This window comes from Meles meles, chromosome 11 (genome assembly GCF_922984935.1).
Source record: "Meles meles chromosome 11, mMelMel3.1 paternal haplotype, whole genome shotgun sequence".
Lineage (NCBI taxonomy): Eukaryota > Metazoa > Chordata > Mammalia > Carnivora > Mustelidae > Meles > Meles meles.
Genome location: NC_060076.1, coordinates 32,440,158 through 32,575,395, shown reverse-complemented (window position 1 = coordinate 32,575,395; position 135,238 = coordinate 32,440,158). Strand labels below are relative to the sequence as shown.

At 42.2% G+C, this 135,238-nt stretch overlaps 3 protein-coding genes and 1 pseudogene across 5 annotated transcripts; 2 read left to right on the top strand and 2 right to left on the bottom strand.

Moving 5' to 3' along the window:
* Positions 1-4,045: 4,045 nt before the first annotated feature.
* On the bottom strand, positions 4,046-4,156 carry LOC123953717 (annotated as a pseudogene).
* Positions 4,157-14,407: 10,251 nt separating this feature from the next.
* On the top strand, positions 14,408-70,636 carry TGFBR1 (transforming growth factor beta receptor 1). Of its 3 annotated transcripts, XM_046023222.1 has the most exons (10): positions 14,455-14,567; positions 25,564-25,586; positions 43,720-43,965; positions 46,273-46,503; positions 51,466-51,696; positions 56,027-56,194; positions 57,890-58,046; positions 60,087-60,211; positions 61,231-61,361; positions 66,487-70,636. In XM_046023222.1, exons 3-10 carry the CDS (start codon positions 43,830-43,832, stop codon positions 66,610-66,612), a joined length of 1,305 nt encoding a protein of 434 aa, XP_045879178.1. In that variant the 5' UTR covers positions 14,455-14,567; positions 25,564-25,586; positions 43,720-43,829; the 3' UTR covers positions 66,613-70,636. The 3 variants fall into 3 exon arrangements, with proteins under 3 accessions (XP_045879177.1, XP_045879176.1, XP_045879178.1); XM_046023221.1 differs by lacking the exon at positions 25,564-25,586 and having other exon boundaries at positions 14,408-14,567; XM_046023220.1 differs by lacking the exon at positions 25,564-25,586 and having other exon boundaries at positions 14,408-14,567; positions 46,261-46,503.
* A 46,038-nt stretch (positions 70,637-116,674) lies between these two features.
* ALG2 (ALG2 alpha-1,3/1,6-mannosyltransferase) lies at positions 116,675-121,895 on the bottom strand. Its single transcript, XM_046023796.1, has 2 exons — positions 121,494-121,895; positions 116,675-119,184 (listed from the first exon to the last, which is right to left on the bottom strand). Exons 1-2 carry the CDS (start codon positions 121,839-121,841, stop codon positions 118,282-118,284), a joined length of 1,251 nt encoding a protein of 416 aa, XP_045879752.1. The 5' UTR covers positions 121,842-121,895; the 3' UTR covers positions 116,675-118,281.
* A 257-nt stretch (positions 121,896-122,152) lies between these two features.
* Positions 122,153-128,905, top strand: SEC61B (SEC61 translocon subunit beta). The gene is made up of 4 exons (XM_046023913.1): positions 122,153-122,312; positions 122,489-122,586; positions 125,414-125,515; positions 128,620-128,905. Exons 1-4 carry the CDS (start codon positions 122,310-122,312, stop codon positions 128,705-128,707), a joined length of 291 nt encoding a protein of 96 aa, XP_045879869.1. The 5' UTR covers positions 122,153-122,309; the 3' UTR covers positions 128,708-128,905.
* The last annotated feature ends 6,333 nt before the right edge of the window (positions 128,906-135,238 follow it).

Here is a 135,238-nt window from a genome sequence, read left to right as displayed (position 1 = left end):
TAGAGATCTGGGTAGTGGAAGAAGTGGAGGGAGAAGGCTAACTGGGTAGATGTCAGCATGGGCAGAGGGCCTGTCCGGAGGGAGGAAGAGGATGGGGTGGCATCGGCCACATTTGGTCGCTTAACTGTAATCTTTCTGGCACCGTGACAAATTTCATTTTCAATAAAAATGTAAATGACTTTTTGTGTGTGTGCTTTGGAAAGTCAGACTGTTGTTTCTTCGCTCAAACCCAATGCAGGATCTGGGAGGTGGTCTGGAGATACTGAAGTTAGTTAATTGTATTCAGTTAATTAATATAATTAACAATAAGTTAATTGTATGCAGCCATCTCCCTCACTTAATTGTGAGCTTCTAGAAGGAAAACAAGGGCTGAGCTGGAAGGAGGTGACCTATCTGTGTTTGAGAGAGGAAAGAGGGCCCCCTGCCCTTCCCCACACAACCCGGCTCCTGAGGGCTGGGAGACAGAAAGCAGTGCATCCAAGAAGCCTGACCCTTTTCCCCTCACAATGGCTTTTTGTTGGGATTGGGAGGAAGGAGCCCATCTCAAATAACATGAAGTCATCTGTAAATGGAACTCTCGAGTAGGGTGAGGAGCAGAACCTTCCAGAAACTGAAACATAGAGATTCTATAAGCTTGGTGGTGTACAGCGTTTTCTTCTTTCATTTCCTTAAGCCTCATGGTCGAATTCTTTGGAAAGTACCTATTGTCTCCACTGTCTTACCAGAAATGAGGAAAGAGTTTGAGTTACCTTCTGGGGCCTGAAGGAGTCAAGACCTGTACCCTGGGGGCCAGAGTTGGTGATGCTGGCATGGTCTGGGCTTACCTGAGTGGAGCTCATCCAACGCTCAGGCTCTTTGAAGTCTCTCCTAAAGATGTGTCCTGCCCATTGCTCTTGACTCAGGGGAGATGATTCTCAGAGCCTGGCTCCCACACCTGGATGCTGGGTCTGCCCGGCTCAGCCTAGCCATGGGAACGAGGCAGAAGCCTAGGTGTCTTCCCAGTGGAGGCCGGGTCCCGGAGAGGGAGGCTGGGACTGCTTACCATCCAGGCGTCTGAGCACAAGACTGGTACAGAGCCATGGTGTGCGGCCTTGGGACTGCTTCCCGGGGTCAGAGAGAAGATGGCTCACGCCTGCTAGCCCTCAGCCCGAAATCACAAGGGCCAGGAAGCTGGCATTACTTTACAGTTTTATGACAAGGTAAGGAGGGCGGTAAAGGCCAGAGAATGTGTCTCTGGGGAGACAGGGAAAGCAGTGGGGAGAGCTTAATGCACGGCTGTATCTTTGCAGATCAAGCAGTCAAAATTAAGCAAAGATTAACTACCAGGATTAAACCTACACACACAAGAATTCACATATGCCCAAGAGTCTGCTTCTGTTTTCCAGTATCCATGGGGGCGTTTATAAAATTAATCAAAAATTAACAAATAAATAAAGTCCCCACAGTGGAGAAAGTATCCAGAGGACAAATTCTTTCTCCATAGTGTGTTTAAAAGGAGACATCCACAACAAAAGTCTAAATGAAAACAAAACAATACAAAACACAAAACAAAACATTTTCTTAAAGCAACCCAAGCATTTGGGGAGACCAGCTTGACAGAGGCGAGTGGGATAGACAGCCTGTGAGCATATTTTTAATGTTTGAAAAGCAGCAGAGACAATGGCAGAAGCTGAATCTCTTTTGCACTATATTGCCAACATAGCTTTTGTTTGAATCCCCTCTGAGACCCTACAACCTTGTTACGCTGCAGCAGAAAATTCGATGGTGATTTATTTTTTTTTAAGATTTTATTTATTTATTTGACAGACAGAGATGACAAGTAGGCAGAAAGAGAGCAGGAAGCAGGCTCCCTGCCGAGAAGAGAGCCCAATGCGGGGCTCGATCCCAAGATCCTGGGATCATGACCTGAGTCGAAGGCAGAAGCTTTAACCCACTGAGCCACCCAGGCACCCCTCGATGGTGATTTTTAAGATGTCTGCGTAAGAGGTTAGGCAGTAGGCGTCACATTCCTGACAATTGGTGGACTGACCCTCCCATGGGATAAACCTAAAAATGTGGGAAATATAGCTTCCTAAATGCATTTATCAGCTGGCAGGAAAGTAAGAAGATTCTTGGGACAAAATACCAAGAGAAAGAAGGGACTCACATCATGGTAACAGGAACACTGTAGCCGGCTGATGCTCTGAGGGCACTTACTGAACCGGATGAACTTGACTCTCTGATGTCTGGTCTCACCGCGTACAGGGAATCACAGAGCACAAAGATCAGGGGCCATTCAAGGACTCCGGACACCTCCTCCATAAACATGAGACCCCAAAGGTCTATAATCCCAGTGAAAAGGTGAACCAGAAATAGCTATTAACCACCAGCGAGTTGCAGGAACATGGGTGCTGAGCAAAAAAAAAAAAGAAAAGAAAAGGAAAGGAAAATAATGTCATCACTGAGAATCTGGAAGCATAGCTGTCCCTCATGCAGGCTCATGTCCCTCATGAAGCCCCACTTCATATTCCTTGTGAGTTCTAAACAATAAACACATTAAGCGCCCCCAAATTCAAGCCAATAATTTCTTAGAGTAAACTGAGACTGCTAGCAGTACAGGTTGCAAGAACAAATGTAAATATTCCTCAGAGGACCCGACCTTTACCTCAGACCTTAAAGAATTTCTGCAACTAAAATCCCAAAGAAGATGCACCGCTTTCAATAAAAAGGAACAGTAAGAATACAGACACACTGTAAATGAGAAACAACGACACAGAAATAGACCCACAAGAGTTCAAATGCTGGAATTATCTATACAAATACAAATATGAAATAACTATGATTGCAATTTTTTTAACATGCCAATGCTTTAAATGCTTAAAAAAAAACACAACCAAACTGAAAAACACACATTGGAAACAAGGAACAATAAAGGAAGACCAAACAGATTTGGAAAAGTTCCAAATACAACTTCTACAAATGAAAAAAAAATTAAAATGAAAACGTAATGAAAACAAATACATGGAGGTTAACTGGCATGCTATATTGAACAGTGAGAGGATCAACCAAGAAGTTGAAGAAGAAATTAAAAAAAAAATACATGGAGACAGATGAAAACAAAAAACAATGGTCCAAAATCTTTGGGGTGCAGCAAAAGCTATTTTAAGAAGGAAGTTTATAGCAATCCAGGCCTACCTCAAGAAGCAAAAAAAAAATCTCAAATAAAAACCTAACCTTCACCTAAAGGATCTAGAAAAAGCAGAACAAACAAAACTCAAAACCAGTAAAAGGAAGGAATTAATAAAGATTAGAACAGAAATAAATGAAATAGAAGTTTAAAAAAACAATAAAACAGATCAATGAAATCAGGAGCTGGCCCTTTGAAAAGATCAACAAAGTTGGTCAACCTTTAATCAGCTTCACTGAGAGAGAGACAGAGAGAGAGAGGACTCAAATAAACAAAATCAAAAATGAAAGAGAAAAAATAATACAGTATACAATTGTATAATCAATTATAAAATGCAATTATAAGAGAATATTAGGAAAAATTATATACCAAAAAATTAGACAACCTGGAAAAAATGAATAAATTCCTAGAAACATATAACCTTCCAAAACTCAGGAATCAGGAATAAATAGAACATTTGAACAGACCAACTGTTAGCAATGAAATTTATCAGTAAGCAAAAAACTCCCAATAAACAGAAGCCCAGGACTAGAGAGTTTCACAAGTGAATTCTACCAAACATTTAAAGAAAAGCTAATTCCTATTCTTCTCAAACTATTCCAAAAAATAGAAGAAGAAAGAAAGCTTCGAAATTCATTCTATGAGATAAGCATTGCCCTGATACAAAAGCCAGAGAAAGACACACACACATACAAAATTACTGCAGGCCAATATCTCTGATGAACATAGATACAAAAATCATGAATAAAATATTAGCAGACTAAATCCAGCGACATATTAAAAAACAATTCACCACAATTAAGTGGAATCTATTTCTAGCATGCAAAGGTGGTTCAATATGCACAAATCAATCAACGTGATACACCACATTAAAAAGAGAAAGGATAAAAATCAAATGATTGTTTAATAGATGCATAAAAAGGACTTGACAAAGTACAACATCCATTCATGATATTACACTTGATCTTAGCCAAAAGGCCAAGAAGTGATGACATCCATTCATGATAAAACCCCTCGGCAAAGTAGATTTAGAGGAAACATACTTCAACATAATAAAGGCCATATATGAAGAACATACAGTAACATAATCCTCAGTGGTGAAAAATTGAGAGATTTTCCCTTAAGATCAGGAACAGGACAAGATGTCTACTCTCATCACTTTTATTCAACATAGTATTGGAAATCCTAGTCACAGCAATCAGACAAGAAAAATAAATAAAAGTTTTTCAATTTGGCAAGGAAGAAGTAAAATTTTGCTACTGCACGTGACATGATATTATACATAGAAAACCCTAAAGGCTCCACCAAAAAAAAGGTATCAGAACTGATAAATAAATTCAGTGAGGTGGTAGGATACAAAATCAACATACAGAAATCTATTGCATTTCTATACACTAATAATGAAGTAGCAAAAAGAGAAATTAAGAAAATAATCCCATTTATAATTGCACCAAAAATAATAAGATACCCAGGAATAAACTTAACTAAGGAGGTGAAATACCTATACTCTGAAAACTATAAAACATCAGTGAAAGAGACTGAAGACAACACAAATAAATGGAAAGACATTCCATGCTCATGGACTGGGAACAAATACTGTTAAAATGTCCACACTATCCATAGCAACCTACACATTTAATGCACTCCCTATCAAAATACCTATAGCATTTTACACAGAACTAGAACAAATAATTCCAAATTTTGTTTGGAACTACAAAAGACCCTGAATAGCCAAAGCAATCTTTAAAAAAAATAAAACTGTTTCAAAAATAAAATAATAAAAAGAGCAAAACTGGAGGTATCATAATCCCAAGTATCAAAATATACTACAAAGCTATAATAATCAAAATAGTATGGTACTGGAGCAGAAAGAGACACATAGATAAACAGAACAGAATAGAGAGCTTAGAAATAAACCCATGATTATATGGACAATTAATCTTCCACAAAGAAGTCAAGAATATCCAATGGGGAAAAGACAGTCTGTTCATCAAATGTGTTGGGAAAACTGGACAGCCGCATGCAAAAGAATGAAACTGGACCACTTTCTCACATCATATACAAAAATAAACTCAAAATGTATGAAGGACCTAACCTGAAACCACAAAAATCCAGAGGAGAGCACAGGCAGTAATTTCTCTAATATCGGCTGTAGCAACACTTTTCCAGATATATCTCCTGAGATAGGAGAAACAAAAGCAAAAATAAACTACTGAGACTACATCAAAATAAAGAGCTTCTGCACAGCAAAGGAAACAATCAACTAAACTGGAAAACAACTTACAGAACAGGAGAAGATATTTGCAAATCACATATCGGATAAAGGGTTAGTATCCAAAATATTTGAGAACATATACAACTCAACACCCCAATAAATAATCCAACTAAAAATGGGCAGATGACATGAACAGACATTTCTCCAAACAAAACAACCAGATGGCCAACAGACATGTGAGAAAATGCTCAACATCACTCATCATCAGGGAAGTGCAAATCAAAACCATAATGAGATATCACCTCACACCTGTCAGAATGGCTAAAAGCAACAATACAAGAAAACAACAGGTGTTGTCGAGGATGTGGAGAAAAGGGAACCCTCATGCACTGTTGGTGGGAATGCAAATTGGTGCAGTCACTATGAAAAATAGTATAGAGGTTCCTCAAAAATCTAAAAATACAACTCCCCTTTGATCTAGTAACTGTACACCTGAGTATTTAGCCCTGAAATATAAAAACCCTACTTCAAGAGATACATGTGCCCCATATTAATTGCAGCATTATTTACAATAGTCAAATTATGCAAGCAGCCCAAATGTCCATTTATAAATGAATGGATAAAGAAGACGTGAAAGTGTGTGTGTGTGTATAATGGACTATTACTCAGTCATAAAAAAGAATGAAATCTTGCCATTTGTAACAACATGGATGGAGCTTAAAGTGTATAATGCTGGGGCGCCTGGGTGGCTCAGTGGGTTAAGGCCTCTGCCTTTGGCTCAGGTCATGATCTCAGGGTTCTGGGATAGAGCCCCACATCAGGCTCTCTGCTCAGTGGGGATCCTGCTTCCCCCTCTCTCTCTCTCTGCCTGCCTCTCTGCCTACTTGTGATCTCTGTCTGTCAAATAAAAATAAAATCTTTTAAAAAAATAAATAAAGACTATAATGCTAAGTGAAATAAGTCAGTCAGAGAAAGACAAGTACCATATGGTTTTACTCCCATGTGGAATTTAATAAACAAAACAAATGAGCAAAGAAAAAAGAGAGAGAGAGAAACAAACCAAGAAACGGGCTCTTAACCATAGAGAACAAACTAGTCGCTAGAGGGGGGGGAGTGGGGGGATGGGTGAAATAAGTGAAGGGAGATTAAGAGGACACTTATCATGATGAACACTGAGTAATGTAGAGAATTGTTGCATCACTGTGTTGCACAACTGAAACTAATATAACACTGTATATTAACTACACTAGAATTAAAATTAAAAAATTTTAGGAAACTTAATGGAAACAATAATTAGAAAATGAAATTTAAAATGAATTTTATCTACTGTAACATAAAAATTCAGCTAGAAATAAATTTAATAAATGTTATGACCTCTACCAATAAAAACTATAAAACATTATTGAGAGAAATTAAAGATCTGAATAGATGGAGAAAGATGCTATGCATTTAGATCGGAATAATCAATATCATAAAGATATCAGTTCTCCCCAAATTGATTTATAGATTCAAGGCAATTCCCAATAAAAATTCTAGCAGGCTTTTTTTGGGAGGGGTAGATATTGATAAACTATCATTATAATTTACTTATTAAAATAGGCAAAACAATGTTGAAGAAGAACAAAATTGGGAGGCAAACTCTACATGATCTTAAAAGTTACCATAATGTACCGTAATCAAGACAGTGATACTGGCATTAAGATGAACAATGAGACCAAGGTAAAAGAAAAGAGAGTCCAGAAATAAGCCTGCAAACATGCCCTCAAATAATTTTTGGAAAGGTATCAACGTAGTTTCAAAGCGAAAGAAAAGTTTTTTCAGCAAATCATAGTGGAGCAACTCAATGTCAGTACAGAAAAAATTAAGCCTTGACTCCAAGAGTTAATTCACGGTGGCTTAAAGATTTAAATGTAAAAGCTAAAACTTTAAGGCAACTGGAAGAACACATAGAGGACTATCTCTGGGGTTGAGAGTAAGCAATTTTTTCAAGACAAAACACAGCAAGAACTAATTGTAAAGAAAAACAATTAAAACCTCTACTCTTTAAAAAATAACATTAATAAAATAACAGAACCAAAACGTTCGCCATACACACATTTGGCAACGGACTCATATCCAGATAATATAGATAACTCCTATAAATCATTAATATGAGACAGGAGCAAAAGGCACGTCCCAGAAGATGATATGCAAATAAATATCAAACACAGGTGTTCAGCTCTTCCTCTGATTTGAGGAGATCGAGACTGGTGCTTGGGGAGCCTGCAGCTGCTAGAAAATGCCAGGCAGAGTTCTGGAGAGGAAGGAGTTCTCCAGAGAGCTTGAGAAATCCACATCGGGGTCCTCTGGACTCTTTGGCTGAATACTAATCTATGCATGCAGAGAGTGAACCCCCACAAGGCTGGCAAGAACAACTTTGGAGACAAGAAAAACTACCCAGAAGCTATAAAACAGATTCTCAGAGTTCAGACCAGCTCAGGAATCATTTGCATCCTCTCCAGCCAGAGTAGAGATCTTGTGGACCATACAGAGTATTTAACAGAGATCCCAGAAAGAACATATCTTATAAGTGATGCAGAATTAGTCTTAGAATAATGGTTATTTTGGACGTGTCCCAAAGGAGTTTTAAAGTAAGCCTCAAAAGGGGGCACCTGGGTGGCTCAGTGGGTTAAAGCCTCTGCCTTCAGCTCGGGTCATGATTCCAGGGTCCTGGGATTGAGCCCCATATCGGGCTCTCTGCTCAGCAGGGAGCCTGCTTCCTCCTATCTCTCTCTCTCTGCCTGCCTCTCTGCCTACTTATGATCTCTATCTGTCAAATAAATAAATAAAATCTTTAAAAAAAAAAATAAGCCTCAAAAGGGTGAAACTAATCTTCAGGTAACTTCACTCACTGTCAGAAAAAGTTCAAGACTCTTCAGGAAAATAAAGCATTCCATACCCGAAAATTTACAAAGTCTGGCATCCAATAAAAAGTCACTAGACATAAGAGGCAGCAGGAAAATGTAAGCCTAAAATATCAGTAAACAGAAACAGACCCAGAAATGACAGAGTAGATGGAATTATCCCATGAGTACATTAAAACAGCTATTATAAATATGCTTCATATGTTTAGGGATATAAAGAAAAATGTAGACATAACGAGAGGAGGAATGAAGATTTTTAAAAGAACCAAATGAAACTTCCAGAGATGAAAAATTCAATAAAATAAAAGCAGCCAGATAGGGAGCAACAGGACTCTCTTTCGCTGCTAGTAGGAATGCAAAATGGTACAACCGCTTTGGAAGCTAGTTTGGCAGTTTCCTACAAAGCTAAACATACTCTTATCATATGATCCAGCAATCATGCTCCTTGGTATTTACCCAAATGAGTTGAAAACTTATGTCCACATGAAAACCTGCACAAGGATGTTTATAGCATTTCATCCATAATTGCCCAAACTTGGAAGCAACCAAGATATCCTTCAGGGGGTGAATGGATAAAGAAACTTTAGCAAATCTATATAACGGAATATTATTCAGCGCTAAAAAGAAATGAACCATCAAGCCATGGAAAGATAGGGAGGAAACTTAAATGCATATTACTAAGTGAAAGAAGCCAATCTTAAAAGGCTACAGTATGATTTTGACTATGTGACATTCTGGAAAAGGCAAAATCATGGTGACAGCAAAAAAAATCAGTGGGTGCCTAGGGTTGGGGGAAGGAGGGGGAGGAGGCTGGGCACAGAGGATTTTTAGGGCAGTGAAACTACTGTGTGATACTGGAGTGGTGGATACACATCATCAAACATTTGTTAAAACCCACAGAATATATAACACAAAGAGTGAGGTCTAAAGTAAGTTATGGATTTTGGGTAATAATGTGTCAGTGCAGGATTCATTGATTATAATAAATGGACCACGCTAGTGGGGGATATTTACAGTGGGGCAGGCTGTGCCTGCGTGGAGACAGGGAGTATATGGGAACTCTATGTAATTTGTGCTCAATTTTGCTGTGAAACTAAAAAATAAATATTTTATTTGTTATTTGTAACATTTATAAACATTTTTATTTATAAAAAATAGTGAGGGCACGTGTTGCATGGAGCACTGGGTGTGGTGCAAAAACAATGAACATTGTTATGCTGAAAAGAAATAAAAAAAATAAAGTCTATTAAAAAAAAGTAGACAGAAAAGACCAATTACCTACAAAGAAGAAATGGAGTGATGCTTGATTTCACATGAACTACAATGGAAGCCAGAGACAGTGAAATGATCGCTTCAGTTGTTGAGAAAAAACAATTGCCAATCTATAATTCTGTAGGCAGTGGAAAAAAACCACACTGTCCAAAAATAAGGGCTAAATGTAGTCATCTCTATCAAACAAAAACTAAAATTGTTTGCTACCAGTTAGCTTTCGCTAAGGGGAATTTGAAAGGATATACTTCAGGCGGAATTAAAGTGATTTGAGATGGAAAGTCTAGGGATAAAAAAAAAATGAAGATCAGAAAAAGTGGTAAAAAGTGTTCGCACAAAAGGGCCACACTGCATCTCTCTTGATATCTACACCCCTTTGCAATGTGATTTTGCAGTTCCTTTTATCAAGAGGTGGAATCTATTTCTTTTGAATTTGGGTTTGGCCTAATTCATTCCCAAAGCAATGGGAGGTGGCAGAAATGATGTGCCCATTGTAAACTGCCTTTCATTATCTTGGATCCCCATGTTAACAAACCCAGGCTAGCCTGTTAGAGAGTGAAAAACCACATAAAAGAGCTGAGCTAGACCATTATAGATCTGTTTGGTTCCCAGATGACCTGCCACCTGATGCAGACTCATATGTGAGCTCAGCTGAGATCAATTTAAATTGGTCTAGACCAAGAAAAACAGCCCAGCCTACCCACAGTCTCATGAGAAATAATATATGGTTATTATTCTAGGCCACTAAGTTTTGAGGTGATTTGTTATTTAGTTAGGAGCCTAGGGGTTAGCAATAGATAATAATGGTATAAATCAATAATAGCTTGTAGGCTAAAAAATAAGACAGAAATAAAAATATATAATAGATAGCATTGACCAGAAGTAAAGTGTTTTAAAGTTAAAAAAGGAGACGTTTATTTTTCTCATATAATATGAACATCAGTGGTAAGCATTTAGAGCTGGTATGGTTGCTCAAGGAATTTATCAAGGACCCAGACTCTCTCCACTCCTAGTTATCTACTCTATTCATTCCTAGTTTCTCTCTACTATTCCTAGTTATGGACACCATCCTTATACTCACAAAATGGCTGCTGTACTTCCAGGTGTTGCAGCTTTGTTCCAGATGGAAAGAAGGTGAGAATGTGATGAATCTTTATAAGGAAAACAGTATGTTCCAGACAAGCTCTTCCTGTATTTCACTGGCTAGAACTCTGTTGCATGGTCATATCTACGTGCAGATGCCTGGGAAATTAAGATTTTTAGCTAGGTGAACGGCTTTCCCAAAGGAAACGAGGATTCTGTTCATAAAGTGAATGAATGTAGGAATGAATATAGTTTGGGCAACTAACCATCTCTGCTCTCCATTTAGGAGAAAACATTTTACCTGAGGGAATAATCCAAAAGGAAAAGCAAACAATGTGCTTGGCATAAGGACTGAGAGGTAGCATTGTGCGGAGGACAAGGCACTGGAGGGAGAGTCTCTTAGTCCTGGCTCTGAAGTTGACTTGCTGGGGGCTGGTCCTCAGTTTCTTCCCCATCAAATCAAGACACAGTAAACAAGCCTTTTCCAGAGCCATAGAGACTGTGAAGGGAATTCATATTAATGATAGATTTTCATGTGCATAGCTCATTTAGACCTTACAACAAATATATGAGTCAGTGTCGTTATCCCATTTCACACTGGGGGATGTGAAATCTCAGAGAAATCAAGTGGCATGCACAGATCCTACATCTAGTAAATGGTAGAGCCGGAATTCATCTAGGGCTCCAAAGTCAGAGGCTTCCTTCCACTGCCCTCCCTTTCTCAAAAGGTAAAATAAGTACATGCATTTTTATTTACTGAATTTTAAGATAACACTTTCTAAACCAGTGTCTTTCTAAGTGTGACCCGGTGACACCTGCCTCAGAATTGCCCAGGGCCTCTGTTCCATATGCAAAGTCCTGGACCTCCTTCAGATGAACTGATGCAGACTCTCTAAGGCTCACACCTGGGAATCTGCATTTTTAAAAAAGTTTTCCAGTTAATTTGGAGACGTTTTAAAGTTTGAGAACTATGATTTTAAACTTATAATTTATTGTTCCATTCCAATGTAGTTTATTTGTGGATCCATGGCTCATGGAAATTTCTTCCTAATATCAGGAAAATAAAATTTAAAAATAGTCTGTTTCTCCTTCCTGTTCTTCAGTGTTCTAATGAAGACACTCAATTCCATGGAAAATGTTAAGGAACTGGAAGTGTGTCATAGAAGATAACCCAACACTGATTAACTGAGGCTCTATAAGGCAAAGGCACAGGTTAACCGAACGTGAATGCTGATTAGAATCAAACAGAGCCTGAAGGGGCTGGGCAAAGGAAATGGCATTAACTAAATATTTACTATGTTCTTTTAAAAAAATGTATTTACTATGTTCTAGACGCTGTTCCAGACACATTACGTCATCTAAGGAGCCCAAGACATGTGATTCAATCCCTTTTATTTATAAATGGGGTAAGTACAATATTTCATTTTATTTTTTAATTTTTAAAAAAAATATTTATTTATTTGACACAGAGAGAGTGAGCACGTGCACTAGCAGGGGGAGCAGCAGAGGGAGAGAGAAGCAGGCTTCCCGCTGAGTAGGGAGCCCAATGTGGGGCTCGATCTTGGGACCCTGGGATCATGACCCGAGCCAAAGGCAGAGGCCCAACTGACTGAGCCACCCAGGGGCCCCTACAATATTTCATTTTAGAGATGAAGAATCTAATAAGAGAATCTGATGAGAGGACACCTCACTTGTCTGAGGAGACTCATTCATTCATTCATTCATACAATAAATATCTCCTGAGCTCTCATAGAAGACACTGAAAATACAGCAGTGGAAAAACAGTCTACAGACCTCAGGTATCCTAAGACCAGGACTTAACCCTCCACATCTCCTCTGAAAAAACTGGGATTGAGAGCACAGATTGGGACTGGAACCAACCAGAAGCAATCTTTGTCTGCTTGGTCAGCCCATGGCAGGGAGCAGTCCGAGAGCTTGCTGCTGATGGCCTCCAGCAACCAAGAGAGCAGGCTCTGCCATGTTTTTGTTAGTAACTGCATCCCTAGGTAGGCAGTTCCATGTACAACCACCCCTCCTTACTCGTCCAGGGAAGAGGTTGAAGTGTCTGGAGGAAGGGCCTATAAGAAGAACTTGAAAGAGGGGGAGAAGAAGCCCCGAATCTTTTATCTTCTCACTGACCTGTTAGGTCAGGTAGGTATTATTTCCATTTTACAGATGAGGACATGGAGACTCAGAAAGGTTAACGGACTTGTTCAAATAAGGGTCCTAGCCAGGAGGGGAATAGGGCAGGTCTCAGATTCCAGCTCCCACACCCCCGCCCTGCCATCTTACAGCTCTGGACAGAAGTCTTTGCAGGCAGGTCAAGTGCTCGCGGAGGAGCAGCGCTAAAGTGATTTGCAAATCGATCCTAGAGGGTGATTCTGATTCCGGCTACCAAGGTTTATTTAATTCCAAGCTCAAATCACACAGAAAATAAAATTTTCTCCTTAAAAGGTTCTGTGGAAAAATGTTCTCTGTTCTATGTAACAGCCTCCTCGGCTGTGTTTGTGTCTGAAAAGAGGACTAGTCTGACAGGAAGAATTACAAATCTGGAGCTCATTTTGGTGTCCCAGAGGGAAGGTGGGTGGAGCGTCTCACAATAAATTAGGAATTCAGAATGAAAACGTAGCCGAGTTTATTTGGGTTTCTAGTGACACCTCAGAATTATTGTGCAGGCGTGTCAGAGGCAAGTCAAAGTATTGACTGCTCCCCCCTCTGCCAAAGGAGGAGTGCTGCGAGCTAAGAAGAGGAGTCCTAGTCCTTTGGGGGTGAGGATGGGGTCCTTCCCTTTCCCACCTGTATTTATTTATTTGACAGATCACAAGTAGGCAGAGAGAGAGAGGAGGAAGCAGGCTCCCTGCGGACCAGAGAGCCCGATGTGGGGCTCCATCCCAGGACACTGGGATCATGACCTGAGCGGAAGGCAGAGGCTTTAACCCACTGAGCCACCCAGGCGCCTCTCCCACCTGGATTAGGAAGAGGTCAGAAGGACGGAGTGTCATTTGGAACCCCGTTCTGGGTCTGCTCTTTGTTCAGGAAGGAGAGAGGCTATTTGGGGGGCGTGTCGGAGCTCAGGATCTGAATGAAGTCTGAAGCCAGGATTTCAGGACTTTCAGGGCCTGGAATTCGGTTGGGGTTAGACACTAACAGCGGGAGGAAACAGAAGACTGAGTCGTATAGGGAAGGCACTGAGGAAAGATTTTGAGGGGATGTTTAAAGTTGAGGCGTGGATCTGAGAAGTGGAAGTTGAAGGCTCCGTGACGATGCCTCGGATCTGAGTGAACGTGTTGGGGATTGGTGGTGCCGGGCTGTGAATGGGGTTCGGTTGGGATTGGGTCAGTACTAGATCTTACGATCTTGGAGAAGGCTACAAGAAAAGAACCTAGAAGGGCCACAGCCTTTTTCCGAAAGCGACTCACACCCAGACACACCCCTCGCATAACCCTAAACCTCCGGGGCCGGACCCTAGGCCAGGCCAGGGCTCGCTACACCGTGCCTCTAACCGGCCTCCTCCTAGCGGGGAAGGGCTCTGGCTGGGGCAGGGATCTGGCAGCACTGCCCTCGGGGGAGTCTGGAGGCGTGACCAGAGGCCGGCGCCCGCGGCTGCGGATTGGCTGTCCAGTGGGCCTGTAGGCGGGGCTCCGGGCTGGGTCCCGCTCGGCCGCTCGCAGACGGCCGGGAGGCGGGGCCGGCGGGAGCCCGGCAGCCAATGGACGCTCAGCCCCCGAGCAGTTACAAAGGGCCGGAGCGAGGCCGCCGCGGCGGCGGGAGGTGGGGCGAGGCAAGGCTTGTTAAGGCGAGGCGGCGGCCGGGCCGGACCGGGCCACAGGCGGTGGTGGCGGGACCATGGAGGCGGCGGCCGCTGCTCCGCGTCCCCGGCTGCTCCTCCTCGTGCTGGCGGCGGCGGCGACGCTGGTCCCGGGGACGACGGGTGAGCGGCAACGCGACGGGGCTGGCGGGCGGCTGCGGGGCGCGCGGGCCGGGCCCGGCCTCTGGCTCGCTCCCTCTCTTTCTCAAACATGGCGCGGGGCAGGGGGCGCAGGTGGCGGCGCCGGCCCGGGGCGGGACTGGCCTGGCCTGGCGGCCGCCACGCAAACCGCTGGCAGGGAGCGCGGGCGGGGCGGGGCGGGGGCGTGTGTCTGAGCGCGGGTGGATGTGCCCGGCAGCCGGTGGCGGCCCCTGCTCCCGGCTCCTCTGGGGGAGGTGGCGTCGGGTAGAGCGGTCCGAGGACTGGGCTGCCTTCTGGGGAAAGAGGGGGCGCGGACCGAGGACCAGAGGGTGTGCGGCTGGCCGGGCCTGGCGGAGCCGGGGCGCTGTGTGGCGTTGTCTGGGCACCCCCCACCCCCGAGCGGGAGGGTGCCCGGGGCTCTTGGGGCCCGGGGCGGGGTTGGGTCGACCGAGGCTTCCCGGGCGGGGTAGGAACTCTGAGACTGCCGGACGGTGGGAGGGGGCGATGTGTGATGGAGACCCCCGGGTCACAGGGCCGCCCTGGCTGTGGTCGCCGGCCCGACCCGCTGAGAGGGGCTGCTTCTCCAGCCAGGGGTGGCTTTGGAAGGGGAGTCGCGAAGCTTTGTGTGAGGAGGAGGAGGCACGAAGATGTGGGGAATGTTTCTTCTTTCGTGCGTCTGGGAAGTGTTGAAGTGAATCCAGTAACCAGAAGGCTACAGATTGTTTTCGTAGTAGAAACTTGAACGTTTGCTCACTCTGCGGGGTTTGGAATGTTTGAATGGGGATGACTCTGTGAATTGATCAAATGCTTTTATTTCCTCGAAGGAATATCGCTAGTGTTCCTTTTCTTGAGTGACAGTGGTTTGAATCAGTAGTCTCAGTGTAGTGGGCTTTCAAGGGAGAATGTTTGCTCCGTTTTCCAAAATACTAAATCAGGGTGGGGTACGTGGTCATAACCAATCTCCCTGGAAAGAACAGTGAAAAACTTTGTTAGCATCCAGACTAAAATACTAGAAACTGAAATATAGATCCTTAATGTTAGAAACTAAATTACAGTGAAAGCACATTTCTGTCTCTAAAATGAATACCAGATGTTTTAAAAAAACAAAAGCTCAAGAATGAGAGTGCCAGTAGCTGTCTGTTAAGAGTTTACTGTGATGAGATGCGTAAAGTACACCAGAGTACATTATCTAACGCTTATGATAAAACCCTCAGGGTTAGTGGCATTTGGCCCATTTATAGATGAGAAAACTGAATTTGGAACAGGTTAAATACTCAATTGCTAGGGACTGGAGTTAGGATTTGCACCCAGAGTTCAGTGTTTCCAAAACCTGCGTGCTTTATTTTTTTTTTTATTTATTTTTATTTTTATTTTTTTTTATTTGACAGAGAGAGATCACAAGTAGATAGAGAGGCAGGCAGAGAGAGAGAGAGGGAAGCAGGCTCCCTGCTGAGCAGAGAGCCCGATGCGGGACTCGATCTCAGGACCCTGAGATCATGACCTGAGCCGAAGGCAGCGGCTTAACCCACTGAGCCACCCAGGCGCCCCTATTATTCAATTTTTAGTTTTACCCTTACAATATGAAAATCAGGTTGGCTTCCTTCTGACTCCTAGCACATTCCTGGAGTCTCTTCATATTGGGCCTATGTTAGAGGAAACTGGATATTTGACACTGGTCTAAGGACTGGGGGCAAGGTAAATATGTGGACAGGTGGGAGAATCAATAGTTACCTATTGGCATTAAGTTCACTGTTTTCCACTTAGCCTGGCACACTAAGCGTTCATGTATTCAAGTAACAGTTTTAGACTTAATTGATATAAGGAACATTGCTCAGTCCATGTTTGGGAGAAGCTTAGGACTACACTGGCATGTATATGATACAAAGCTGGTCCAGGTGAGTAATAATTCTTAAGTCTAGACTACCTCAGCTGGTCTGCCCATGCTTGTTGGTTATGTTGATGTTGATCTTTCATACATTCTGAAGAAGCTCAAATGCACTTTTAAATTTATAATTTGGCTTCCTTTTTAAGACCTTGCAGTTGTTCCTTATTGTCTGGCTATCAGTTTTGTGTTTCTCTGCCTAGCTTCTCCTCTTTCTAACATTGATTTCTCCAGGGAAATTGGTTCCCTGTCCCGAGTACACAGATGAATACTGTACTAGTATGTCTACATATATATTCCTTGTGAGATATATATGTATATATATATACACATCTATATCCCTTGTGAGAATCTGATTTCCTTCCTGCCATCATGTGAGTTTTTTCTTTGAAAAACATACCTAGAACCCAACTCTTCTTTTTATCAGTGCCTCTTGAATGTCTCTTCCTTTCTTTGTATGCAGCCATCAGTTTAGTCCTGCCTGTTACTCTTAAATATAGTTGTTTTCCAGTTTCTCTCATGTAGGCTTTTCTATAGGCTATTGCCAAGCTAATCTTCCTCAGGCATCCTCACAAAGGGTTTACAAGATTTTCCATTTGTATTCACACTTAGAGAAGCACTTGTGGTTTATGATTAGAGCCATCTCTGAGTATTCAACCAAAGATCTCACTTCTTGCTACTACTCTAAGCCCTCAATTCCAACAATTTCTGTTTTTCCCCTGACTCCTGATTTTTTTTCCCCCCTTTTAACCACATACTTAATTTTGTCCCCTTTGGAAGTATGAGGAGAGAAGTTCTCAGTTCTGGCTTCATGTACTGGTTTAGTTCCTGAATTCTTTATTTCCCCGAACTATAGAGCACTTAGGGTTACAGTTTGATTGTTTCTTTCTACCATCTTTTGCTGTTATGTATCTATACTTGTGAATGTGTTATAGGTCTCCAGAGGGCAAAGGTATGTCTTTTCTTTCCTTTATGTTCTCAGAACATATTCTGTTCCATTTATATGCTTGTTGATTAGATGAGTTTCATTTGACTGAACATTCTTTGGTATTTATACTGTTTTATATGAGTACAGTTTATGCAATATTAATTGACCATTCTGTGTATATAATAATAGGAAAATTGTGTAATGTGACAAAAGAGCTGTTGGTTATTAGATTTGATTATTAGTCCCAACTTCAGCTCCAGTTATGCAGAAAATCTAAATGGTACCCACATTTCCTAATTCATGAGATCTTGAAGACCAAATGAGAGTTGTTTTGGAGTTTGAGATTGCTATTTTGTATTGACAGTAATAGGTAGGACTGATGTTCAAGCAGCAGTTGCCACTGGGTCACATGTGTTTTGATTGATCAGACATCCTTTCTGGTTGGTTGGTACCATTTTGGAACCAGTTGTTAAATATTTTTAATATCACCCCTACAGAAAGGCATCAGCAGTCAAAGAGAGAAATGATTAATGTAGGCTGATGTGATTGGGGGAGGCTTTCTGGACACTTCAGGACTTAAACTGACTTTGAAGGGTAGCTAGAATTCAAGTGGGCAGAGAGGGAGATTTGATGAATGGTAAGCTGTCGTGAGGCCTACTCCAGGGCAGAACCAAAAGTTTTATTGACTGGCTGGCAAGTTCCTCTTTAGAGTTGAGTTCCTTATTCTATACTGTGGGCTTTGGATGTATTAACCACTATTTCTTTCCCCCGGTTCTGAAAACTCTGTAATCTGTGACTGGAAACAAAATAAAAAGGCAATCTAAGTGGGATGAATAAGGGAAAAATAATACTATGGGCCGCCCACCAGGGGTAGGCATTCGATTGGTGAAAATTCTAAGTCACTTCAGTTTACAAGGGAAGAAAATAACATCAGAGGTTAGGTGAATTTCTCAGGGTCAGGCAGAACTAAGACAAGAATTTAGATTATCTCATTCCAAATCTGTGCTCTTTAAGGTATGAAGGACTTGGAGGGGGGAGGGCAGGGTTAATGGAGTGACTTACCTAAGTGAAGTTATCTTGAATTTCACAGAACTTATGAAAAGTGACTTCTGATGGACTGTGGGCGGATAGGGGTGGTGGTGGTGGTGGTGGTGGTTTAAAAATCCTCAAGAGAAGGTCAGTATCTTTTTTATATTGATGATAAAAAGACCTGGTGTAGAGCTTATTGACTGAGAAGAGTAGGCTTTAGTAGTTTAAAAGATGGTGAAACTGGGGTTTAATTAAAATGGATGTAATTGAAAGGCCTTGCAGTTACATGGTCTAGGTTTAGAATTTTAGATGATCTCCTCTGTTGTTGAAATTAAATAAGAACCTGATATGAACAAAGTAATGGGGAGGGAGATAAATCTGTTCCTCTGGGAAGGGCTGCTTATGTGTAGGCCTTTGCTGAAAGGTTCTTTTTAGGCCTGTTGAAACAGTTTATCTGAACTCCGCACCATTCAGGTAGTATCTTTGTAGTGTATCAGATATGTTCATTTCTAATGACGGGGGTTTTGAAAATGCCATTATTTTATGGATGGCCCTTTTGATGTGAGAACATGTTTCTTCAAACCACAGAGCCCTCTGCACATGTCAACAAACTGCCTGCTTCTTGCTGTTCTTTCTTGGTTGGGGCTTACATAATCCAAGTTCTCTGAACAGATGGACTGTGGTTTAATACCATGTGATTGGGTCACATCTTTGCTTCCTGCTTGTGGAATTGAGGGCAGATGCTTGCATGTTTCTCAGTGATTTTCATGCTTTGTCCCATAGAACTGGCTTGAGAAAACTTTCGCAATTTTCTTAAAAATTATGGTTTATCTTGACCGAGCTTAAGCCCAATACTTAGCATAATTAATGCCTTTCTTTACTGAGTTTTCTCAATATCAAATCCAAACATTATTCACAAACATTAAGTTTGTTGCTACTTTGAAATAGATCCATTTTTAGCTGTACAGTTTTGGCCCAGGTAATGCAGATAGGTTTCTTATGGTTCCCTTTTTTGATTTGGACTTATGATTGGTTGATTTGTACGGCTTTTGCTTTAAGACAAACACTTTCTCAAACATTATGAAGAGTAAGAATAGAGTAAGTCTGGATTCAATGGGTCCAATTTTATAGATCAGATCTGGCCTTTTATAAAACTGCTCTCAAAAAAAAAAAAAAAAAAAAAAAAAAAAAAAAAAAAAACTGCTCTCTTGTTTTGGCATTCCAAGAGAATACACATTATAAAGAATGATTCCTAACTTAAAAAAATATATATATATGACTTGCAGGGGGATACAGGTTGCTTTGACATTTCTTGAAGATTCAGTGGTCCATGTACCATTTTATCAGTCTGGAAAGAACATATAAGAATGTGCCAGGGGAGCTTGGGTGTCTCAGTGGGTTAAACCTCGACTCTTGGTTTGGGCTCACTCAGATCATGATGTCCTGGTTGTGAGATGGAGCAGGAGCACCATGTAGGGCTCCATGCTCAGTGCAGAGTCTGCTTGGGATTTTCTCTCCCTCCCCCTCTGCACTCACCCTGCTTCATGCTCTCTCTTCCTCTCAAATAAATAAATAAAATCTTAAAAAAAAAAATGTGGCAGGATTCTGTCTGCCTGTGTCATTTAATTCTCATAACCAACCTTGGGTGATAAGTGTATAATAGCACAATATCTTCTTACTTATGTACCAGGTAATTTCCAAAAGAATTTTTATTTTTCATTTCATTCTTTATTTTGGTTTTGTTTATTTATTTGACAGAGAGAGAGATCACAAGAAGGCAGAGAAGCAGGCAGAGGGGGAGGGGGAAGCAGGCGCCCTGCCAAGCAGAGAGCCCGACGTGGGGCTCGATCCCAGGACCCTGAGACCATGACCTGAGCCGAAGGCAGAGGCTTAACCCACTGAGCCACCCAGGCACCCCTTCCAAAAGGATTTTTAAAAGATGTATTTATTTTAGAGAGAGAGAAAGAGAGAGAGAGCATGTGAGAGAGCACAAGCAGGAGGGGGAGAGAGAGAGAATCCTAAGCAGACTCCTCACTAAGTGTGGAGCCCATCGTGGGGCTCCATCTCATGACCTGGGTGGAGATCACAACCTGAACCAAATCCCAGGGTCAGTTCTCAGCTGACTGCATCACCCAGGTGCCCCATTCCAAAAGATTTTTTTAACTTACGTTTGTTACTAAGTCCAGGTGATCAGTGCTCAAGAGGTAACTGTAGGTTTGATGACATTGGTTCCAACCAAAGATTCTTTTCAGCTCTCTTAGATGTTATCCAAAGATATTAATATTCTTTCTTCTTTTAATCATAAATATATATATTTTTAAAAAGACACTGCTTCAGATAGAGTAGAGGTCTGTAGACTAACAATAGTCTGCAGGTTCAGATGATTGTGCATGACCATTAACTCCATCTGCTTGGGTAGGTAGAATGAACAGGATTTTTGCTCAGATTGGAACTTAGTTTATATCTATGAAAGTTTGTCAAAATAAGAGCTTCTGTGTTTCCATTTTGCAGACCAGGAAACTGAGGTCATGATGTTAATAAATGGTGGAACTTGCGCTTGAGCATTTCGGACGGTGTACTCTTTCCTGTATATCGTGTTGCTTCCATAGACAGTAAAGTCTTTGTTTTGGCACTTCATCAGGAAGGTGTCCTCTTTTTTTTTTTAACCATGAGCCTTTGCTTCAGCTTGTCTTGACTATAGTTTGCCTCTCCACAACTCCAGGTTACTCAGAGGCTTGCAGTCTTTGAATTATAGTTTTAGGTAACTTGAATCTCTCTGATGAGTCTAATGATAGTTGATCACTCATTAGTTGTATTGATTTATATATTTTCATAGCAAACTCTTTGCTTTTCAGAGTAACATGAGCACAGACTTGAAAGTATCTGAAAATCTGAATTGAGAGAAGAAAGCTGTCACCGTCCACCATGAACATTTTGGCTTTTTCTACCCCCCATGCTTTTTTTTAATATGATAAAACCATTTTTTAATCATTCTGTCTTTTTCAGTAGTTTATCAAAGCTAATAAAAGTTTTTTTCTTTTTTTAAAGCAGATTTTATTTATTTACTTGAGAGAGAGCAAGCGAGAGAGAGCGCACAAGTGGCAGGGACAGGCAGAGGGAGAGGAAGAGGGAGAGGGAGAGAGACAAGCAGACTCCCCACTGAGCAGGGAGCCCCATGCTGGATCTCCATCCCAGGACCTCAGGATCATGACCAGAGCTGAGGGCAGGTACTAAACTGACTGAACCACCCAGGCGCACCCTGCTAATAAAAGTGTTTTTAAGGGGCGTCTGGGTGGCTCAGTTGATTAAGCATCTGCCTTCAGCTCAGGTTATGACCCTGGAGTCCCAGATAGAGCCTGATATCGGATTCCCTGCTTGGTGGAGAACCTGCTTCTCGTGGCACATGCTCTCTCTCTCCCTATTTCTTTCTCGAATAAGTAAATAAATAAAATCTTTGAAAAAACGTGTTTTTAAGTTGGCAAAGAGCTTCAGCTTTGTAGAAGAAATAGCTCATTCAATCTTAACGAATATTTAGTAGAGGCCAACATAATGGGAAATAGAAGAAAGAGGCTAACTTGCTTTCAAGAAATAAGATGGTTGGGAAATATGATAATTACAGATTCAATAATAGCAACCACAGGCACTGCTTTATAGAAATGGTAGGAATTGATCTCCTGCCTTGTGGGATGGGTAGAGTTTAGAGTGGATGAGGCATTGGGAATGGAGTAGAAGGGTGGTTCTATGACATTTCAAAGAAATCATAGGAGCTGGTAGTGGGGCCTTTGTTTGCATGGCTGTCACTTTGCCTCCATGCTCTTCCCTATGTACCTGCACCGCCTCCTCCCTCACCTCTTGCACATCTTTGCTCAAATGTTAATCTTTTTCTCAATGGGGCTTACCCTGACCACCCTTTAAAAAATTGCTATTATCCGGGGCGCCTGAGTGGCTCAGTGGGTTAAGCCTCTGCCTTCAGCTCAGGTCAATATCTCAGAATCCTGGGATCGAGCCCCACATCGGACTCTCTGCTTAGCGGGGAGCCTGCTTCTCCCTCTCTCTGCCTGCTTCTCTGCCTACTTGTTAACTCTCTCTCTGTCAAATAAATAAATAAAATGTTTTAAAAAATTGCTATTATCCTATTCTGCCCCCCCCCCCTTTTTTGGTAACATTTACTACCTCCTGAAATCCTTTATTTACTTACCCATATTTACTTATTTACTATGTCTGTGATTCCCTTCTTCCTACTAGAATATAAGCTCTGTGATAATGGATATTTTTGTCTTGTTCACCAGTGTAAAGGACACAGACAGTATGTAGTGTGTTGTAGGCTCTCCGTAGGTATTTGTTAAATGGCAGTAGATCTTAGTTGTAGAAAGCTGAAGTACGAAAATTAAGGACTACGTGAAATCAAAAAAGAATGACCAGGATTTTTACACCCGCATAATGCCTAACTATGCCTAGTAATGCCTAGTAATGAAATAGCTGAAAGAAAGATTGAGGGGAAATGAAATCTGATTTGAACATGTTGAGTTTGAGGTAAAGGTGGCATCGCCAAGTGGAGTAGGCAGCAAGATGTGAGACTAGAACGTGGCTGGTAATGGGAGGGAATCGTAGGCAAAGAAGCAATTACCAACACTTGCCTTCCACCTCATTCTCTCTCTCGCTCTCTTTTAATTCTGGTGCCCTAAAAAGCCACCTTAAATGAAGTATTTATTTTGACCCTGAACTCCTAGCTTAGATCTGGAGCCTTGCTCTGTTCACTGAGATACTCTTCTCTCCTGGATTGCAGATCTGTGCTTTGTTCCCTTTACCCCCTCCAATGCCAAAGAAGTATGTGCTCAGAATTATTTGTGATCTTTTCATTGTACTGACATTAGCCTTCATGCTCTCTTTGACTTCTTGGGAATCTGCTCTGGTTCCTGGATGAGGTAGAAAAGAAGCCAACATACAGGCTCTCAACCTCCCTAGCATTCATAGCTTTGAGATGAGTGCTATTTTTTAACTTTCTTATATGGGAAAAATTTATTCACTGATCAGCTTATGTACTCTGGCTGTTTTCCAGAAAAGGATTTAGGAAACTTGAAATAAAAACATATGCAGTAAGACCAGAACTAATGATCAGAAAGATAAGAGCCAATAAATAAAAGGGGAAAAGAAAGAACAATTATCCATAACTTTTAGCTGAGGAAAGCTTTTGTAGTTGAACACAATAGTTAGCTCTGAGTTTTCTAGCAGTGAGAGCACTAAGGGAACCTGATAATTTGCATTTTGTTGCCTGTTATTGAGCATTTATGGGAGGCTGCCACTTTCCTTAATAATGAGGAACCCCAGACAAAAAGATGCAGTGCAGGGAGAATCTCTAAGTGGTAAGGGGTTGCTGGACTTCAGCCCTGATTCTCTTTCTCAGAGAATCTCTTCAACATGTATTGAGGAGCATGCTACCATTTTTCTTCTTCATACTAAGTCTGTGATCCAAGTATGGACACACTAGTCTTACCCTAATGCCAGTGGAACAGCTGAGGTAAGGCTGCAGCGTTTAAATCAAGCTTTGCTAAAAGCTGGAGGTTAATGAATAGAGAAAGCAACATGAAACTGCTCAGGCTGGCTTACAAAAACATTTTCCTCATGTCCTTATCTTTTGGCCTGTCTCCATTTGGCAGACATCATCTGAGTGCGGCCACCAGAAGTGAATAGAGCCAGGCATTTATCTTTCTTTAAACAGGGCCAAAACAGCAAGGTCCAGAGAGTGTCTCTGCTTGGGTTTCCTTTTTGAAGAGCTGCCTCCTTTCTGGGTGATGGATGTTGGGAACAATGACTTCCTTTTGGAGAGACCACACTTACTCAGAGAGTGTGGCCCTACACATGTAGGTTGCATAGTAACCCCAATATCCATGTCAAAGATACCCACGTATGTTACCATGAAGGATATTCTTTGATTGGAGACATGCCGAGTTCAATGGGAAAAATAAGTTTCTTCCTATTCTTGAATATCATCTATTATAGAAGTCTTTGTATAGGGGCATGGGAAATTAAGTGAAAAGTTTGGGTTTATCACTCTCCATGACTTGAGTAGATTCAGTTTCCTTTCTTATCCTGCAGTTCCAGGGTTTCGTTGTTCTCATCAACAGGGCTGAGCCTCCTTATTTTTGTTCATTTGCTTTAGGATAACCATTCCATCCAGATTTCCTAGGTGTGAACCTCACTGATTACATAATAGTGCATATTTATAGTTCTAGGACACCTTGTGCGGGCATCCTGTTACATTTCTACAATATAAGATCTTTAAATATGCATCGAAATACAAATAGCTCTCATGGAAAAAAGCAAAAAGCAAATGGCTTTTTCTTTTAGAAGTGAGAACTGATAAATATATTTGACAGTAATGAACATGGAGATAGTTAAGCCTGAAGAGGAATGTAGAGATAGTCACTAACTATGGCTTTTCGTTTGTACAAACAGGACAATATATGTATGGTCTTTGTTGGTTTTTTTTCCTTGATGTATTCATTCCCAAATCAAACCATAATGTGCTCTAATTGAGTCTCTTTGTTTAGCACATGGCTGTTGATTTGAGTACTTTCTCCAATTGAAAAACTGACATTTTAATTTTGTTATTCAGTGTGCAACAGATTTAAATAAAAACACCAAGATTGTGTATTGTAGATTTTCTTCAACAATAATTATATGTAATTATTTTACCAAAATAAACAAGTTAAAGTAGTTTTAGCTGTTTTATCTCATTTCACATTTGGAAAAAAATTACAAACCAGGGACTAGAGGTTGCTTGTTTTTCTCAGTGAGCATAGATAATTTCTGTTTGCTGGTTCCAACTAGTTCACCAAAGCAGTACAAAACTGATGCTAGTAAAAAGTACTGAAAATGTGAAGGGGAAGTACAACTGGAAATAGGTCAGACTGGCTACGTGCTACTAAAAACAGTTGGTAGTTTTCATGTGGTATCTCAAAAATTTTAAAGGACCTGTGAAGAGTAAATGAAATTATAGCATACTTCCTGCTACATAGAAAACAAAGTAAATGGCAGTTATTAAGGAAACTATTTTTCATAGAAACAGAATTTTTAGGCTAGAAAGGATCATAACCAAGGGGATCATGATTATCATTTTGTCTCACTTTATTTTACAGATGAGGAAACTGCAGCTCAGAAGGTATGTGGTATTTCAGGATAATCAGGGTAATTTCGGGATAATAATTAAGCTAATGACTGAACAGGAATCCGGCATCTTCCTCACTTAGAACCTCACTTAGCATCCCTTTGCATCATGACCCAAGTCTCCATTAGAGAGAATGATTTTTTTAATTACCTAAATTTGTGGAAGATCTTTTTAAATGCTATCAAATCAGACCCTCAACAGATGGATACATAGATGTATAAATAATGATGAAATCAATATAACAAGATAGTAACGACTACAGAATTTAGGTTGTGAGTATATAGGTGTTTGCAGTTGTCAGTTTTTCTGAGTATTTGAAAACCTTCATAATAAAAAGTTGCTGGAGCATAATTTAAATAAATCTGTAATATCTCCTCCTCATCCCAGATGTGTTTCTGTAATTGATCTTTCTAAATATAGACAAACCAGCAGTACTTGCTTTAGCCAAAGGAAATAAAACAATCAGGATCCAGTGCCTCTGGGATACACATTCTAGGCCCTTTCTTTGACATTCTTCAAGGACTGATTAAGAACCACAGATCTGTCATGACGTTTTCCTTTTCTTTCTTTTCTCTCTCCTGTTTTTTTTTTTTTTTAATTACAAAGGGTAATTGTGCATTGCAAATTTGAAATTCCCTAATCACCAACAAACAAGCCAATTAACACAGTCATCACTATAGATCACTTTCCTATGAACAAATGCTCTAAATTTTTTTCTATTGTTTTGCTTTCACCATTCCCATGATAAATTTTAACTTTTGTTCTCTTCCTTATTTATAATGCATTTATAAGCTTGGGTCTCTCTCCCTTCATGTAGTCTTTTATCCAGGATCACAGTCGTTTCTTCCACTTTATTCTTTAAAAGCCAAAAAATAAAAAAACATGGCCACGTATTCTTTTAGCTAGGGACTTTCCACCATTTCTCATCCTTTAAGTTTTGTTAGATCTAGCCTTCCCTTGCCTTATGATGGGAAAAGGAGAAGGAGGGAGGAGTTTCAATAAATACTAATTTAGGAGTCAGGCAGAAACTGTGGGGGATGGTCTTCAGGGAGCAACAGACTCAGAATTAGCTGGGCATTGCAAACAGATGGTATATCCTAAGGAAATAGCTGTTCTAAGCAATTGGGTGCTTGCATCTAATTTAGCTTAGAGATCCTGGAACTGGAGAAAAAATCTCATGGAGCAAATGGGTACCTGTGAAACATTCTAAACCATAGCTAGGGCCTTGTAATTACTGACTTCTGTATAGATGTCGTCAATTCTATACATAGGCTACATAATTCTGTACAGCATAATTCGATGTTGTTATCTTCAGTTCTCCAAAGGCTAATAACATCAAGCCCTGGCAGACCCTTATCTTTTAATAACCAACCCCCTACTAGAGGTCTTCTTCGGTAACCAAAATGGTAGGTAGCATCAATGCTAACAGTAATTTGAAACCTATATTCACAGTGCTAAGCCCCTGGATGTTTGTTTCGTGTTATCTGAAAACTTTCCTTGGTTGGTTCTTCTGAAAGGCGCTCAGACAGCACTAGATGCTCACATCTTCATGCCCCCAAAGAGGACATGGATTTAATGGTGAGAAATATTATAAAAGACTATAGAAATATGAGTACTGTAAAAGTATAAAGGTCCCACCATTTTAGCTGGCCTTTTTGTCCTTGCTTGGTTTAATTTAGCCATATTCTTCTAGGAGACTGCAACCAGAATTGAACAGCTTGCTTTGATATTTTGTTTGACAAGGAAGATGAAAATTTCAGACTAGGGAAGTCAAGAAATTAAAACTTGAGTAACTGTATGTGTGGTTCATCAAGTTCCTGAAATTCCCAGCAGTGTCTCTACCATCCCTCTTTTAGCTAAATTCAGTAAGTTTTTGTACTGAAATGTATGGGAATGACATAAAGCTAAATACTAAGAGACTCAAGTATAGAAAGTGTGATTGCTTCTGTGGAGCAGGAAATAGGAAGGGCTGGGTGTTGGAGGGCTGCAGTCTTCTTTTGTTGTGTGGGTAACAGTCTTGTAGAACTATTTGATGCCTTAAACCCTATACATATATAACTTTAACAAAAATAAAACCCAAGTTAAAAAAAAATAAGTGGTAAATGTGTGGCAGTTATAAGTCTATGAATGCTTAATAAAAATGAAGAGTTGAATTTCCCTGTTGAAAAGTCAGATTCTCAGGTTGGATTAATATGTACACAGACGGCTTCAAATTTAGCTATTTTTTTTTTTTTCAAAAGACACCTAAAATGACTTGAAAATAGTAGAATAGAAAAAAGCAAATCTGACCCCAAAAGATTAAATACAGTAGGATTAATACAGGAGAAAATTCAAGCAATAAAAGCATTAAAGGGAAGAAAGAGGTGTATTTTATATTGATGAAGTACTGTCTCTCAAGACATGTCATGAATCTTTATGCAACTAATAATGTCAAAATATATAAGGCCAGAACTGTTAAAAATACAATAAGAAATTGATAAATTCACTATAGATGAAGAAAAGAATATTTGAATAACAATAGTAAAGATATAATACATTCCAGTTTTTTGATCATGAACAGTATTCTTTTAAAATACTTCTTGAGTTTTTCAGGAAATTGATGATATGAAGATCTACAAAGAATACCCAAAGTAGGGGTGCCTGGGTGGCTCAGTGGGTTAAGCCGCTGCCTTCGGCTCAGGTCATGATTTCAGAGTCCTGGGATCGAGTCCTGCATCGGGCTCTCTGCTCAGTGGGGAGCCTGCTTCCCTTCCTCTCTCTCTCTGCCTGCCTCTCTGCCTACTTGTGATCTCTCTCTGTCAAATAAATAAATAAAATCTTAAAAAAAAAAAAAGAATACCCAAAGTAGAAATTCATAACAACTAAAAGAAAAAGTTAAGATAAATAATACATTCACTTTTTAAAATTTACAGATCATTTTTGCAGAATATTGATATCTTACAGTATTGAATCTTCCAGTGAGGAGACTGGCATGTTCCTCCATTTACAAATAAATAAATTTTATTTTATATCTTTCATAATTTATGTCAAATAAGTAATGCTTTGAAGCATTCCCTTTAGAGGTCAGGTCTTATGTATTGTTAGATTTATTCCTAGATATTTGATTTTGGATGCTTTTGTTAAATGATATATTTTTGAGTTTTTGTTTTCTTTTTTTTCTAAGATTTTTGTTTGTTGTCAGAGAGAGAGAGCAAGCACAAGCAGGGGGTAGTGGCGGGCAGAGGGAGGAGCAGGCTCCCTGCTTCTCATGTGGAGCCCCATGTGGGATTTGATCCCAGGACCCTGGGGTCACAGCCTGAGCCAAAGGCAGGTGCTTAACTGATTGAGCCACTGAGGCATCCCAAATTTTTGTTTTCTATTTATTGCTTGTTTAAGAAAAACACTTCGTTTAAGAAATTGGCTTTCTTTATATAGTGACTTTTGTGTTTTATCATGAATAGGTGCTGAATTTTGTTAATTTTTTTGTTGTATTTTTTTTTAGTTTTGTGTATGTCATGATTATATGATCCATTTACATTTTTCTAAACTACTTAAGTCTCTTATTCCTGAATCTGTATACAAATTTTTGTATAGCACGTTCCTGGGAACACTTTTTCTTTTCTTCTTTAGCCTTCTGTAAGGCTCAGGGGAGGCACCATCTTTGAGACAAGTCTCCCTTCTCTTTGCTCTCTCAGCCCCTTGTGTGCACTACCCTCCATCTGTAGCATGTCAGCTCTCCTTCCCCTTACATTGTGAGCTCCTTGAGAGCAGGAATCTCATGCTAGGTATCTCTCTCCTCCTGAAGGTCTTTGCTTTGTTCCTCTACAGGTTGCATACACTGTTCTTTCCTGGTAAAAGATGTTTAGGCCTTACTCTGTGCTTCTAAAATAGTGAACTGTGTGTGCCACCAGCTCTTTTCTTCAGCTGTGGCTCTAGTAGGCCTTTTGCTGTTTGCAGGCCCAGGTGTGACTCTTGACTCTCCTCTTCCTTTAATTCAAAGGCAGCTGGTGGGTGGTTACCACTTCCTTCTCTTACCACAGTTCTGTTTCAACTTCATTTTAGCCCAGAATGATTTGCCACTTTGATTTAGGTTCATCATTGTACCTCAGTACCTATGCAACCAACTTACATCACCTATAGCCACTCTTGCTCTCCAGAGGAAGGTTGAGTCCTTCATCTTGTCCTACTTGGGGGAAATCACCATAGATTTTTCTAATCCTTTTTTTCCTGTGCCTTTAGAATATATCTAGATTATGTTGATGTAACTATTTGGGCACTTCTGTTTCCTCATCTGTAAAACACGAGGTTAAGATCAGGTAATTATCAGGTTCCTATTAACGTGAACATTTTATGAGGTTTTTTTTCCCCCCAAAGTGAGCTCCACCCCCACGATGGAGCCCAACAGGGAGCTTGAACTCACCACCCGAAGATCAAGACCTGGGCTGAGATCAAGAGTCAGACACTTAACCGACTTAACCACCCAGGTGCCCCTAGTTATGATGATTAGTTAGGGATATGTGCACACTGGCTGTGTTCCAACACTTGTTAGTTCCGGTTGAACTGAAAATAAACTTTCTTGTAGGTACATCTCATGCTACTACAGTGAAGTTCTTGGACCTAACCCCGTTCAAACAATCGTATTGCTGGAAAAACTCTGTGGGTATCTGTGAGTGCAGAGATACAGAGATAGCTGCCGGGACTGTTGACTGCTTTATGTGCACACTGTTTCCATTAGATATTGTGTGTCAGTGTTGTCTTCTACAGTTGTGTAAAGGTTTTCTCTGATTTTCTGTCCAGCATATATAACAGGAACTGGCACGTGGTAGGTGCTATTAAATGCCTGTTGGATGAGTGCATAAATGAATTGTCGAGCATTTTATCTGCCTGGTACTATACTAAATATTCTTATATCTGTATATATTATCTCAGTCCTCATCTTCTGAAATTGCTGTTGTTATAAATTTAGAAAACAGGCTTACGAAAGTTAAGCAGTTTCCCCAAGATTACTTAGAGGCTGTCTGGCAGAAATAAGATTTGAACTGAAGTCTTTTTGTTCTGAATTCCATTATATTAACTACCATACTTTTGTAATACCCACTAGTCAACATAAAATATAATGAGAAACTATAAAAGTGTGTTTAGATTGGGAAAAATAAGATACTCAATTATTGTTTTAGCACTAACCATCAGAAATAAAAGTTTCTCCATTTCGTTTTAGGAGCTAGGGTAGAGCACAGTGCATACATCTGTTACATATACTGACATACCTCCCCAACTCGTTGACGTGGGAAAAAAAAGATGACAACAGTGATGAAATTGTAATCCCATTATATATAGTTTTAGTAGGATGACCATTTTTCTGTCCTTAGAAATGCTTCTAAAATATCAGCTTTAATGTCTATATAGTATCCCATTTATGATTGTATCATAATTTATTTTGTCACTGCCATATTGTCATTCATATAGGTTGTTTTCAATCATAAAATACTGTAACAAACATCTGTGTGCTTATGTCTTTGCTCTTATCTCCTGTTACTCCTTTAGACTAAATTCTAAGAAATAGAATTCCTGGATTAAAAAGAACTAGGCTTTACAGTCTCTTACTTGGCAAATTGCTTTCCAGAAAGAACTTTAAAGTTTTGAAATCAGCATGAAGTATCTATGCTCCATAGAGTAAATATCCTGAGTTGTAAGTATAGAGGAAAGGGATGGAAGCGTGGAAAGGCATTTTTAATTTTTTTGTAACTGAATAGATCTAATACACTCACATTTTTTCTAAATTCAAAAGGTACAAATGAGTGTGTAGTGAAAAGTCTCCTCCCACCCTATCTTCTGGGTATCCAGTTCTCTTCCTTGGAAGCCAGTGTTTTTCTTTTTTTTCAGAGAAATACTTCGTAATATCTGTGTGTGTGCATTTTCCCTCTGTCCTTTGCTTTTTAGCACAGATGTTACTGTATCAAATACACAGTTCTGCACTATGCAGATTTTTACTTAATACATCTTAGGGGTCAGTCTACATTAATACATTATTACATATGTAATACATATATACATATATACCACATACATAATACATTAATACACAGAAAACTTTTTTTGATATTACAGTCTTCCATTTTATTGGTACCATTATGTTATTTTACCGGTTCTATTGATACGTGCATAGGCAAGATTAGAAACAATCTAGTATAAACTCTTAGGAAATTAATAACCATGTATGTAAGGCATATTAACACATGTAAAGTATATCTATAAGCCACATTCCTTCTGGATCACGGGTTATGTTCATTTGTCATTTTGAAAGTGTCAGGTTGCCTTCCATTTATATGGAGGAATAGGTTATTCTGGATAATGGGATATTTTATATCACATGGGCACAAGGGAGGTACCTAAGTGGGAGTTTCAGATAGTTGAAAGAGCATTGAGAGATGGGAAAAGGACTTCAAAAATGAAGGTAGTAAAGGATAAAAGAAAATTTGCTTGCCATTTTATTGAGGACCTTGGTGGTAGCGACCAACCACATACTAAAGAGACACTCCTGGAATGTTTATTCAAGAAACATACTGGATCCCTTCCTGTGTGCCAGGGTCTGGTAATGCAGAGATGCATAAAGTACTCATAAAATACTAACCCAGGCCCTGACCCAGAGAAGTTCACAGTTTAATGACGAGATGAACAAACAATATAAAATGAGATGTGCTGCCATAATCGCTGTACCTTGAAGATGTGAACTTAAGTTCAGTTGGTCAAAAAATGAAAACATGAATGTTTAATATTTGATATAACTTGTAAAATAATAGAATCTTACTTTTAAAGAAATGTAGAGGTGACTTTGGGTGGCTCAGTCAGTTAAGTGTTGGACTTTTGATCTCAGTTCAGGTGTTGATGCAGGGTCCTGAGTTCAAGCCCCACATTGGACTCCATGCTGGGCCTCACACTGGACCTGGAGTCTACTTTAAAAAAAAAAAAAAAAAAAAGAATTGTAGCGTTTTAGATTAACCTTTTACTTAGTGCAGGACATCCCTACTTCACAAATTCTGACTACTGGTTATTAAGCCTCTGCTTAAGTATCTCTAATGACAGAGAAGTCATCATCGTCTGTGAGGCAGTCAGTTCATTATAGGGAGGAGCTGTAGTTAGGAAATGATTTTTATGAAACAAAATTTACCACATCCTGACCTCATGATTTGATTTTTTTTTGGACTAAGTGCTCGCTTCGGCAGCACATATACTAAAAAAATATTATTGGACTAAGGTAAATTGACACTACATCTATAAAATGAGGTGGTTGTCACCACAGATCCAAAGTTTCAGATAGAATTTTGTTGAATTCATTCTTTGATTTTCTGACTCATATTTACATGGCAGATTGATGTTCAAGTAACACTTACTGATTACTTATTATTTGGACATTTGTGGAATTTTGTGCCCAATTCTCCCTCTGTCTCCCCCATCACCATGGCTACAGTTAATAGTAAATGCTGTTGACTCTTTGCAAATCTGTTGTTAAACAGATTCCCCAAATCTGCTAAGCAAATCTTTATTCTGTACTTGTGCAGTTTATTTTATTTTGAGACTAAATGAAAGCCTTTGTATTAATTGCCCCTATTAAATCTCATCTTGCCATTTAGGCAGCCTGTTCTTAGTGTGCTTAGAAGTGCTGTTTCTCTGATATCAGTTAACATAATATCAACTAATTCCATGGAGCTCAGGAGATTAGCAAATGGAGGTATTGTGGAGAAGCTAGTGATTGAGAATTTAAGTGGGTCCCTAGTCTTGCAAGTTGGAGTTGTATGTGAATCAAAAATGATGTTTCTTAAGTGCTTGGACGTTCTGGAAAAATGTCTGGATAAATCATATTTTTGTTTTGAAGCCCTAAATTTGAGAGTGCAGTGTTATCTGAACTAGATTAGAGAATTCACTTTCCTATTGTATGGTACTTGATATTTTGACAAGCTGACTTTGACATTACTGCTGCCAGGTAATCTAAAGGGGTGGAGTTGAGAAGAACCACCGAGTGCTTTGAAGACCAAAACTCAGTTGGTGGTCAGGGTTTCAGCCTTGTTCACAGAGATTTGCAGCATATTTAAAAGAGGAAGAGAGCATATATATGCTTTCCCCATAGCTGGAACAGGGAGAGGAAGAGGACGAATCCCTCAAGAGAGGGCATGGCTTTGGGAGTAGTGGGGAGGGGAAGGCAGAAGAACTGGAGTAGCAACATAGACTAGCCTGTAAAGGGGTAGCCATTAGTACCTGAAAGGATTTGTTACAACTTCTAACTTTGCTTTTGCTTTCATCTTTGCCAGCAGTGGTGTGAGCTTCTGTGTTTCTTTTTTTTCTCAGTGTTCCAAGATTCATTTTTTAATGTACCACATCCAGTGCTCCATGCAATAAGTGCCCTCCTTAATACCACCACCAGGTTCACCCATCCTCCCATGCCCTCCCGTCCAAAACCCTGTTTGTTTCTCACAGTCCACAGTCTCTCATGCTTCATCTCCCCCACCGATTTATTGCACTTCACTTTTACTTTCCTTCTCCTGATGTCCTCCATGTTATTCCTTATGCTCCACAAGTAAATGAAATTGACTTTCTCTGTTTGACTTATTTCATTCAGCATAATCTCCTCCAGTCCTGTCTATGTTGATACAAAAGTTGGGTATTCATCCTTTCTGACGGTTGTGTAATATTCCATGGTATATCGGACCATATCTTCTTTATCCACTTGTCTGTTGAAGGGCATCTTGGCTCTTTCCACAGTTTGGTAATTGTGGCCATTGCTGCTATGAACATTGGGGTACAGATGGCCCTTCTTTTCACTGCATCTGTATCTTTGGGGTAAATACCCAGTAGTGTAATTGCAAGGTCAAAGGGTATCTCTATTTTTAATTTTTTTTTTTTAAGATTTTTTATTTATTTATTTGACAGACAGAGATCACAAGTAGGCAGAGAGGCAGGCAGAGAGAGAGGAGGAAGCAGGCTGCCCGCTGAGCAGGGAGCCCGATGCGGGGCTCGATCCCAGGACCCTGGGATCATGACCTATCCGAAGGCAGAGGCTTAAACCACTGAGCCACCCAGGCGCCCCTCTATTTTTAATTTTTTGAGGAATCTCCACACTGTTTTCCAGAGTGGCTGCACCAACTTGCGTTCCTACCAGCAGTGTAAGAGGGTTCCCCTTTCTCCACATCCTCTCCAACTCTTGTTGTTTACTGTCCTGTTAATTTTGGCCATTCTAACTAGTGTAAGGTGGTATCTCGATGTGGTTTTGATTTGGATTTCCCTGATGGCTAATGATGATGAACAGTTTTTCGTGTGTCTGACCAGATGGGATTTATCCCTGGGATGCAAGGGTGGTTCAGCATTCACAAATCAATCAATGCGATAGAACAGATCAATAAGAGAAGAGAGAAGAAACACATGGTCCTCTTAATTGATGCAGAAAAAGCATTTGACAAAATACAGCATCCATTCCTGATTAAAACTCTTCAAAGTATCAGGATAGAGGGAACATTCCTCAACTTCGTAAAGTCTATCTATGAAAAACCCGCAGCGAATATCATTCTCAGTGGGGAAAAGCTGACAGCCTTCCCATTGAGATCAGGAACATGACGAGGATGCCCACTCTCACCACTGTTGTTCAACATAGTACTAGAAGTCCTAGCAACAGCAATCAGACAACAAAAAGAAATAAAAGGTATTCAGATTGGCAAAGAAGAAGTCAAACTGTCTTTCTTTGCAGATGACATGATACTTTATGTGGAAAACCCAAAAGACTCCACCCCCAAACTACTAGAACTCATACAGCAATTCAGTAATGTGGCAGGATACAAAATCTCACAGAAATCAGTTGCTTTCTTATACACTAACAATGAAAATATAGAATGGGAAATTAGAGAATTGATTCCATTTACTATAGCACCATGAGCCATAATATACCTTGGAATAAACCTAACCAAAGAGGTAAAGGATCTGTACTTGAGGAACTACAGAACACTCATGAAAGAAATTGAAGAAGACACAAAAAGATGGAAAAGCATTCCATGCTCATGGATCAGAAGACTAAACATTGGGGACACCTGGGTGACTCAGTGATTAAGTGGCTGCGTTCAGCTCAGGTCATGATCCCAGGGTCCTGGGATCAAGTCCCGCATGGGCTCTCCTTGCTCAGCAGGGAGCCTGCTTCTCTCTCTGCCTCTGCCTGCCTCTCTGCCTGCTTGTGTGCTCTCGCTCTCTCTCCTTCTCTCTGACAAATAAATAAATAAAATATTTAAAAAAAAAAAGACTAAACATTGTAAAAATGTCTATACTGCCCAGAGCAATCTATACCTTCAGTGCCATCCCAATCAAAATTCCACCAGCATTTTTCAAAGTGCTGGAACAAACAGTCCTAAAATTTGTATGGAACCAGAAAAGACCCTGAATTGCCAAGGAAATGCTGAAAAAGAAAAAGCTGGGGGCATGACGTTTTCTGATTTCAAGCTATATTACAGAGCTGTAATCACTAAGACAGCATGGTACTGGCCCAAAAACAGCACATAGATTAATGGAACAGAATAGAGAACCAGCTGTGGATCCTCAACTCTATGGTCAACTAATCTTTGATAAAGCAGGAAGAAATACCAGTGGAAGAAAGACAATCTCTTCAATAAATGGGAAAACTGGACAGCTATGTATAGAAGAAAGAAAATTGAGCATTCGAATATGGTGGGTACACCATACACAAAGATAAATTCGAAATGGATGAAAGACCTCAATGTGAGGCAGGAATCTAGAAAAATCCTAGAGGAGAGCATAGGCAATAACTTCTTCAACATTGGCCACAGCAACTTCTTTCAAGACATGTCTCCAAAGGGAAAGGAAACAAAAGCAAAAATGAACTTTTGGGACTTCATCAAGATAAAAAGCTTCTGCACAGCAAAGGAAACAGTCAACAAAACAAAGAGGGAACCCACAGAATGGAAGAAGATATTCGCAAATGACACCACAGACAAAGGGCTGATATCCAAGATCTATAAAGAATTCCTTGAACTCAACACCCAAAAAACAGATAATTATGTCAAAAAATGAGCTTGTTTTTTGACAGTAGCTAAGTAGACTGAATAAAAGGCATTGTGGATGTCCTTCACCTGCCTGTTGGTGCACATTTGTAATATTTGGAAATACTCTCACTATATAGTAAAGTATAATTGTGCTGTAATGCGAAAGGAAAGGAAAAGCAGGGTCATGACCAGCAAAATCAGAATTCAGTCTCTGGTGAGAGAAATCTTCATCCCTCTGTACCTTTTTAACTGCTGAGCTGTCTCAGCAAGAAAGGGGTCTTTTTATCACATATACCACTGTTAGAGGAATAATGTTGTATTTGGTTTTAAATGTTTTGATTTTGCATTAAAAAGCAAGCCAAGCAGAGCATTTCTTGAAAGTTATATTATGAGTCTGGAGCACAAGTATAAGGTCAAGAAGTATAGAGATGTAGATCTGCGATATCCCAAAGGACTATCGACTAAGTTAGGGAAGTGTGATGTTATGTAAACTAATAAAGGGGTGTCAGTGTGTCTCATATCCTAAAGAATTTTAGAAAAGAACATTGTGAATTCATGAGTGAATGTCTCCAGGTGTTTTGGTCAAGTTCTTGACAGAGGGAAAGAAGGATTGAAAAAAGGAAAGAGTATTGAAGTATATACATCAAAAGGGGGATAAGCTTTATAGACACTATCATTCTTGGCCTGGAAGACTGGGTTTCTGATACTAGTTTTTATTTGATCAGTGAAGGTCATAGATACCTGTTCTGTATACTCTTCACAGGCTGTCTACTTTCCCATTTGTCTAGCCAGATACATAAGCTTGTGAATCAACCCTTGGTGGCCCTAGCATTTGGTAGAAGTATAGTGTTTTGATGTGTGACCTCCAGACACTGAAATGAGGCAATGATGGAAATTGCCTTTATAGTTGGGATGAAGAGCCAGAATCTCAACTTGAGATTTATCACTATCACTGAAGATGATAACCTCAAGGATTCTGCCATCTCTCGTTACTTTTTCCACTTCCTTTGATGACATCTAGATGTTCAGATTCTGACAGTCTTTCACATCACAACAACATCTTCAAATTTTGAAAATTCTTTGATTTATTCTGCAATCTTTGGAAATTTCTATTGCTAGTAATTTTATTTCCTGGCACAGGATTGACAATTTTCTGTGAATACAGCAGCTATGTGCTGAGCCGTAATGAAATCTTTATGAAGACTTTAATGGGGATTAAGGTTAGGTTAAGTTTTAGTTTCAGGAGAGCTACCAATGCAGATGAGTAAGATAGTGATTAAATGAATAATCCCTTCCATACATGGCCAAGTTTGCACATGAGAAATCGCAACAACTGTAATCATGTCTTAACTTTCTGTCTAGAAACTGGAGTTTTCTTTTTACCTTAATTGTAGTGCAGATGCAAATTTCAGAAGTTTAAGTGTGGGCAAATGTGCATTTTAGAATGGAGGAAGCATTGGCCGCTGGTAGATATTAGGGCACAGAAGCAAAAGGTGACCAAGGTAGGAGAAATGTCCTCAACAGGGAATTTCATTCTTATCTTTGCTGTTGGGCAGAAGAGTCAAACTAGAGGTCCAAACAGGAAGCTGTACCGCTGAACCACAGGGGAGTCTTAAAGTTTTGAGTTATTTAACATAAGGATACCAACACAGAAACATGCAGATACCAACACCATCACATTTGTGATGTGATGTAGTGGGAATTTACATTGACCTCTAATATGGATGGAGTATTGTTATAAATTATTTTGATATTCTTAAGGTTTGTTTTTTCATTGATAAAATGATAGAACTGAATTAAAATGAGATGATCTTCGAGGTTTCCTAGGGTCCTGTTTGTCTAGATCGTAGAGTGGAATTTTACACATTACTTTGGGGAAGATGTGTTTTTCTAGTGGCCTACAAATAAATTGTGTTTGGAACAATGCCATTTATTATATTTGATAATTCTATATGGCCACATGTGATTTATATTAATAGTTTCAAAATGTGCTAATGTATATTATCTCATTTGATGATTTCATTGAGATGATGAAATTGGTCAGGAACGTATTATGTTCATTTTGTTGATAAAATGAAACCATTATGGTTAGTATCTTGAATAGTTATTTAAATTTGATAGTCTCATTAACACATTATAGCTCCAAGGATGAAATCCTACCACTGAGAAAAGAAAACCCTGTCAGGACTGCTTTCTCACCTTCAACTATTGATCAGTTTTACATATTCTCCAAGTTCTGATTTGGATGTCCTGTGCAGCTTTTCTTGCCTTCCCTTCTACATTGGCAGAGTTAAAGCACTTTGATCATTCTCTTCCAGCATCTGGATTTTAATGATCTGTTTAATGCCTTACTCTTCCACCCTGGTGAACTCCTTCAGTCCAGCTTGTCTTATTTATCCCTCCACCCCACAGCCTGCTCAGCATCTTGCATATGGGTATGCTCAATGAAAAATGGCAGAATTAAATGAAAGTCAAGTTGACGAGGCTGATGTTAAGGGATAAGGTGGCATGGGGCGTGAAATTATGGGCTGTGGAGCAGGAAGAAGACATCGTTGTATACCTTTGTTAGGCAGAAATTTTGCCCTGTACATGCATTTGAAAATCAACAAAACAACAACCTAATTAAGAAAGGGAATAACTAGGGATCAGATCTATCTATTAATAAAATAAATTTGAATTTTAAAAAAATGGGAATTAAAGTTCATGAGTTCGTGGGAATTTTTAAATTATCTTATTTTTTTCCTAAACTGTATTACTGCATCTCATACATTTAACAGCAGTCTTGTATTCAGTCTCAACTCTGATTTAAAGTGGTAAAATAGAAGTTTGAAATTCCCTCAAGAGGTAAACTCTTACCTGGTTAAGCTTTATGTTAAGTAATGTTTCTGTTTGTCCAGTGACCTGTTCTTACTGAAAGACTCTTGTTAAGAGAAGCCCTTTAGCACCAACTTTCTCAAACTTGCCAAAAGTAATGACCTCTTTAAAAGAAAACATACGGAATGTATTTGTCATGTTACTTAAATTATATAGCTATGAAACTAGATATAAAATTTTTATTTTTGGCTCATTTACAACTATAAACCAAGCCTGCAAATTAAATACAAAGACAACTACACAACTAACATATTTCAAGTTAATATTGTTATTCAGTGTGACAGGTGATGTTTAGGTTTCACAGTAGAAAAAAAAAAAGAGCCTTAGGTCTCATTCCATTTTAAATCTGTTTCTGTATTTTAACTTCAGTGATACTAAAAGCTGCAAGTACCCATTCTAAGTAATGTTGTGCAAGGTGCTATTAATGACTTCAAGCTTTGTTTGTAAGTTCAGGATTGTCAGACCTCATATCTAACCAAAACACTTGCCAGCAAGCATTCCTCAAATACCAGTTTTAATGAGATGTCAGCTGTGATGTTCATTTGAAGATGAGGTTAATGTTATGTCATTACTGAAATCTTTATTAAATGGTTCTCTGCACTAGCTCGTGCTTTAAGTGGGAATGGAAAAATGTCACCGGATACTTCCAACTGCATTTACTTCTAATCAACTTTTGCAGTTGTACTACAAAGATAGGATCCATGTAATTATGGTAGCATATATATGGTATTAGCTTTGAATATACCATGCCTGTCTTATCATATGCTGTGATGATTCTAGATTCTTTTATATTTCACTGTTGGTTACAGTTACTGTGAAAGCTTTGCTTATACAGAGTGCCATTAGGACATTTGGCCTAAAGGAGATGTTAACAGAACTGAAGAAGCATCAGTGAAAGCCTTCTGACAGTACTTGTTTAGATTGTGGTTACTTTAGCATTTTTATCATTCATTTTAGATTATCTTATTTATTTAGATTATCTTTTAAATGAAAACATTAGCAAAATTTTGTACACAATTCTTAGACTCCCCTTCTCCCAACATACTTGTGACCTCCTGTTTGGGAAACACTGTTTTAGCATACATTTTTGTGATCATCAAGTTCAGGATTCAGTGGTGGGAAAATAAATTTTAAAAAACTTGGCCCTTCTTAGTGAAATGAGAGGCACTTCAACAGCAAACTATAAATAGATTGATTTGTTCTATCTGAAAGATATACAAAGAGGACTATGGGAACATATTGTAAGGACCTGCCACTTACCTTAAGAGTAGGGGAGAGTTTAGACCTATCATAAAAAAGATCTTGTTTGAACTAGGCATAGAGATAGTATGTGTAAAGACCATGGCCATGAAAGACATGATTGTTATAATGGCAAGAAGCATGAGGCCCTAGATTGCATTTGTAATGTGAGTTGTAAGTTGGACCCCACAAGTAAAAGTCTTTAATTGTTAGACCAGGTGTTTAGGTCTCATTTCATATATGCTAAGGGAGAAGATGAAGATCTTACAACTGAGAGGATATTCATGACAGTATTTATGTATATATAGCAATTACCACATTGTATTGTGTATTATTAATCACTTATATATTGATAATTAATATATTATAATACTATTAATTATGTATTAATTAAGTAATGTATCGATTAACAAGACCTCCTTCTGTAGGCCTTGGAGCTCTTCAAGGGCTGTGACCATGAATTATACCAATCTTTGTACACTAAACTTTTGGCACAGTGACTGATAAGACTAATGATTAGAAAATATTGGTTGACTAACCACAAGTAAAGGGGATTCAGTAGAGAATGATGATAATCTCCTATGGTGGTGGTTTTAATCTTTTGTGGGTGATAGACCCCTTTGTGATTCTCTTGAAAGCTACGAACCCCCAAAATGCAAATACATATAACATTTGACAGTTTCATGGCATTCATGTAGCCCTGAAACCAGTCCATGGGTTTCTTATTCAGAATTCTTCTTTAGGGAATTGAACCTATAATAATCACCCCTAAACCTCACCATGAATAACCACCATCTCTTTTAATAATCTTTATATGTTAATATGATTTCACTTGTGGAATTTAAGAAACAAAACAGATGAACATAGGGGAAGGGAAGGAAAAATAAAATAAGATGAAAACAGAAGGAGGCAAACCATAAGAGACTCTTAACTCTAGGAAAAAAACTGAGGGTTGCTGGAGGGGAGGTGGGTGGGGGGGCTGGGGTAATTGAGTGATTGGCCTGAAGGTGAAAGTGATGTAATGAGCACTGGGTGTTATATGCAACTGATGAATCACTAAATAACCTCTGAAGCTACCAATATACTGTATGTTAACTAAATAGAATTTAAATAACAAAATTGAAAAAAATTAAATAATTTGTAAATGTTGAACTATGATTGTGTCTTTTTAAATACTCAATTTGAGTTCTTACTGTGTTTGGGAGGAGTTAATTCAAACAGTTGAAGGTCTAAGAAGAAAGAACAAATTTTTTTTTTATAATGATTAAGGTAAAACTTTGCTAGTCTGTAAAGGTAATAAACAAGTAATTAATTAATCCAGCAACCAAGAATCACTTGCTCAAGGGATCCTGACATTCCTGAATTTGGGTTTAGCAAGTGAGGTAAGGTCCCCAAGACCACCCTCAGGCTGAGTGATTTGCCAGGACTCATGGGACTCAGAAAAGCTGTACTCCTGGTTATGGTTTATTACAGTGGGAAAGATACATATTAAATTATCAAAAGGAAAAGGCACATCCCAGGAGAAACCAGATGCCGGCTTCCAAGTGTCCTCAGCCTGTGCAGTAGCACAGGTGCGTGCCATAGCTCAGCAAGGGTGTAATCGCACGTGCACAGTGTTGCCAGCCTGGGAAGCTCAGCAGAGCCTTTGTGCCCAGCCATTTTATTGGAGCTCATCACACAGGCTTGTAGCATTCTTATCATGGAGAGTATTTCAAGGGCTCAGAGCTCATTTCCTAGGGACTGGCCAAGGGCCAGGCCTGAAAACAGGTCTTTCTTGGGAATGTGCAGAATTTGAGCAACTCAACCCTGCTGAGTTAACCCTTCCTACACAGCAAGTTAGCTATGCAGAGAGTTAGCTTTCTTCTGGCCTGCCTGCTGAGCTGTTCTTTTTCTAAATACACAGTCTTGGTGGACCTCCTTGGTCTCATCATAAGTAGCCATTCTGTATACTACATTACCTGAACTGTAACTTTTTCCTCTCCAAAAAGTAATTGGCAAGTTTCTTTGGACTTAAGGACATACCTGTGTTTTGCAGTTTCATGAGGTTGTAAGTACCCATTCTATCATTGATTTAACAAAAAAATTTTTTTTGAATGCTGGTTTTTACCAGGCCTCATGTTAAATATCGATTTACAGAAATGATTACTATGGATCTTGCAGTTTCATAGTGGAGAGAAAAAACTAGCAATTCTGGTAAGCAGTGTGTGCTTTGGGCAGCATTTTACCTCATTGGAGAACATGGTGGAGAGGGTGTCCGTGTGTCTGTGTATATTGGAAGGTGTTGGTAATTAGGGGAAGACTTCCCGAAAGGAGTCACCTCTTGAGCCACGAAGATCAAAAGATACAAGTGGTCATGGAGCATTGTGTTTCTCCAGTGTATGGTTGGGTTTGTGATTGGAGCATTTATGTATTACTGGTGCAGTCTTCTTGGCTTACTGAGCAAGTACACTAATCCTAGCTAGAAGATGTATGTGCTTCTTAGCGTTTGCACAAGAGGAAAGAGTGTCTGGCTTAGTACAAATCTATTTCCATTTTACTCCATTGCCATAAATCCACCCAAATGACATTTCTAACCTACTGTGAGTAGGTAGAAGTACTTTAACACATTGCTTCCCAGTGGGGGGAGTATGTGAATACATAGCTTTCAACTGAGAAGAGTAAGTATGACCGTTAAAAATTTAAATGTACTGTGTTTCAAATAGGAGGGCAAATGCTTGCCTTAACTTAATGAAATTACTTGTAAGAATTTGTACTTGGAAGCAAAAAGGTTTTAGAAAAAAACCTGAGTCCAGATTTTACCATATTTGGCTCATACGTATGTGTGGTTCTCACAGCATTTGGAACTTCTGAGAGTAATAAGAGTTTTGTTTTTTGAACAGTGCAAAGAAATTGTATGATTATAATAGGATCAGGAATGTATTATTTTAGGGAATATTGGATAATTTCAAATTGTTAACCTGGAGAATTTTTTCTAAGAGAATCTTATTCTCTTTTTCCAGCATTACAGTGTTTCTGCCACCTTTGTACAAAAGACAATTTTACTTGTGTGACAGACGGGCTCTGCTTTGTCTCTGTCACAGAGACCACCGACAAAGTTATACACAATAGCATGTGTATAGCTGAAACTGACCTAATTCCTCGAGACAGACCATTCGTATGTGCACCGTCTTCAAAAACTGGGTCTGTTACTACAACCTATTGCTGCAACCAGGACCATTGCAATAAAATAGAACTCCCAACTGTTGGTAAGTTGTTGTATAAGATTTTTTTTTCTTAACACTACACAAAAAGCTGATTCCGACTATGGTTTTAGAACTGGAAGGGATCTTAGAATCCAGTTCAGAGGCAAGAAGGAACTTGTCCGTGGTTGTAGAGTTACAGGAGTAGCCAAGATCCCGACTTCTGGGTGTTGTGTTGTTTGACAATGTGGTTCTAGTAATAGACTTTCTCTGAGGTCACTTAGGCCTGAAAGGCTAGCCTCTTAAAGGCAAATTCTGACAAAGCTGCCATAGCAGTATGTCCTCAGGCAGTCCCTACTTTATCCTTAGAGTGGGTTTCTTTTCCTTGTATAATCCTCCAGCCTTTTAAAGTAATTGATAATGGGCAGCACTAAACAGCCCAGATGCCTTCATTTTGTAATTTAACCTTGCTTTATGATCTTTGTGTATAAATCGTGTGATTTCTAAGTTTTTTGTCCTTCACTGTTGTTTACATTTTACAGTGTCCAAGCAGAGCCAGGAATTTGAAGGTTTTATACACTCTTAGGATTAGTTTAATTTTCAGGTTCTGGTTTAAGATCTTAGTCTGAGCCTGTGTATTTAACTCCTCCATCACCTTCCTCAAATCCCAAATTTCTATTGTCATAATCAAAGGAATATAAAAATGCAGGAAACTTGTATTCATGCTAGCCAAATTGATGGAAGAATACCACCCTCATTCCTGTGCTTGTGAGAAACTTCTATAATTTATACTGCAGATAACTTCAGACTAGTGAAGATTGACTCCCCATATGAAAAGAAGTAAGTGAAAGTACCTCTTACAAATCCCACCAAACCTTAAACTCTGAGGGGTTTGAGGTGAGGAGGTTACAGGAGCAAAGGCTCCGTTCTCCTTTAGGAAGAATTACCTGGTTTCATTGCTCTGGGAGGCAGACCACAGTGCTCACTCTCCACTCAGCTGGTCCAGGCATCATGCTAACTGAAGTAGGAAGCAGTGCTGTGGCCCAGCAGAAAAGGGCCAGTCCCACAGGTTACAGGGGGAGGCAATCCTGCACTTCATTCGAGTGCTAACAGCAGAGTAAAACCAGATATTCAACATTATAGGGAAGCTTCCCCATGGCAAGTTTCCATCGGACTATAATTTTTCTGACTTCTGTTCAGGGTATCTGCAATTCTAATATGAAAAAGAAAATTATAATTCCAGAATTTCCCATTTCCATTGTTTGGGCTCGAAATATCTAAATGAGGGCTCATAAGGCCTGTGAAGAACTTACTTCATTTCTAATGCTAAACGTACATAAATCCCTCATTCCCAGGTCTCTGTTAAGCAAACAGCAAAAAAATTACCAAATAAAAAGATTTAGTGGTTCAAAAGAAGTGAACTGAACTGGGTAGATGCCATGATAAGGAAGAACTTTCAAATAGTCCAAAGTTCGTTTTCAGTTAAAGATCACTTTTTTAGATGAAAAACTGAATTGATTATTTTTAAAAATGTAATATTAAAAGTGAGTAGCAGACTGGAGACTAATATTTTATAGCCTAGTGTGAGAAAAGCTTAAGGCAAGACAAGCTTGAGAAATTGTGTTACAATTCAGGGAGAAAAGATAGTGAACAAATTAAGATAGAGGATAAATATAGGTGACCCAATATACTTACTGCAAAAATTTCAGAAAATGACATAGAAGCAGACAGAAAAGAATGTGCTAGCAAAATTAAAGAAATTAATGAAAAAAATACTTAACCAAATACATATAATTAAAAAAATGTCAATTTTAAGAACAAAGAAAAATTTTGTTTATTCATTCAGCATAAGGTAACACTGCTTATCTCTTCGAGACAGAAAAAGTTCAGATTTTCTTCTTTTTTTAAATACCAAAAGGCAGTAAAACATCATATATTAATTGTTAACCAGAATTCTTTAGATCAGCCAAGATTTTCCATATATAAAAGCAATAGCCATCTTTAGATAATTAAGTATTCAGTGTATAAGGACCCTTCTTCTTAAAAGTAGTTACTAGAATTAGGATTGGATCATAAGAAATCAAATAAATATCCCAGGAATGGGAAAGTTACTTCTTTAGTTGAAGGCTGAAGAGCAGAGGAAGAATAAGTGGTTGTTGACTGAGCTGGTGATCATGAAAGGAGGGGGCCAATGGGTGATGACTGGGTGATTCACTTATTCTGGATCTGAGCCCTGTGAGCTTCTGGAATGGATCTCTGACTAATGGGAGTAGTGGCCAAGTATAGGAAATATGGAGGATTAAGAAATTGCGGTTGCCACTTTCAGTGTTTTTGCTATTGTTGATGTTTATTTCATTTGAGGCCCTTTTTCAGGAAAGCCATCATCTGGCCTTGGTCCCGTTGAACTGGCAGCTGTCATTGCTGGACCAGTCTGCTTCGTCTGCATCTCACTCATGTTGATGGTTTATATCTGCCATAACCGTACTGTGATTCACCATCGAGTGCCAAATGAAGAGGATCCTTCCTTAGATCGCCCTTTTATTTCGGAGGGCACTACATTAAAAGATTTAATTTATGATATGACGACATCAGGTTCTGGATCAGGTAAGTGAATTATTTTTCCTTTTTCCTAAGGAATCTTCTAAAAGTTAGCTGTATTCTTTATTTTATTAATTGGTTAAGCCAATTTGACTTAGTGTGTTTAAAACTTAGTGTGAATACTAAGTTCAACCTTAAGCCCAATAGAAGTCTGACTATGATTAGTTTAGCATAGAAAATTAGAATGTACTTTTACTGTTGAAATAAGTAAGTCAGCTTCCTGTTTGTATAAACTGCAAAGCTTTCTCACCTTATGACTCCATGAGATAGAAAGAAAAAGGGTAATTATTTTCTTATGGATGAGGCTGAAGTTGACAGATACTCAAATGATCTGCGGCTACCTATTCTATTCAGGATTGTTTAGCAACTTTATTTTTATACTTGAAAGCAAGCATGACAGAAAATGTGTTTGGAATTGTGAAGGTTATTTGCTTTTTTAACATATGAAATTGCTGTCTTTAGCTCAGACCTAATTTTTTATTAAACTAATGATTTTCTCACTTTAAAAAATGTCTAACCACCTTGTTGTCTCATATAGTTTTATGGATCCATGGCCTCTGTGATGTTTGCTTTTCTCAGTTCCATTTGCTGATTCTTGTGGTTTCAGAAATAGATTGGCTAATTGCCAGAATCATCCCTTGAAGTACAGCGATACTTCATGTTTAAACTGAAAGGGATTTATTTTTTCACTTGCATGCTTTGAAAGGATGCTAAGAGAGGCAGACCCCTGTCCTCCACAATATTGTAATTTGACACTGGGCTAGGAATCAAGAGATCTAGATTCCAGTGCAAGTTTGTCTTTGGTTGGCTCTGACCTTGGTTAAACTGGGTTTCTTCTTTTGGACTTCTGTTACCTCATCACAAATATGGAACAGATACTGAGATATACTGTCTTTTGAAAAATATAAATCAACTTCAAAGAAAGCTCTGGTTCATGGATAAAATGAAGATTTGAAAATATACATAATGAAAATCTCATTAGGGGCGCCTGAGTGGCTCAGTGGGTTGGGCCTCTGCCTTCGGCTCAGGTCATGATGCCAAGGGTCCTGGGATCGAGCCCCGCATCGGGCTCTCTGCTCAACGGGGGGAGCCTGCTTCGCCCCTCTCTCTCTGCCTTCCTCTCTGCCTTCTTGTGATCTCTGACTGTCAAATAAATAAATAAAATTTTAAAAAAATCTCATTAATTTTATAATTAAGTGACTAAACGAACATTAAAGCAGAAGTTGTGACTGGAGGAAGAATATGAGTGAAGCATGAAATCACATCAGTACTACAAAAGTTCATGCAATGACAAATGTCTCTTTATTTTAAGGAAATGAATATATATTGATTTATATGCATATCTGTTGAGTCATAAAAGTATGAAGAAACTGACTTCTTGGCCTGAAGTCATCTGTTGACTTTGGCCATGTATATTCAGTAAGTGACTTCTGTCCATGACACTGGACACACACAGGCTTGCCGCTGGAACCCAGGTCCCTCAAGACAGCCTTTAAGGATCCCTGAGACCATAGTGAGCAGGGAGGCAGCAAGAACTTGTATTGAGATGGAACAGCCTTGGCACTGAAGATGTGGCAGTCGTTTGGCCAGAGTGGTAGAGGAGAGGAGAGAGCTTGTTTTAGGGCTTCCCTGGGTTTCAGTTGATTCTGAGTTAATCCAAAGCATTCCCAAAGGAGATCTGGCTCATTCTAGAAGTCATCCTAGATCAAAAAACTATGATAAACAAAGACCAAAGTCCCAGAAAATAAGGGTGTCTAAGGCTCATTTGGAATTAATCCCTCGTTGCCAGACTTACACCCAGAGAAATCACAGCTGCTCATGCCACTTGGCACGGTAGTACTGTATCAGGCCTCCGGGGGAATAAGCCTACCTAAAGGATTAGAAGAAATTGCTGTCTGGATGGCAGCTGATTTCTGAATACGAATACATTTATTTGCTTTTTAGGATGCAGACATGAAGTCAAGAACGAAATCACTCTTTTCCCATTTTACCTGTATTTTTAGATGGATCAGGAACCACAGCTCTGTTGTCTGAAAGTTTCTCTCTTTCCTTTTATGCCTTACTCTGCAAAAACTTATCTACATTGTTTGCTAGCTCTGTGGCTTCAGGCAGTTAGTTGATGTCTCATGCCCAAGTTATTTTATCTTTAAAATGAAAGTAATGAACCCTGCCCTGTACACGTCATTGGATTGTTGTGAGGTTCAAATGAGATAAGATGTTTTTGATAAATTGTAGTTATATCCAAATGGCAGGTGTTAAACTTATTGGAAAGATACTTGGAAGAAAAATCTGACATATGGTATCAATTTGCTGCATTGTACCAAAAAAACTTAGTTGAAGGCCTCCTTTCCCCATCATAGTTCATTATGTGCTGAATGGCCTCCAAATTTATTGAGACAGAGGCTATCTTGTGTTGAATGATAGCAGAAAATGCCACCTGTTTCCCTTCTATTCATTATAAAGCCTTAACGCTGTCTCATGCGTGGGACTCATGACTGTGAATCAGTACAATGGCTTTATGTATACCCTTTTTAGTTCTTTTGCTCATTGAGAAAAGGTAAAACTAAACATCTCATGTTATATTCATATGTTTATTATTCAGTACTGTGACTTTAGTGGAAGAAAGGTCTATCTCTATTTCTCAAAGACTGTATCTTTAACTTGGGAACTGTGGGCAGCTCTATGTCTGAAGCTAACCTAATCCCTGTTGCGTAAATTTGAATCACAGGTTGTATGTGTGCCCTTATTTAAGCTGCCGTTAGATTGTAAAGTGTGTGTGCACATGTGCCAGTTTCTGAAAGAGAGTGAGTCTCTTAGGGCCACTGCTCATTATGCTTGTTCATGCCTGTGGTCTCTCACAACAACGCATGCAGGTTGTTCGGGTCTTACCTCTGCTGTTCACTGCATGCAAAGCTGCACAGACCGTTTGCCTATGGAAGTTTTTCTCTCACGCGGTTGTAAGGGTAGAGAAGAGGAAAGCAGAGAACATAGAGATTTGAATTAGGCCTACTTATTTTTCTCTTTAGAAGAAAATTACTACTTTTTAAAAATGCTCATGTATTCATGTGGATTATGGTAACTAAATATAGATAATATGATGAATCTCGATTTGGCTTTGCATTTTAGTTTGGGATCTAGAATCCAGTGATAATGGGGAGACAAAAATTTTCCTTGTCCTGGTAGCCTTTCTTGGCCATATCATTTACATGGGACATGAATGTGTTAGACATTTTCAGACTTCCCATGTATAATTCCCCTTTCTTCTGTACTCCTTGCCTTTCTAACTTCCAGAGTAGCCTCCTGAAGTTAACTCTTAAGTATACTTTAAATCTTTAAGTATATGGTATGACCCCATTCAAAGGCTGTAAGAAAATTTTATAAATTAGTATCTATACTAAACCACATAATTAAGAATCTTCATAATATAAAAGAGCTCCTTAATTTAAATAAGGATTTTTTTACAGATCTATTTTTAGCTAGCAGCCTCCTTATCAACATAAAAACAATTATTTATAATCAGACTGCTAACTGCTTTGTCGGAGGTGGGGAGGATAGAGAGCAAGGAGAGGAAAAGGACCCATTTGAGAAACTTAGAGATGAAAAGAGACAAAACTTCTGATCACTTTAAAGACTTAACATTTGAATTAAGAAATATTTCACATTAGGAAACCAAAGACAGCACATAATTTCATGTACTTCCATTGGGCTAATTTGGTCTAGCAAGTAACTCTGAATATAGATTATAAATTACACAAATTATGTGAATAGATTGTCTGAAAGAAATAGTAGTTTGTAGAACATGGTTTATACTGGTATTTTTATTGTCAGGGTCAGTATAATATAACACTTAACTTAGTCTATGAGGGGATATGATATTGAGTGAATTGGAATTGTCCCACATATAGTGATACTTAAATGTTGTAGGTAGTGAAAAATCTTTTTCTGTAAACAAGTAAGTGTGGCAATATTTTAAAAATACATATTTTAGAGTAGGGCATGTTCAAGATGGTGAAATAATGCCAGCGTCCCATCACCATGTTCAGTTACTTAGCATCATTCTTTAAGATACTAATGTTGCCTATGCAGCCAGTTCCTAACACATAAATTACTTTTCTTGAAATGGTTTATGTGGTAATTTTTACTGATTTTTTAAAATCAGTATGGACTGTACATACTGATTTTATGTTTGTGTTCACATACTTTTCTCCTCCCATCAATAAAACCGTTACCAGATTCATCCTTCTAAAACAAGATTTTTAAATTGCTTCTCCTCATTCATGAACCCTTTTCAGAAATTTTTAGTAGTTCCTGTTTTATCCATAGCTCTCATTGGTCTTTTTTTTCTTTTTTTTTTTTTGTAAGATTTTATTTATTTCCTAGAGAGAGAGCGCACACACAAGCAGGGGAGTAGCAGGCAGAGAGAGAGATGGGGAAGCAGACTCCCCGCTGAACAGAAAGCCCAATGTGGGGCTTGATCCCAGGATCCTAGAATCATGACCTGAGCCAAAGGCAGATGCTTAACCACCGATCCACCCAGGCACCCATCTCAGTGGTCATCTTGAGCTCGGCATTCAGTACTCTTCATACTCTGACAGCTTTCCTCTCTTCCACTGTTTTACCATACACATCACCTTCTGTTTAACTGAGCTGGTTCCATAAACATCCATTCATTTCCTCTTCTACCTTTGCTCTAATATTCCTCCTACCTGAAAACCTTCTCTCCTCTTCTCCTGTGGTCTATCCCTTCTGTAAAGGACAGTCAAATTCAACTTACTTTATAAAGCCTACCTGGACTCTCTAGGCAGATTCTAGATTCTTCTATTATATTTATTATCTTATTTTCATTTTATTATGAATTACTATTTTTTGCAAATGTAGTTTGTCACTCCTCAGTGAGATTGTAAGTTCCTTAAAGATAAAGCTTTTGGAGTTATTCTGTCACTCCTTAATGCCTATTTTCACTTTCAGGTTTACCATTGCTTGTTCAAAGAACAATTGCAAGAACTATTGTGTTACAAGAAAGTATTGGCAAAGGTCGATTTGGGGAAGTTTGGCGGGGAAAGTGGAGAGGAGAAGAAGTTGCTGTTAAAATATTCTCCTCTAGAGAAGAGCGCTCATGGTTCCGTGAGGCAGAGATTTATCAGACCGTAATGTTACGTCATGAAAACATCCTGGGATTTATAGCAGCAGACAATAAAGGTCAGTAACATCTGCTTCTCTTTTGAGTATAATGAAATCTGCTTGAGCCTTTCTACAAATACGGCTACTGAACACTGTCAGATTTGATGAGAAATAAATGTTTGTCATACAGATTAAACCCCTTAAGTCAAATAGAATATATGAGATACCTTTACAAACAGGAACTTCTTTTTTTTTTTTTTAATAATTTGCATTTCTTTTTTTTTTTTTTAAAGATTTTATGTATTTATTTGACAGAGAGAGAGATCACAAGTAGGCAGAGAGGCAGGCAGAGAGAGAGGAGGAAGCAGGCTCCCTGCAGAGCAGAGAGCCCTATGCGGGGCTCGATCCCAGAACCCTGAGATCATGACCTGAGCCGAAGGCAGCGGCTTAATCCACTGAGCCACCCAGGCGCCCCCAAACAGGAACTTCTTAAAGATTTTCTTGACTCATGACATGCTTCTAAATCTCCAATTGTTCTATAAAATAAAAGAGCTATATTTAAATTTGAAAGTGATGTGCTTTTGTCATTTTGGTTTTAGGAAGTTAGTTATTTGAGTACAGTCATAGCATAGAAAAGATAGAGTTTTATAAACCCTGGGTGCTCAAAATTTTGAGGTAAGTTAGAGCCCAGAGATCTGTTTCCTTTAAATTTCTTCATGACCATTGGGGCATTCTAATAGATACTAATGACCTAATCTATTAAAAATAACTTCTCAGCGTATTCTGTGTATTAAGTTGGCAGGGGCTAAGTAGTCTTTTAAATAAACAAACTTTTAAATCAATTCCATTAAGTAGTTTCTCCAGGGCCACCATGCCCATAGGTAACCAACCATCTAGCCGCTTTCTTGTTTGTGGTATGGGTGCCTGGGGCCCTAGCTCAGTTCGATGGTGCAAGAAGCACGGAAGCTATGTCAGTGGAGAGTCAGAATGAGTGCTGATGGGGACCTGTGGTTTCACCCTGTACTTCATCTACTGTCTTAGCTCTGGCTTCTACTGTTGTGCCCATAGTTCCTGCTTTTGAAGCTTCATCAAAGACTCGTGTTAGCACTCTCATCATCCCCGCCTGCAATCAGATGCATGCTATCACTTTCTCTTCGAGATTGGCCAGAACTATGGTCCTCTTTTTCCTCTTCTCCCTTCCCATTTTCTTCAAGTATTTATTTCTTCAGAATACTGTTTCATGATTTTCCCTTTTGCTTTCCCATATTTTTGAATTATTATCAGTAAGCAGTTATTACTTGTTTCTTTTTTAGAGTTTATTTCTAGAAAATTTCCAATATATAGAAAAGTGGAGCGAATAGAGCCTGTCACCCAGCTTCAAAAGTGATTAGCTCATTGCCAATCATATTTGATCTGATTCTACCTACTCTGCCTCTGACTTATTTGAAGCCAAAGATACGATAATATATCATTTTATCCATAAACACGTTTCATTTGTATTTTTAGATTAAGGAATCTTAATGCAATGTGACCACATTACTGTTGTTAATTTTTAAAATGTCATCAGTATCCAGTTAGTTTCACATTTCTGCAGTTGTGTATTCTTTTTTTAAAAAAATTGGTTATTCACTTTTAAGATGCAAAATCCACACATGGCATTTGGTTGATATTTAATTTAAATCCCTTAAAATTGCTTTGTTCCTCTTCATTTTTTTTTTCCTTGTAGTTTCTTGAAGAACTGGATTGTTTGTCCTGTAGGGCTTATCACATTCTGGATTGTGTTGATTGAATTTCCATAGTATGTCTGACTTGCTTCTTGTATTTAAAAACTGGTAGTTAGGATTAGAGACTCAATCTGAGTAGTTTTATTGGTTTCCTGAAAATATTGTATACCTGCCTATATATTATGCACTTTATATGATACACTTTTATAAAATGTATTGTATATTGTGTATTATATATCAATATATATATCACTTTAGGAGCCATACAATATTTGATTATCTCTCTCTTTTTAAAAAAAATTTTTATTTATTTATTTTAGAGAGAGAGAGAGAGCATGAACAGGGCAGAGGAGCAAATGGGGAGGGCAGGGAGGGGGAAAGGGGAAGGAATCTCAAGCAGACTCCCCGCTGAACGCTGAGTGCCACCTGGGGCTTGATCTCACAATCCCTCTTGATTATCTCTTTTTTGTGACTTGGGGCAGTGATGAATGTGATGGATGTAGGCAGTGATCTATCAGTGGCTACTACCAATTCAGTATTACTTAATGTAAAAACAAAAGCAGTGGTCATAGTTCGATTAAGTCCTTCGTTTTCATTTTCTTCTGCCTTTGGCACCGTTTAGTTTCCCTTCTAACTCTTAAAACAACCTTACAGACAATGTTCTGTGACTGTAGATTTTCTCTGTTCATTTCTTACTTCTTAGTAGTTGTGTTTGTTTTCTAAAAACTCTTTTTATTGATTTGTGTGAAGGCTCCTAGGTCTACAAACAGTAACTGCTCCCTTTAAGGACTTAGCCACATGCATAGTTTCAAACTTGACTGTGGTGGTTGCTTTTAAAATCTGCCTTTTGGGGCTCAAACCTCACCCAGGCCCAACATGTTTTAGGCACGTTCCAAGTTGCAAACAGCCTGGCAGAAAATGCCCTTGCTGCTGTGCCCTGAAATTTTTTCCCCCCATTTGCTCAGGCAGCAGCCAAGCTGGTGCTGTCATCTGGTGGTCACCATGGGAACTGGCTCACCCTCTTGCATCTTCACTACCCTCTTCTTTCTTCGTCAGGGGAATGGACTTTGTCCATCCTACAAACATTGTAGGATGGGCTACATCCACCCCAGTTCCCTTCTCCTTTATCTTTATACTCCTGATTTAGTTAATTCCCCTTCAGGCAACCCTTTATATTACACAGCCTCTTACATATCCTTCTTCTGCCTCTCTTGTTAATTACTTCAGAAAATCTCTCTTTCTTCCATCTGCCTGTGTTCCTCTTTGTCAGCCTTTCAGAATTCAGTCATGATTAATAAGCATGCAGATGCAAATAGTGATGCATTTGTGTCAGGGAAAAGAAAAGATATACATTTGAGTAGAATCAGTTTATAAAGTTTAGGAAGAATAAACTTTGTTTATATTTAAAGTTTATAAAGAACTAGTGTCCTGAGTATCTAAATTCTTTCGAAAGTACCCAGAAATCCCCTCCTGAATCTTCTGAAAGTACCCTTCTTAATCTCATCTAATCAGTTATTTTCCTTGAAGTAACAGACTTCAAAATATAGAATCTATTTTATGTCAGTTGGGGTGGGTTTTTGTTGTTGTTGCTGTTTTTTGCAACCATTAGGGAAGGGGACAACCCATTTTAAGTTCTTATGAGCCGTGCATTCTACTAAATGCTTAATTAAGGTTGTCCTGTTTTTTAAATCTTAACAGTTTTGCAAAAGTAAGGTATTCTTGCTGTGTAAAAGAAGGAACAGAGCCTCACATATCTGAGGTCACATAGTCAATAATAACTAGGCCCTGGATTTCACCCCAGGGCAGGATGACCCCCAAGTGTGTATCTTTTACTGAATTGTGCTCCTTCCTAGTATGTGGTTTTCTTGCTATTCCTATGCTAGATAAACTTTTGTGGACCAGCCTAACCTAGAAGCCTAGCCAGAATCTTTACCACGATTTCCATGGGAAAACACATTTCAAATCTATGTATTAGTTTACAGACAAATATTTGGAATACATATTCCTGGTTGTTGAGGTTCAAAATCACCTTATGTAAAACTGGATTCAGCCCCAGCTTTTTTTCCTCCTGACCTGTCCCAGCTTTCCCATTTGTCAATGATACCATTATTTTTATATTTTTTCTGAGCTGGAAACCTTGGAATCATAATCCTCTTATCTGACTTCTTTGTGAACTGAATGTACAGTCTGATTAAAGCTTGCATTTCTTCATTTAAACTCACTTCCAGTTTTGTCCTATACTATTCCATTCCTACCTACTGTGGCCACAGTGGGCTCTAGATTCTTCTCATCTTCCTCATGCTCCCCTTTCCTTTCCTCCTTCTAGAAAGAACCACTGAGCACCCAACCCGAACCAAACATTTTTCTAGCCACTCAGGAGTCCCAACTCTGCTATCATCTGTATAGATTCAAAATCACCATCTTTGAACTATGATTCCTTATCTCTTAAGTGGGATTCGTTCTCCTTGTCTTATCTCAAGAATAGGGGGCTTACTCAGAGGCTCTAAAAGCTATGTATGTAATAGTGTGAGACAAAGTAAAAATACAAAGGAAATAACACACAGACTTAAGTACCTTCATCATGTTACAGTCATGGAATTCAGGACTGAGTAAGAGTGGTAACTTTTGAAAGGATAAATGGATGTTCTGCAACCCATCTGAAACATTGTTATTCTCATCTACAGACAATGGTACATGGACTCAGCTCTGGTTGGTGTCAGATTATCATGAGCATGGATCCCTTTTTGATTATTTGAACAGATACACAGTTACTGTGGAAGGAATGATAAAACTTGCTTTGTCCACAGCAAGCGGACTTGCCCATCTCCACATGGAGATTGTTGGTACCCAAGGTAACTCAAAGTACTTATGTTATTTAAGCTTGAAATTCCCATGAACCTAATGTCCGTTAGAAAATTTTTGTAAGAAGTCAGCCTAAATGAAGATGTTTAAAATGAATTTTAAATTTAAAATGATTTAAATTTTGATGAAATTATTTTATCTTTCTGTTGAAAATTTCAGGTGGAGTTAGGAGTAGGGGAATTAGTTTAGAGAGTGTCTAGTCATTGTAGCAACACTGATATGTGAGTTCTTAAAAGTAGCATCTAGTCTTGTGATTTTTGAGGATCTCGATTTGAGAATTCAAGTCTGACAGAATGTGTGTTTTTATGTGTAGTATCAAATGTAATATGAAACATGCTTTTTAAAAATCAGCATGCCACCACCTAATGTTATCTGGCCATCTAATAATTATATTTGACCCTGAGATAAGGAGACTGCATGAGACCATTTTATAGTTGAAAAATTATATACTAAATTTTAGTTATGAAATTGTTATGGTATGATTTTTGTGCCATGTAGGGTATCAAATGCCAATATATCTCTCTCCTCTAGTGATTATCCCCTTGCCACCTGGTGGCTCCCTCACTCCCCACTTTACTACACACATGCTCTTTCACATCTTAGCCCCCCTCATCTTTGTAATCATTACTGTTGATAATAACAGTTCTATTGCGTTATGATTCACATGTCATATAATTCACCCATTTTAAGTGTATAAGTCAGTGGCTTTTAGTATATTCACAGAGTTGTGCATCACCACAGTCTGTTTTAGAACATTTCATCTCTCCAAGAAGAAACACTATGCCCATAGCAGTCACTCCCCATTTCCTCCCAAACTCCTTAATCTTGAGCAACCACTAATCTGTTTTCTGCCTCTTTAGATTTGCTTATTCTGGGTAGTTCCTGTAAATGGAATCGTATCATATTTAGTCTTCTGTGACTGGCTTCTTTCTCTTGGCATGTTTTCGGGATTCATCCATGTTAAAATGCATGTATCAGTAGTTCATTCCTTTTTATGGCTGAGTAGTATTTCATTGTTTGGGTATACCACATTTGTCCATCCATCGGTTGAAGGACACTTAGGTTGTTTCCACTTTTGGCTTTTGTGAATAATGCTGCTATGAACATTGATGTACACTTTGTTGGTGGGTATATGCTTTTAGTTCTCTTATACAGTGGAATTGCTGGATTATACAGTAACTAATGGTTTTGAGGCACTACTAGACTATGACTCTTTTGTCCAAAGTGGCTACAGCATTTTACATTCCTGCCAGCAGTATAGGAGGACTCCAGGGTTTCCACTGTTAGTATTAAAGGTTGTAAATTTTATGCTGCGTACATTACAGTTGGTGGGTAAAGGAAGTGGTGTAGATGCTTGGTCCTTGGACTGAAATACCAGTCTGTGACAAGAGTTCCATAAATAATTCATAAGATATCAACAAACATCTTTAACTCCTAGTCTTTGAGTTGTTAGACTTAATGTTTTTTGAGCACCGTCTTTTGGAGCATGTTATTTTCGCTCTTTTCTTTGAAGAAATGTAATTTCAGCAACTTTTGGTGTAATGATTTACTTGAGGTTGTTTAGTCATGTCAGGCATTGCGGGCAGTGTGGGTTGAAATGCTGGAGTAGACGCTTTGAGCCTAAAGGGTAGAGCTGTGATTGGTATCACCTTTTAAGCAATCACATTTACTTTTTGTTTCTTTAGGGAAACCAGCCATCGCTCATAGAGATTTGAAATCCAAGAACATCTTGGTAAAGAAGAATGGAACTTGCTGTATTGCAGACTTAGGACTGGCAGTGAGACACGATTCAGCCACAGATACGATAGATATTGCTCCAAATCACAGAGTGGGAACAAAAAGGTATGCTTGTGAAGAGTGTTTAATATCTTCTGAAATCAACTTCTTTTTCATTTCCTTCTCATTTGTATGTACATATCTTTGAAACTCAAACCTCTACTTTATTAGATTGCCCACAGGTAGAAGATCTCATGGTCTTGCCTGCTCTGAAGCCAAGGTTACCTGACTTTTAAAGATGCCTGCTGATGAAGGTGGCCCTTCCAGAAAATATTATCATTCGTTATAATAGTTATAATAGTAATGGTAGCTGATGTTTATAGGGTTCCCGATATGTGCCAATCATTTTAATGTGTCATATATAATTTGTATATATAATCTCAGTTAATGATCTCTTCAAATGCTATATGATAGCTAGTCCAACCATTTTCTGATTTTTAGTTCCTGGAGATATACCTTTCTTTCTTCCTTAGAATTTCTGCATGTACTGTATCTTAAAGTAGACTTTGCCCTCCCGTTTCCCTGGTTTGTACTCACCTTTCCTTTCTCAGAGGAAACCCTTTCTAGACTAAGGTGCCCTTACCAAGGGCTCTCATAGCAGGCTGAACCTGGACCATTAAGGCACTTAGCATATTCTAACTCTTCATTTACTGTCTGTGTATTCTGCTGGATTGCAAGCTGCTTGAGAGTAGACTTGTATTACCAGAGTAATACAATACACATAGTATATCCTCGGTAAACATTTGTTGAATCCATGAGTTTTTTAAGGAAAATGACTGGGTAGATGTCATTGCCCTCATTTCACAGATGAGGAAACAGCCCCATGGAAGTTAAGTAATGGGGTCAGCCTCATACAGATGGTAACCTAAGGAGCTGAGATTAGAACCTAGGTTTTTCTGACCCAAAAGGCCTTACTCTGTGTATTATCATAGCATGTTGCCACAGCATATCTTCACATTACTGCCTTGGCCTTAGGTAGAGCCAAGCTTCATTCTATCTCAGTTGTATTTATGATTTCTGGATTCAACAAGGACTCTCAGAACTCTTAATTTAGGGGTCCAGGATAGTGGTTGCTGCAGGTCTTCAGGAATCCTGACCTGTAACCTTAGTAGCATTTTTAAAACTTCAGAACCCTACAATGTGGCATCAGTAGGAGGACTGGCATTCATTTTTTATCTATTATTTTGTTCCCTGGATTATGTCTTCATCCTGCCTTCCATCCTGTTTTAGTGAGAAGACTTCTAGATTAAATTATGTGGTCCCTGCATAGTACTTGATAAAGTAGGTGGTATATGTTAAGACATTGATAATAGTCATAATTGTTACATATGTGCCCTTCTTTTGTTTTCTGAAGATTTTATTTACTTATTTGACAGAGAAAGAGAGACAGCGAGAGAGGGAACAAGCACGGGGAAAGGGAGAAGCAGGCTTCCCACTGAGCAGGGAGCCGATGTGGGACTCGATCCCAGAACCCTGAGATCATGACCTGAGCTGAAGGCAGATGCTTAACCCACTGAGCCACCCAAGCGCCCCACATATGTGTCTTTTATTGGAAACTAAGATCATAAGATAGCTAGATAGCATCAAATTGCTGTTTCAGCTTTTCATGGCATTTAGTTGACATCATTAATTTTCAAATCAGTTTGGATATTTAATATTTTTCTTGAGTTTAATATGATCTTGGCTATATAATATTTGTGTGTGTGTATATATATATTTAGTTGACATTAATTTTCAAATCAGCTTGGATATTTATTATTTTTCTTGAGTTTAATATGATCTTGGCTATATAATATTTGTGTGTGTGTATATAAACACACACATATATATGTCTAGAGATATCTGAAAGAATGTTGATCGAAGTGTTAACACTGGGTGGTTATAATGGAATGATTTTTCACTTTGTACTTTATGAACTTTGGGAAAATTTCCATAAGAGCTATGAGTCATTTTAAAAAGTAGCAGAACCATGCTAAAAGGGGAGAAAAGTCTTAAAGTTAATACTGATTTTTAAAAAAATTCTCAGGAGAAAAAGAAAATATATGAAACAGTTCAAAAGTAATGTGACCAGCATTCCATAGAGTAAATTGCTGACTTCTTTTTTAGGTACATGGCCCCTGAAGTTCTAGATGATTCCATAAATATGAAACACTTTGAATCCTTCAAACGTGCTGACATCTATGCAATGGGCTTAGTATTCTGGGAAATAGCTCGACGATGTTCCATTGGTGGTAAATTTCTCCCCTTCCCCCAACAGTTTGTCATGAACAGAGGCTGTTCCAGGAGAGCCTTTTTTTTTCTTTACTGAATGAAATTACACATAAACAGTCTAAAATTATGTTCACCAGGTGATCACTGAGAGTGCCAAAGAAAATAAAGGAGATAAACCTGCAGTAAGGGGAAATGCAATGACACACTTCTAGTATATTCTTTGACTGTTTCCATTTGAATCTTGGGAAGCATCAGAAACCAAGCCCTTCTTATCTTGGAATATAGTTATTTAGAATGGAGAGGCCACCCAGGAAGCTGTTTCTAGCATGTACCTGGGTCAAATTCATTTCCTTCTCCCTCTTCTCCCCCGCCAAGAATGTGGTTATTTTGTCTAACTTCTTAGCTGAAAGTTACATATACAGAATATAGTTACATTGCCATTTCACTACTTTTTAAACTAAGTTTATTTTAAGTAAATTTTAGATTGAGCACTTTGGATATTTGCTTGAGCAATAGTTTCTCATCCTTGCGGGGTTCAGGCTTGGTTGAGATTAGGGACTAGGGTTTATGTGGCAATAAGAGGGAGAGTGTGTCTCTGTTTTGTAGCAAAGAGGACAGATCCAAGTAGAGGTAAAGAACTTACACCTCAGATTTGCTTGTAGGGTTTACATCTCCATGGTAGAGTGTCTATCTTTATACCAAGGCGGAGCACTCACAGAATAAAAACTGTCATTTCTTGCACATGAGGGTTCTTTGGGAAAAGATAATCAGGTCATTACAGCTTGTAGTTAACCATCATTAAAAGAGTCTTTGCTGATCCCACAATGATACTTAGTTTCAGGGTGTGGGCTCAGTACCAACTCAGAGAGATGGGCTGTTGATGGCAGGTGTCGATGAGACAGAGCAAGCTATAAACCCTGTTTCACTTTACTAATTAATTAATGAAACCCTGAAATAGAACTCTTGGGTGTCCTAGACAAAGAATAGTCTGGCATTATCTGAGTAAATCTTTCAAAAAAATTTTTTTTAACCAATATAGGAATTCATGAAGATTACCAGCTGCCTTATTATGATCTCGTACCTTCTGATCCATCAGTTGAAGAAATGAGAAAAGTTGTTTGTGAACAGAAGTTAAGGCCAAATATTCCAAACAGATGGCAGAGTTGTGAAGTGAGTATTTATTTTGGATACTATACAATCTTCTAAACTGCTTCTGCTTGGTGTGTAGAAATTTGGTACTTTTCTTTAAGGAAAATAGACACAAGAATTTTCTTTTCTTTTTTTTTGTCCCCATGGCAGTTAAACCAGTGGGTGAAAAACAGAATAATTTGGTTTTCAGGTTCAGTCTCAAGGACATCAAAAGGGCTGTGCAGCATTTGTAGTGGCCATCAGTGTATCAGAATAGTATTTAAATCTACCAGTGAACCAAAGCACTTGCATTTTCATTTTATCTATCTTTTATATGGAATGTGCAATCCAGTTACATTAAATGCACTTACCAGTATGCATGGATTTAAGTTTACCATTTTTTTTTTTTTTTTTAAATAAGTGTACTCTCTAGTTCCCATCACCTATTTAACCCATTCCCCCAATGTATCTCCCCTTTGGTTATCATCAGTTTGTTCTCAGTAGTTAAGAGTTTGTTTCTTGGTTTGTGTCTCTTTTTCTCTCTCTCTCTTTTTTTCTTTGCTCATTTGTTTTGTTTCTTAAATTCCACATATGAGTGAGATCATATGGTATTTGTCTTTCTCTGACTTACTTCACTTAGCATTTTACCCTCTAGCTTCATGCAGGTTGTTGCCAGTGGTAAGGTTTCATTCTTTTTTAATATTCCATTGTATGTATACCACAATGGACACAGCTGCTTCCGTAGTTTGGCGATTGTGAAATGATGCTGCAACAAACATAGGGTACATGTAACCTTCAATGCTTTTTGTATTTGGCCGGGGGTACATACCCAGTAGTGTGATTCCTGGATCATAGGGTATTTCTCTTCTTAATTTTTTGAGGAGCCTCCATACTGTCTTCCACAATGGCTGCACCAGTTTGCATTCCCATCAACAGTACAAGAGGGTTCCTTTTTCTTCACATCCTCGACAACACTTGTTGTTTCTTGTGTTTTCAATTTTAGCCAATCTGACAGGCGTGAGGTGATACCTCATTGTGGCTTGGATTTGCGTTTCCCTGATGATGTATGATGTTGAGCATCTTTTTATGTATCTGTTGGCCATCTAGATGTTTTCTTTGAAGAAATGTCTGTTCGTGTCTTCTGCCCATTGTTTTAATTGGATTCTTTGTTTTTTGGGTATTGAGTTGTATCAGTTCTTTACATATTTTGGATTCTATCCCTTTATCAATATGTCATTTAAAAGTATAATCTCTGAGGGTCTGGATGGTGCAGTTCAGTTAAGCATCCGACTCTTGGTTTTGGCTCAGGTCATGATCTCAGGGTGGTGAGATCGAGCCCCCCATCAAGCTCTGCCCTCAGTGCAGAGTCTGCCTAAGACTCTCTCTCCTTCTCCCTCTGCCCCTTCCCCCACTCTTCTCTCTCTCTTTCTCCCTCTCTCTAAAATAATTAATTTTAAAAAATCTTCTCCTATTCAGTAGGTTGCTTTTAGTTTTGTGGATTTTTTCCTTTGCTGTGCAGAGGCATGTTATTTTAATGTAGTCCCAGGAGTTTACTTTTGCTTTTATTTTCCTTGCCTCGGGAGACATACCTAGAAAAATATTGCTGCAGCCGATGTTAGAGAAATTATTGCCTGTGTTGTCTTCAGGGATTTTTATGCTTTCAGGTCTCACATTTAGGTCTTTAATCCATTTTGAGTTTATTTTTGTGTGTGGTTTAACAAAGAGGTCCGGTTTCACTCTTTTCCATGTTACTGACCAGTTTTCTCAACACTGTTTGTTGAAGAGACTTTTTCCCATTATATATATTCATTTTTCCTTTGTCGAAGTTATGACTGTATAATCTTGGGTTCATTTCTGGGTTTTCTGTTCCATTCCATTTATCTCTGTGTCTATTTTTATGCTGGTATCACCTTGTTTTAATTACTACAGCTTTGTAGTAGAACAGTCTGGAGTTGTGATACCTCCAGTTTTGTTGTTTTGTTTTTCCAAGATTTTTTTTGGGTTTCCATACAAAGTTTCAGATTGTTTTAGTTCTATGAAAAATGCTGCTAGTGTTTTGATAGGGATTGCTTTATATGTGTAGATTGCTTTGAGTAGTACAGACATTTTTAACAATATTTATTCTTCTAACCCACGAGCATAGAATGTCTTTGCATTTCTTTGCATCATCTTGAACTTCTTTCAGCAGTGTTTTATAGTATAGGTCTTTTACCTCTTTGGTTAAGTTTATTCCTAGATATTTTGTTGTTTTGGGTACAACTGTGAATGGGATTGTTTTCCTAATTTCACTCTTGCTGTTTTGTTATTAATGTATAGGAATGCAACAGATTTCTGTACATTGATTTGTATCTCGTGACTTTACTGAATTTATTTATCAGTTCCAGTAGTTTTTTTGGTGGAGTCTCTAAGGTTTCCTATATATAGTATCATGTCTTCTGCAAATAGAAGTCACCTGCATTTTAAATGGATACGTCCTTTTGATCAGGGCAGCCCAGAACAGTAGGATGGATGCTGGATGGAAATTAGGAAAACTGTATTCTAGACTAGACTGGCCACCATTTCAGAGTCTGACTTTGGGCAAATCATTTTAGTTTTCCAGACCCTAATGTGCCTTTTAAAAGGAAGAAGTTGGGTAAGGTGATTGAGAGGATGGTTCCAATGATTTGACATCTTACTCATCTGATTTCCTGTGTGACCATTCACCTAGAATGTGGGGAAAATGCTTTCCAGCAGTGCCTGAGATTCTCAACCCCAGCTCTTAAAAAATTTTAGGAATGCTTTTGTACTTGTAAATTTAAAGAATTCATAAGACAAATTTTATTTAATCTTTATGCAATTGCTAGGCATCACTATTATAATATTGGCAAGGCAGAGCATTTTCCTCCAGATGCGAAGTTTTATAGCTTAAGAGGAATCAAAAACTGGTGACTTAAGTAATTGATCTTATATCTTAAATTAATGTAGGACTCAATAGTCAAGACATTGAGAGAGTTTCAATGAAATCAAGTATCCAGGTCCAGATAAAAATACCTCTTAGTGTGGTCAGAGAATTTGCATGTTTAACAAAAGAAATGCTAGACTTTGTCTTTTACAAATTTGATCTTGTTATTATGGAGTTCAAACCCAAAGTACTCATGCATTCATTAAATAAGTAGAGCACATTATTAAACAGATTTCTTTTTAAGCATGAGGAAAAGTTAACAGAAAACATGAGCACAAATGCAATTTGCAGTTACTGTCACATCGTACTGAATTAATGCTATTGCTGTCATTTTTGTTTTTTCTCTATTTGGTTAGTTTTCTATTTCACTTTACAGTAAGTCAGTCCTTTAGTTCTCTGTGGTTTATAAATCACCTCTCAATAGTTGAAATACATTAAGAACATGAAACCGATAGAATAACTGAGAAAGTATCTCCCAGAACCTTCTGATCCTTTCCAGTCAGGAACTGTAGCTCCCTAGGCCAGCTGTGCACCTTTCATCTTGGAGTATCCCTCACCTTTTGTCCTGGGATTCCCTTTGTTTCTCTTACAGTGAATCTTCCTTCCTGGACCCCAGTGACTTCCTGTCTCTTGATGTATTCAACTTCCCCCATCTTTTAAGTCTCTGCTCAGATGTTACCTTGTTAGTAGACATTATACCCATTTAAAATGTCACCTTCTTTCCCTGGCGTATTTTATCTCCTTCCCTAAATGATGTTTCTCCTTAACACTTACCACTGACAGTCCGTGTCTCTCACTTACTTATTAATGAGATGCTTCTGCTCCTTAGAACGTGAGCTTTACGAGGGTAGGGATATTTTGTCTGTTCTTTTTTGTATCCACAGTACCCAAGATGGTATCTGATAATGGTAGGCTCCCCATAAATGTATAGTTTTGTGGAATAAGTGTATGTATGTGATGGGCATTTGGTTGTTTTTATATGGAAACCAATGTTCATTTCTAGGAAGTGTCCCTAGAAGTACAAAGAAGTATTTCTTTGATTTGTTCCTTTCTGTTTTCCTCCATTCTCTTTCTTCCACTCTAATTTTGTATGTTAGGTCCCTTGAAGAGGCCTTCTCATTTTCTTATCTTTTGCCTCTTATCCATCAGGTTTTTTCCTAAAATTTCTGAGAGGTCTATCAACTTTTATCTTTTTTTTTAAATCAGGTTTATTTTCCAGTTCTTCTGTCACATTTGTCCAAAGTCAAACAAGAAGCAAAAAACTGTCAGTGATGACTCTGAGTATTTTCTTTATCTCTTTGAGGATATTAATAATAAATTGTTGATATTTTCTTCTCTGTACAGCTGTTTTGTCCAAGTTACTTTGGTCTCTTTATATCAGCTTCTGCATTCATACTGCTTTCTCCGGTGTCTGATCAAACTCCTGTTCTCCTCGTGTGTAAGGACAGGACATGGAAGCTGATGGAAACTTTGTGCGTGTGAATAGAGCTTATGCACTGTGACCTTTAGGGTGACCTAACTGGGTTACTTCTGTCAGTGATTGGGAGTCACTTATGTGTTGGTTTCTTCAGGTCTTTCCTCTTGGGCTCACATTTCCCAAATAAGACTCTTTCAGTCTCTCGCCTGGAGAAGTATCTGTAAGTTGCTGCCCGTGTTTTGGGGAGAAAACCTATGGTCTTGTCATTTAGCGAGTTGTCAGTATGGAACTTTGCCCCCACATTCCCCAAGTCAGAAATCTGTTTTACCCTCCTGGATACAACCTCTAATCTTTTGCTGGGGTCGGAGTGGGGCAGTCTTCCAACTGTGTGAAGCTTGGGGAGGGGCAAGTACCTGGGGTTCCAGCTCTTTTAGCTAATTGATCCTCCTGTTTTTAGCTTGAATTTCACACCAGAGGAACTCAATGCAGTTAATTCCTTGATTCTAGGGAAGTTTCTGTGAGTCAGGTTCGTTTTTTGCCTTGACAGGTCAGGGTTAGGATTCAACTTTTTCAGGTCTGCTAAGTAGGTTGGCGGCCTTCATCCATCTGCTTTCCAGCTGCTGACACCAGTACCCCTCTGATGGGAATTGAAGTCATTTCTATTCATTTGCTATTACAAATAATGCAAAAATAAAACAAAAAAATTGAACATATAATACTTGGAAATAAGATGTACAGAGGATCTTATTCAGATGAATGGAAAGCACTCGTTGGCACTTATTAATTATTTTTCTTCTATTTTTTTGCAGGCCTTGAGAGTAATGGCTAAAATTATGAGAGAATGTTGGTATGCTAATGGAGCAGCAAGGCTTACGGCTTTGCGTATTAAGAAAACACTGTCACAACTCAGTCAACAGGAAGGCATCAAAATGTAGTTCTGCAGCTTTGCCTGAACTCTACTTTTCCTTCAGATCTGCTCCTGGGTTTTAATTTGGGAGGTCAATTGTTCTACCTCACTGAGAGGGAATAGAAGGATATTGCTTCCTTTTGCAACAGTGTAATAAGGTCAATGGAAACTCCCCAGGATTTCTTTGGACCCCGGGTCCTTTCTGTGCACTATGAACACTTCTTTCCCAGGACAGTTACAAAATGTTGTGTAGTCTACCTTTATTTTTTATTAACACAAAACTTGGGTTTTGTTTTGTTTTGTTTTGTTTTAAAAGATGATTGCTGGTCTTAACTTTAGGTTAACTCTGCTGTGCTGAAGATCATCTTTAAGGGTAAAGGAGCTGGATTGTTGAGTTATATGAAACATTTCTTATTTTTAAAGAAAGTGATTTATTCCTGGTTAGTACATTCTCAGAGGATTCTGAACCACTAAAGAGTTTCCTTGATTCAGACTTTGAATGTACTGCTCTATAATTTTCAGGATCTTAACACTAACACTTATAAAACTCTTATCTTGAGTCTAAAAATGACCTCATATAGTAGTGAGGAACATAATTTATGCAATTGTATTTTGTATACTATTACTGTTCTTTCACATATTCAGAACATTACATGCCTTCAAAATGGGATTGTACTATACCAGTAAGTGCCGCTTCTGTGTCTTTCTAATGGAAATGAGTAGAATTGCTTACAGTCTGTGTGTCTTAAAAGCTGTAGTATTTTAATTCAAAGAGTTTATTTATCTGGGTAACCCAGACATTTTCTGTTTTGTTTTTTGGAAGGTTTTTTTGTAGTATGTCATTTGGTATTCCATTTTGAAAATGCCTTTCTCCTACCAAAATGTGCTTAACCACTAAAGAAACGAAGTGGCATTAATTGGTAAATGTTATCATGGTCATTTTTGAATATTCTCCCATCAAGTTTTTGCATCTAAATTGTGTTGTCTGTAAGTATACCTTAAAAAAACCAAGTGGCACTGTAGATGCTTATAGTACTCTAATAATTTAAAACTTGTAGCATACAGACTGATTTTTCTAAAAGGGAAAATTTGTCTAGCTGCTTGTGAAAAGTTGTGTGGCATTCTGTAAGCCATTTTTTCCTTTATCTGATCAAAGACAGTGTTATTTTTTTAAGAAATGAATTACATTTAAAATTAGGGTATGGTTAATGTTAAATAATAGGCCTTTTTTCTAGGAAGGTAAAGGTAGTTAATCATTTGAGTAGATAACAGGTGTGCAAGAGAGTCACATTTGTTATGTAGGAGTCAGTGTTCAGTGGACTTTTTGTCTTTGTAACTAAGGTTAGAGTTAGCCTGGTTCTGTGGTCTCACTACACTTTGAGGAAGGCAGCTTCTAATTCAGTCTTTCCTTCTGTGTGTAGATACTGCAACTGCTTATTTACATGGTTGGGTAATAAGTTTAGTACACCCTTAACATTTGGGAGAGTGGTAGCTAAAGAACGTTCTGAGTATAGGTTCTCCAGTTACAGATATTTTCAGTCAAATTCAATGTTTAAAGCAAACTCGTCACAGTCTTCACAGTAAGTTGAAACTAGCTTATAATAACTGGTTTTTACTTCCAGTGCTTAAAGTCTTAGGGCTTTTAACAGTTTTCAGAGTTCTCTTTATCACTGTGATCTTATTCTGATGGGAGAAAAACTATCATAGCAATGAGGCAAGACATTGACTTCATAGTGCTATCAATTTCCAAATGAAAGGGTCAGAATTTACCTTTATAGTATTTGGTCAGTAAGAGATAGTAGCCATTTACACTGACTGAGCTGCATTCTGATTATGTCTTATCTCTTAAACATAGAATAAATTTGAAAGACTATTTGGTCTTAAAGCCAAAGTAATTTTAGAATGAATGACATATGCATAGGAATTTAGTGTCAGTTTCATGTGTTTAAAAACATCATGGGGAAAATGTGCTTAGAGGTTAATATTTTGACTCCAAATTTGAGTTTTTTTCTGTAGTTACCATGATTTTGTCAAAGCAAATGAATGAGTTTGAGGGGTTTGTTTTTATAATTATGTTTTATTTCCTGTTTAATAATCTCTAGCTCAGTGATTAGGTACTCCCCCCCCCCCCCCATTTCTAAGCCTGCCAGATCTGCTTTATGAAATCCAGGGGACCAATGCTAAAACTATTTTTATATAATTTTGAGAACATACCAAAAGTTCTTGTCTGATCTAAAATTGAGATACATGATTTCTCACTCTCATATAAGGTAATCAACTTTTACTGAAGATGTTCTTTATTAAATCAAAGATTGAGTTGTAATTATACTCTTCTTGCCTAAGTGGATAAAATGTACTTTTGGTGAGTCAGGGAATTTTTTTTAAAGTTGGAGTTTAGTTCTAAATTCGGTTTACAAATTACTGCAGCAAATTCCTTTTATGGGTAATGACAGTTTGATAAACCCCGATTAGTTATTATTGAAAATGAAAGTCACTTAAAAATGAAATAGATCATGATTACTATGGCTGTAACTGCAGATATGTTTGACTAGAGTATTAATTTTGTCATTTATATACACAAGCCTTTGTTTATACTGCCTATCTTCACATGCTCACCTTCCAAAATTAAACTTGGTTTAGAATATACCTTAAGACCAATTACCTGTCCACATCCATTTCATCAGTGCCCGGAGGAATGGGGATGAGGGAGGTAAGACCCCATGGGGCACGGGTATCCCTGGTCCTTCCTTCCTAACTTCAGCTTACATTTCTCTCAACCTGCCTTTGTGCTGAGCCCTGCCTCAGAGACAGATTACCTTGCCACCACCCCAGCCATCTCCCCTCAGCAGCCTTTTGAATAGCTGTGGGACATGCTTCCATTTCCTTGAGTCACTGGATGTTGCTGGGAGGGTTCTCTAAGTTTGGAGATGGGGTGGACGATGGCCGTGATGGCTGCTTTGTGACTTCAGCTATGGCCGAGCAGTGGAAGGCAGCAAGGTAGCAGTTACGGCGGCAGGAGTTCATTGTGCCCGAAGCAGGGGCACAGGGCGCTGTCAGAAGAGGGGAGTCTGTAGTTCTGTAGTGAGAGGGCTCAAGAAGGGCCTCGAGTCCGCGCATAGTGACGTGGTTAGTGACGTCAGCAATGGCACACTGCAGTTCTTGTTACAAAGCTGCCACTTGGCCATTCTGCAGCTCACACGTGAGCTCCCTTCAGTTCCCCCTCTACATCTGAGAGCTGTCCCATATAGAATATTTTCTAAAACAAGATGGCATAGTGCCAACTAAAATGCAGAACAAAATCAGTATCCTGTTGGACACGTCCTGTCAACGTTTATTTTTATCCTTGCACTGAAAGAGTGATTGTAAGTCAGCTGTTTCTTTTTGTTTCTTGACTGTGGCAGTGTTCTGGCTCCAGATGATGGAGATTCCAAATAATGGTTCTGTTACAGCGTGGCAGGAAATGCCAGTTCAGATATTTTTGAGATCCTAAAGAATGGGTCTGGACATGTAATCTGTAGCTCCTTGTGTCTGCTTTGGAATGCCGGACTACCCACAGGCCCTCTCTCTAGGAATGCTGAAATTCTAAGACCTTCTGAGGATTGTCAGTACTTTTAAACTTGTCAGCACCATTATGCAATCTTATTTGTAACTATAGACTTTAAAGAATGTGTTTAATAACATTCAGCCTGTTTCTTAAAGCTCAAAAAAAACTTAATTGAATTCATTTTTATATTTTGACAAGATTTGTGAATTGAATATCATGAATCGTGTTTTGATATCCATTTTTCACATTGTGCCAATGGAATGGGGTGTTTGGTATTTCTTTATATGTCAAGGAGATGCTTCAAAATGTCAATTGCTTTAAACTTAAATTACCTCTCAAGAGACCAAGGTACATTTACCTCATTGTATATATAATGTTTAATATTTGTCAGAGCATTCTCCAGGTTTGCAGTTTTATTTCTATAAAGTATGAGTGTTATGTTGCTAAATTACTCAAATGGTACTGTATTGTTTATATTTTTACCCCAAATAACATCTTCTATAGTTTTCGTTCTCTGTATTTTATTGTATTTGTGCAAAATTCTTTTGGCTTTATCAGTGTGATTTCTGCCCTTTCAGATGTGTACAGAAAATATCCATATAAATTTTCATTTAAATTGAATGATTTTGAGTAACCTGTAAAGAGGAAAGAAAAACAAAAACTGCAGTTACCCATAAGTTCTTAAAGTTGTATATTGTATTTGTAGTAATATTCTGAATGAGTTGTAAATAGGAAGTAGAAGAGCGATGCTTATGTCAAGTCCTAACACTACAGTAGAAAAATGGAAGCAGTGCAAATAAATGACTTTTTTTTCCCAAGTGCTAGTGGCATAATTTAAAATAAAGTGTGTATATTGGACCGAGCCATGCTGTTATGAAATGTAGTTGCTGTAGATAGACATTAGAACTTTTGGATTATTCCCCAGTACAGGTTCCATGGTTGAGAAGTGCCCCAGCCCCAAGGTGCCTCCATGGGCATGGTAGCTGCTTCCCACATTCGCAGGGGTGCTGACCTGTCAGTGGGCAGGATGGGACCTGCCTCCCTGTGAACTACGTTGTCTCTTGCTCAGCAAATTTGCTAAGGTTGTGTTAAAGTGAAAGTATTTTGATTCTCAAAGTTTTGCAGTTGTTTTCAAAGGAAATTTAGAGGGTTCTCATCTTTTCCTAATTTAAGGATCTGTGAGAATTGGCATAATTTGTAAAAATAGCCTTTGCTTTTTTTTTTAATTTAAAAGATTTTATTGGGGCGCCTGGGTGGCTCAGTGGGTTAAAGCCTCTGCCTTTCGCTCAGGTCATGATCCTAGAGTCCTGGGATCGAGCCCCACATCGGGCTCTCTGCTTGGCAGGGAGCCTGCTTCCTCCTCTCTCTCTCTCTGCCTGCCTCTCTCCCTACTTGTGATCTCTATCTGTCAAATAAATAAATAAAATCTTTAAAAAAATAAAAAAATAAAAAAAATAAAAGATTTTATTTATTTATTTGACAGATGGAGATCACAAGTAGGCAGAGAGAGAGGAGGAAGCAGGCTCCCCACCGAGCAGAGAGCCCGATGCGGGGCTTGATCCCAGAACCCTGGGATCATGACCTGAGCCGAAGGCAGAGGCTTTAACCTACTGAGCCACCCAGGCGTGCCCCCCACCCCCTTTTAAAGTAGATTTAAACAGTTAGTATGCGGGGAGTGGGAACTTGGCTCATGAGAAAACAGAGCAGAGAGTGGATGAGGAGATGTGGCCCCCAAACTCTTGATTAACCGTTGGGAGGGGTTTTGCGGACTGACTTGTTGCTTTTGCATTACAGACTCTCACTTCAGTTCAAAGACTGGATTTAGGGATTTTCTTTTTCCTTCTCCATAGTAAAGAAGAAGACACATCACCAGCATGTAGAGCTTTTGTCGAAACATGGAAAAAAGTGAAATTATTTTTTAAAATACAGATGCAGAGAAACAGCAGAACCAGTTTCACACTGGCCTCTTCTAATTTAGAAAAAATGTTTCTACATATGTGGTCTCACAGACATATCTTGCAACTCTGCACTGTTTGTTTCACAGTTGAGGATTTACAGAACAATGGGGCTGTTCTGAAAGAAGAGTAGAAAAGTTGATGTTATAAAAGCTGACGCTCAGTCATGCATGGTTCAGCCATGCTTAATTTTTAAGAATTGGGAAAGAAATAATATTAAATCATTATGGAAATAAAGGATTCTTTGTGAGAGCTAAAGAGAAATGGGAAAGGTAAGAAATTTAGGATAACTTTTTCTATTAGAAGGAGTAGAATTATAAAGGAGGATTGGCAATTTAAGTATTGCAAAGGGGAAAGAATCCATTGAGAGGATAAGAAGAATCAGAAGGAAAGGGGAATATGGGCATAGACCAATAGTAGAACGTGCACATACTGTGGTAGGCAGTACTGAAACACTTGGGATCTTAATGTTGTAGTAGATGGTGTACAGGAGGTCTGGTTCTTTGCTTAAAGGGAGGTGTGATTGAGAAGGTTTGGTAATGCTAGGCATTTTTATTTATTTTAAAGATTTATTTTAGAGAGTGTGCGTGCAGGTAGGGGGAGGAGCTGAGGGAGAGAATCTTTAAGCAGCCACCTGCTGAGCCTGAGTGGTGTGCCTGCCTGGGGACTTCATCCCCTGACCGATGAGATCACTACCTGAGCAAAACCAAGAGTCGGACGCTCAACCGGCTGAGCCACCTAGGTGCCAAAAACTCTGTGGGAAAGGTTATGGACATCAACCATAAAATAACAATAGAACTGTTGCTTGGCACCCCTGATACTCCAAAGAGGAGTCAGGTGGTCACTGGATTCCTAAGCTGAAATAGATGTGGGCATTCAGTGCGGGATGGATTAAATACACTTTTGAGACTTAATTCCAGATGCGGAGAGATGATTGCACTTGTCATTACCTAGTGTTTGAGTTTTTCCAAGTGTTTTCATATATATGATCTCACCTGATTTTTGCAACTAAGAGGGATGGTGGCCAACGGAGTGCCCTAAGGAGGGGTCACGGGACTGAGAAGAGCGTTTAGGGAATGGGTAAAGGTGAACTGGGTGTGGATTTTTGGGGGTGAGGACAGAGAGAGCAGATAAGAGGCTCGGGAGTCGCGGTGTATCCTTCACCGGGCTTCCACTTTTTGAGCTTCTTTCACTTCTGGCTTGTTCCCTGAGAGTCTGATGTGGGAGTTCAAAGCCTTGCAGGCTGGGAGGCCCAGTGGTAGCTGGGTAAGGCCCCGAGCCAGGCTTGGTGTTCACCTCTGTCTCAAGGAGAGAGAGTGAAGCCTCAAAAATCTCTCAAAACAACAACAGGGGGGCACCTGAGTGGCTCAGTGGGTTAAAGTCTCTGCCTTCAGCTCAGGTCATGATCTCAGGGTCCTGAGAGCCCCGCATCGGGCTCTCTGCTCGGTGGGGAGCCTGTTTCCCCCTCTCTCTGCCTACTTGTGATCTCCATCTGTCAAATAAATAAATAAAATCTTTAAAACAACAACAACAGGAACCCCCTCCTCCCCAAAACTTAGAAAGCCGAACATTCTAGATGTTCTCAATATGTAGCAGACCTACCTAGATCTGAACAGGCTACAGCAGTTACAAACAGTGCAGGCAGAATATGCCATGGGCACACTTCTCTCTGGTTCCTGAGTAGGGGAGGCTCAGGGAGGGCACTGGGTACAATGGAGCAGAATTTTATATACCAAGCCCAGACCTTTCCTTCCTTTTCCAACTCTTGGATTCACAAAAGTGTAGGGAAGGTGACTCCTGCTGCCCTGCGGCCCCTCCAGCCAGCTCAGAAGGGCTGAACATCCACCCTGTGGGTGTGACTTAGATTTAGGGCCTGCAGATTCCGATTAAGTTACCACTCTCCAGTAGGCTCCAGAGTGTTCGGTATTTCTACATCTAATCTTAAGCCTGTTTAGGATAACAGTCCCCTTGGGAATCTCTGACTCAAGGCCAGCGGAGGGATATTGGACTCATGGGTGATGCTTGCACTTTCAGGAAGCTCCAGAGATTTTTGGTTGGGAGGATTTGGATACAACTGGCTTTCAAAAATGAAGGCCAAGGGGCGCCTGGGTGGCTCAGTGGGTTAAAGCCTCTGCCTTCAGCTCAGGTCATGATCCCAGGGTCCTGGGATCGAGCCCCACATCCGGCTCTCTGCTCTGCAGGGAGCCTGCTTCCTCCTCTCTCTGTGCCTGCCTCTCTGCCTAGTTGTGATTTTTCTCTGTCAAATAAATAAAATATTAAAAAAAAATGAAGGCCAAAAAAAAAAAAGTGGCAAAGTAAAGAGATAAAAAGACTCCGTTTGTTGCCTGTGGATCTGCTTTTTTATTTATTTATTTATTTATTTATTTATTTATTTATTTACTTGGTAGACAGAGATCACAAGTAGGCAGAGAGGCAGGCAGAGAGAGAGGGGGAAGCAGGCTCCCCGCTGAGCAGAGAGCCCGATGCGGGGCTCGATCCCAGGACGCCGGGACCATGACCTGAGCCGAAGGCAGAGGCTTTAACCCACTGAGCCACCCAGGCGCCCCTGTGGATCTGCTTTTAAAGAAACCCTTCAGAATGAAAATAAATAACACCAGATGGTCTCTCGAACCCACAGGATGCAAAGAGGACTACTGGAAATGGTAAATACATGAGTAAGTAGAAAGAACCGTGTACATGCATTACCGACGGAACAAATTACCACCAATGTCCTGGCTTACAACAGTACCCGCTTATGATCACATGCTTCTGTAGTTCAGAAGTCCAAGTATAATGTGGCTGAGTTGGTTCTCTGCTCCATGTTTTAGAAGGTCAAAATCAAGGTGTTGGCTGCACTGCATTCCTTCTGGAGGCTTAGGATAAATTCACTTCCAAGATCAGTCAGGTTGTTGGTAAAATTGGCTCCATGCAGTTCTAAGACTGAGGTCCCCATTTCCTTGCTGACTGTCCCAGGAGTTGTTCTCAGCCTCTGGAAGCCACTTACAATTCTTGGCTATTGGTTCCTTTCCTCCATCTTCAACAGTAATAAAGCCAACAACAGTAATGTGGGTCCTTTTCATACTTCATCTCCCTGTTCTCTCCTGCCTCATCTCGTTTCTCCCATTGCATTTCTCTCTGATGGACTCTTCTACCTCCCTCTTCTATTGTTTATAGATTATGTGTGATTACAGTGTGATTACAATGGGCCCATCTGGATAATCTAGAATCATTTCCCGGTTAGTAACCTTGATTTCATTTGCAAAGTCCTTTCGTGGCAGTACCTTGATTGAATAACCAGAGGATGAGAATCTTGGGGAGACATTTGCCTACACAATAAATGTATCTTTTTTAAATGGCATGTTACTGTATTGAGCAAAAATGGCAACACTCTAGCATAGATGCGATGTGTATTATAATAGCACAAAGGAGGGAGTAGGAAATGGAGCTATATTGAAACAAACGTTTATGTTTTATTGGAATTATATTAATGTTAAAATGAAGACTGTGACAAATTGAAATGCATATTATCATGGTTCCTAGACCAAGTACTAACACAATACTCCAAAAAACAGTGTTAAAAAATCAACAGAAATTAAAATGGCACCCAAAAGAAGGTAGCAAGAGAGGGACAGAGAACAAAAAGATATAGACATTTGGAAAACAAATAGCAAAATGTTAGCCATAACTCTAAGCATACCAATAATTTCATTAAATGTGATTGGACTAAATACTCAAAAGGTAGAAATTGTCAGAATGGATTAAAAAAAAAAACAAGACTCAACTATATGGTGTTTACAAGAGACACACTTCAGATTCAAAGACAAATAGTTTGAAAGTAAAAGTATGGAAAAACATATACTGTGCAAAAGGTAACCATAAGAAAGCAGGAATAGCTATATTAGTATCGGGCAAAACGGGCTTTGAGACAAGAAATGTTACAGAAATAGAGGACATTTCGAATGATTTTTTAAAAGGGTCAATATATCAGGGAGATACAACAACCATTAGTGTATATGTACCTACCAACAGAACCCCAAATACATGAAGAAAAAAGGACAGATTTGGAAGGAGAAGTAAATAATTCAACAATAATAGGTGGAGATTTCAATATCCTACTCTCAATAACTGGTAGAACAATCTATCAACAATTGATAGAACAAACAAAAAAGCAAATAAAAGAACACTGTCAGTCAACTTGTCCTACGTTTGTAGAACACCAGCCACCAGCAGCGGAAGATACATTCTTCTCAAGTCCACAGGGAACATTCTCCAGAGAAGACCACATTCTGTGCCATAAAACAGGTCTCAGGGCGCCTGGGTGGCTCAGTGGATTAAGCCGCTGCCTTCGGCTCAGGTCATGATCTCAGGGTCCTGGGATCGAGCCCCGCATCGGGCTCTCTGCTCCGCGGGGAGCCTGCTTCCTCCTCTCTCTCTGCCTGCCTCTCTGCCTACTTGTGATCTCTCTTTCTGTCAAATGAATAAATAAAAAATCTTAAAAAAAAAAAACAACAACAAAAAAAACAGGTCTCAGCAACAACAACAACAAACTGAAATCATAGGTAGTATCTTCTCCAACCATGCTGAAATTAAATTAGAAGTCACCAAGAGAAAGAAATCCCCCAATATATTGGAAATTAACACATTTTCTAAATAACTCATTGAGGAAACCACAAGGGAAATTAGAAAATAATTTTAACTAAAAATAAAAACATCCAAATTCATGGCATGCAGCTAAAACAGTGCTGACAGGGAAATTTATGCTTTTAAATACCTATATTTAAAAAGTTATTTAAATCCCACAAAGATAGATACAAATCCTTAACACAATATTAGCAAACTGAATTCAGCAACAAATAAAAAGTTTTATACTTTATTTATTTATTATTTATACATAATATAATATACATTATATTATTTATTTATTATTTATACATAATATAATATACATTATATTATTTATTTATTTATACAGGACTAAATGAGATTTAGCAAACTGAATTCAGCAACAAATAAAAAGTTTTATACTTTTATTTATTATTTATACATAATATAATATACATTATATTATTTATTATTTATACATAATATACATTATATTTATTTATTATTTATACCTAATATAATATACATTATATTATTTATTTATTTATTTACACAGGACTAAATGAGATTTATCCAAGTGCTGCAAGCTTGATTTGCCATCCCCAAATCAATCCTTTATACCATATTGATAAAAGGATAAAACCCATATGATCAATTACATAGACACAGGAAAAGCATCGGACAGAATTCAACACCCATTAATGATAAACACTCAACAAAGTAGGAATAGAAGACAACTTCTTCAACCTAACGAAGGACTCTTCAATCTATGAAAAACCACGTCTAACATACTTAATGGAGGGAGAGTGCATTTCTCCTGAAATCAGGAACAAGTGAAGAATATCTACTCTCATTATCTCTATTCAACCTTGTAGTGAAGCTTCTATCTAGCTCCCGCTCTTGTTCTCCCGAAAAAGAAGGAGTCATTTAAAGTGTGTGTGGGGGGACTATCTTTATTCACAAATGACATGATCCTATCAGATCTTAAGGAATCCACAAAAAAACTACTAGAACTAGTAAATTGATTAAGGTTATAGAGTACAAGTACAATACATACACAAAAGATCTATTGAATCCTCTGTATTAGCAAAGAACAATCCCCCCAAATTTAAAAAAAAAACAAAACCCATTCACAATAGCACAAAGAGAACACAGAAATAGACTGATTTCACTGAAATTTATATAATTCCTGAGAACTTAAGGATCTAAACAAATGGAGAAACAGTCCATGTTTGTGGATTAGAGGACTTGGTACTATTATAATGGCAGTCCTCCGCAAATTATTCTATAGGTTCATCCCAACCCCAGCCTCCCTCCCTTCGTCTTTCCTCGTGGCTCCCCCAATCCCTGGCTTCACTCTTGCTATTCTGTTCATTTCTTCCATCAGCCCCACCCATGTCCTTTTCTTTGAATTTTTTCTTGCACTTGATTTTATTTTTTCTAAGACCGTGGGCTGTCCTTAGAACCCAGCACATTTTAGTAAGATGAAGTTTGGGGATTTTTTATTTAAATTATTTAAAGTGAAAGAATACTTTTTATACTTAAATACTTATTGAGCATTGACAATATAACAATTTCTATACAAATCATTCACATCTTTCTGTTATTCTTGTACTGTCCTTCCAATCGACAAACACTCAGAATACTTACTTACAGCATTCCAGAACTCAGCCCAGCGTATAAACATTGTGAACTGGATGATTTTGGAAGTCTTTCCAGTTCTAATATTTTGTGATCCTACTAGTTCTTTTCCTTATGTTTCGTTTTAAAACTAATCAGTGAATGAAGTCTGCTTTGCTGTTACTGGGATGCTGATACTTTCAAACTTGGAGAGAGCCGAGATGCTCTTCAACAGATGATGGATAAAGAAGATGTGGTCCATATATACAGTGGAATATTACTCAGCCACCAGAAAGGATGAATACCCACCATTTGCATCAACATGGATGGGACTGGAGGAGATTATCCTAAGGGAAGTAAGTCAAGCAGAGAAAGACAATTATCATATGGTTTCACTTATTTGTGGAACATAAGGAAAAGCATGGAGGACATTAGGAGAAGGAAGAGAAAAATAAAGGAGGGGAATCAGAGGCAGAGAAGAACCATGACAGACTATGGACTGCAGGAAACAAACAGGGTTTTAAAGCTGGGTGGGGGGAGCGGTTGGGGATGGAGTAGCTGAGTGATGAGTATTAAGGAGGGTATGTGTTGTGCATTGAGTGTTCTACGCAAACAATGAATTATGGAACACTGTATGAAAAACTAATGATGTGGGGCGCCTGGATGGCTCGGTGGTTTGAGCCGCTGCCTTCGGCTCAGGTCATGATCTCGGGGTCCTGGGATCGAGTCCCGCATCGGGCTCTCTGCTTGGCAGGGAGCCTGCTTCCCTCTCACTCTCTCTGCCTGCCTCTCTGCCTACTTGTGATCTCTCTCTGTCAAATAAATAAATAAAAAATCTTTAAAAAAAAAAAAAACTAATGATGTACTGTATGGTGACTAACATGGCATAAAATAATTAAAATATAAAGGAATAAGAGTTTGGTTTGTTAGATGGTAGGAAATAGTGGGTTTTTTTAAAAGATTTTATTTATTTATTTGAGAGAAAGCACCCAAGTTTATTTGAGAGCACCCAAGTGAGAGAGCACAAGCAAGGGGAGAGAGGCAGAGGGAGAAGGAGGAACCTGATGCGGGGCCTCAGTTCCAGGACCCTGAGATCATGACTTGAGCCAAAGGCAGACGCTTAACCAACTGAGCCACCCAGATGCCCCAGGCCTAGGTTTTTAAGGAATGTGTCCTAAGAGTGGATGAGTATGATATGGAAATCCGGGGCTCGCTAAACCCGAGTTGGGCTTGGCAGATGGCTCACCAGATCTAGTTTGACTCCTGAGCTCTTTGGTACCTTGGCTCCGTGGGAGTCGTTCCAAAAGCCAGTCTGCAGATCCGTGTCCCTGGCTGTAAGGGGACTTGCCTAGTACTCCACACAGTAGGCACCCAAGAGGGACTTGCTGAATGCCTGCTTGCCAGGGCCAATGTAATCTGACTTCTCAGAAATGCAGACATTCTTGCTGTGACCTCAGGATGGAGGGTTATCTTGCCTCTCTACCCATTTTTAGTGACCAGGGATGTATTCACTGTTTCACAGGACAGTATATTTCTGGAGAAGAATACTTATGAAAAGAAAAAGTCCTTTCTGGTATCCTATTCCCCCTCGTCATTGGTCCCACACACCAAGGCTTTGCCCTAGTTTCTGACGATCTCAGAAATCTGAGATCGTCTTGTCCCTTGGGCCAGCTCTTTGCCATTTCTGAAACCCTTGCCCAAGCCCTCCTGAGCATGTCTCTGTATGATCCCGAATTCCTACTCATACTACTCATAGTCCACGCTCCCAGGAGAAGATAAACCAGATTTCAGGTCTGTGCCGGTCTCAGGAGGTACTGTGAACTTAAAAAACAAAACAGAAAGCCATCCCAACTCAGCCTATTCTCCAAGAAGTCCTCAGCAGATGGCAGTGTTGATCTGTCACTGGTTTTCGGTCCGCAGAGAATTTGTTTCGTTTTGTTTTATTTTGACAAATTTAGACCAGCCAAACATTTCTGCCTTGCTTTAGATGCGGGTTCCAGAACATATAGTTCTTTTTACTCAGGGTTTTTTGTTTGGGCTTCACCAAAAATCTTAAGTCCCTCAGGGTTAATTAATTAAGCTAATAATTAAGCAAATCTTCAAACCAATAAGGCTAATAATTAAGCAAATCTTCAAACCAATATTTCTTTTTTTTTTTAAGATTATATTTATTTATTTGACAGACAGAGATCACAAGTGGGCAGAGAGGCAGGCAGAGAAAGAGGAAGGGAAGCAGGCTCCCTGCTGAGCAGAGAACCCAATGCGGGGCTCGATCCCAGGACCCTGGGATCATGACCTGAGCCGAAGGCAGAGGCTTTAACCCACTGAGCCACCCAGGCACCCCCAAACCAATATTTCTATTTAAAATTTTTTAATTACAAAAGCTAAGCTTGCTTGTAAAAATTCAAAAAGATACTGAAGTGTAGAAAGTGAAAGTGAATGAAGGTTTTCCAGGTGTTTTACTGGGCATGTAATTTACATCTATAACAATATGTATATATACCAATGGGATCCATACTATTGCTATTACTCTGCAACTTACATTTACTTCCTCCTGGACTGCGCACTCTTCCACAGCAACACATAACACCATCCTTTTCCCCACGTTCATGGTTTATAACATTTACATTCTGTTCCAGAACCATAGTCAAGTCTTCCAGGCTTGAACTTCTGCATACTTACACCCCATAAAAATAGCATCCACTGTACTGCGGTTATGTAAATATTAATCACAGCAGAACAAAATGAAATCAGATCTACAGTGAAATAAAGAAAATCCCACGTACTTAACAAATTGTCAAGGTTCAAAGTTGTCTTTTTTTTTTCTAATGGAATTTCCCACTTTATTTTTAAAGTTAATTAAATTGAATTATAATTGACATACAATATCCTGTGAGTTTCAGGGTGTACAGCATAGGGATTTGATATCCTTATACATGAAGTGATCACCGTGGTCTGTCTAGTTACCAACAGTCGCTATACAGAGTTGTTACCGGATTACTGATTATAGTCCCTGTGTCAAAGCTGCCTTCTAATTTCATTTTTACTTTCCTCACTTTTACTCAGCTACCATTGTTCTTTAGTAGTTTGTTTTAATCTCACATTCCTTGAAATCTCATTCCTGCATTCCTTTGGCTTTCCTGCAGTACCCCCTTGAGTGATTTGTGAATTTAAGAGCCACCATTTTAAGATTTCCCAGCACAGCTGACTGCTGGCTTGGCCAACACTGTAATTTAGGCTCAAGTTCATAGTTCATTGGAATTTTAAAGGCATGGTTTAAAAGTATTTGTGATGTGAAATCTGATGTTAGTCAGATTTGCACTCCTTGGTAGCTGACCTATTTTTTTTTTCTTTCTGGAGGACTTCGAGATTTTATCGTTGTTCTGAAATTTCGGTAAGTATCGAAGTCTGAATCTCGCTTTTATTTATCCTGCTTGATACATGGTGGGCTCTTTCAATTTGAAGATTTGTGTTTTCCCCTAGCTAAGAAAAATTTTCTGTTATGTCTTTGATCCCCACCCCCCACCCTTTTCTTTTATCTCTTTTTTGCCGGGGGGGGGGGGGGGGGTGGTTCTTTCTTCCTCAAACTCCTACTGAATGAATGGATGTGATCTTGCTGAATCTTTATCTGTCTATGGACTTTTCTTTCATTTTTCACTGCTTTGTGTTTTTTTCTTGTGTTGTAGATTTCATTGACTTCCAGATAACTGGTCTGGTTTCCAGCCTTGGCTATATTATTCCTTCTGTTTGCTGGATTTTTAAACTTTGACAACCCTTTTGTATATACAGAAATTATTTTCTGTTCTCCTCATGGCTCCCTTTTTAATGGCAGCCTGATCTTGTTTTAGAGATTTAACATTCTCTCAAATCTGTCCAAAGATACTTAGAGTTTTCTTCTCGAATGTTCCCTACTGTGTCTTATTTTTTCCAAGGTGGCTTATTTTATTTTTCTTTATTTAGCTTTCCTACTATTGGTTTTCCTCAAACATTTTTAAAAATTATTTTTATTAACATATAATATATTATTAGCCCCAGGAGTACAGGTCTGTGAATCATCACACTTACACATTTCACAGCACTCACCATACCACATACCCTTCCCAATGTCCATAACCCAACCACCCTCCCTACCTTCCTCCCCCCAGCAACCCTCAGTTTGTTTTGTGAGATTAAGAGCCTCTTATGGTTTGTCTCCCTCCCGATCCCATTTTGCTTCATTTTTTCCTTCCCTACACCCCAAATCCCCCACCCTGCCTCTCAAATTCCTCATCTCAGAGAGATCATATTATAATTGTCTTTCATTGATTGAGTTATTTCACTAAGCATAATGGCCCCTAGTTCCATCTATGTTGTTGCAAATGGCAAGATTTCATTTCTTTTGATGGCTGCATAATATTCCATTGTATATATATAACCACATGTTCTTTATCCATTCATCTGTTGATGGACATCTAGGTTCTTTCCATCATTTGGCAACGTTTCCATCATTGTGGACATTGCTGCTATAAACATTTGGGTGCATGTGCCCCTTTGGATCCCTACATTTGTATCTTTAGGGTAAATATGCACTAGTGTGATTGCTGGGTCGTAGGGTAGCTCTATTTTCAACTTTTTGAGGAACCTCCATACTGTTTTCCAGAGTGGCTGCACCAACTTGCATTCTTACCAACAGTGTAGGAGGGTACCCCTTTCTCTACATCCTCGCCAACACCTGTCATTTCCTGACTTGTTAATTTTAGCCATTCTGACTGGTATGAGGTGGTATCTCACTGTGGTTTTGATTTGTATTTCCCTGATCCTGAGTGATGTGGAGCACTTTTTCATGTGTCTGTTGGCCATCTGGATGTCTTCTTTGCAGAAATGTCTGTTCATGTCTTCTGCCCATTTCTTGATTGGATTATTTGTTCTTTGGGTGTTAAGTTTGATAAGTTCTTTATAGATTTTAGATACTAGCCCTTTACCTGATATGTCTTTTGTGAATATCTTCTCCTATTCTGTCAGTTGTCTTTTGGTTTTGTTGACTGTTTCTTTTGCTATGCAAAAGCTTTTGATCTTGATGAAGTCCCAATAGTTCATTTTTGCCCTTGCTTCCCTTGTCTTTGGTGATGTTTGTAGAAAGAAGTTGTTGCGGCTGAGGTCGAAGAGGTTGCTGCCTGTGTTCTCCTCAAGTATTTTGATGGATTCCTGTCTCATATGAGGGTCTTTCATCCATTTTGAGTCTATTTTTGTATGTGGTGTAAGGAAATGGCCCAGTTTCATTCTTCTGCATATGGCTGTCCAATTTTCCCAGCACCATTTGTTGAAGAGACTGTCTTTTTTCCATTGGACATTCTTTCCTGCTTTGTCAAAGATTAGTTGACCATAGAGTTGAGGGTCTATTTCTGGGCTCTCTATTCTGTTCCATTGATCTATGTGTCTGTTTTTGTGCTAGTACCATACTGTCTTGATGATGACAGCTTTGTAATAGAGCTTGAAGTCCGGAATTGTGATGCCACCTACTTTGGCTTTCTTTTTCAACATTTCTCTGGCTATTCAGGGTCTTTTCTGGCTCCATATAAATATTAGGATTATTTGTTCCATTTCTTTGAAAAAAATTGATGGTATTTTTATAGGGATTGTATTAAATGTGTAGACTGCTTTAGGCAGTATAGACATTGTCACAATATTTGTTCTTCCAATCCATGAGCATAGAATGTTTTCCTGTTTCTTTGTGTCTTCCTCAATTTCTTTCATGAGTACTTTATAGTTTTCTGAGTAGAGATTCTTTGCCTCTTTAGTTAGGTTTATTTCTAGGTATCTTATGGCTTTGGGAGCAATTTTAAATGGGATTGACTCTTTAATTTCTCTTTTTTCTGTCTTGCTATTGGTGTATAGAAATGCAACTGATTTCTATGTTTTGATTTTATATCCTGACACTTTACTGAATTCCTGTATGAGTTCTAGCAGTTTTAGGGTGGAGTCTTTTGGGTTTTCCACATAAAGTATCATATCACCTGCAAAGAGTGAGAGTTTGCCTTCTTTGCCGATTCGGATGCCTTTTATTTCTTTTTGTTGTCTGATTGCTGAGGCTACGACTTCTAGTACTATGTTGAACAGCAGTGGTGATAATGGACATCCCTGCTGTGTTCCTGACCTTAGGGGAAAAGCTCTCAGTTTTTCCCCATTGAGAATGATATTCACTGTGGGTTTTTCATTGATAATATTGAGGTATGTACCCTCTTTCCCTACACTGTGAAGAGTTTTGATCAAGAAAGGATGCTGTACTTTGTCAGATGATTTTTCAGCATCTACTGAGAGTATCATATGGTTCTTGTTCTTTCTTTTACTGATGTGTTGTATCACATTGACTGATTTGTGGATGTTGAGACAACCTTGCAACCCAGGAATAAATCCCACTTGGTCGTGATGAATAATCTTGTAATGTACTGTTGGATCCTACTGGCTAGTATTTTGGTGAGAATTTTTGCATCCATGTTCATCAAGTAAATTGGTCTGTAATTCTCCTTTTTGGTGGGATCTTTGTCTGATTTTGAGATTGAGGTAATGCTGGCCTCATAAAGTGAATTTGGAAGTTTTCCTTCCATTTCTATTTTCTTGAACAGTTTCAGGAGAATATGTATTAATTCTTCTTTAAATGTTTGGTAGAATTCCCCTGGGAAGCCATCTGGCCCTGAGCTCTTGTTTGTTTGAAGATTTTTTTTTTAAAGATTATTTATTTATTTATTTGACAGAGAGATCACAAGTAGGCAGAGAGGCAGGCAGAGAGAGTGAGAGGGAAGCAGGCTCCCTGCCGAGCAGAGAGCCCGATGCGGGACTGGATCCCAGGACCCCAAGATCATGACCTGAGCCGAAGGCAGCCTGAGCTACCCAGGTGCCCCTTGTTTGAAGATTTTTGATGAAGTTTTCCTCAAACATTTGGTGACCCATGGCTGTCCATTCCCTTTAATAAATGAAAGACTAGATTAATCTGTCTATGTAGCTGGCAAGGCCCATTTCCCAGGTGGTCTCTTTTTCGAAGGGTCGGGCTGGCTACAGGTCAGTGGGCTTACCTCTGGATTGCAAGCTGGGGATCCCCATACTTGCCACTGTAAGAAGAGTTTTCAGTAATGGACTGGAGCACTTCATTATGTTCTCCTTTTGGACTGAGAAATACCCTCTTCCCCTGACATGAATGTCCCTTGTGAATGTCTAGAGAGACTTTAAGCTCTATCCTTCTTCTGTTGAGTTTTGACACCCATATTGGGATCCCTTCTTGTATAGATCACCCATAGTTTTGGAAATCACAGTTTCTCCTTATGGGTTGGGGGAAGGGGCAAGGGAGAAAGGTGGGGGCCTCTACTGAGTACAGGCCCTTGCTCAGTTATTCTGAGGATGCCCTGTATTTCTGTTTTGGAGTTTTTGGGTCTGAGTTGGGAGTTTCTCTGGGACTCCCTTGAGAAGGAAATTCTTGGTCCTGGAGTCTGGGGCTACGGTTCACCTTTGTTCTTTCTGTTAATCCTCCATTGACTTCTGGCTTCCTGCATTTTCTCAGACTTTTTTTTAAACATTTTATTTATTTATTTGACAGACAGAGATCACAAGCAGACAGAGAGGCAGGCAGAGAGAGAGAGAGGAGGAAGCAGGCTCCCCACTGAGCAGAGAGCCCGATGCGGGGCTCGATCCCAGAACCCTGGGATCATGACCTGAGCCGAAGGCAGAGGCTTTAACCCACTGAGCCACCCAGGTGTCCCCTCAGACTTTCTGATCTGCTGCCACCCTCTCTTGTTTTCTGGCACTGATATGATTTAATTCTCTTTAAAACACCTTATATTTTATTCTAATGAGTCCACGGCATAGCGGAGAGGTGGGTGCATGTGCTCAATTTGTGACTTCGAATGTAATACATTGTTCCAACCTAAAATTTTTCTTAATGCACATGGTTCGAAGGGTCTAAGATGGATATGTAAAGTGAAAATGACTTCTTCATCCTAGTGCAAATGAAGACCACTATTTGTCCCCTTCGGTCTGTTCTTTCCTTCTTCTGTTGGAAATAAAGCCCCAGATTTTAGCCAGGTTCCTGACTGCTCTGCTGAGGACACTTCCTTGGTGTGGCCAAGTGACTGAGTTCTGACCAATGGAAGCAGCGTGATCAACATTGCTGGGCTCCTCTAAGGACAGGGATGGGCCTACCAATCCCTTGACTCCCCCGTTCCTATTGGCCAGAATGCAGATGTGGTGGGGAGCCATCCTTGTCCATGCAGAGCTCGGCAACAGGGTAGCAATGGCAGGACAACTAAACGGCAGGAGCCTGGGAGTCTCTGACTCTTCATTGCCATTCTACCAGCCCTGGTATGTGGCAGAGAAATGAAATGCTATCTTGTTTAAGCCTTGTATCCTGGGGTCACGTCTTACAGCACCTATCCTGTCTCCTAACTGAGACAATCTCTGGGCTACTGAGCTCCTCCGGAGGCACCCAGTGTGAACACGTTGCTGGATCCTTCTGGGGATATATGTGTATAAACACACAGACACACAGACATACATATACATAGCTCCTAGCCCACTTTTACATAAATGCTATTGTACCAAACAAAACCAAATCTTTAAAAAAATTATTTATTTATTTGAGAGAAAGCATGCAGGAGGGAGAGAGAATCTCAAGCAGACTCCCTGCTGGGCATGGAGCCCACTGCGGGGCTCGATCCCAGGCCCCTGAGATCATGATCTGAGCCAAAACCAAGAGTCCGACACTTAAGGGTCTGAGCCACCCAGGTGTCCCCCAAACTGCTACTTTTGGAAGAGGCTGTGCCCCGCTGGAGAAGAAGGAGGATTGCTGGTGACAGCCGCCAGCCCGACTTCTCTCCGGACCGGACAAAATGAGCTCCGCCTGCAAACGAAATGTGCACACCCCACCCCCCCGGCCCCGCCCCAGCAGCCTGTGAAACCCAAAGCCATCCCACTCTACGCTGAGAGAGTTTCTTACCGAAGCATGTCCCTCAGATGACTCATTACTCCTTCCCCTCTAAAAAAGGAGATATATTGAAATGTTGTAACCACACAGAATAATCTTTGTGAGAAGTTCCTGTAAATTCATTTCCCCCCATCCTGCCTCTTGCTGGAGTCTGCGTGGTAGGAGCTGCTGCTCCAGCGACCGCCCAGAGGGGGCACCCGTGATCCCCGCCCGGGGCCACCTATGGCAGCTCCGGGTGTAGATGATTCAGCTGAAGAACGAGCGGACTCTTGAAGGCCTCCTGGAAAGGTCTTCTCCCTCGGTCCATCTTTCCCTCCCCCACTGCCACTCCCGAGCTGGGTTCCCGTGCTCTGAACTGATCTTGTGGGAGAAAGCACTGGAAATGGGACAGCTTCTACTCTGAACTTTCTATTTCTACCCTTTCTGAAAAGAAGGACGAGGCCAAGAATCCACCTGGGTTGGTGGGGAAGAGGACAGGTTTGTGGGTTGGGGGGTGAGGTGGATGGGATCAGTCTCGGAACAGAGAGAGCATCTGCGGGGCCGGGTTCCTGTGCAGCCTCGGCCACCACAGAACTGTCACTTTTATGTCTTCCTGATTTTCCTCACTCCTTCTGCCCGTCTGAACCAAGTTCACAACTACACCCTCTGCTCACAAGGGTGCTTAGGAACATAGGGGTTTCTTGTGGAATGGATATTCTTTTTAAATTTTTATTTTTTGAATAGGTAATACCCTGAAAGAATCCGCAGATGGCACAGCCACTATGGAAAACAGCATGAAATTTCTTCAAAAAATTGGAACCAGAACAGCCATCTGACCCAGCAATCCCACTTCTGGGTATATATCAGAAGGAAATGGGGGGCTCTGGGGGGCTCAGTCAGTTAAGCGTCTGCCTTTGGCTGGGGTCACAATCCCAGGGTCCTGGGATGGTGCCTCATGTCAGGCTCATTGCTCAGTCAGGAGCCTGCTTCTCCCTCCTCTTGCTTGTGATCTCTTTCTCACATGGACGCTCTCTCTCTCTCTCTCTCAAATAAATAAAATAAAACCTTTAAAAAAACAAAAGAAGGAAATGAAAACAGCATCTCGTAGAGATATCTGAGCTCCCATATTCATTGCAGCATTATTCACAATAAGCAAGATGGGGATACAACCCGAATGTCCTTCAACAGATGAATGGATAAAGATGTGAGATGTACCTATGATGTGTGTAAACGGTGTATTATTCAGCCTTGAGAAATGAGGAAATCCTGCCCTTCTCAACAACTTGAATAAAATTTAAGGACATTATGCTAAGTGATAATAAGCCAGACAGACAAAGACCAATGCTACATGATATGTATCTCATATGTAAATCATGTATATGTGGAATTTTAAAAAAGTCAAATTCACAGAAGCCAAGACTGGTAGTTGTGGGCGGGGAGGGAGGATGGGAAGATATTGGTCAAAGGAAGATATTGGTCTTACAACTTCAGGTTATAAGATTAACAAGTTTGGAGGCTCTGACTGCAGCGTGGCGATTACAGCTAGTAATGCCGCATTGCCTACTTGTAAGTTGTTAGAAAGTAAGTCAAACTTTCTCATAGCAGAAAAGAAATGGTAATTATGTGAGGGGGCTAGAGGCGGGTGCCAGCCGTTGCTACGGTGGCAAGAAGCGTTTTTTGCCGACCTTCTTTTGATGGATACCTGACTCTCAGGACAAACCCGTGGAAGGGGTCCACCCGGCTCTTCTCACCCGCGAGGAGCGCACCGTGAGCACACACACTTGCTCAAAAACCTAGGAGGACCCACTGGGGTTCTTCTTGGCCCTCGTGTCGGTCACCAAGGGGTTAAGTCTAGGAGGACCCTCCAACGGACTGGACTCGGAGGCCCTTAATCAGGGGGCCCAGTGCTCCAGGCGCAACACTTACCAGCAATTAACCTGCCTAAGAGGCAGCATTGCCACAGGCCTGGCTTCCTCCGACCTCCAAATTAACATTTAGCAAGCAAAGCCCTGGTTAATTGCAAGGGCAGTTGAAAGGAGGACCACCCACCTCCCCAGTCTGACTTAATAACCTCGAAAGAAGCCATTCATTAACGGGACTCGCCACACCTTCAGCTCCAACGGTGGCGGCCCGGGGCATGGGGGTACTGGGTTCGCCCTGTGCGCCCCCCTCATCAGCACTGCAGGCTGTGACCCGCGCTCTCCCACAAAACTTGCCTCTGCAGAGGGTCCGCGCTGCCCTGCGGCCTAAGGGATTCCTGCAAACGCTCTGCTTATTGTCTGGGTGGAGAAACTGAGGCTGAGAAGAAGGCAGCGGGCACTCCCTTCCACCCCCGCTCCCTACCCTGCGGTTTTCGTTCTACCCGTCAGGTGCATCTGAGGTCTGAAGTGCCCAGCCGCGTCCCTCTCGGTTCCTGGGGGCCAGGCTAGGTCACTGTTCAGACCCACGCAGAGGGAGAAGCTTCTGTGGACCACAGCGGCAGCGTCCCCACGCAGCCTGTTCTCGCTGCTTCTCCCCACATGCGCATTTGGGTGGGATGTGATGTGCCTCCCCCGGCCTGGCAATCTGGTGGTGGGGGTCCTGGCTGACCCTCCTCCGCCCAGTCCCCCACCATCAGCTCCCAGGGCCCGCTTGTCTGAATCCTAAGCCTCACTCCCCTCTCTCCGTTCCAGCTCTTCTCCAGCTAGCGGAGAATTCCATCCCAGGGGTCCTCCCCCTGGCCTGGCAGGCCTTTCCTGTCGTCCTGCCTCTTTAGGTCCCACAGAGACTGTTTACAAGTTCCTGCTTGGCCTTAATTCCCTACCCCATCCCTCCATGTCCATATCAGAGGGCCTCACCACCCAACCCAAGAGGATAGACACAGGGAGGGTATCTGTTTAGCGACCCTTCCTCCCTGCTGGGGCTCAGCTGCCCTCCCCCCTTCACTAAAGGGCTGCCCTGTAGTTGTAGAGGTGTCCTGAGGCCCCCCACCCCCACTCCGGGTCTGCCTGCCCTCAGGGACCTCCTTCCTTTCTTCTCTGTCTCAACCCTCTCTCTGTGTGCTGGATTGCTGCCCCCACATGGCAATACTCCCTATGACCCGGTCCTAGTTCTAGAACAGCCCCCTCTCCCGCAGTGCCCTGCGGGGGCAGCCCCCCTCTCTCCTCTCCTCCGCTGTGGAGCATCTGCCTATCCTCAGTGCACATTCTCACCTTCTGCCCACTCTCACTTGCCCCACAAAAACGCCTTCCCAAGTTCAAAATAACCTCCTTGTTCCTAAATTCAGAAGACAAGTTTTAGGTTTTTTTTTTTTAAGATTTTATTTATTTGTTTGACAGACAGAGATCACAAGTAGGCAGAGAGGCAGGCAGAGAGAGAGGAGGAAGCAGGCTCCCCACTGGGCAGAGAGCCTGATGTGGGGCTGGATGCTGGGATCCTGGGATCATGACCTGAGCCGAAGGCAGAGGCTTAACCCACTGAACCACCCAGGTGCCCTCGTTTTAGGGTTTTTTAAAAGAATAGGATCTTTCTATATAATCTTGTACTGTGGATCACTGCCTCCCTCCTTCCTGAAACTCACTCTTCCTTTGGCTTTCACGAAACCTCTCTTCCCTTTATAAGGATCTCCTTCCGCCTGTCCTTTCCGGCCCCTTCTCTCCTCATCAGGCATCCTCTTGGGAGCCCTGTCCACTCTGGTGGCTTCCATTACCAGCTAAGTGATGGTGATGAGGAGGATGAGGACTCCTGAATCCTATGGTGTCCAGATCTGACCCCTGAGCATTGGGCTCATCCAACCACCAGGGAGAGAACCTTCCTTGGGAGTCTTACAGTGTTGTAAATAAGCTCATTGTCCTCCCCTTGTCTGCTTCTTCCTGGGGCTTCCTGTCTCCCTGAAAGGGTCACCAGGCACATGGGAGTGACCCATCCCCCCATCTCTCATGTCCAAGCAGCCAGCCAATTAATCATCAAGGCCTATACCTTCAATCTCCAAGGGGCCTCTGTATTCCTACTGCTGTTACTTTAGCTGTGACAAATTCCGGTCTTGGCCCCCTGCAGCCAGAATGATCTTGCTAAACCTATAGTTTATCAAGTCACACCCCTTAGTGGCTCAGCACTGTGCTCAGGTCAAAGGTCAGATTCTTCAGCAGGTCCTACAAGCCAGACTCCCCAAGACCCCCGAATGGTGTTTCCCGTTAGAAGCATTCAGGGACTAGGACAAGAGCTCTCATTGCCGGTCCACTTCGAGTGTTTTTAAGATCAAACAGCCCTTCTCAGAACTTTGGTATCTACTTCCCAAATTAGGTCTTGAAACACCTCCACGAGGTAGGTGTTATTGTTCCCATTTTACGGATGAGAATAATTGAATCTCACAGAGCCCGAGGTCACAAAATCAAGGCGGAATTTGAACACCAGTCTGCAATTTCTTGTGCTCTTTCCATGCCCCCAGAGCAGGGGGCTTCCAGACACTCAGAGACTGCTTGGACCATGCCTAGATCTCAGAAACCTTCTCACATGGTAAACCTCTTTTCCCATGTGCCGCATACCTGGGACCTCAGCCCCCTCCCGAGCTCTGGGTCAGAGAGAACCCCCTTGCACACCTACTCTCAGATGGGCCAGGGATGACAGACGGGCAGAGGATCAATAGCCATCTGTCCAGGCTCCACTGACAAGCTAATCTTTCCAGTAAACATTTCATTTGCTTCTCCAGGCTGCTTGCACCTGCTGACAGGAGAGGCGGGCTGGGGGTGGGAGGCAGAGGGTCCTCTGCTTTATAATAAATAAGGCAGATGTCAGCGGGGATCTCTTGGCCCCTGAGATCCAGCTAAGCTCAGCTAGAACACCACTGCCCCACACTGGTGGAATCCAAATCATCCCCCAGATTTTTGTAAATGCCCAGAGACTCCTGGTCTGTCTCCTGGGGCTTTCATGACCCGCCATCTAGCCATCTAGCCATCTAAAAGAGAGCTCCTCCCACCCTGCTCTGGGATGAAGCTCTTATAAGGGACAATTTCTGTTCGCCCTTCGTAATACTCTCCCTGCTGCGGCCGCTGCAGCTTTTTGCCGCTCCTGGTAAGTGTCGCTGTATGAAGGCAACGGTAGCAAGCATCTAGACGGCCCCTGCTACGTGCAGGCCACCACGCTGACGGTCATGCCCATTACTGTCGGTAGAGCCCACAACAATCCCACAAGGTAGATGCTGTTGTCCTTCCCCTTGCCGACAGGCAAGTGGACCATCTCTGAGAGGTTTCATGGAGAAGTGGCGTCTAGATGCTGGGTTCGTCTGCCTCCAAAGCCCAGGCTCCTACCCCCCAGAAGACTTTGGCTCTCCCACCAGCCCGGGAGCTCTAAGAGGCAGGAACCAGGTCTCACTGCTTCACCACTATGTCCCCAGCACAATGATGTCTTAAAAATAATGCAAAGGGGGGTGCCTGGGTGGCTCAGTGGATTAAGCCTCTGGTCTTCAGCTCAGGTCATGATCTCGGGGTCCTGGGATCGAGAACTGCATCAGGCTCTGCTCAGCAGGGAGTCTGCTCTCCACACCCCCGCCTGCCTCTCTGCCTACTTGTGATCTCTGTCAAATAAATAAATAAAATATTTAAAAAAAAAATAATGCAAAGGTCTACTGTACATGAGTTTGTTAGATTTCATGGCTCCCTAGCCATTGGAGGTAAGAAGCTGGTTTTTATTTGTTTTTCTTTTATTGGGGGGAGTGAGGTTTGGTTTTGCCATGCGAATTCCATCTCCTCAACTGCTTTCGGGGAAAACTGCTTCCTGCAAAGGCACTCCGCTAGTTTGGGTGACTTCTCATTTGGCTCACCTGCTCCGTTTCTTCAAACCCAACCATGTCCAGAAAATGACCTTTTGCTAGCCAGTAGCCCCTACTTTCCCACTGCTGTAAAGAAGGCACTCCAGTTCTGCATGTGGGGGTGTCTCTCGTTTGCAGAGCTCTGTCTGGTGGCTTTCTCTCCACTTCCTCCTATGTTCTTCCTGTTCCGTCTCCGGCCTTATTTCCCAGGTTGGGACAGCCCTTGCAAATAATTTTGGTTCTGGAACTTTAAATGTCTCCAGGTTTAGTGCAAATTGTTGCTTTGGGTAGTTTCCAGGAAGAGAAAAGGGAAATATTGCCATGCCCTGAGGTGACCGTATGGGGGTGAGGTGTGAACCCGTCTCCGGGGGAATGCGGGCTCACTGGTACCAGATCTGTGCGGTCTTCCCGTGGCTGGGACAGGACCCAGCCGGGACCGCCAGCATCCCACTCTCAAGTCCTCGGTCTCAAATGCTGCGCTGCAAGGTCCCCCTTGGCGGTGCTGTTGGAAGAAAACACAGAAAACACCGACAGGCTTAAAGAAACAACTGCAATCACCTGCTGTGTTTCCACCCAGAAGAAACCCTTGTCAAGCGTGACACAGTGGCTTCGAGCATTCAGACAGCTTTCTGTACCCATACGTGCACAAAAAGGAGGATCCAGCAGGCATATGATTTTGAAACCAGATGTTCTCATTTAGCAGTAGACGATACATGTATTTCCATGTGAAGAGATTTATTTTTTAGTGGCTTTCTGGTCTCCTAGTCTATGCACCAAGTGTGATTTATTGAGCGAGTCCCCTATTGACGTGCACTGCTTTTAATCTTTTAACTTTGTATGCAATGCTACATGGAAAAGCCTTGGCTATGTGTTCCTGTGTACCTACCTGAGTTTCTCCCCTAAGGCCGGGTTTCTGAATGGTGACGCTATCGACCGTTCGGACCAATAATTTTTATTGCGGGGGTCGAGCTGTGCACTGCCGACTGCTGGCGGCATCCTTGGCCTCAACCCCCTAGATGCTGTCCCCCCACCATATCCTGATAAGCAATATCCACAGTCTGGCTCGTGTCCCCTGGGTGACAAAACAGCCCCTGCTTGAGAGCCACTGCCCCCAGGCTAAAGTTGTTAAGCAACAAGCTTAAAGGACATGCGTATTTTAAGACTTGTTATCTGTTGACAAATTGCAGTTGCAGTTTAAAAGTTGCTCCCTTTGTTCTCACCTTTTCGCCCCCCCTTGTGAATATGCACACTAGCATCAGAAGCCACTTTATCCATCTCGAAAGACAAGACAGTCTGCCCGTGTGTAATTTCTTTGCCCCCATGTTTTTATTTCTAGCGTGAGGCTGAATGTTGGAAAGACCACACTGATGATGTGGTCTGGTTGCTGTGCCCGTGGTCAGTGGTCTTTCCTTACCACTGACTGTTTTTCCTTTTGGAGTGCTCATTTTGTCCCTGGTGTCCCATGTCATCTGTTAACAGGTAAATAAAATGTGCACGTCCAATGCTAGCTTGCTGCCTGTCTTTACGTGCTGGTATTTTCGGTCGTCTTTGCTCTGGACTCCTGATGGATCCTGAAGCAGACTCCCTGGAGAACATTCTCGTGCATTCGCCTCACAGGGGCTCCAACCATGTCCCTGCCAGTCTGCCCCAGCTTTGGCTCCTGGAGGATCCTCTCTGGGTCTCATGCTCTTTCCTGCCAAGATCGACTGAATGCTCCTTTTGTGTGTGAGTGAAAAGATCTCGCTCTGCAACCCGACCTGTCCAGAGGCAGCCCTGCTCTGGGAAGACTGACCGGGGGCTTGACCGTAATTAGTTCAGGTTAATTATTGCCAATGTGTAGATGCATAGCACGGGGGGCCTCTTTTCCTCTAAGCCAGGGCCTCTGGAGGCTTCTTTTATGAGCTTGGAACCCTGAGGGAAGATTTCAAGTAATGAATTTTCCTGTAATCAGATTTGAGGGGTTGTTCCCTGAGCCATCCAGTCAGTTGGAGGATGGAGCCCTGACTGGTTTATTTGGCCAAAGGAGGCTGAAGACGAAGCACAGGGCACCTGATAGACAGTCCAGGGAGTGGATGGAAAAACATGACATAGGAGACGTCGACCTCTTGAATTTTACAAAGTGTTTAGGGGGGAACGGTTTCATTTATAAGGAGAGGCTATGATCTGGGGACTGTGCAGAAAGAGTGGGGTCCGCTTTGGGGTTGAGCGTCAGGGAGAAGAGTCTGATTATCCTTGAGTAAAACCTTGTCAGATTTGCCTTCAACCACTTACTGATGTCAGAGCCACAGTAGGTACAGGTGTCTACGAATCTGATGTGTTCAGTGTTTCTTCAGCCCCCATCCGCGGGTCCCTACATCTCCTCAGTCACCGGGAGGCACTGGGAATGTGGAACGCGAGATACCAGGCTCCTGCCTGTCTTCAGGGGTGAGCAGGTGGCCTGTATTATTGGGAGAAAATAGACTTTCTGTGCAGTTTGGAATGTACACCGGAGTCACAATGGGAACAATGAAGAGGAGGCCCTGTGGCAAAGTTAGTGAGGCCGGTCCAGGAGATCAGGAAGAGGAGGAGAACAAGCCAGGAGTGCAGGCGACCGGTGATGGGAGCTCCTGCAGGCCGCCAGGCATTCACCGGACACGAGTCCCTTCTTGTAGGAGTTTCCCATGTGAGTCTCTGGGAAAGTGTGACAGCCTCACTAGGACACAAAGGTTTTGATGGTTCTGCTCTCTGTGAATTCAAAATTGCATTTAACTGCTAGTAAACAAGAGACCTGAAAAACAATGGCTTAAACCAAAGTGGGGAGCATCTTTTTCTCTTAGGCAGCACAGAAAAAGCATCTTTTTCTCTTAGGCACTCACAATGCCATCAAAATCTGCTTTCTGCAATACCATCCTTACTTAGTGAGTGGCTTCCATCTGTGAGTTCACCTCATGTCCCAAGATGGCTGCCAGTGCTCCTACTATATCTATATTCCAGGCAGGAAAAAGAAGGAAGTGAGGAAGAGGAAAAAGGGTGCCTTCCAAATGCGTGAGTTCCTTATAAAGTAATTCCCCAGAAATCTCCCCAGTGACTTCTGCCTGCATCTGCTTGACCACCTCATTTGCAAAAGAGGCTGAAAAGTGTGGTTTTATAGTGAGACACAGGACTTCTTTCAACACCGTGGGGATTCTCTTACTGAGACCACAAAGAGAACAGGCCATGGGGAGGCAACTAGCAGTTTTTGACACAAGCTCAAGGAAGACAATGAACAAAGAAGGAAAAGCTCCCTCCCTCTCTTCCTTCATTTGGGATATGCTGTGGTGCGCTGTTAACAGGCAACAGAAGCCTCTAGCAAGTTTTCTTTGCCCTCTCCTTAAATGGAAGAGGACCCAGGGAAGTCTGAGAGGGCAACATTCAAAACGATTTCAATTTCCAGCCCCCCAGACACGTTTCAGCACAAGGCAGTGAAAAGGACTGAGACATCCCAGAGAATTTGACGTGGGAGGGTCTCGAATGGGAATCTCATTTTCTGAAGTGTGTTCCACAAGCTGTCCCTCCATGAACATGAAGAAATAAATGGCTCTCTGGTCACAAACCTGGGAGACTCTGGACTAAACCAAGTTAAGCTGTTTAGTTAATTGCAGATAAATTTGGAGTCATAAACATGCTCACTTACTTTGTGTTCTTTTTGGTTGTTCTTTCTAAAAGGGAGCATTTCCAAGCTGATTTGATCATGGAAGTCACTTCTTACAGAGCTCCCACAGGACGAGTGTTCTAGAGCAAACATTTGAGAACCAGTGGTGGGGTCAGAGGCTGCCTGCTCCCCTGCCAGGCTCTGGCTACCCGGGGACAGCCAGCAATCAGAATCATCTCTGCCCCCCTCCAGCTTACTGAGCCATAATCTCAGGGGGAGGGGGGCTCGAGGCCTGGACATCTGCGTTTTTCCAAGCTCTCCTGGTAATTCTTAAAACTCACTGATGTCTGAGGTCCCCTGGATGACAGAGCTGAGCCTCCACTTTACAAATACTCTGACTTGATGAATTTACCTCCAGGGGGTTCCTCCTGGCCCCCTCAAAACTCATTTCTCTCCTCGCCCTTTGGTACCCGGATAATGTCCTCGGCTCTGTGCACGGCAGCTGGCGTTTGTCTTTATTGCCGTTCTCTTATTGATTTAGGCCCATCTCTGCCATTCGTCAAGCTTGGATCGTATTTTAATCTTGTCCTCCAAAGTAGCTAAGATCCCTTCCAGCTTTGTATCATGCGGACATCTGATTAGCTGGGTCTTGCTTCCATCCTTCAAGTCATTAATGAAAATATTAAATGGTCCTGGGTTAACACGACGGTCTTCAGGGTTCTTGGGAGATGGATGGCTCCTCTCTCTGCCACTCGTCTCTGCTCCGCGCCGGCAGACCTTGGCCATCACCGCCAGCGTCTCGGTAGGAAGTTATTGCCTTCACAGATCCACGCAGGCGGTGTGGGTCTGTGTAGAGGAAAACAGAACCTCTTCCTTCATTCATCAATTCAATACACGTCGTGCCACAAATGTCTTTAAGGCACATGATGTTTTTTCCCTCCCATCAATGGCATGCTGGCCAGAGGGTGAAAAAGCTTATCCCAAGTGCAGGCGTTAGGAAGATCAGTTTTTATGGAGAAGGCAGCTTAGCTCCATCTTGGAGATACACCACTCCCCGCTGAGTCAGGCTCCCTGCAAGTACTTGTCCATAGCGATGCAGGCAGAGCTCGCTTTTCTGAACCGTTCCTAAGTGCTAGCCACTGCTCTCGCCGCTTTACAGGTCCACTCACTGGATGCTCCAAAGAGCCCGGAGGAGGGGAGGCTGGCGTCACCCTCTTTTTCTGGATGGACCGTCGGAGTCGCATGAAGTTGGATAACACGTGTAAGGCGCCAGAGCTGGCGAGCGTCAGAGCAAGACTCAGACTCTGGGCAGCCTGGCTCCTGCGCCCAGACTCGGGCCCACCCTCCTGCACAGCTGCGGGACCAAGTAAGCAAGCAGGTGGGAAAGGCCCAGCAGGGCCCAGCAGCCAGCGGTCGGCTGCAAGGCTGACTGTGGTGTTAATGGGTTTTCATCCCCTGTCTCACTTAAGGTTTGGTAACTGTCAACCGGTATGAGTTGCTCCTATGCTAGAGGAGACAGAGGCACAGAGTGAACGCCCAGGATCCATCCCAGGTCCTGCCAACTTGCGCCCCCAAGGCTAGCCCGGAGGACGCCTGCCAAACAGGCCTGGGCCTGAGGGCTCCGGGAGAAGCAGGAGACACGCCCGGCAGGTGGCTTGTTCAGTCCTCCCCACCCTCCCCAGAAATTCTTTCTGTGGCCTCAGCCTCAAACCCATAGCCAGGCGGGGCGGGGCTGAGATTTTCTCATTCAGCAAACATGTTCACTCACCCCAGGCTGGGCCCAGCCTCTTTGTGGGAGCCGAACAAGACCAGCCCCTGCTTTCATGAAATTTCACCAGCTACCGTCCCCACTCACCCTGACCTGTGGCAGACGTGGAAGCGGAGGTGTCACCAGCTGTCCCCTGCTCTGGGAGAGTTGGGGTGTGGGGCTCCCAGGGGGACATGATTGGGGGGGTGAAAAGCCAGTCTTCCTGCAGGGGGCGAGAGCTGGGCCTCGACTGCGGGTTTCGGTGGCAGCTGAGGGGCAAGCGGGATGGGTTTTGAGGGGGGACCCACACCTGGCGAGCCCTGGAGCACCCTCAGACGAACGCCCTGCAAAGCAACAGGCAAGTCATGTCTTCACCTCAGTCCTCAGACTCAGCCCCTCAGCCAGGCCTCGGCAGCTCTCTCCTGAGCTGCTGTCCATCTTCTCTGTCAGTGGTGCCAAGGCAGCAAAGGCCGGGACCCCAGGCGAAAAACCCGTCTCCCCTCCAATTCTCTGGAGGACGGGGTGGAGGAGACCTGGAGAGAGCGTCTTTGTTCTCCCAGTGGGAGATGAAGCACTTTGTCCTTTGGCCACCAGAGGGCGACAGTCACTCACACATGGGATAGTCCTGCAGGGACACTGGGCATCCACCTGGTCCCTCTGGGAGGCTGTGGAAGATGACTGCTAAGGAAAGTTGGTGGGGACGCCCCCACCCTGCCCAACTTCCCGAGCTTTTTTTTTTTTTAATATTTTTTGTTTATTTGACAGAGAGAGATCACAACTAGGCAGAGAGAGAGGAGGAAGCAGACTCCCTGCGGAGCAGAGAGCCCGATGCGGGGCTCGATCCCAGGACCCTGAGATCATGACCTGAGCTGAAGGCAGAGGCTTTAACCCACTGAGCCACCCAGGCGCCCCACTTCCCAAGCTTTTAAATGCCTTCAAAGCGGCTACTCCGATCCCAGGAAGCAGTCTAGTTTAGGGACAGCACCTTAGGAAGCCAGGCCCTTGATCTAGGGAGTCCAGAGGACTGGTTCACAGGGGGCTCTGACACTCCCCAGCCTCAGTGGTCTGGTCTGTAAAATGGGATGGCTTACATGACAGGAGGGAAGGGAAGGGGCTCTAAAGGACAGGATGCGTGAGGACAAGAGGTTTTGATCACAGCTGCTCCTGCTGGTGTCTGTGCCATGATCCTGCCTGTGGTGAAGAAGGAGGGGGAGACTGAGGAGACCACTGCATGTTTGGGGTGTCCCAGCAGGTGGTTGTTTCGTGGTCAAGGTACAGAGCCATGTCCCTACATCTGACAGCTCAAGGCCAGGAGGGAGGCGAAGGCAGGTGGTAGATTGCAGGGCGAGAATTCAAGCCCTGGTTTTGACACAGCTTCACCTGAGTGTGACCTCAGGTGCACCTCACTGTCTGTCCAGTGGCCGGGAGGTGGGATTCTCTTGGAGCATCTCTCAGCCTTTGGCCCTCTGAGCAGTTCTGAGAGGGAAAGATCACAGCTGTGGGAGTCGGAGGGAGGGGGTGAAGGAGAGCTTCTGATGCACCTGGAACCTGGGGACACTCCTCTCTTTCTTTGGGCCTTGATTTTCTCATCTGTGGAATGGGCAGGTTGGACTAGCTGATCTCTAACCATTGTCTCTTCCTCCTCACCCTGTCTCAGTAAATACACACAGAGTCCATACTGTGTTAAAATTTCCTGATTCTGATTCCATTAAACAAACAGACCTGTACCTCTGCCCAACCTGGCCAAGAGTCTAGGGAAAGACGTCCCGTGGCCCCAGAGAGTGTCAGTCCTGGACCCTGATGTTCCCCCAACCCCCGCCCCTTCTCCTTGCCAAAGCTCTCTCTCGTCTTGGTCTCCAGCACACTGTTCACAACGGGTTGGGTGGTTGTGTCTCTGGCAGCTTCTTCTCTTCTATGTCCGTCCCCGACCCTCCTCCCCCAGGTCAGGAAACGGTCCACAGCTTTGTCCTTACTCGTCCCCATCCCCGGTGCCTAACTCACCCACAGCCCACACGGGGGGCGTAGGAACTAGTCCATAAACGGGAGCTGGATGAATATTTAAAGGGAAGTAGTAAGTAGTATATTAACAACTTACATGGATGTTGTAATGATCTGCAGTGAAATATTCCCTCACCTCTTTGCGAAATTATCATTCCGAACCACGGAATACATTAGGTTTTATGATCTACTCGCTTCTTTGGGGAAATATAAATCTTGAAACATCATCTTCATATGACAGGGCAAAGAGTCCCCTGGGACACAAGATGTTTAAGAATGTTAACTGAGAATCAGAAATAGTTTGCGATTAATATCGGGGTTTTGTTTATGGGCACAAATAAATCCCTGGTGTAGGGCTGACCTGTAAAAATCTGTCCAAGATGAAAACTCCAATCGCAAATGATGGAATGGGAAAACAATCTGAATTTAAAGAGGTGATTTGGGGTGCAGGGTTTCAGTGTTTAGGAGCTAATATTTTCTGACCATAAATTTGTATGCTGTTCAAACATTCCTAGTCACCAAGTAAAATAAATGTTGTAGAGACGAGGGATTTATATCAGTGGTCTGCAGTCATCCAAGTTTTGTAAGTAGGTCGTGTGAAACCAGACAGTTCCAGTTCGTAGGATCGTCAAAAGATCCTCCTCATCCCTCTTTCACCATTAGGATGAGACCCTGGTGGTTCTGCTTAATGTGGGGGCAGGGGGTGGGGGTGGGGCGGAAAGAAAGCCACACCAGCATTTGGGGCTTTGGGTATCTGGAAGTAGTCGCCTGTACCAGTCCCTCCTGGGAAGAGTGTTGCTTTGGGAGTGAGAAGACCCACATGGAGCTCCCCTCCTTGTCTGCCCTTGTGCAAGGTTGGTCAGACCTCTTCTTTGCTTAAAACCCATCACAGGGCGGCGCCTGGGTGGCTCAGTGGGTTAAAGCCTCTGCCTTTTGCTCAGGTCATGATCCCAGGGTCCTGGGATCGAGCCCCGCATCGGGCTCTCTGCTTGGCGGGGAGCCTGCTTCCTCCTCTTTCTCTCTCTGCCTGCCTCTCTCCCTACTTGTGATCTCTATCTGTCAAATAAATAAATAAAATCTTAAAAAACAAACAAACAAACCCAATCACAGGCCCCTCATGGCTTCTAGAACAAAGTCCAACCCTCAGAATCCCTAGCCTGGCTCATTTGATTTGACTCTGCCCCTCTCTCCAGACTCCCTTCCCATCACACCACGCTTTCCGGACTCAATGCATACTTTCCACGTCTTGGTCCCTTAACCTGTGACTTCTACCAGAATATCCCTCCTCTGTGAGGCATTTGGTTAAACAACTACTACTTTTTTAAAAACAGCACGAAGGTCATCTTGTCTCTGAAGCATTCATAAAGGCTCCTGGGAAGAGAGAGTTTCTCCCTCCTTCCCATTTCTCCTAAACCCTGAACATCGCTCTCTCCCTGTCTTGTGACCTTGCCACACACAGAATGGCAGAACGGATTTCCCTGCTTCGCCGGTGTGGGAGTTGGCCAAGGGGCTTGACTAAACCAGTGGGTTGTGAATGGCAGAGCCAAGACCTTAAGAGGTGATGTGTTTTCATGTTCTCCAGTGGTTCTTTGATTTTCCACGGGAAGAACGTGTCTCTGACAGCTGCTGTTCCAAGGAGACTATGGAGTCCTCTGGAGCAAATGTGAGTTCAGCTCGAACCTGGAGCCAGTCCCAGCCGCCCCCAGCCAGGAGCAGAGCTGCCCCGGCCAAAGCACAGACAGGTGAGTGAAAAAAATCAATGTTTATGGTTGGATGCCACTGAGTTTTCACGTGGTTCGTTACACAGCACGAGGGTGGCAACAGCTGACTAATACACTGTGCACCGTGGGGCTGAGCCTCAGAGAGGCCGTGCATGTGGAGGAAACCACCTGCTAAGTTTGGGGGAATTAGGACGTATGGGGGCTGGTGCTCTAAGCTTCTCAGAGCCATCCAGGTCCCTGTGGTGCCAGGTATGATGGGGCACAGGGAGGGTAGAAGCAGCGCCGCCCAGAGGCGGGCAGGGGTAGTGCGCCTGGCTTCCTACCCATCTTGGCCAGAGATCCAGGAATTCCCTGACATTTGGTGGGGGGTGAGGAAGGTCAGGGAGAGCTACTTGGTTTGTTTAGATTAGAGATTAGCACAGAGGTGCTCACATCAAGGGCAGGCCCTTGGGATCTCCGGCTCCAGAAGGTCTTCAGTTTTCCTCCTGTCATGATCAGATCAGATGGGACCAGCCACCCTGGGGAAGACCCCAGCACAGACTACCCTATGGTATGAGGATATAACAGTGCAGAATAAATTATGTTGTTTTAAGCCACTACATGTGGAATAATTGGTTACAGCAGCAAGAGGAAATGAACACAAGGGGCGCCTGGGTTCTCAGTTGGTTGAGCAGCTGACTCTTGATTTTAGCTCAGGTCATGATCTCAGGGTCCTGAGATCAAGTCCCGCATCAGACTCCACACTCAGTGAGGGGTCTGCTTGTCTTTTTCCCTCTGCTCCTCCCCTCACTCTCACTCTCTCTCTAAAGTAAGTAAGTAAATAAAATCTTTACTAAAAAAAGAAAAGAAGGAAAATGACAGGAAAAAAAAAAAGAAAAAAACATGTAACGATCCAACAGTAGAAGATTGTCTGGCAGAATCTTGTTTTTGTAAAAAAAAAAAAATAATAACAGATATTTATGGGACAGAGTGTTTAGCTATGGTCATGAGTTTGGCTTCTGGAGGTGAACAGATCTGTAGGTCCAGCCTTGGTCCCATGCTCCCCAGCTGTGTGATTCTGAGCAAGGGATTTACTGTCTCTCAGCCTCAATTTCTTCATCTGTACATCTCATATTCTTGTTGAGCGGACTGAAATGTGCCCACTACATAGTAAGCATCCATTGAACGGTAATATCTATTATTATTATTATTATTATTATTATTACACAAAAGGACCTACAGCAATGTGATGGTCATCTCAGGGTAAGGATGACTTTATTTTTCTTGCCCTTGATTTCTGATTTTTCTATCATGGGCAAAATTTCCTTTGGAATAAGAAAAATAAATAGAAGGTGAATTGAAACAATGAAGAATCTGAAAATGTTTACAGGGTTTTTAAAATGTCTGATTCATTCTCAAACAAGAAACTAGATAGAGTTCATTGCCTCTTGGGTAATGTTTCCATTACTTTAGTTTTTTTCAAGATTTCATTTATGTATTAATTGTCAGAGAGAGAGAGTGAGAGAGCACAAGCAGAGGGAGTGGCAGGCAGAGGGACAAGCAGGCTCCCTGCTGAGCAAGGAGTCTGATGCGGGACTTGATCCCAGGACCCTGGGGTCACAACCTGAGCTGAAGGCAGATGCTTAACTGATTGAACCACCCAGGCATCCCTCCATTATTTTAATTTTCACCAGCTGGTTTCAAATAAATGTTTCCCAAATGTACCACACATGCACTATTTTCCACAGAACTGCTTTTGCCCACATGGTTTGCTCCCAAGACCTTGTGGGGGAGGGACCCTAGTGGGGGCATGCAGCACTGGGAGGAGTGTGTGGGGTGCCGTGAGCCAGGTCTCCTGAGAATGTGGGGTCCAGCGGGAGCATCTTGGGACAGAGGACAAGTGGGGTCTTGCTTGACACTAGAGTCTGGGAGGAAAAATTAATGTTCAATTGTGATTTTAAGGAGATTATGTTTACTTATGGAAGTCATTAGTTGTGGGTATTTCTTTGCAAATGGCTTCAAACCATGTCTTTGCTTAGCTACGCAAATGTTAACAGGTAAAGAGAATTTTATTTTTATTATGAATTCACCAAACATATCGAGTGCCCACCATGTGCTGGGGAGACTGGAGGACGGATTTGGGCAGGGAGTGGTGAGTGGATGGTGAGTAGATGAAGAAAAATGGACCAATCCAGTCACCAGTTTCTATGAGCTCATTATCTCCTGTAACATTTCCCCATATTTGCTCTATCTTGCTTTCTATGTCTTTTAAAATTGTTTTTCAGGGTGCCTGGGTGGCATAGTTGTTAGGTGTCTGCCTTTGGCTCAGGTCATGTTCCCAGAGTCCTGGGATTGAGCCCTGCATCAGGCTTCCTGCCGAGCAGGAAGCCACCTTCTCCCTCTCCCACTCCCCTGCTTGTGTTCCTTCTCTCACTGTCTCTCTCTGTCAAATAAACAAAATCTTTTAAAAAATCATAAAATTGTTTCACAAAACCATTTGAAAGTAATTTGCAGACATCATGACTCCTTATCCCTACATCCTTCAGCATAAATGTCGTAAAGATAAGAACATAGTCCTATATCACAATATACTTCTATTACTATTACTATTACCAAGAAAATCAATAAAAATTTTTATAATTTCTAATATTCAGTCTATATTCAAATGTCTCTCTCTTTTTAAGCTGTTTTGATATGATCTGCACCGATGCTGTGTTTTTCATTGTTTTTTAATTTAAGTGAAAATGACCTTTGCTCAGTGTAGGCAGTGGTACTGTGTTCTTCCCATCATGCTGTCCTTGCAGGGTCCTGTGTGAAAGGAAGTCACAGGCTCCTCAGGGCTTGCCTTTATGTGAAAACCGATACCTGGTCTTGGGAGAAAAGCGGCCCCTTCAGACTCCCCTTTTCAACGGTACCAGGAAGAGCTTGGGCTGTTGTCCTAGAGTGAAGACTCAGACCTACTTTGCCCAGTGTCACCACCTAGAAAGCGGTAGAGAAGAAACTCTGGATTGGGGTTTTTGAGCACAAAGCTAGAGCTCTGACCCCTGCCCCTGCCTCTTCTGCTGTGCGCAGGGACCTCTGGAGGGACCACCTCTGACATCTGAGCAGGAAGTGGACTCTGCTCCATGGAGTCCATTTCTGTCCGATGGGGATTCTCCTCACAGGCCCCCCCCCCCAAACCATGACAAGATGACAAGAGCTTCAAGAAAACAAAGAAAATAACTCCTCCTGAAAACCCATCGCCGTTGCTCAGGCTGCCATAACAAAATACCAGTACCATCTACTCCCTCAAAACTCTGGTGACTGGAAGGCCATGGTCAAGGTGCCATCAGGGTTGGTTTCTGGTGAGAGAACGCGGTTGTGTCTCTTCCTCTTCTGATAACGACCCAGCCCTTGTTGGATTAGAGCCTGACTGTTACACTCTCAGTTAACCTCGGTTACCTCCTTAAAGCCCTGTCTCCAAATAGAGTTATAGCTTAGGGCTTCAACAGGTGGATTTGGGGGGAATACAACGCAGTCCATGACACCCGTTCAGTGATTTGATTAAAAGCAAATATTTCGCTCCCATCTAAGTCGCTGTTAGCACAGTGTTGTTGGCCGTCTGGGTCACCCAGAACCTAGATACTTACTTCTCTTCATTAATGACCATTTCCCCATCTCAGCTGGGTTCCCTTGGCTTTGCCCACAGACCCAGTGACAGGAAATGCCAATTAATCACACCTTGGAGGAAAACCCGCCCAGCCCAGAGTTTCCTCCTCCGGTCTTCTCACAGCCTCCCACTGAAGGGGCTGAAGACGCCGAATGGTCACTGTCGCATCTCCTTTGCACCAAGCAGGACTATGGCCGTGCCTTGGCCAAATCAGACTCGTGCCCTTGATTTGACTCTCGAACTACTGAAGCAGAGCAGGGGGTCCTGCAGAAGTCCTTCCGGCAAGTCTTGAGAGCAAGAGCAGCTACACAGTTTCGCTGAGGAGGTAGGTCTGGGGGCTACGTCGGAATGTCACAGCATCAGTGGACCGACAGTGTAAACTCTGCAGCATAAACTCCCGGGGTGGGGGTGGGGGGGTCCATGGCAGCAGCGGCGGTGTCTCCACTGGGCCGGTTCTGAACGTGGTTTCCAACCCTGCCCCGGCTGCATGGCCTCGGAGACCCTCTCGTGGGGTCTGTGTGCTACTCGGTGTGTTGCAGCGAAGTCCTCCTCTGCGTCAGTTTCTCAGAGGAGATTTCTGTCACTTGTAGCTAAGAACTTGGGCTGCTTCCTGCACAACCCCTGGAAGGCCATGCAGACACAGTCCATTAATAAAATGAATAGTTTTGTGTATTAGCTTATGACTAGGCACAAACAATGCTGCAAACTTCCTTTTTTCCCCAAATATACTTTTTATCTTGGAATAATTTTAGACACACAGAAAAATTGCAAAGATGATACAGAGTGTTCTTGTACATTTCACAACCAGTTATCTCTGTCATTAATGTCTTGTATTAGTGTGGTATCGTTGTCACAGTTAATAAACCATTGCTGATATGTTATAATTAACTAAAGTCCAAACATGATTCAGATTTCTTTCTTTTCATCCATTTTCCTCCATGTCCCTTTTCGGTCCCAGGACCCCATCCATGATGCATTACATGTAGTGGTCATGTTTCCTTAGGCTCCTCTTGGCTGTGAGAGCTCCCCAGACTTGCCTTGCTTTTGATGATTAGTTTTGAGGAGTATGCATCCGAGGTTTTGTAGAATGTCTTCTTGGTGGGACTTCCCAATGTTTTTCTCAGGATTAGACTGGGGTTCTGGGTTTAGGGGAGGAAGACCACAGAGGTAAATTGCCCTTGTCATCAGAACATGTCAAGGATACATCCCGTCAACAGGACTGGTCACTGATGCTGTTGACCTTGGTCGGCTGGCCCAAGTTGTGTTTGTCGGATTTCTCTCCTATCAAGTTACTCTTTTCCCTCTCTCCATAGTGTACAGGGTTATGACTCACCTCCTTGAGAGTGGGATATCTTCTGCCTGAAAAATTGGTTTCCTACCCCTATTTATTTATTTGTCATTTATTCAGATCACTGTGGACTCATGGATATTTACTTTATATTTTGGATTATAATCCAGTACTATTTTATGTTGTCATTTCCATATCTCAATGACATAGTCCCCATCAATGTGGGTTTAAAATTTTTTTTTTTTCCTTTTAGCACTGTCTTCCTTTTTGGCATTACAAGATGCTTTAGGCTCAGCTTGTGTATTTTCTGTGCCATCCTGGGATCGGCCACTTCTCTAAGGAGCCTTGGTTCCTTTGACTGGAGGACGGTATTAGACATCACGGTTCAGGGGATGGGTGTGCTTGTTGCTACCGAAGTATTTCTATTCTAATAGTATATTCTAATAGTATAACTATTTCTGAGGCCTCTCCACTGAGAAAACCAGGAAATGCCTGCATGTACACTACCCTGTGTGTATTTGCACATCTATATGTATTTATTTAAAAAATTTTTTTAAAGATTTTACTTATTTATTTGAGAGAGAGAAAGAGCCAGGGGAGGGACAGAGGGAGAGGGAGAGAATCTCAAGCAGACTCCACGCTGAGCGCGGAGCCCAAGGTTGGGCTCAATCCCATGACCCTGAGGTCATGACCCAGCAGAAATCAAGAGTCTGATGCTCAACCGACTGAGCCACCCAGGCGCCCCATACGTATTTCTCTGTGTGACCATCTGGGTCTATCTTATTAAGCTCAACAGGAATTCATACTGTTATCTCCAACTCCGATCCCTGCCGCCCTCATCAGACTCACCTGCGAACCCCCACGCCAACAACGAGAAACCTGCTCCCACCACCTGCCATCCCTTTACTTAATGGTCCGATCCCAGTGCTCACACAGAGGAGTTTCAGAATTAACCTTCACCCCCATGGGAAACCACTTTGTCAACTAGAGTGAAAAGCTTCTGTGGCATTCCTTGTGCCTTTCGTTTTACAAACATCACGAATTTCCAAAGTGACTTTAGGCAGAGCCTTCTTCTCCACCCCTTTCTGTGAGGTTGTTTCATACATTTGTGCAAAATCCCTTTTCTTCTCGCCTGAGGCAGATTTCAGCCCATACGGGAGTCAGCCTGAGACAGTCTTTGGGACCCCTTCTTTCTCCTGACCTTGCTTCCTCTTTTCTACCCTCTGCCTCTTCCCCAAACCTGCTTTCTTCCTGCTGGCCCTTTCCATGGGGTAGACCAGGGAGTACATGCTCAGTCTCTATCCTGAAGGAGCAAAGGGGAGTTCTTAAGCAACGGGTGATGCTCCATAGACCTCCTGGGGATGAGGTTCAGGGTCCCAGGCCCTCCAGAGGATAGAAACTATGAACCAAGAGGATTTTTCTCTTCCTTGCATTCATGGCCTCTCAGAACATTGCTTCACCATGTTTTTTTTTCAAACGTAACCGCCATCCTCAGAGGTTAGGCTGGAAAGGAAGAAAGGGATGAATATGGACAGAGAACAGCATCCCACCACGTGGAAGTCTGTGGCCTATGCTATAGGGTTGGGTGGGAATCTGTCATGCCACAGGTCTACAGGGTAAGGATTTTCCAAACCCATGCACGGAAACAAGATTTCACTTGCTTTGAAAGGTTATGTTCTTCAGGTTTCTCTGTCATGTTTATTTCCCCCCAAATCATCAGAGTATTGGTATACTCTGAAATCTCACCCACTCCTCCCTGAAAAGTGATCCAAATAGCATTCTTGGAGTTGTAATAATCCCTGTGGCTCTGGCCTGGGGTGGGGGGTGGGGGGTGGTCCCAAGTTTGAAGTGGTGTCCCTCATTCTGTCCCTGGGAGACGAGGAGGGAGCCCGAGCTGACTGCTTCTCGCCTTTGATCAGCACCTTCCTAATTCTAATTGCACCTCTCCCTAAAGTGACTTTTACAGCTTAACCCCTTACCCCAGCCCTTAGGTCCCCATTTAAACTCTATTAATCCTCTATTCAGACCGCTTGCGAACAATGATGCTCTGGGAGGTTCAAGCGGGGAAAGGAAACCTGTAGAGGGTCTTATCTGGGGTGAGCGTCTCAAGCGTCCAAGATTATCTCCCTGTCACCTTGTGACCCATCTTCTTCACGCCACCTTTTAATTTTGGTAGCAATTACAGTGTATCAGGATAATGCCTATTAGCATATTCATGGTCATGTCTTCAAATTTATTGTCCACACAACTCATTAATCTTCATCTACTTTGTGCGCTTGACAGCTCAATCTATTTTGCAATCTCTGGGAAGCGGCCATAGCCCCCCAAAGCCTTTGTTTCCCTGTAAATAAACCGTGTTGGGGACCAGAGGACAATGGTGCATCCCGTGGTGATTGACACAAGCCACAGCTACTAATCAGGATGGGACTTCATTGCCAGCTGAGTCGAGTGCATTAGGGGCCATTGTTCCGACGCTTCCAGGGCAAGAACACACACAGCCAGTCACCTTCGCAAGATGGGCTGATTGTTCTTCAAGATTAGACCGAGTTGCCTTATTATCCATCCCAGACAACAAGGCATCTCACCCAAACAGACGCATTTTCAGGAATGGCCCGTGTGCTGGCTGGATTTGAATTGCTAATGTGTAATCTGCCCGGCACAGATGTGCGATGAATATTTGGATGTTGTTTTGCCCGTCAGTCGAGGAGGCTGAATTGATGAGGTGATGAGTATTCAGTGATGGGTCCTGGACGGTGGCCAACAGCAGAGTGGGAGCACTTGCTCTGTGGATAATCACATTACCCTGCAAAAGTGCCTTCGCGGTAATGCAGCATCAAATTCTGTTAGAGACTGGTTGGTGGAAAGTTCCCTTTGCTTTTCGGTGCAATGAGATGGGTTTCAGGGTTGGATAACGTAGAGAAGTTGCCTTTATTGTGCCCTTACTCGACGACTCTTAAGGCTGTGATGTAGAGCTGACGGGTTGGGTTTGAAGTCGCCATGTTCTAGCTTCTTTGTTTAAGATCATCTCGCCTCAGTTTTTCTCATCTGTTAGAATGGGTTGAAAAATTCTAACAACCACACAGAGCTGCTGTGAGAATCCAGTGAGTTGATATACATAGACACAGTCCTAGAACAGTGCCTGGCTCATAGTAGTTAACAAATGTTAACTATTCCCGTGTTATTGGTCATTTGCTTTTTCTCAATATTACTGTGCTCCCATAGCTTGGATACACTGAAAATAAAGTTGAACTCATCTTCATTACCTCAGGATATCTCCTGGCCTTTACTATGCTCTTTGTCTGCATAATTCCGCATGTATGGAACATGTCCCATGCTTTCATGATCATGGAATCTTTCCTCCTGAAGCATCCTTGATAGCTTATTATCCCTAGAACATACAATAAGGAAAAGGTGCCTAGAATATAATACAACATTTGCAAAGCTTTGAAAGAAAAACATGGAATTTGAGAATTTTATATACAATCAAGCTATTTATATGTGCAGGTCATGGGAATTAATTGATCAAATGCATATATTCTCTCTGAGAAATAAGTCATTCAAAGATGTGTTCCACGTGGAGGAAATGTAAGGATGGCAGATGAGAACTTGTAGGTAGCAGTGAGATCAGCTGATTGCATTGAAATAAGTCTGAGCAATCGTAGCCACTATATTGTCAAACTGTCATCAAAAGATTAAGGGGTGCCTGGGTGGCTCAGTGGGTTAAAGCCTCTGCCTTCGGCTCAGGTCATGATCCCAGGGTCCTGGGATCAAGCCCCGCATCGGGCTCTCTGCTCAGCAGGGAGCCTTCTTCCCCGCCCCCCCCCCCACCCCGCTTGCCTCTCTCCTTACTTGTGATCTCTGACTGTCAAATGAATAAATCAAATCTTAAGAAAAAGATTAAAATATTTGAAAGAAATTATTTCTATTAGGGTAATGGGAGAACAGCACAGAACAATGCAGATCAAAAGAAAGAAGAAGGCAAAAGAGAAAGAAAGTGATTTTTTTTTTTTAAAAGAAGGTAGGTAAAAAAGATACCTATCTATCTCTATCTATATAAAGGTATAATGAAAGCAACTCCAGTAATCTTTCATAAAGCATTAAAAACTACTCCTAGATGTAAGGGGAAAAAACTCTAAATCCAGGGTTTCTCAGCTTATTTCTTTTCTTTTCTTTTCTCTTTTTTAAAGATTTTATTTGCGAGGGCCCCTTACATGGAGTAATTTAAGGGATCCCCATTTTAAGTACCAGAGAGGACACCTACTTTGTCTGCCTGACTCACAGACCTCCTCCTCGTTCCTTGGTTCCTCCTGGGCTCTCTTCTCTCGGCTCCTTGAGTCCTGCTGCTGTGGGATCCTGATCCTGGGCAGTCTATGGGAGACGACCTGGGTCTGGCAAACTGTAGAGCCTTGCCCCCAACTTGCTGCTCTAATTTAAGAGAAGGGTCTATCTCCTTCCTTCACTGGTGTCTCTCCACAGTCTGAAAAAGAGGATCCTCTTCGGTGACGCAGACAGTGAAACGGAGATCTTGGCTCCCACTGGTGACCGCGTTTCCTGCCATGAGGAAGAGACTAGTCTACAGTGAAAGACAATGAAGTCTCCTATGAAGAAACAGTGTTGTGGTCGCATCTGAATTTCTGTCTGTTGAACCTCAAGCCTAGTGCCCTTCTCCTCCTTCAGGTGCACAGATTTTTCTGGAATGACATGACCTCTTCCTGTAGCTCCCTAAAATTTCCCTTTTCTGCCCAAGCTAGCACTGGGTTTCTGTCACTTGCCAGGGAAGAGCCCCAGCTAATTGTTAAGAATGTTAAATAGTGGCACGTTCATCCTGATACAAGGTATGGAATTGCTCTATTGAACCGAAGGGTTAAGTTAGGTTTCCAGGTTCCACAACTCAACAGAGGCATAAAATTTGGCTGCGAGCAAGCTGGTCAACATGGCGATCTGATTTGAAAATAAAATAAAATCACCGGTGAGTGATTTTATTTTGTTTTGTTTTTGAGAATTGCTGTTTTTTTTGTTTTTTTTTTTTGTTTTTTTTTTTTTTTTTTGTATGTTGCTAGGCAGTATGGCAACCTTTTCATGTGTTTGTTTTTTGGATGCTTTTGCTTTCTAAATTTCCTTTTTTGAAAAGTTTACATATTTGCTTTTAGAAATTCAAGTCAGTTTTCCTCCAGGCTGCTCGTAGTAGCAAAAAGTTGAAGCAATCTTAATGCATAATAATAAGGGATGAATTAGAACAAACTATACATCCCCAAGAGGGCCACAGTTGGAAACACAAATGTCTAAAAATATGTTGTGAAAACATAACTGACCATTAAGATTCTTTTAAACTTTTATATTCAATTTTCTTTTATTTTCTTATGGAAAAGTCAGCTTACGGAATATCAGAAAATAAAAGCAAACAGAAGAAAAACTTAATGCATTTGGATAGTCACGCTTAACCTGGGGACAACCAAAGTTACCACCTTGGTGTATATTCAATTAGAAAGTTTTATAATTACAAACGCGCATATATTCTCACATTTCTTCACTTGTAATATCTTTTATTTCCTATAAAAATGAAACTATAGCACACATGCTTTAAAAAAACTTTATGGGGAATGATTTCCATACAGTAACACACGTTCAATTTAAGTGCGCATTTTATTAGTTCTGAACAATTCATACATCCTTATAACCGTAATAAATACATAGAACGTGTCCATTATCCCAAAGTTCCTTTCGGCCCTTACCTAGTAGGTCTCTGCCTCACCCTGGGCCACAGGCACACAGTGACCCGCTTTCTGTCATGTAGATAGGATTTTTTTCTCTTAAGGTTCATATTAATGGAATCCTACAGTATGAATTCTTTTGTGTCTGACTTCTGTCATGCGGCTCTGAGATCTATCAATGTCACTGTGTTCATCAGTAGTTCACCCCTTTTTATTGCTGAGAAGTATTCCATGGTATAAAACCCACATTTTATTTCTTACTCACCTGTTGATGGGCGCTTGGATGGTTTTCGGCTTTTGGCTAATTTTTAAAAAAAGGATTTTATTCATTCATTTTGAGAGAGAGAGCAGAGGGCAGAGGGAGAGGGAGAACCAGATCCTCCGTGCAGCAGGGAGCCGGATGCCGGCTGGGATCATGACCTGAGCCGAAGGCAGACGCCTAACCAACTGAGCCACCCAGGCGCCCCTCAGCTTTTGACTATTAATGAATAAAGTTGCTGTGACTATTTGAATAGAAGTCTTTGTTCAGGTATATGTTCACTTAGTTTAAGCAGAATACCTGAAATAGGATTGCTCGTTGGGATGCTAGGGGTGGTGCTTAACTTTGTAAGAAACTTGCAAACAGCTTTCAAAAGTGTTTGTACTTTTTCAAGCCCCCACCAACAATGGGTGAGAGCTCTAGGTGTTCTGTGTTCCATCTTCCTGTCAACAGTCTCCTTCAGGGTCTGTCATTTCATGGGCGTGTACTGGGATCTCTCTGTGGTTTTAATTTGCATTTCCTTGGTGATCAATGATGCTGACATCTTATCATGTGCATACCGTATTTATGTTTATTCTGTGAAGTGGCCTTTCAGATCTGCTGCTCATTAAAACATGTGGGTTTTTGTCCTCTTCCTCTCAAGTTGTAAGAATTCTTTACATATCCTGGCTGCAGGTCTTTATCAGATATATTAACTATGAATATTTTCTCCCAGTCTGTGGCTTGTCTTTTCATTTTTTTAAAAAAAGTGTCTTTTGAAGAGCAGCAGTTTTTAATTTTGATGAAATTCAACTTATCAATTTTTCCCTTGAGGCTTTCTGCTTTTTGTGCCCTATCTAAGAAATCTTTCCCTACCCCAAGGTTAGGGAGATTTTCTTTTGTTTTCTTCTGTAAGTTCCACGGTCTACTTTTTATGTGTAGGCCTATAATCCCCTTCGAGTGTATTGTATATAATGTGAAGTAAAGGTTGAGACTCACTTTCCCCCCCCATACAGATATCGAATTATCCCAGCACCATTTCTCGAAAAGATTATCTTTTCCCATTGAATTACCTCAGAATATTTGGCAAAACGACTCTGAGATCATGACTTGAGCTGAAATCATGTGGGACCCTTAACTGACTGAGCTACCCAGGCACGCCTCCCCGTTCCTCCCCTCCCCCACCAAACTCACTCTTTTATCTGTCCTTCTCCACAACCACCCTGTGGGGCGCGCTACTTAGAGCCAATCATACCGCTTTACAAAGAAGGAAGTGTAGATCTTAGGATTATTATCATGAGGACACCTTCTCGGTAACTGTGGAACCCTGGAATTCTCTGTGTAACCCAGGAAAGCAAAAGCCAAGCGGACGTCAACATTTGAGCAGTCTGTACTCTTTTGGGGATTTAAAAAATATACTTTATTTATTTATTAGAGAGAGGGTGTGAGAGCCTGAGCAGTGGGAGTGGCAAAGGGAGAAGCAGACGCCCTGCTAAGCAGGGAGCCTGATGTGGGGCTCAATCCCAGGACCCTGGGATCATGACCTGAGCCGAAGGCAGAGGCTTAACTGACTGAGCCACCCGGGCGCCCCTTAGCAGTCTCTTCTAATTGTGTCTGCCAACTTCTTGGGTGAGTGGCAGGTCACAAAGGCAAGTCACATCTATGCTACACTTGTGCCCCTTGCCCCCCCTCCTCAAACCCTAACACACATGTCCCCCAAGAGCCTCTTTTCTATTTGTCTGAATGACATCAGGGGCTGGCCTAGTGGTAGTGCTTCCTACGAGGCATTGCAGCATTTGCTTGTGTTCGTGTCGCTGGGTCCGAGGACAGTTTGCCCTCATTGTGAGCCCCACCCCATCCTCCAATCCTCCGGACAGGACAGAGTGCTGGTGCCAGCAGCTCCTGGGTTCAGGACTCAGGACAGTAAAAACCCTCCCTCTCCTCCCTCCCCGGGGGTTGCTCTTTGATCAGAGGGCAGGTGGGAAGCCAGTCGCCAGCCCTGCCTCGCAGGCACGGCACTGGTATCTGGACAGTAGCTCCTTCACGGGCTGCTGGGGATGGAGCTGCGGGAGCTGAGGTGAGTGATGAAGAAATAAGGGGTTCAAAGCAAGTGGAAGGCGATGAGGGGTTCTGATAAAAGTATAGGGGATGTGAGGGGCTTCCTTAAGAAGTTGAGGAGAGCTACAATGACCCTATATGACCTCATGTGGGTCCCTTTTTCTTTTGTGGCCTCCATTTTCCCACCTGTGTACCAGCAAAGTAGGCTGGGTGACCTCTGGGGCTCTGCTCAGCTCGGAGTGGACTGGATGCTGGGGGTCGGGAATGCAAAGAAAGGAGGTCCTGGGAAAGTGGGTGATGCTGGGGGAGGTGAGCAGTTGGCTGGCGGTGGGGTGGTGGACAGAGAGCAGGGAAGCGAGGTGCTCATTTGGGCACCCCATCTTCCTGATGTTGGAAGAGGTCGGGTGAGGCAGCGCAGGTGCAGCTGGGAACTGGGAAGGTTAGAGGTTGTACAACAGCCGGCAAGTGCGGACCGGGCTCAGTGTGCTGGGCTTGAGTCACAGCTCTGGGTCTTCCCAGCTCTAAGCCTCAGCTTTCCCCCATGAACTCGGCTGCAAGGGCTACCTGCAACGGGCCTGTGATCCTGGGAAGAGCAGCCTGGAAAGAGCTCAGGGGCTGCCGTACTCACAGTGGCCGAAGGGCAGCGGGCCGAGAGGTCCTGGTGGGAGCCGTCCTGGATGGATGGGGTAACTGCTGTTGAATCCTGGCTGGTTTGCCTTTCAGCTGTGCGCCCTGCAGCAAGTCTTTCATCTCCCTGAGCTTCCTCGTTGTCGTCGCTAAGAAGGGAGATGACACCCGGTCTTACAAGATTGCTCTGAAGCCGAGATGGGGAGATGACTAGCAACACCTTTCTCATCCTGAGGACCTCCATAGCCCACCTGCGGTGCTGTGGAGGGTTTCACGGAAGAATGCCACAGAAGTGTGGTTAGAGCGAAGGCAAACTGAGTGGCTGAGTGGTTGGACTTGGACCTGGAGAGCCTCGAGACGGCCCACCCCCCCAGGCTGAGGGACACAGGCAAGCTGCTTACCCACACTCCTCTGTAAAGGTGAGAATACATAACACCTCGTAGAACTCAGGATGAGTGAGTTGTCTGCTGTGTAGTACCATGCCCGGCACACAGTAATTGCTAGAATTACTACTGATAGGGTCCCGGACAATTTACTTCAGAGTGCCAGGCTTCTGCCCTCCCCAGCTTCAGCTTAGTTTCGGAAGCTGGGGACACCTCCTGTGGACAAAGCTCCATCCTAGGTCTGGGAACCAGGAGCTAATCCATCAGAGGCTGGAAGCTCCCGGCACCCAGAGTTCTGCATGCACTCCCCACCCCACCATGCCCTCTAGATCTGTGGTTTTGTGTCACCTGCTTGGACTTGAGACAATGAAGGGAAGTTAGACTGACTGGTGTCCATTTTGGAAGGATCTGCCTAAAAATGGTCAAAGAGGCAAAAGTTTTACTGCTCTGAATGGGCAGGCCCCACTTATGGACTGGAGTCTGTTCTAAACCCGGGGGTCAGAGCCACCAGGCCTTTCTTCAAAGGCTGCAAGTTCCCTGAGGGAACACATGCACCCAAGCCACAAAATACAAAACCCTCCATGTGGGGATGACCTACGCGATTGGACTGGAAGCTTTCACGATGACAAAGAAAAGCAAACTCAACTTTTCATTCCATAAAACACTTTATTTGACTCTTGTTTTAGAAATCTTTTTGGTGCAGTCATTTGATTTCATTAAGTACTTCTACGATACAGACAAATGTGATAAATTACAACCTGAAATTTTATTCTGTAAAAAAAAACAACCCAAAGAATATAGTAGTGCAGCATGAACCCACGTGGAATTTCTACAGCTTTTCAATATCCTCAAGTAACAAAATAGCTAACATTTATATAGCCCAACTATGTGCCAGGTACCATTTTAAGTACTTTACATATATTATGGTAATCTGCCGTAACTGCTCTATGAAGAATGTAGAATATTACAGCAGATGAAGAAGCTGAGGCAGAGAAATGTAGTAATTCATCCAAGGTCACACAGGCTGTTAGGCTCTCAGGTCTATACTCTTAGAATTGATCAATGTGGAGCCTTTGGCTAGTGATCATTGCTCTTCTAAAGATGAATTTAGCTTTTGGGGTACTTGACTGGGTCAGCTGGTAGAGCATGAGACTCTTGATCTTGGGGTCATGAGTTCAAGTCCCATACTGGGCTGGAATAAAAAAAAAGTAAAAGAAAAAAAAAAGAATTTAGCTGTGAAGATATGTTGAAAAGTGCTTTATGTTTATTTGTACTTAAGCCAACAGGTAAGTAAGAAACTGTAAGACTGGTCCGGGCCACAGAAGGGCTAGCTAGGGTCCATTGGCAGAGGAAAACGTTTAGGCTGGCAGGAGGGAGGAGGAAGGGGGTAGGGGTCAAGGAAAGCTCCACAGCCATGACATCTGGCACAGGACTTGAAGGACACAAAGCAATTACGTCTTACACTTAGTAGGAGCTTCCCTAACCAAACACCAACACTAACAAAGCTGATGACTCAGGTGACGTGAAGAAACCAAACTTACATCAGACGCACACCCATGAGTGAGGACGTCCTCTTACTTTAACATCTTGTTTACTCTAGTTTCAGACTTCAGGCTTGGCTGTCCACACTCTTAATGATCCCAGATCAAAGAGGCCCAAATCTAGTATGCTTTCTTTTCCTATGATAAACATATTTTACTGTCACACCTCAGTGTGCAAAAATATAATAAATCATCTTTGTAAAAAAGTACATACAGAACATTCTTGCTATGGGTCCAGAAGGTATGACTAGCAAAAATTTACTAACACAGGATAGTGAATGCACTGATTTTGGGAACTACAGTAATCCTGTTCTCATTATGCTATGAACCCAAATTAATCAACTTTATTGATGATACAATTAAACTACAGTGTACCAAGGCACACTGTAACTCAAAATTTACAGGCAAAGCAACAATAATCTAGAGAATTATAACTGAAATTTTTTGATGAATGTGGAATTGTACCATTTTTATATCTTAACACTGGTAAGACGTGGAATTACAGCATAAAAGATATTCCATTTTTCTCAAAAAGAAGATGAAAAGGAGCTGTGCATGGGGAAGTGGTTCAGATTCAAGATTCAAGTGCATTTTTCTTTTAATCTCTTCCGCAATAGACTTTAGGTTTCTTTTTCTGTTTCAAAAGTGAGTCTACAACCTATAAAAAATGATACTAACGAATATAGCATAAAGGCCTTTAAAAAAAGTTGGATTATACCAGCAGTTTGGTGACATACTGGTAGAGCTGTTCTGTAAAAGCTGCAGAGGAGAACTTTTCCTTTACCCTGGCTCTCCCAGCCAGTCCCATTGTGGCTTTTAAGGAAGGTTCGTGGATGAACTTTTCCATTGCTTCTGAGAAGTGCACTGGGTTAGGCTCACATAGAAACCCTGTGACACCGTGGACGACGGACTCCAGGGGCCCACCCGAATTCACAGCAATGACTGGGCACTGCATGTACATGGCCTCCAAAGGGACGATGCCGAAGTGTTCATTGCTCGGTGTATAAAGCACACAGGTAGAGCCATGGAGGAGTGCGATTTTCTGTGTGTCTGAGAAAGACCGCAGGAAGGTCACACACTGTCCAAGGTCAGACTGCCGGACCATTTCCTTCAATTCCTGATAGTGTTCCACATTCTCCAGGACTCTTTCGTCATAACCACCGGCCATGATTAGATGAACCTTGTCCCAATCCTGGGATGTCAACCTTCCACGCAGTTCTCCTAGGGCTTCCAGTGCCAAAGTCAGATTTTTCTTCCTTTCATATCTGTTGATGGAGAGGAACAGGTATTTCTTCCCCTTGGGGACAAGGTCATGGAGCTTTTCAGGAACAGCAGAGTCAAAGCTGGTGACATTCAGAGATGGGTAGAGGACATGAGGGTCTATGTGAGACAGGGACTTGAATGTTTCCTTAAAAACAGCAGCTGTAAACCGGCTGTTGACCAAGATGCAGTCCGCCATGCCCGTAGTGTATTCCTCTATCCAGTCAATCGGCGCCCTGTACAAGCGTTTCAGAAAAGAATCTCTCCTTGTGAGAAGCAGATCTGGGAAGTGACAATAAAACAGGATTTTCTTGCGCCGTCTGGCCAGCTTGAGCACCGGGATGCAGGCAGACACCTAGCCGAAGCAAAAATCAACAGCAGATACGGACCGGTCAGCTCAGCTTCAACCAAGTCAAGAGCACGCCCACCCACCCTGCCTGCTGGTCTGTGGGCTCACCATGAGCAATGCCTGATTCTGCTTTGTGGTCTCCTGGACTCTCACCCAATACAACGCCTGGTGTATGGAAGGCTTGGACCCATCTGCTGGCTGTGTGCTAAATATTTAAAGCTGCAAGTACAATGGTTTCCTCTAGGACAGCACGGCCCAATGGAAATAAAAATCTAGTAACTGTATGACAACATTTTTTAAGGGTGAAATGAAAAAAAATGTTTATCTAAAATATTATCATTTCAAAATATATTATCAAAAAAGTTAACAGGACACTTTATGTTCAATTTTTCCACATAAATCTTTAAAACCAGATGTGTAATTTACACTTATACCTCATCTCAGCTCAGACTAGCCACATTTCAAGTGCTTAATAGCCACAGGAGCCTAGAGGCTACGCTACTGAACAGAGCGGCTCTAGCACGTCTCCTCCTAAAAAACTGGACTGCAGGCTCTGGAATGAAGACTGCTGGCTGTGTGACCATGAGCAAGTAATCTTACCTCCCTCTTTGCCTGTTTTCTGTTCTGTAACATGGTGACAACTGTAGTTCAAAAAACCCCTGGATTGTCTTGTGACTGCTAAATGTACCGGCATGTATGAAATGCTTCAGAATTTAGCACACAGCATGTGTTCAGTAAATGTTAACCATAACTGTTACTAAGCATGAACGACATGCCGGCATTACTACAGACGTTCTTGTTGGGTAATCTTTACAGGTTACTTAATCTCTAGGTTACCTCCCTGACCACTTGAAGAATCCTGCCAGATTTATCTGAAGCTTCTTAGGAGGTAGCAGATCTGGTACAAAACCCAGGTCTCCCACTTCACTAGCCTCAGCTGCCTCATGCTTAACGATTGGCTACAAATGCAGGATGTCTAGAAATGTCCACATTTCCTAAAAAAGAAAACAGCTTCTGGAAAGCAAGGAGGATCAAACTAACTCAAGAATGATAAACACACAAATACAAATGTGAAGCCATTTCCTCCTATCTGTTTGGCAAAGATTAAAACAGTTTATACCTCCACTGTGCACAAGAGCAAAATGACACAACTTTGAAAGGCAAATCTGGCAACAGCTATCGACATTTAAACTCTCAGACACTATTTCTAGGAATTTATTCCAAGGACATGCTGACAGAAGAAGAAAAAAAGGTACAAGGAGGTCCATTTCGATACTGATCTATTTGCAAAAAACTGGCCACAATGATGTCCTTTAACAGGAGAATGTATAAATTATGGTACTTTTAAACAAAAGCAGATTTTCCAGCAACCATTGAGAACTGTGAAGTGAAGCTCTAATATTGATATATAAAGATGTCCCAAACAGGAATTCTGGTGAAAAAAAGGGCAAGTCATCAGACAGCAGGTGTGTCATAGTCCTCATTATTACAAATAAGATGCATCTGAGAACAAATAAATCTGCTAGTGCAGCTACAGGCAGTTTCTGGAAGGATGCAGGGGAAACTGCTAACAGTGGCTATCTTTAGGGAGTGGAACTGGGATGGGACTTTTATATCACACTCTTTTATACTATGGGAATTTTTGTTCCGAGTAAATGCTACTTATAAATAAAGTACTTTTGGGGAAGAAAAAGCGTAGAGTCCGAAGTGGCTAGAGCCCAGAGGCAGGTGGACATTATTTATGGAGGTAAAAAACTGACTGCTCCCAAGACTAAGAGGGAGCCATGTTAAAACTTTAACGGGGGATGACATGTTTCACTTGGTGCTTTTAACACAACACTGCGGACGAGGTGGGCTGTCTGCAAAAGCTACAGACGGTGGGATGGATGCATGTGGCCTGGAAGTAGAGTCAACATAATTAATGCAAAGAGGGGAAGACCTACGAGTTACTCATTAGTAAAAGGTGACTTAGGGTTGACTTCTAATGCTTGCGTTTCTTAGAGCTGCCCCAAGACCCATCTACTTCAGAATCGCCCGAAGATCCTCGGCGAAAATGCAGATTTCTGGGCCCCAACCTCAGGACTCCAGGATGAAAGCTTCTGAGGGTGGGGTCCTGTACCAACGTGCAACTTTAATGTGTCCACACTACAGTTCGAGAACCAGTCTCACGCCTAGTTCTCTTCTCTCCAGATCAGTTCCGAGCTCTCTGAGCCGCAGGCCAGGAACGCTCACGAGAGGCCACGCAGTGCGCCCTCCCTAGCGGGAAAAGGAGGCAAGGCGAGGGTCGGGCGTGGTCGCACTCGTGGCCGCCTCACCTGGTCGCACACGACCACGTCGAACTCTTCATCGCCGAGGAACAGCACGTAGAGCGCCAGGAAGATCATGCGCACGTAAGCGCAGACCGCGGCACCGCGGCCGCCCCAGCCCAGGCTGCGCGGGAGCCAGTCCCCGGCGCAGTGCACCTGCAGCTCGCGGCTGTCCGCGAAGCTGTGGCCGGGATCGTAGTGCGCCGTCCAGACCTTGACGCTACATCCGCGCGCCTGCAGGGCCAGCGCCGCGTCTAGCACCAGCCGCTCGGCGCCGCCCACGCCCAGGTCCGGGTGCAGGAACAGCACCGACGGGTTGGTACCAGGATCCTCGTCTTCGCCCAGGTTCTCCGCCATGGTCGAGAAGCTCCGCCACCGCCCCGCGCCCTACCCAACTTCCGCGCATGCTCCTTCCCGGCTCCCAGCGGGCCTCTGCGGGGCCGACCACGCCTCGCGGCGCTTGCGTCAGTTGGGCCACATCAGCACAAAGCTGCGGGCGCCCTGTGTCTGCCAGAAGAAATTTCCCGTCTGAACGTGGGTATATCCTCCCTTTGGTAGGCATAAGACTCTATGAAGGACGCTGCGATTCAACGGAAGGAGGCGGAAGGTCTGTGCTTCCCACACAGCGGTTGACCAAGTCGCCTGTAACAAAATTTGTACAGGCATATGGTGGGACAACTCAGGCGTCCCTGGAGCCGGCGAGGACCCTGCGAGGGGCCTGGGGGCGGGGCCTGAGCCAGCCCCTCCAGCCGCCGGTCCTTTGAGGAGGCGGCCGACCGCTTCTTGGACGTCAGTTTCAGCGTCCAGCGCCTTTCAGTCTCCAGCATGGTACGGCGGCCCCAGCCTTCCCTCCTTGATCCCGCCTCTCCTCTTCGCCCTGACACTGGCCCTCCGCCTTGCCTTCCTCTTGTAGCACTCTTACTTTCCCCAGCTTCCCCTGCAGGTGCTGGTCTCGGTCGTCAGGGCCGGGGCGCTCACCAGCTTGTCCACTTGTCTCTCTGTAGCCTGGTCCGACCCCCAGTGGCACTAATGTGGGCTCGTCGGGGCGCTCTCCCAGCAAAGCAGTGGCCGCCCGGGCGGCCGGATCCACGGTCCGGCAGAGGTAAGGACCCCCGCGACCCTCTGGCTGTGGGCTCGGAGATACGGGGCCCAAGAACTCGCTGGTCCGGAGGAGGAGACCCCGGGATGAAAGTCTCAAGGGCACACCGAACCTCAGGCGACGTGGCCGTAGGTGTTGTGTGTCTCGAGAAGGCGTCAGTGTTTTCTTGGAATTACTCAATTTGGGGCACCTCTGTTGTAAGAGGAAAGCCAACAAACTGGAGTTCGTTGTCTCAGTTGTCTCAGAGACAACTTTGAGAAAACTGATGTCATTAAACTAGTGTGTCTCGATCTAAGCTTTGCAGTCACGTTTTGATCTGCAGGTCCCATCACACTGTTACTTGTCCCATGCAAAACTCAGTCTCTCTTCATCCTAGCTTCTGCCCCAATTTTATCTCTCTTACTTCCATCCGGCTCTACTACTATACATTCATTTCCCCAAGGCCAAAACTTCAGGGTCCTTGTGGGCTTTTCCTATGCCCTGTCTGTTTAGTCATTTGCAGGACCGAATGGCACAGGAACAGCTTCTCATCAATTATTTTCCTTTTTCATGTCCACTCTTCCAGTTTAGCCCAACTTCTCTCATCTGGATGTTTGCATTTCCTACCTAAGTCTTCTCTCCAGGTCATTTCCACTCCAGTCTGCCCTCCCCTCTGACTCTGTCACACATCTTAGTTCCTGTCTCAGTTTCTTGTTGCTGAACTTGAAAAAAGGGTGGATACCAATGCTGTTGGCGTTGCTTGAGCCCACCTGCCTCTCCTCCTCTCTGCTGATCCAGCAACAGTGAGCTTCTTACTGCTGAACTCACTAGATGACCTCTCCCCCCACTTATGTTTATTCTGCTAGACTAAGCTCAGGGGTTCTTGAGGCCTTCCCTGACTTGGAAAGCAGCAGCAGCTGTGAGTTTTCTCTTTTGCTGCCAAAGCATTTTGTTTATGGGGTTATAATAGCATTCATGTTTCCATATTTATCTCCTTCATTAGATTTTGACAGAAATGGCCCATCATCCATATCCAGCTGTAAGACTTGACAGAATAAATGATGAATAAATGAAGGAATCAAGCCACCGTGTAATCTTGGGATTTTTTGAAAGAACCATAGGGTATAGGAAGAGGGAGGCAGTTAAACTGTGGCCAAAAAGAAAGGGTAAAATACACCCCTAACAGAAACTTAAATGATTAAATGCGCTCTGTTAACTTCTCCCTGGCTTTCCAGTGGAGGAATGGGAGATATTTTGAGTACATTTGGTATTTCCAGTTACCCTGATTATCACGTCCTCTGCATTGTCCCACGTGTCAGTAGGTGTAAGAGATCTTAAAGAGCCTGGACTGATTTCTTTGGGGCTCACGTAATTCCAGAGACTTTGAGAACAGGCACTGCAGTTGGGAGGCTGTGGGAATAGGGGAAAGTGCATGGGTCCTAGTCCTGGCTCAGCTGATGACTTATCATGTCCATAATGGGCTTACCATCTAGCTCAAGTTCCTTTTTACAGCCAAGGAGGAAAATTTCAGGTGCCTACCTCACAGCTTAAATGATGTATAGCCTTGTGTGTGAAGTCTCTTCTAAGTGTATGAATTGCTGTGTAAATCCCTGTACAATTATGTTTACTATTTTCCATCAGTTATCTCATAGAAACAGCAATACACATGGACTAATGAGTTCCTGGTCCACTGTGTAGCCAGTAATCAATATGTCTGCACTAGGTTTTGGGGTAAAGGCCATGGGAGGGGGAGGTGGGGATTATGACCAGAGTTGGAAATGCAGTGAGAAGAGATGGTGTAATAGGGTTTTCACTTCTAGTTTCTCCCTCTGCTCCCTGGTGGATGGCACGAGTCCTGTTGGGCTCTTCCTGTGAGCCTGGGCTGCCCGCATCACGCAGCTCATCTCACAGACCTGGATCCCCTGTGAGGAGGACACGTTCTGGTTGGGGTGTTTTCTGCACTTTTTTACACCCTACTTCTACCCAAGATCTATGGTATATCAAAATAGTGAATATATTCAAAAGAGTGAAATATATAAAAGATACCAAGTATATAAAAATAGTGAAAACAGATTATAAAATAATTTTTTATAAAATGTACACTCCATTTTAGGACCTGGATGACAACAAAAGCTTAATTGTTTTTTTCTCTTTTGTAGTATATACAGTCACTTAAAAACATTTTAACGTAGTCATTTTAAAATCAGATTATATAGATTCAGGGCTTTTTAAAAATTTTTTAAAAAATTTTATTTATTTGACAGAAATCACAACTAGGCAGAGAGAGAGAGAGGAGGAAGCAGGCTCCCTGCGGAGCAGAGAGCCCGATGCCGGGCTCCATCCCAGGACCCTGGGATCATGACCTGAGCTGAAGGCAGAGGCTTTAACCCACTGAGCCACCCAGGCGCCCCGGATTCAGGGCTTTTTAAGCAGGGGTTTATTACTTGATTTCATGAAAATACTTGAGAAGAGAAACTGAAATTCATTGTTCAAATGAGGTGCCCATGTGTGTGGGCTCTGGGGTCAGAACTGGGTTCACTGCCGAGCTTGGCTGCCTGCTGGCTGTGTGGTCCCAGGTGGTCTACCTAACCTTTTAGAGCCTATTTCCTTCATTTATACATTGGAAATGGCGACTACTTTCTGGGGTGCTTGTCTTAACATATGGCAGGTACTCAGTCCTTGGTGGTTATAATGATCAAGGAAGTAAAGGCAAGAATTTGGGGGGGGTCTAGCAAAGAAAGTGTTGTTTTTTTGGTTTTTTTTCTTTAACAACATAGTGGTAGCCTATGTTTCAATACCATGGTAAGGGCTTCTGAGAAAAAAACTTTTTGTAATATTTCTTTTCTTCCAGAAAAAATGCTAGCTGTGGAACAAGGAGCACGGGGCGCACGACCTCAGCAGGCACTGGGGGCATGTGGCGATTCTACACAGAAGACTCACCTGGGCTCAAGGTGTAAGTGTTGGGGAACAGACCTTGTGTTTCTGAGGGTCACCCATCTGTGGGGGAGTGCAGCGTCTTCCTGCAGTGGCGTTTGCTCTGATGAGACGTACGGTACCCCACAGCTTCATTTGTGCCAGGTGGGCTCGGTTTGGTTTGTCTGCGTATCAGTCATTTAGTTCAGAGCCTGGAATAACATCTCCATGGATTGGATGAAAGCAAGGGAAAAACCTGCATGCAGCTGTGTCAGAATTAATGACGAGAGCAGAGAAAACTGGAGGGGAAACTGCTTAATTAGGTGAAATTGCTCCCCATTTGCTGTTCTTGTCCCACACTGAGAAATAGGAGTAACCACTTGAATTGGAGCTGGGTGATTTTTCAGAGCTCTCCTGGAGGCACAAGCTGATGTTGTTACAGCCTAATGGGAGTGTCTGTATTAGGCTGTGTTACCAAAAGTTCTTCGCCCCCCCCCCCCACTTGCCTTTGGTGGGTGGTGGGTGACCCTAGAGGGTGAACGTAACCTCTGACTTAAGTTCTTTGGTCCGGGAGTGCTCATTAGGTGATGGGAAATGGGCATCCAGAGTCTCCAGGCCTTGCTCGCCTCACTTCCCGTGGTTTCTGGTACCACGTGTCTGAGCTGGTCCCTAATACCCCTGCTTAGAGCTGTTTGCTGCTTGAACCCGGTGCCTGTGGAATTGGCATAATGACGCACTCCCGTTTGCAGAGCTGCTCAGTTCACAGAGGCGGTTACGTGTACGTGGAAGACAGCCAGCAGGGGCGGGAGCTGCGTCTTCGGACTGTTCAGTTCCATGCTCTTTCCATACTGATGCTGCTCTCTGGCAAAAGGAGACAAAGTCATATTTATTTGGATTAGTTTCATTAACTCATCGCGTGGCTTGGATTGCCAGGGTAGTTGACAAAGGCTGCCCTGAGATTTGGTTTTATTGAGTGATTTTTTACTATTCTGTTGTGGTAGGATGGGGATGAGTTTCGGAAAGCATTCCTGGGATTGGGGTTTGTGAGTTGGTGGCATGAAAAACCTTTTGGTCTTTGTTTCAAGGTAATCTTTGTGAGTATTTCAGAGAGAAATTGTGAAGCTCCTCGGCCCTCAGGTCTCCAGGGGACTTGCTGTGTACTCTTCTCAGTCAGGTGGTCAGACCTGTTCTGGGGCGTCTGGCCTGCGCTAGCTCTCGGCTCTGCTCTTCAACAGCCGGGCTGGCCTGCTGCTGCTTATGGCGTGAGTCCCCCCAGGATAGAAGCTGTTCCTTAAAGTGTCATCAGCTATAGTTTATCATCAGTAAGAGACAGATGTTTTCAGTGAAAAGACAACAGTTGAGAATTTGTATCCACAGATCCACATCTTGGAGCTTGTTGCTGGTTCTTCCCAGGAGTTGAGAAAAATTTTTTTCAGGCCAATAATAGCATCTCCTGGGACCTTACTCTAAGCCTGCATTGTGTTCATATGAACTTATTTAGTACCTCAGCAACCCTATGGGAGAAGCACTGGGATTATTCCCATTTTACAGATGAGGAAAATGAGGCCAGAGAAGGTAAGTAACAGGGCCACAGTCACTGCTCATGGTTGACAGAGCTGGTTCCCGAATTCCAGCTCTCTGGGAGCTGTGCTCTTGGCTTTGTGCTCTGTGTCTCCTGTTGCTCTAATGTTGCAGCAAAGGAGGGGAGTGATTAGGTGTAACTCCATGAAGATTACTTCCCATGTACTTTTAAATTTGTTTATTCCCAGAATTGTACAGATTTTGGAAGAACAGAATAGTGTAGCAAGGACTTTGATCTCTGTGCATTGTCTTTTGGCCACTAGTGGACTCTGTTACTCCACTGCTCCATTGGGTTACTCCGCTGCCTTCGCTGTAAAGATGTCTGGGGTCTTTTCTGTTGTCCACTCCCCAGTTGTATCTGGGAGGTGAAGTGACGTCTTGAATTCTCCAAAACCAGTATTGGCAGGAAGAGTCACAAAGGAGGGCCCCAAAGCGTTTCATCAGAGTCAGCATTCACAGGTTGTATGAGGTTAAGGGGTTCTCCCCTTAAACCCATGTACTAATTCTCAACTTGAGAAGCATTTGATTTAGTGAAGAGCTGTTAAGTAAAACCTGTTTCCTTCCTTTAATAAACTCATACATGGAACTAGATGGGAACCTTAGAGAGAGAGACAAGCACCCTACTCAGTGGGGAATCGCTTCTCCGTTTCCTTCTGCCCCTCCTCCCCGATTGTGCATGCTCTCGCTCAAATACATAAATAAAATCTAAAATAAAAAAAAGAGACAAGCAATATATATCGAATCGGAAAACCGAAGTTCAGATCTCTCCTTTCTTGTTCTGGCTGTGTGTTCTTAGGCAAGTGATAATCTCTGAGCCTCAATTTTCCTTGTTATAAAATGAGATTAAGGGCTGCTTGGGTGGCTCAGTGGGTTAAGCTGCTGCCTTTGGCTGGGGTCATGATCTCAGGGTCCTGGGATCAAGCCCCACATCAGGCTTCCTGCTCAGCAGGGAGCCTGCTTCAACCCCTTCTCTCTGCCTACTTGTGATCTCTTTCTCTCTCTCTCAAATGAATAAATAAAATCTTTGAAAAAAAAATGAGATTAATACTTGTTTGCCCTGGGTCATGAGTTTGTTGATCAAGTAAAAACACTTTGTAATTTACAATGTGATGTGTGTGTCTTTGTATGCCTAGTAGATTTTAGTTAGACAGTGAAGGTTGTCTTTAATAAATATTAATTTGAAATAATAGTTCGGTAAAAATTGGGTCATTGGTACTTAGAGAGTTTGGGAAATTTTTCTTATTTTTTATTATGGAAAATATCAAAGATATGAAATTAGTGAAATTAGACTAGTGTCTCTAAGACATCAAATCGTTTTATTTGTATATATTTTAATACATTTTACTAAAAGATAAGGATTCCTCCTAAGTAATCACAGTGCCATCCCTGCACCGTCAAAATATCCGTAATAATAATTTGGGGAATCGTATTAAATGTTGTAAATGATATTCTTGGATGAATCTTAGGTACTTCCCCTGCTTTATTCCCTCGGCAGTCTTTAGTGTTACAGCTATAATATGTATTATTACTCAGAGTAAGCATGCCTTCTCTTCTTCCTTCCAGTGGCCCTGTCCCAGTATTGGTTATGAGTCTTCTGTTCATCGCTTCTGTATTTATGTTGCACATTTGGGGCAAGTACACTCGTTCATAGATTCGGCTGCATCCATCTGTCTGTCATCTGAAGAAGAAGGAAAAAAACCCAACGTATCTTGGACCAAAAGCATAGTGATTTTCTGTTTGTGAGAGAGAAATATTCTGTAAGCTTATTGTTTTACAGGGAACTTAACAAGAATTGACTTTAAGGAATCAATTTTTTTCTATGACTAATAAACTTTTTAATTGATTTATACCACGTCTCATGGCTGATACCTGACTGCTAGAGCCCATAGTCTCTTTGCCTTTAGATTTGTAAGTATGGAGAAAACACTAGGGGGAGATTGTTTTCTTTGTTGGATTAACAATTCCTTATATGACCATGTAGTCACTCCAATCCAAGATACTGTAATTGGCCATTGTTTGCTTTCTTCCAGGTATTTCTGTCCTGGTGATTGTAATTTTGTGTGTTTGTGATTACTAAAGCGTGTGCCTGTGACTCCATCAGGAAGATCTGTGTTCAGAGGCAGCTGGTACCCAGGGAAGAAGACGTAGGGATCATAAACCAAATATCTTGATAAAATGTTTGTTCATTCTGTTCTTTGTCTCTGAAACTGTAGATAATATTTTTGCCTCTTGTCTCTCAGTTCTTAATTCTCTGTGCGTAGACCAGAGATTTCCATTGATTTCTCACTAGTCGCTAAAACTGTTCTGAAAGAATTTATTTGGTAAATTGAATTTATCAAATAAAATTTTGTTTTCATTTGGAAAATTTTCATTTGTAATAATCAGGGACAATAAGGGACCTTAATAATCAGAGTGAGATACCAGCACTTCTGAACTGAGTTGATATAATTCCAACCCAACATAAAATTTTAAGGTTTCGCTTAGCTTATGTAGCCTTTCTGGGTATAAGCATTCAGTTTCTCGTCGATCCTAGGAAACACCCAGTGTAGCTCAGTGCGCATGCTCCAGGAGCCCAGGACTCAGCCAGGATTTCCAAAGAGAGATCCATATGAAATGCCCTGGTTGTTGTGCAGATCACAAAATGAAGAGGTGTATTAGTTGAAAAATAGAGAATTTAAAAACTCTCTTTCTCAGGTCCATTTAAGGAAAGCTTTGTAGAAGAATTAAGCAGCTTCATTAGTGTATTTCTTGAGTCCTGGCTGCGGAGTAATTTTAGGTCTGGGGAACCAGGTTTAAATAATGAGAAGTATGTGTCTTTTAAACAGATTTCCTAAGGCAGTATATGGGCGAGCATGCTCTTGTAAATCCAAATAAATGGCAGATTATTGGGGGAAAATGAAAAACTGGCTCCTTTGGATCCTGGGCACTGCTCATCGCACGAAAAGGCAGCAGCTGTCTTCGTTTTGAAATTCAGGGGAAAGAGTCAGTTTCCCTTGGAAGAAATTAAAGATTTAATGTTTTTTGGGTTTTTTTTTTCCTGATACTCGGGTTGATGGTTCCAGTAACAGCTAAAAGTTAGGTATTTAATTTGCAAACGAAATCTCTTCCTCTGTCTAGAGGGGTGTCGTTTTCTCTGGGGGAGATGCCCAACCCACTTGGAGGAGCTGTTTGCTCTTGGAGGTATGTTCTCTTCCCTGCAAGATGCTGGCTGTTAGCCCCATGTGCCTCACAGTGGTCTCCAATGGACTGACAGCCAAAAGTCATGGGGCTTTGGGAGCTGGCTATTTATAGGGAAATGCTAGTTTTCAGTGGTGAGCAGGGAGATGCTTCATTCAGCAGAAAGAAAATTGGTGGTTGGGTATAAAATTGTACAACATCTATTATGTTACGTAGCTGCTTTTGGCTCTGATGGTACAATGCTAATCCCATAGCTGAGAATCTCAGTGTTCAAGCTGTTCCTTTCTCTTTTCTTTCTCAGTTTGAAAAACTGGGCTAAAATACACATACCACAAAAGGCGCCGTATTCGCTGTCCTTAAGCGCGCAGGTCAAGGGTATTGAGCACGTGGCGTGTTGTGAAGCCGTCACCACCCGCCATCTCCAGAACTCTCTCATCTTGCAAAACCTGAACTCTAAACCTGCCAAATAAAAACTCCCCTCTCCTGCACCTCTCCCCTTAGCTTCTGGCAAACCACCCTTCGAATTTCTGTCTCTGAATTTGACTCTCAGTACCTTGTATGAGTAGAATCATATGGTATTTTGCCCTTTCGTCACTGGCTTATTCCACTTAGCATCATGTCCTCAGGATTCATCCAAGTTGTAGTGTGTGTTGGAGTTCCCTTCCTCAGCCTGTGAGGTCAGTCTTTTGAAGGCTGAATGATGTTCCATTGTATGTATATACCACCTTTTGTCTTCCTTTCTTTTAGGGATTTCTAGAGTGTTACTTCTTGAGTCCTAGGGGACCATAAGCCATTCATAACAATTCTGAAAACCTAACAAATTAAATCTTTACTTGCATTGTCTACCTTGGCCTAGAGAATTCTCAAACCCCCTTCACCGTGGGCTCTCATTCTAGCCCCTTCCGAGTGGCTATGAGCCAGTACCTGCTAAACAGAAGTGCTGAGTGATTAGAACTGGGAAGATGAATTATAACTGCAGTGTGGGCGGAGCCTTTTAAATCATTGGGGAAAGGGCCCAAGAGTCCCTGAGACTAGTGAGGGACGGAAAGACGAGGCTCCCTGAGTCCACTAGTAGCCTGAACACCTTCCAGTAAAACTGGGTGCGAGCTCTGTTCCTGGGAGAGGGGGAACCTGCCAGAGCTTTTGTTTCCACACCTGGCTTGGTCTAGACTCCATTATTTTTTCCAGGGGCAGATGTCATAGAAAGAATTGAAAAAGACATTCTGAAATGTTACAAGTGTTGGCATCAAGTTAAAATGGAGGAAAATGTCTACAAAGCTGGCTTTATTCAATAGAAAATCTCGTATGCTATATGGAGTTTTTCTGTGCGCAGTGTCCTGCTCTTGATTCCTGCAAAGCGCTACATCACCCCTCATTTCAAATGTTGCAGGAGGAGGGCTCAGGCCTGGACCAAGTCTTTGGACTCTCTGGCCACTACTCGGACATCCAAAGTTAGTGTGCTTACTGCCCCATCTTCCAGACGTGGAGGTGTACTGACCTGGATTCACGTGCCGGGCCTGCACGTGACCCCCTTTCTTCCTCTGTTCTCCTCTCGTTTGTCTTTTGTGTCACTGCCCGTGGTATGAGGATTCCCACCAAAAAGGATGTGAGAGAAAAAATACAAGAGTGCCTTGTTAATTAGCTAACGGTTAACAAGTGCTTCTTTTCTTTTCTTTTTTTTTTTTTTAAGATTTTATTTATTTGAGAGAGAGAGCACGTGAGAGAGAGATCAGGGCACAGGAAGACAGAGAAGCAGACTCCCCGCAGACCAGGGAGCCCAATGTTCAATCCCAGGACCCTGGGATCATGACCCAAGCCGAAGGCAGATGCTTAACCGACTGAGCCACCCAGGTACCCGACAAGTGCTTGTTTTCAATAATTTTGGAGATGGAGGTTTCTTAGTGAGTCAACAAGTGAATGAATTGACTATTTGCCCTATTTTACACAATAGGAAACAGAAGGTCCAACCGCCCAGCTTGTAACTCTAGGTCTGGGACCTACTGCAACAGGCTCCATGAGCTGGAACCTGCCGTCGGCTCCAGGAGGCAGGACAGAATGAAAGGGGCAAGCATGTGATGATCCTGGCTGGGTGGGCCATCAGATACTGGTGTGGCAACCCCCTGGTCCATCCCTGAGGTGTCACCAGCAGGGAGCCTCCCTGAGGGAGAGCTGCGGGATCTGGTATGTGTTTTGGGGGGGGGTACACCTCTGTGACACACACAGGGAGCTGGGAAACATTAGTGTTAATGCCCCGGGCATCCTTTGTCCTGCCTGTTGGTGGCTTTTGTCGTAAATCCAAATGACATTTCGGTGAGCGGTGAGGTATTCTCACCAAGCTCTGACCCTGCTACAGGCTCGAGAGCTCGACCCAGTTCATGGATCCTTCTCTTTTCCTCCTTCCTTCCCTTTCTCCCCCTTCTCCTTTGCTTCTTTCTCTTCTTCCTCTCCACCCTTCTTCCCTTCCACCCTCCCCTGGCTCTCTTCTGGTCTACACAGCTCAAATTCCTGGGCTCTTGGGTGCAGAGAAACACAATCATCCCAGGAAAGTTATTAAAAAATAATTCTGGGTCTGGAGCAAACCTGGACTGTTGGTCACCTTCCTTTGAATCTACTGCTATTTTCTACTCTATCTGACTGGAGACTTCTATTGTCCTACAGGAGAGCTTGTCCCTTTTAGGAGGTGGGCACAGTTAGCCCCGAATTGGAAGAGTCACATACCTGGCCTCTCAAGGAGAACAATTTCCAAATTCCTTTCTCTGGCGCCAGACACTAGCCCTCCCAACCTGCTGGGCTGCGTCTGCTCCTTCCTCTTCTCCACCAAGCCCCCCGCCCCCCTGCTCTGCCCACCACATTTTTCAGCATTACTGGTTTTAATTTCCTTTACCATCCCCTTTGCAAAAACTTCTTTCCTGATTTAATTACTACTTCTCTTAATTCAATTTCACTCTCTTGATTGTCATTAAACTCCCAGAATTGTTTCTCCAAAGAATTTAACGGCGAGGCCCTCTGCTTAGAGATTAATTGTCATCATTTCGCCTTCAAACACAGGTACTTTCTTACTTCTCTTCAATTATCTCCCAGAGAAAGGGAAGGGACCGTCCTTCTTCTCGGGGCCTCTCTGAGAACAAACACTGCTGGGGGCTGCCTTCTGAGGGAGAGACAGAGAAAGCGAAGTCTCATAGATTTTTCTTCCACTTTCTACTGACTCTAATCTCAGGATCTGAGAGGAGCCAGAGAGCCCCAAGCTCCTCAAGGGCTCAGGCTGTAAGCAGGTGGAGCGAAGGCTCCAGAAGAGGCAGTCCAGCCTTGAGAAATGAGGGCCCTCTGTCAGGAGGGTTGTAGGGACGGTGAGGAACGGCAGCAGGGGCTAGCTCTGGCCTCAAGCATCCTGCCCAGTCGGGGTCTCTCAGAGGAACTAAGGCTGTAGTCAAGGGAACAGAAACCCTGTGGGCTAAAATTTCCCTTCCCTGGAGTGTCGCTCTCAGGACACAAAGCCCCCGTGCCCCACGTTCCCACTGTTCCCTCATGTTCTCAGTACACGACCTTGACCTTGAAGAGACATACATAACCCTCAAACTCTGTTTTTGCCAGCCCTCAATCTCTTCTGTCTTTGTGGGCAAACCTTGAAAAACAGTTGCTAGGGGAGGAGGGATGATTCCAGGTGGGGCTGCTGCAGCTTCCTGTATCATTCAGTTGCTGCCCCTCTTGCCTCGCCCAGGTCTGAGACCTGACCCAGCCTGGCCCCTAGGAGCTGTGTGATCTCCGGGCTCCGCTACCCTGAGACTTGGTTCCCTCGTCTGCAGATATTCAGACATCATATCGTGTGAAAGGGATAAAGACCTGTGTTTCCATTGTGTCAGGGCAAATGAAAGAATTCAACTCAGGCATTCAGCACAGTGCCTGGCACATAAGAAGGCTTCAACGACAAGTAGTCACAATGAGTATTCACAATGAGTAACATTTGTTCCTGGAGGTTGTAGAATCCTCATCTTTTAGTACTGAAAAGAGAATTCCAATTCCAATTTCCAGTTTGAATCTGAAGTCATGTTCGGTCTCTGCTTGGATGCCTCCTGTGATGGGGAGCTCACTGCTCTTTGGGAATCCCTGCCTTCTTTGGGCCATTCTGTAGATGCCAAGTAGGAGCTCCATTTACAGGTCTGATGAGCTTAAACTTTCCAACTGCAGGGAACAAGATGCCTTTCCCTATTCAACTGTTGCTGGAGAACAGGACCAAATGATTGTTTGGAGGATAATCGAGCAGATAATTCCATAATGTAGTCTTAGGTGAGGGTTCCAGACTCCAGACTCACCCCTTCCCTGGTTCCTGGGACTCTAGGTCAGCTGAAGATGAGGCTGGGGCCGAGGAGGAGCCCAGCTAATCCAGGCACATTTGTAGACAAGGCCTTAAAGATCCCCAAGGAGTCTTTGCAATCACCCCTTTATTGGGTTCACGAGCACTCATAAATGATACCGTCTATTCCCGGTTATTCATGCTCATTAAATGTCAGAGTAAAGAGTGTAGAGCTCACGAGGGGCCCCGTCCCTATTACTCCGGGGCCGCTTGGCTACATTTATGAAGAGAAGTCGCTGGGGCGTTTAATATAAGCTACCCAATTTGTCTAATAAAATCCTTCCACATCCAACGTTACCAGCTTCATGTCACACGCTCTTGTGCTATTGTGACAGTACAGTACTTAAATCCCCATTGTGTCTATTTAATTTTTATTTAAAGGAAATGATTTTCACCATTTAAGTCAGATTTTCTAATGTAAATGTAGCTATATAACTAGGAGTGAGGAATTAGAAATGTGCTGTCACGCACACCAAGATGGCAAGGGAGTGACTCAAGGATAGTGCGGTATAGGAAGGAATAACTACTCGTTCATGGCTCCATGAATCTACTCATTGTAGATCCATACTGTTCTCCCAAGACTTATGATTTCTACAGCAGTGGAGTCACATTTCTGTGTTTACATAAAGCTAAATTTATTCTCATTTCATGCTC

Bases quoted from the DNA above. Each gene is read 5' to 3' on its own strand.
- TGFBR1 (XM_046023220.1), top strand. From the start codon at position 14,483: ATGGAGGCGGCGGCCGCTGCTCCGCGTCCCCGGCTGCTCCTCCTCGTG. The intron at 56,195-57,889 runs GTAACTCAAAGT...TTGTTTCTTTAG, and splicing joins GGAGATTGTTGGTACCCAAG to GGAAACCAGCCATCGCTCAT. The intron at 58,047-60,086 runs GTATGCTTGTGA...CTTCTTTTTTAG, and splicing joins CACAGAGTGGGAACAAAAAG to GTACATGGCCCCTGAAGTTC.
- ALG2 (XM_046023796.1), bottom strand. From the start codon at position 121,841: ATGGCGGAGAACCTGGGCGAAGACGAGGATCCTGGTACCAACCCGTCG. The intron at 119,185-121,493 runs GTGAGGCGGCCA...TGCTTCGGCTAG, and splicing joins ACGTGGTCGTGTGCGACCAG to GTGTCTGCCTGCATCCCGGT.
- SEC61B (XM_046023913.1), top strand. The intron at 122,587-125,413 runs GTAAGGACCCCC...CTTTTCTTCCAG, and splicing joins GGATCCACGGTCCGGCAGAG to AAAAAATGCTAGCTGTGGAA. The intron at 125,516-128,619 runs GTAAGTGTTGGG...TCTTCCTTCCAG, and splicing joins GACTCACCTGGGCTCAAGGT to TGGCCCTGTCCCAGTATTGG.